The sequence below is a fragment of the Magnolia sinica genome, chromosome 1, assembly GCF_029962835.1.
Source record: "Magnolia sinica isolate HGM2019 chromosome 1, MsV1, whole genome shotgun sequence".
In the NCBI taxonomy this organism is placed as follows: domain Eukaryota; kingdom Viridiplantae; phylum Streptophyta; class Magnoliopsida; order Magnoliales; family Magnoliaceae; genus Magnolia; species Magnolia sinica.
In genome coordinates, this window is record NC_080573.1 from 129,269,932 (window position 1) to 129,385,886 (window position 115,955).

Consider the following 115,955-nt stretch of genomic DNA (forward strand, 5'->3'; position numbering starts at 1 on the left):
CATAAGACATTGCCAGTTTAGGTGTGGCTACACCTATGGTGAAAACTTGGGAAGTGGATTAGCTGCTGTATCATATACCACCGATTTGGCTGGTGTGTATGGGTGGCGCTCAAAGAGAAGCGTGTCAGCTCATCGAGCCTGATCTGATACAAACGGTTGGAAGGAGATCAAGGTTATGTGGGCACCACAATGATTTATTTATTATATCCATACTGTCCATCCATTTGGCGAGGTCATTTTAGTGCATAATCCCATAAATGAGTCATATCCAAAGCTCAAGTGGACCACACCACAAATAGCAGTGAAAATCCCACTATTAAAATATTTGTAGGGCTCATCATATTGTTTATTTTTAAGGTCACACAGACCTGGATGAAGAGGAAAAACAACTATCAGATTGATCCAAAACTTCTATTAGTCCCAAGAAAGTTTCAATGCCAGAAGTTTTAATCCCCTAATGCTTTATGTAGTGTGGTCTACTTGATCTTTGGATCTATCTTATTTTTTTGCTCAAACCTTATAACGAGCTTGCCAAATGGATGAACAATTTTGATATGACACATACCTCATGGTGGGCCCACAACTTGGTGACGTCAATACACTGCCGAGGTCGGTGGTCAGCTATTTCACTTCCAAAAACTTGCTCAAGGCAAATCATATACATAGTAGATTGAGATTTGGTCCGGACGTGACTTACTAAGGGAACCCGTACAACCAAAAGCTATTTGAGACACAGATGCCTCTGTGACATCCAATTTATTCATCATTTGTGCTGGACTATGTTTGGAAGTGAGCCAAAAATCATACCAAACTAAAACTCAAGTGAGCCCAAAAATCTTATCAATCTAAAACTCAAGTGAGCCACATGGCAAAAAACAGTGGTGATGAGGACATCCACCATCCCGACTCAAGTTTTGCATTTCATGCTGATATTTGTTTGTTTCCGAGCTGCCTTAGTGGAATCACTCTGTATGGTCAGATGGAATGTAAATGCCATGGTGGGCCCTAATAAGGTTTTAATGGTGTGCATCTCTTCTCCACACTTTCTTGTGATATGGGCTACTTGAATTTTTTATGTTGCTGATTTTTTAGGTCACATCTTAACATGAGCGGGCACAACTGATGGCCGATGAAGTAGATGTCAAATAGACAGTTTCGCTGGACACAGCTTTTTGTTTCGCCAACTCCCTAGAACAAGTGTTGCAAGACACTTGATTTGGAGCTAATATGGAAAAGGAGGTGAGTTTGGTGTAACCCCAGTGTGCAACGCAAAGCTCTGTGAGACCCTCCATGACATCCACGCGACAATGTGACATCCATCCTGTACATAAATGTAGCCAAATCATTTAAGATTTGAACAAAAAAATAAGGATGATCCAAAATTCAAGCAGCCCGCACCACAGGATACAGTGGGGATAGAAACATCAGACCATTGAAACCATTGTGATCTTTATATGCCATTCAACCTTATCATAAGACGATTCCCACCTAAATGTATGAAAGACAAACATTATCTCTATCAACAACTCCCACATGTCCTAATAAAGTTTCAAAGGTGGGCATTCAATCACTGTTTCTTGTGGTGTGGTCTTTAGTTTTCTTTCCGTCTCAATTTAGGTTCACATCCAAAAATGATTTGGCAAAATTGATGGACAAATGTGTGTCATATGGACATTATGGTGGGCCCCACATAATTTTAGGTCACATGCTACTTGCATCAAGATGGTAAGTTTACCTCATTACATGTCCTTTTACATGATAACCCGCACCCAAAAGCATCATGTACGTGTGTCAGAGGTGGTGTGGCACGACATAAAAATTCTCCATGTAAGGACAAATTTGTCATTTTCCCTATAGCTCCTATGTCCATCATATCAAATACGTCCATTTTTGTTGACGGCACGTCATCACTAAATGGGCATTTCAATAGTATCCTAGTGAATGGTGTGCTTTCAGTTTTAAGTAGTGAAGATAAAAAGGTGGGCCCATTTCTCATTATCTTCGAATCAGGTCATTGATAGGATTCTCCCATGTTAAAATGTCACCACAGCTGTGAATCATATGACTGTTTGGCCTTGACCGGACATGATTTTATGTGAACTCATTACCTTCACTTTCATGGAAGTGGTGGGTTATTGGGTGCCTCTCTGTGCATCATATAAGGGTTCGACCTTGACCGGACGTGATTTTATGTGAGTTCATTGCCTTCACTTAGAGAGTTAGGGAGAGAGAGAGAGACCATTCTGATAGCGACCCGGTAATTGATAGTGTTTTGGGACTCACCATGAGTTATGTGTCTTATCCTCGCTGTCTACTCAATTTTCCAGCTCATTTTAGTGCACTTGTCCAAGCAAATTTATATCTCATGGGCGGTGGTTTGCTTGAGATTTAGATTTGACTTAGTTTTGAGCTCATGCCTAAAATGAGATGGAAAAATAGATGACTGTGATGTAGAGTGGGTAGCAGACACTTTCATGTCTAAGATGGACTAGAGAAGGCTCGATTAGAGGCAGAAGTCATCAAGACTGTTAGAACCTTAAAACAAGCGTATATTGTAAACTGGAATGAGTTACTCGACATACCATATATAATTTTGGGGTAGGACGAGCTACTTTAGCCAACCAACTTCGCATACATGCCGAATTTGTAAGATTCCACTGTATCGACAGCTGAATTCCATGTTCAATTCCAATTTTACTATAAATAGTAAGTTTTAATTTGATTATAACTTTTCATCCGTTGGGCTTTAGTAGTTGTGTCCAACATGAAAAATGCTTAAAATAATTAGGAGAATAACATGATTAAGCCACATAGGAAACTTACTATAAAAAGTAAATTTACTATTTATAGTAAGTCGTGAATTTTAGGAGTTTTATTTGTACTTTGATTCTGATTTCTTTCCCATTGCTTGGTATCCCTATTTAAAGGGTTGTGAACTCATTTTCTTTTATTTTTTCCATTCATTCATTAATCAATTTATTTCTATTCTCTCGTTTTCTTTCATTGTCGATTCAAGAAGTCTTTGTGAGAAGTTTAGAGAAGTTCCGTCGATTCGGAATAGTTATCCTTTTGAGGAAGACAGTACTCGACCTCATGTCCTCTCCTGCGTCAGTTTAGTATCAAAGCGAGAACTCTCCTCAGGCCGATGGCAAATAACGAAGGTATGAACATAAATTTTGTGGACAGTGATCAAGGGATTCATTATCTTTCGAAAATAATGGAAGCTTTCCACTTAAAGAGTCAGTTGACCATGCAAAGGCTGCAGGCAACCCTCAACCATATTGCGGATGTGCTAATTCCGTCACGAGCCCCATTTGATACTCAACCGCCCGTGGTTGTTATATGACACAACCTTAATTTTCGTAGAGCACTAGCAGTGGTGAATCGTAAGGCTATACCAAATAATGCAAGTTCTAGCAACAAGGACCTCGACGATAGCTTTGCCTGATGACCAATCCATAGAGGAGATCATATAGATTATATTGAAAGATACTATCGAGATAAGGCCGAACTTTCTAGTTTTAATGAATTATTATGTATAGAAGATTTACTCGATGGATTGCCCCTCATGAGGGACATCCAACAGTATATAGGCATTGTCCCTAGGGCTAGCTTGCCCAACTGCTTTCACTATCAGGTGAGTCAGAAAGAATATTAAATCTTAAAGGCAGGAATGAAGGATCTGATCGATAGTCAAGTCAAGGAAAGCATGAGTATATGTATTGTAACAGTTCAAGAGCCTAATGTCAAGTACAAGAAAAAGACTAATAAACATCGGCATAAAAAAGTATCTCAAAATTATGAACCAAGTCTCTTGAATAACTCAAGGACGAGTTTTTTTCCAAGTGGAGGGGTCTAATGTAGAATGTGTCATAGATTCATTCCTAGCATGGTTGGACCAAAAGAAAGTGGACCGTAAATTGATCATAACTTTTGATCAAGGTATCGTTACGGCGCACCAAACCGAGTATCATGAACCGAAGCAGCACGAGAACTCGAGGACAAGTTCTTTTAAAGTAGAGGAGATTGATGTAGAGCGGGTCGCAGACACTTTTATGTCCAAGATGGATCAGAGAAGGCCCGATTAGAGGCAGAAGTCATCAAGACTGTCAGAACTTTAAAACAAGCATATATCGCAAACCAAAATGAGTTACTTGACGTACCATATGTGATTTTAGGGTAAGACGAGCTACTTTAGCCAACCAACCCGGCTATGCCGGGTTACCCAGCTGAATTTGAGAGATTCCATCATATCGACGGCCGAATTCCATGTTTAATTCCAATTTTACAATAAATAGTAAGTTTTAGTTTGATTATAACTTTTCATCCGTTGGGCTTCAGTAGTTGTGTCCAACATGAAAAGTGCTTAAAATAATTAGGAGAATAACATGGTTAAACCACATAAGAAACTTACTATAAAAAGTAAATTTACTATTTATAGTACGTCGTGATTTCTAAGAGTTTTAGTTATAGCATAATTCTGATTTCTTTTCCATTGCTTGGTATTCCTATTTAAAGGGTTGTGAACTCATTTTATTTTATTTTTGTATTCATTAATCAATTTCAAATTTATTAGAATTTATTTCTATTCTCTTGCTTTCTTTCCTTGTGGATTCGAGAAGTCTATGTGAGGAGTCCAAAGAAGTTCCGTGGATTCGAAATAGTTATCTTCTTAAGGAAGACAGTGCTCGACCTCATGTCCTCCTATGAATTTCTAGGAGTTGCGCCCAATGACCTTATCACATTCATCCCTGTATCAGAATGGCATGGATAAAACATATCCATCATGGTGGGGTCCACAGCACCTATCAGTATGGAGATTTGGATACTGAGGGGGTCACCACCAAAGCGCAGTCGGAAAGGGGGACCAGCTACTATCAGCGTAAATTGAGGGATCCATTGTTCAGGTGAGGACAACAACAATATGGATGTAAATAAGTAAAAATAACCAATATAATTTCATTGACAAAGAGCTATTAGGAATTTAGGAGGACCTTAATATCACCTGCTTATTATTACATGAGACAAATATTCAAATACAACCATAAAGGGATTCCAACCCACCGCTCAGTGGTAAACAGCCTGCATTTCAAGACTAAGATCATGGCTTAAGGGCCCATGTGGTGTGTGCATGGGTGTATGTAATAATAATAATAATAATAATACAACCTTAATTTCCGTGTTAATAATAAGAGCTTAGGCGAAGCGCGTGAGGTAATCTCCAGCAGTGACGTACTTGTAGTCCGGGTACAGGTCATGACTGTCCACACCTTGTGGGCCCTTCACTTTAAACTCCAAGTCTCCATGGTAGAAGATCTGGTACAGGTGAGCCACCCCAATTTGCAGTGGAGGCGGCATCTCTGCATCAATAGCAAGAAATATTACATAGATTACAGCCATTCATCTCCTCTTGAGAAATCATTAGAGTCCTCATTCATCATCCAGACAAGTGGCGCCCGTGGTTCGATTACACAGATCATTGATCTGATGGGCCCCACCGTGAAAATGGAATGCCCCAAAATTCTTTACGACCAGAAGATCTTATTGATCCTATTGATTATATGCGATCCTGACCTTTGCCGTTTGTCCATATTGTTTTATCATCCTCTTGAGAAGCTAAACATCTGTAGACAGGGTACGGGACTCGGATTGCCTACTGATGCCATGGTGCTCTGTGGGCCCAACATGATGTATGCTTTTATCTACTCCTTCAATCCATTTTCCTAGATTATTTTAAGCCGTGATCCCAAAAATGAGGTAGATTCAAATCTAAATTGGACCACATCATAGGAAATAGTGGTCCAATAAAAACTTCTCGGTGGCCACAAAAGTTATGGAGAAGATAATATTTGTGCTTTCCCTTCATTCAAGTCTGCGTGACTTAATCAACGGTTTGGATGGCAAATAAACATTACAGTAGGCGCAGTAGGAACTTTTTAATGGTGGGCCTTCAATCACCACTGTTTCTCATTGTGCGGTCCGCTTGAGATTTGGATTTACCTGGGAAAATAGATAGGCAGGCGTGGATAAAACGGACGCGCGGTTTGGCTACTAACGCTGCCACCAGTTAGGTGGCTAGTGGTCGGTGCTATGTGGACCCCACCATGAGTATGTGTTTTATTCACGCCGTCCATCCATTTTGAAAGATAGTTTTAGGGCTTGATACCAAAAATAAGATAGATCTAAATCTCAGGTGGACCACACCATGAGAAAACAATAGTGATTGAATGTCCACCATTAAAAACCTCCCACGGCCCATTGTAATAGTTATTTGACATCTAACCTGTTAATTAGGTCATACATTACTTGGATGAAGGGAAAAAATATATATAATCTGAATCCAAAACTTTTGTGTCCCCCAAGAAGTTTTTAATGGTGAGAGTTTAATCAACACCATGTAGTCCACTTGAGATTTCGATCAACCTCATTTTTGGGCCTTTACCATATAATGATCGGGAAGAATGGGTGGACGGCATGGATGAAACACACATCATAGTGGGGGCCGCAAAGAACCGACCACTAGCCATTGGGTACCGGCAAGTAGGGCTGAAAGTTAGGCGGGTTAGTGATTGACCCAACATTGGGTTGTGCTGGGCTCAGGTAAGATATATCAGGTTTTGTCTAGATCTTGAGCTATATAAACACAAACCCGATAAAGGTTAGGTAGGGCTTGGGTTAAGGTCTCGGGTTACCTGACTCAACCCGAACCCAAACTCAATCGATATATAAGTTATAAATGATAATTGAGCATGGATCGTCTGCGTTGAAGGCATAGGAAATTCCAATGCCATCAGGTCTCATTGGTCCACGCCATTTCTGATGACTCAAGCTAACAAAATATGCTACATTTCTCTCTCTTAAATAGATTGTGTACTACACAACATGATTTTTAAAGTAGTCCTATATTTTAGTTTTTTTTTATTATTATTAGAAAGTACGAAGTTTTTTACAATAAATAACTATATATATAATTAATAAAATCATAGGTATAAAAAAAAATAAAACATATATTGAAATATAGTAGACTAATATAATAACAAAAATATTAACGTAAATATTTCAAACGAAACCAACAAACCTGACCGAGCTCACTTGGGTTAGGCTTGGGATGAGAAATTTCAATACGAGGTTGAGTTAGGCTTGACGTGTAGAAACCTTGAGTTGGGCCAGGAATGATCACCAACCCGACCCAACCAGCCGACTTTCAGCCCCACTGGCAATCCGTTTCCGTATAAAACATAAAGTCATGATCGGGTTTGCGGAGCACCATCCAGTAGCAGCCTCGCTACTGACAGCGTAAGCAGGCAATCCGCGTCCCAAGTTACCACAACTTACGGTGCCGTACCATCCTTTTCAGCCAATTGTGCAGGACATCTGTACCATGAAAATGGTAGGCTGCATCATGAAGATCACGTGACACGAAAACCAGGACGGTCCTCTCGCAGGTGGGCCATATGTTGGAATCCGACGATCTGACTCAATATACTCAATATACAGGTGTGGCTCACCTGGTGAACCAATCAGACTGATTTTTTACAAGGCAGAACTTTATGGTGGGGCGTGTAGTTTTCACGGCCCTGATTTCCTGCACAAGTAGCATTTTTGGAGGGAAATGGTACGGTATGACAAGTTGCACCATTGCCTCTTGGTGATCAGATCTCTCTTAACCGTCAATTTATAGGACATTGATCGACTGGTTATAATCTTCCAATCTTGAGAATCTTTATGGGCGCATCTCCCACAATAGTCTATGATCAGGACTCATGTCCACCACCCTTCATTTCATTCACAACCCTTAATCCAATCACAAGGATCTAAGTCTGTTACGTACTGTCCATGTTTCTAAGCCATTCCTCCTGTGTAACGAAGGTTTTCTTCAGCTCTTTTCCAATAAGTTTCTCCCAGATCTTCACCACCTCCATCTGGGTGAGTATGTTAGCAGGTGGACGGAGATAGAGAGTCTTGTTCAGTGTCCGTGGATCATCAACGGCCATCATAGCATACATTGCCATGTCATCCTCATCCACCCAAATACCTGCCACGTCAGATACCAAACAACTATCAGCAGTCTGAGTTAGCAATAGAAAGATCGGGGTGGCCCAGTTAGAGTGGAACTTACAATCCTTGTCGGTCTTATCGCCGTTGCCATAGATGTAGACATGATCGGTGGGTGGCATGAAGTGGCCCAGCTGAGCCAGAGCAGCCAGGAAGTAGCCAGCCATACAGTTGGCCGAGACGTAAGTGTAGGGGATCTTGGCCTTTTCAATGGCCCGCCGAATCACACGTTTGTCCTTGAAGACATAGTCACCAGGGGGGATTGCGTGCTCCATCAGATCCACATCCATCCCAAACTCAGAGGGAAGGAACCGCTGCATGGGACCATCAGTAGTTTTATCAACCATTAAAAATCACCACAATGATTTGCTTGATCATTTTAGAAAACTTTGCACACTTGTAGTGGATCCAAACGGTTCATCTTCTGGGTCTTATCATGGATGAGCCATTCCCCAGAAAGCATATACCGATTGGATGATCCAATGGGCTACTGTGATCATTACACCATCCTACCTTTCAGGTATGATCCACATGTGCCCAATAGAATGATAGTATATAGTGACACACATGTTACACCTTCAATTATTGAAATGATTTTAGGTGTAATCCAAGCTCTCACCGTGAATTACAAAACCCCTCAAAGTGGGGATTGGAAACCCCCAGACAACCAGGGGATTTGAAACCCCTCGAATCCCCTCGAATCCCTTCGAATCCACGTACGGTGACCAGCAAATCAGCACTTGCATGGTCCAACTGACCAGGCCCATAACCTGACCAGTTTGAATCTGCGAGTCCCGAAGTGTCTTGTAACTTCGAAGGTGCCCTCATACAGTATCCATTTCAATAATCCGCTTTTGAGTAATCTTGCAGCATCGGTGGCATGGACACGGATTGAGAACTACCCCTGCCCGTCCCTAATTATGAACGGACAGGGCCTTTGAGGGGCCACCGTAATGTATGGGTTTTATCCACACCGTCCATCCATTGTTCCATATTTTTTAAGGATGTAAACCCAAAGATGAGGCAGATACACTGTTTGGACGGTAGAGATGGTTTAAACCCGGCCGTGATTTGAGTGTGGAGCTTATGCATAGGATTTGCATGGGCTAGGTGGACACTCCCGACATTCTTAAATCTCATAATGCTCCGCAAATCATGCAACTGTCAACGATCAAGATGATGATCTAAAGTGTACCCCACTTCCAAGTGTAACATACAGAGAGACACAGCAAACCTTGATAGTTCCCACTTCCTCCATGGCTTCAATGAGAGTGAGCTGATCGAGGATAGCATGCCTAAGGTGATTTCCAGCGACAGCTGACACCACCACGTCTACTTGCTTCAATGCCTCCACCAAGCTTTCTTTTTCTTCAAGGGAACCCTGCAAATTAATGAGTTCATCTGAATTAGCATTCTGGTGGGATTCAGGGACTATTAACAAATGCCCCATTGTAGGCCATCGAGTGATGATCCTTCCCATATTACCCCAACCACTTACAAGGATTCTACTGAATGGGATGTGATAGTACTTTAATATCATAAGACCATTTGCTTGATTATTTAAAGGGATGATTAATCAATAGATTAAGCAAGTAAAGAGGTGAAAAACAATGTTCTACGATCCCATCTGCTAAACTCGGGACCACCTTTAAATAACTGGTCCGCATCATTTGCATGGATCTCCCACCATCCATCTAAACACAGTAAGTACTGTTTGCCTCTATATTTGTATAGTTATCCACCCACTTCACAATATGTTGGATGGATGGTCTGGATCATCCTATTCCATGAAGCCACATGGGCCCACCATGGGCTTATCGACCAGCAAATTTATGATTAAAAAAAAAAAAAAAAAATTCAGAGTGGACCACATAACAAAAAAAAAAAAAAAAAAAAAAAAAGTAAAGAAAATGAAGAAACAAAACCAAATTTTAAGTATAACAATAGAAACAAAATGGGTAATTTGGTGTACTTGAAGAAGTCTCACGCCCTCCATTTTGAATCCGATGAGCATCTGGACTTTTTCGGCATCCGATGCTATCTCTGGCCGATAAAGGGCGAAGGTTGGATGGCCCAGGGCCATGCTAGCCTTGACAAGCCTTCTTCCTATGTAACCAGTGGCCCCAATGATCAAAACCCTATCTTTCTCTCCCCCCATTTCTTTAATTTCTCACTCGCTAATAAGAACAAATTCTCCAACAATGAATATTTTTGCTTACGTGAAGAGAATGTGATATGATCAGGCATTTATACACACACATATGAAAGGGAACATGAAATAAACAAATGTTCTATATTTTGTATTTTACACAAACATGTTGAAAACCAATGATATGATAAACGATAGAAATTGAGCTAAAACCGATGGTCATGATTCCTCCCTTTGGATGCTTATTAGATCAGTTCCATAAAATTACCCAATTGTCCCTCATACGGGAAATGACCACAATAACCCTACATGAGAATTTAGGAGAAGGATCTTCACATAAAACGTTGCATGTGAACCTTCACACACAGTGGTTTATTTCCCGTGCGAAAGGTAGGCCGTACCGTAAAAATCATCGGGGGGTGAAAAGGAGGATGGTCATTTCATCAGGTGGGATAGGCCGTAGGAATCAATGGATAGTGGATGGTCTTACTCAATGTACGCGTGAGGCCCACCTGATGAACGTATTGTTCCAATTTTCCCTCCTAGTGATCTTCTTTGTATGGCCCACCATCTTCACCGCTGGAATTTTCTTCTGGACTGAAACATCGTGAGGGAGCAAAAACATCTGATTTCAAAAATATCATGTACAACTTTGTATGAGACCATTCCCTTCACCGTGGAATCAGAAATTTTTATCAAACTTCACATTCGGCTAATCATGATTTTTCGCATGACCCGGTCATACAACCGGTATCCCTTCACACCATCACTATAATACAAAAAGGTATATATCTTTGCTCTTTTGTATAACTTATCTCTCTTGACCGATGGTATATGAAACTAAGTATAAGATTTTTTTATTTTTTATTTTTAAAAAAACCTCATAATTGTGAGTAATCTACATCATGGTCACTTTATACTTCTTCTAGAATTTTATAATTTATTGTCATACACGAAGATTGATTCACAAAATAATATAAGTCATATTACCAACCTTAGTCAATAATTCATTGCTCAACATACTTCGAACTTTCTCTAAGACAGTCTGATTCATCCATTCCATAACATGATTCTGCTCTAGTATATACCTTACTATATTACACCTCACAATCCCTTCATCTTTACAAAACTAGTTGAATTCCTATTAAGTGAATTCACCATTATTGTATGTCCTTAAGACTTTTGGTTTCTGTCATATTTACTTCTCAACCATTGACATACACTTTGAATGTGGCAACACTTTAGAAAATAAATGCATACTTTCCTAGATTAGTCATCTATAAATGAAACAAATAACGATGACCCCCAATAAAAACAACGGGCGACGGCCTTCATACATTCGAATGCATATAATCAAGTACCCCTTTATAAATATGTTCTACCGATTTAAAAGATAATTATAATTGTTTCCCACATATACAATGCTCGCATATATTAAAATCAACACTTTTAAATGCAAGAATTAAGAAATAATCAAAAAATACATTCATAATGCACTTGCTCATGTTGCCTAGACGCGTATGCCACAAATATGCTAATGTGGATTCCGCTACAGATGTTATGGCTCCACCCGATATGGTATTCCCGATCAACTTATAAAGGTTACCGCTCCACTGCGCTTTCATCACTATAAGTGCCCCCTTTGAAACTTTTAGAAAACGATCTGAACCGGTGAATTTGCACCTAAGTACCTTAAGTGCTCCAAGAGATATTAGATTCTTCCTTAGGTCAGGAACGTGTCTCACATCCATCAGGATACGCTCTGTCCCATCAAACATTTTAATGTGCATCAATCTGACACCAATAACCTTATAGGCAATATATACCATTGCCCATAAACACTTGTCCACCATTGCACTCGTTATAACTAATGAACCAATCTCGTTGAAAAATCATGTGGTATGACGTACTCCCTATATCCAAAATCAACTTGTTGTCGAGATATCCAGATTTGGATGTGGTCAGAACAATACCACCATCAACTTTCTCACTTGATTCCACTGTGTTGGCCTCTTTCATCATATTATCCAATTTTTCTCCATTCAAGCCTTAGGATTCCGACAATCCTTCATATGTACCATCATTCCACAATTCCATCACCTTATCTTGCCTTTACCTTTTCGATTTGGATTTAGATTGTGAGTTACCATTTTTCCGATCAAAATTCATTCCCCTAGCGACCAACACATCCATAGAGGAACCCTGATCGCAACTGTCCTTCTTTCCCAACTGCTTCGCATGAAGGGTTGAGATAACAATTTCGTTGTCTATGATCTCCCTACCATGGCACATAGTGTCCAGGAGATATTCTCGTAAGACGATGCAAGAGAGTTTAACAGGTTGACGATACGAGAAATTCTTGTATAATTGTTTCTTAAGATACGAAAATTGCCCAAGGATTTCTTCATGTACAAACTATCAAGTTTTATCCATATCCCTACAATGGTCTTTTGATCCAAGACATTATAGAGAACATTATCCACTAGCCACAATTAAATTGAGGTAGTATCCTTCTCATCAAGTTCATCTCTATTTTCATTACTCATCGATACAAGACACTTTACCTTACCAAGGAAAGCGTGTTGTAATCCTTGTTGAACTAGAAGGCTTATCATCTTCACCTTCCATAGCTCAAATTTATTTCTACCAGTAAAACCTTTTGTTTTGTACTTCATGTTTGATCCCTTTGAGAACATATTTTAGATTCAAAATCAAAACCTAGCATTAGCTCTGATACCACTTGTTGAAAAATCATGAAAGTAAACACCAAATTCAAATCAAACAAGAGAAAATCAAACGCATATAAAGAACATAGAGAACACATAAATTTATATGAACAAACTCTTGCTGGAAAAAAAAATTATGGCACAAAGCGACAACAAATCCACTATGAAATCAAAATTAAAAGAGATGAATAGACATACCAATCCAAGAAACCTAAAAATCCATTTACAAAACCCTTTCTCTGCTATATAATACCTTAGGAACATCTTAGCATATCATAATCCTGATTACACCTTGCTTATATAGTGTTACAACCAAATTAGGAAACAAAATTTACACTTTCACAAAATCGTACAATTCCGTCAATAAGACCTTCGATAGGATCAACAACCATCAAGGTCTGTTGATGGGATCAAAGCCACCTTCAATGGGATCGAAGAATGCCCCAAAAATTGTCTTGCGAGCATAGGGGGAACATAGGGATTTTCTCGATATGATCGAGTGGTCTGTCAATGACATTGACAAACCCCTATTCCATTCATATTGAAGACATCGAACAACATTTACCTTGGGAACCTCATATGTTGTATCTTTAATGGTAAGCTTAAGTAGTGGAATCTTAATCTAGCTTGTGTGGAGTTCGCCTTTAAGAACATGCAAAATCAGTCCACTGGCCAATCCTCATTCGAGATTGTATATGGTTGAGTTCCCAAGCATATAGTTGACATGTTCCAGTTACCTAAGTTACTAAGAATGAATGTTGCAATGAAAAATATGACAAACCGGATCGCGACTATGCATGACAATGTTTAGAAAATTTTACAATAGTCCAACGCCAAGTACATGGAAGAGGCTGATAAACATAAGCAACTTAGGAAAACCAATGATAATACCTATGTCGTTGATCTCCCCAAGGACACAAAGATCTCGTGAACGTTCAATGTAGCAGATCTATATAAGTATCATGAACCGAATCCGATAAATCACTCGATGTCAAGTTCTTTTAGAGTGGATGGGATTGATGTAGAGTGGGCCACTGACATATTCTTGGCACAACTAGACCAAAAGAAGATTGAACAAAAGTGGATATAGTTTGCCAGATCCAGGCCCAGTCCTACATAACACATGACGTAACTGGGCTCCAAGTACGTCCAGTTCGAAGAAATTCAATCTGTAAGGCAGAAATTGGCGTTTGAAGTGTGAACCGTAAATCGACTATGACTTTTGATCCGAGTATTGTTACGAGACGAACAACTTATCAATCTTTGCTCTTACCAACCATTTGAGGTTAACCCACTTGCGTCGCAGGTCTTGTCTGTCCATTTCGTGAGAAAACACTTCCTTCTTGTTCAAATTTATTATTTTTGAAAAAAAAAAACTTATTATTTTTAATAATTTTTAATTTTGATGAATCTCTTTCATTTTAAAGATTTAGTATATGCAATCTTCTTAGGAAAGCTTATAATCATGCTAGGAATCATCTGACACAATTAATTTATGACTTTTTATTTTTTATAAAATTGTATATGTTGTCTTCTTAGAAATTGATTATAATCATGTTAGGAATCATCCAGCATGATTAATTTAGGACTTTTTATTTTTTGTAAAATTTATTATTTCAAGTAAGTTTTATTTTACTCAAATTAGGACTCCTAATGAGGGTTTTGTTTTTTCTTTATTAGTGATGTAATGGGAAAGTATGAACATAATTGAATAATAATAAAAATTGAATTTTTCTTTTTATCTCTTGGATTCAAGGTTTTACTTACTTGAAGAAGACAATGATCTTTCTCATTATTGTTTCATGCTCTTTTCTATGTCAGTAATCCAATAGGCTATGAAAATATGGTTACATGTGTTTGATCAATGACCCCCTCTCTGTGAGTGAGCTTGCTTTTAGATTCATGGAAAGGAAAGATCATTTCTCATGAAAGTAATTTTCTATCGTTTGTAAAGAGTTTTTATTATTATTATTAAAATTGGTGGGAAACACTATTTCTCACTTTCTCTCACATGTACTACTGCCTGTCTCCCATTGCCTCACATGTATCACATATCCAAATGTCCCATTGTCCATTCTATTTTGTCACCAATGCGCCACTGTCAATCTTCACTTGGGCCTCACATGTACAAAGCACCGCAAATGTGTCACATGTGTCAACTTCTATTATTCATCTTTTGTTGTTTTGCATGTGTGCCTATTTACACTTCTCCTAGCACGCCCATGTTACCATGTATCGGTACTACGTATGAACGAAGAACGAAATCATACTCGCACCTTCAAGATACCTTTCACCTCATTTCCTTCGACAACACGTCAGCTGCAAAAATAGAATGGCTAAGAGTTGGATGCACGCTCATAGACGAGACACTGCAACAAAGGGCACGTAGCCCTCATACAAGTGGCATGTCTGGTCAAAGCATCATGCTCGACAAGCTTATAAAAACCAGTCGAGATAGGAAGTCTATCACAATCCCCTAGTGAGACCGTCTCATATAATCCTGCTAAAATGGAAAACATCCCAGATATGAATAGTGCTTTCATGATGACTATGAAGGTTAAAAGAAATTTAAATCTGGATAGGTTGTGATATGATCCTGTAACCTTTGAGGATCCCATGCCAGCAAAGAAACTGAATGTAGTTGCCGCCTCCCAATCTATATAAGGAGCATATAACGGAGAACTCGAGGCACCAATTGAGCACACGACTGAGAACTTGTGTTTGATTGAATAGCAAAAGTGTCATGATCCATTAGAATCATAAATTAGAATTAATGTTCAACCAGTTTGATTTTGGGACTGTGACTTGGCAACATGGGGTTTCCAATTTGGACATGGATTTCCTTCAACACATTATATAGGGCAGGCAACAAAAATCTGTGAAACCTACCATAGTATCCATGTAACATCCACTGTGGACGTAAGTTGCACTAGCTCATGCTAGGATATAGCCCAAAAATCATGCAACAATCAAGTGAGACATACATACAACTACGAAAATGGGATGGGGAAGCCTACCATTGAAACTTTTTTGGGGCCAACAAAGTTTTGAATCAAGTTGATATTTGTGCTCTCCTTTCATTGCGTGTGGTTAGGTCCCATCATATGAATTGGATAGGTGGCAAATAAACATCAAAAGTGGTCCCAAGGCTTCACTAGTTGGTATCCTCATCCCTATTGTTATGTGGTGTGACCTGTTTGAGATTAGAGTCCGTTTCTTTCACAAATTACCCTAGTAATGTGAAGGAAATGTATCATCATTAGGTTCTTACCACTGCAAAACCAAATAATAAAATCATTCCTCAACTGTAGATGTATTTAGAAGATACATAAATGAATTTATAATTATTTCATTTTTTCTTGTTATTATGCCAAAAATCTACCATACAAACAGTAATATTAGTTTTTTTTTTTTTTTTAATGATTTGATGTTTAATTAATGTAATTAAAAATGTCATCAATACATTTTTATCGTGAATAAACCAAACACAGAAACGACACTCAGATGTTGCTTTTGTTAGGAGATGAGTATAGTAATTTATAATTGTTGTCCATTCCCTATAATTGGTGAAACAAATCGGCCCTTAAATCTGAAAAATGGATGGAATGTATATCACAAAGAATTGGGGCGCAGCCCATAAGTTTTTGCTGCTTGAGCTCTCTACAACATGGGTCACATCCCAAAAACTTAATCTACTTAATTTGAGTTCATGCATGCGATGTATGATTTCTGGGTGCCTCCATATCAAGCATCATCCCCTGCAAGGGTATTAAGTAACTTTCCCGTGTATAATAAATTTGAATATTGCGTGTATTATAAAGTTGTTGTAGGAAGGAGTGACTGACGTCAGAGGAGTATCTTCTTCTATTTTTATGAGGGCTTTCTTCCTTAACCCGCCTTTGGTTTGGCATATGGAGAGTAAAACTGTTATTTTAGAACTATTTCTTCGAAAACAGTCATCTGTTTTCACCGCTAGCCCCAAACCGCTTGCCATGAGTTTGTTGTACACTTTCACCGGAGTATTTTTGTATTGACGAATTTATCCTTCAATTTTTTTTTTTTAACTAGCAACTTTTTCTTTTACGTAGTACTTTTACTAGTCCAGGAAATGAGGTGGTATGAGGTGGTGGGGCCGACTTTAATAATGCTTGTTGCAAATCTGAGCCATCCATCATATTCACCATCTTATTTTAGGGTGTGGCCCCAAATTCTGACGGATCTAGTGTACATGTGGGTCCCACGAAGGGAAAAAAGTGAGCCATGGCTTACTACTGTTGAAAATATCAATAGTCCCATTTTTACGCTTTTAGGCTATTCAAACCATTGAAATGGCATTCTCGACCTTTGACAATTCCATTCAGAGTGTCTTGATCTAAAAAATTTGTGGCACCGTGAAGGGCAGTCATATATTGCACAGATTTGATCGGGATTTAGAGGGGAGACTGAGGGAGCCGTACAACCAAAAGATTTGTGGGCCCACGGATACCTTTGTGACATTCAAATATCTGTCCATCATTTGTGCCAGATTATCTTCGGAAGTGAGACAAAAAATAAGACTGGTATAAAACTCAAGTTAGCTACACCACAGGAAACACTGGGAATGAAGGCGTCCACCATTCAAACCCTACTGGGCCGGACTTAAGTTTTGGATCGGGCTGATATTGTTTCTTCCTTTCTAATAATCGTATGTACGGGGAGCTAGAATATGAACATTATAGTGGGTCTTAGCAAGGTTTTGATGGTGTATGACTCATCTCCATTCTTCCCTGTGAAATGGGCCACTTAGTTTTTTATAACGGGTTTAAGTCACAACATGAGGGCGCAACTTATGGATGAAGTAGATGTTATGTAAATTCACAATAAAGTTTTAGGTCACATATGCAACTTGCATCGAGATGGAAAGGTTCTATCACTATGTCTTTTCTTGTGACGACCCATGGCTAATGGAAAACTCCAAATATAAAGTATTTTTGAGATGAAATGATAAAATAATTCTTTTCATTGTGCTTTTATATCGGTCGTATCATACATGCTTATTTTTCATTGGCGGCATGTTATTGATGAATGAATATATGGTAATGCACAATACAATTCTAAGTAGAATGATAGGTGAGACATTTTCCATGATCCCAATCCAGAACATTAATAATAAGATTCTCCCATGTCAAAATATCACTATGGCTATGAATGGCATTACTTTGCGACCGTCACTGGTCATGATTTTATGTGGGCCCACTGCCCTTACTTTTTTAAAAGTTGGGTTAAAATAGAGCCCAACTACTATCAGTAGCAATTAAGGAGGCCCACTGTTCAGGTGGGGACAACTAATCATATGGATAACATTAGGACTTAAGGGGACCCACTGTTAAGGAAAAATAACTGATAGAATTTCGTTCTGAAAGGGCCATTAGAAATTTAGGAGGCTCTTACGTTTCTTTACTCACTATTTCATGCGCCAAATCTTTAAATATATAATGGTAATTTCGAAACTAATAATAAGAGCTTAGGCAAAACGCTTGAGGTACTCTTCAGCAGTGACGTACTTGTAGTCCGGGTACAGGTCATGGCTGTCCACACCATGTGGACCTTTCACTTCGAATTCCAAGTCCCCATGGTAGAAGATCTGGTACAGGTGGGCCACCCCGATTTGCAGTGGAGGTGGCATCTCTGCATCCAAAACATAAAAGGTTATACAGATCACAACTATTCTTCTCCTCATGAGAAATTTAAATTAAAAAAAAAAAAAAAAAGGTCCTCATGCATCATCTAGACAAGTGGAGCCCATGGTTCTTTTACACCGATCATTGATCTGATGGGCCCCACTGTGGACAGAGAGAATGCCCCAAAGTTCTTTGCAACCGAAATGTCCTGTTGATTATATGCAGTCCTGATATTGGGATGTTTGTCCTGATTGTTATATCATCCCGTTGAGAAGCTGATAATCTACTGTCAAGGTACCAACATATCATTTGTGCAATAAATCTGCACCATGAAAACGATAGGCTAAGTCGTGAAGATCACATGCACAAAACCAGGACGACCCTACTCTCGCAGGTGGGCCACACGTAGGAAACCGACGATCTGACTCAACGTACGGGTGTGACCCACCTAGTGAGCCGATCAGTCTGATTTTTGAGAAGGGTGATGTTTATAGTGGGGCCTGTACTTTTCACAGCCCTGATCTGGGGGAAGATGGTACGGTACCACAAGGTGTACGGTTGCCTCTTGGTGATCAGCTCTCTGTTAACCATCAACTTATAGTCCACTGATCGAGTGGTTATGATCTTCCAATCTGGAGAACTGTTTTGGAAATCTCCCACACTAGTCGGTGATCAGGACGCATTACCACCCTTCATTTCATTCACAACCCCTAATCCAATCACAAGGATCCAAGTGTCTGTTACGTACTCTCCATGTTTCCAAGCCATTCCTCCTGTGTAACGAATGTCTTCTTCAGCTCTTTTCCAATCAGTTTCTCCCAGATCTTCACCACCTCCATCTGGGTCAGTATGTTAGCAGGTGGACGGAGATAGAGAGTCTTGTTCAGCGTCCGTGGATCATCAACGGCCATCATAGCATACATTGCCATGTCATCCTCATCCACCCAAATACCTGCCACCTCAATACCAAACAACTATCAGCAGTCTGAGTTAGCAATCGAAAAATAGATAGGGGTGGCCCAGATAGAGTGGAACTTACAATCCTTGTCGGTCTTATCGCCGTTGCCATAGATGTAGACATGATCGGTGGGTGGCATGAAGTGGCCCAGCTGCGCCAGAGCAGCCAGGAAGTAGCCAGCCATACAGTTGGCCGAGACGTAAGTGTAGGGGATCTTGGCCTTTTCAATGGCCCGCCGAATCACACGTTTGTCCTTGAAAACGTATTCACCAGGGGGGATTGCGTGCTCCATCAGATCCACATCCATCCCAAACTCAGAGGGAAGGAACCGCTGCATGGGACCATCAGTAGTTATATCAACCGTTAAAAATCACCACAATGATTTGCTTGGTCATTTTAGAAAATTTGGTACACTTGTAGTGGATCCAGACGGTTCATCCTCTGGGCCTTAACATGGATGTGCCATTCCCCATAAAACATACCGATCGGATGATCCAAGCTACCAATTCAAGGGCTTTCGGTGACTCGGTAAGAAAAATATACAATCAACAGTGACACTTAATAACGAGAAAAAACCGTTCAATTGGTTCATCAAAAAGTGGGTCACACCGTGGATTGGTCATAGATCTGAACCATATGTGTCCACGTGTCGTTGTGAGGTGTCATTTCATAGAATCAATCCTATTTATACGCCACATGTTAAGAGCATTATAACCATAGTTTGCAAACCTGGAATTGGCTTGTGACTCGGTCACTCACTGGGTCGAGTCAACCGGGTGGGTCATAAATTTACTTAAATGCCTTTTCTGTGACTTTGCTGACTCGTTAAAACCAGGCTGAGTTAGCTGATTTTTTAGTTGACCAGCAAACAAGCACCTGCATGGTTAAACAGACCAACTGATCAGGCCCATAACCTGACCAGGTTGACTCGGAGTGTCCCGAGTTGTCTTGTAACTTCGAAGGTGCCCTCATACAATACCCATTTAAATAATCCGCATTTGAGTAATCTTGCAGTATCTTTGGCATGGACGCGGATTGAGAACTACCCCTGCCCGTCCCTAACTAGGAACGGACAGGGCCTCTGAGGGGCCACCGTAATGTGTAAGTTTTATCCACACCGTCCATCCATTGTGCCATATTATTTTAGTTTGTAAAAAAAATATGAGGCAGATCCAAGGTTCACGTGGACCACACCACAGGAAGCAGCGGTGATAACTACACCCACGGTTGAAACCTTCCTAGGGCCAACCGTGATGATTAATTACCATCCAACCTGTTCATAAGGTCAAATAGACCTTTTTAAAGGGGAACCACAAATATCAGCTTGTTCCAGAACTTCTGTGACCCCTAAAAAATTTCAACGGTAAATGTTTAATCCCCACTGTGTGGTCCATTTAATCTTGCGAAATACCACATTTTTGGGCTTATACCCTAAACTGATATGAAAAATGGATGGACAGTGTGGATAATACCCATACATCACGATGGCCCCTCAGAGCCCCTGTCCGTTCCCAGCACGGGACGGGTGGGGATAGTACCCAATCCGCGCCCCTTTGGCATCTTTGTCATCTATCGCTCCATTCCTAGTTATCCAGCCTTGACAGTGCATCAGCGTCAGCCTACACCGTCCAGACAATGAACCACCTATTGCATGGGCCAGAGCCCAAAAATGACCCTAATCAAATGATGCCCGCCATCTGACCAACAAAATTCTGATAGTCATGGAAGCCTGATCCCTACCATTTTGACAATATGGCCCATTCAAGATTTGGCCAGTCAATTGGATGTTTGGATCGATGGTTTAAACATGCGATTTCAGTGTGGAACATATGCATAGGATTTGCGTTGGCTAGATGGACACTCTCCACATTCTTAAATATCATAATGCTTCACAAATAATGCAACTGTCAACCATCAAGATGATGATCTAAAGTATTCACCACCTCCAAGTGTAACATAGAGAAATGGCAAACCTTGATAGTTCCCACTTCTTCCATGGCTTCAATGAGAGTGAGCTGATCGAGGATAGCATGCCTGAGGTGATTTCCAGCTACAGCTGACACCACAACATCTACTTGCTTTAATGCCACCACCAAGCTATCTTTATCTTCAAGGGAACCCTGCAAATTAATGAGTTCATCTGAATTAGCATTCTTGTGGGATTGAGGGACTATTAACAAATGGCCCATTGTAGGCCATCTAGTGATGATCCTTCCCATATTACCCCAACCACTTACAAGGATTCTACTGAATGGGATGAGATAGTACTTTAATACCATAAGACCATTTTCTAGATTATTTAAAGGGGCAAGCAAAGAGGTGAAAACCAATGTTCGACTATCCCGTCTGCTAAACTCGGGACCACCTTTCAATTACTGGTCTCACATCATTTGCATGGATCTCCCACCATCCATCTAAACACACTACTGTTCGCCTCTATATTTGTATAGTTGTCCACAACATGTTGAATGGATGGTCTAGATCATCCTTCCATGCAGCAGCATGCATGGGTTTATCAACCAACAAATTTCAGACCAACAATCAGAGTGGGCTACATAACAAAGATTCAAAGAGAATGAAGAAACAAAACCAAATTTTAAGTAAAACAATAGAAACAAAATGGGGTAATTTGGTGTACTTGAAGAAGTGTCACGCCCTCCATTTTGAATCCGATGAGCATCTGGACTTTTTCGGCATCCGATGCGATCTCCGGTCGATAAAGGGCGAATGTCGGATGGCCCAGGGCCATGCTAGCCTTGACAAGCCTTCTTCCTATGTACCCAGTGGCCCCAATGATCAAAACCCTATCTTTCTCTCCTCCCATTTCTTTTCTCACTTGTCAAGCAAAACAAATCCTCCAATAATGAATATTTTTGGTTACTTGAAGAGAATGTGATATGATCAGGCATTTATACACGCACATATGCAAGGGACCATCAAACAAACAAATGTTCTATATTTTGTATTTTACACAAACATGTTGAAAACCAATGAATTGATAAACGATAGAAATTGAGCTAAAACCGATGGTCTTGATTCCTCCCTTTGGATGCTTATTAGATCAGTTCCATAAAACTACCCAATTGCCCTCATACGGGAAATGACTACAATAACCTTACATGAGAATTTAGTAGAAGGATCACATAAAACGTTGCATGACAGTGGTTTATTTCCTGTGCAAAAGGTGGGCCGTACCGTAAAAATCACCGGCGGTGAAAAGGAGGATGGTCCATTCATCCTGTAAACTTTCCGACATGAAATGAAAAATCTATTTCCAAATTTATTTTAAAACATATATATATATATATTTTAAAAGGGTGGGATGGCCCGTAGGAATCAATGGATAGTGGGTGGTCTTACTCAATGTACGCGTGAGGCCCGCCCGATGAACAGATTGTTCCAATTTTCCCTCCTAGTGATCTTCTTTGTATGGCCCACCATCTTCACCGCTCAAATTTTCTACCGAACTGAAACATCAGGTGTGTGAAAAAACTTCTAATTTTAAAAATATCCCCTACAATGTTGGTTGGGACCATTCTTTTCATTGCCAAACAAGGAATAATCTTTATCGAATCTCATGTTTCGGCTAATCATGATCTTCCATGTGACCCAATCATAAAATTTATATTTTTTCATAACATCACCATATTAGACAGAAGTACACTTCTTCGCTCTTTGGTCTAAGTTATCTCTAACGGTACATGAGAATAAGCATCATAACCAAATACGCGCAACTGTAAGTAATCTGCATTATGACCACTCCACACTTACAGAATCTTATAGTCTATCTCCATAGACAGGGACCGATTCACAAGATAACAAGTCATATTAATAGCCTCAGTCCATAATTATTTGCCCAATGTTGCATTGTTCAACATATTTTGGGCTCTCTCCAAAAGAGTTTAATTCATCTATTCTACTACATCATTCTGTTATAGTGTGTGCCTTACTGTATTATACCTCGTAATCTCCTTATCTTTGTAAAACTGGTTAAATTCCTTTGAAGTGAATTTACCACATTTGTATGTCCATAAGACTTTTGGTTTTTACCCTATTTGCTTCTCAATCATTGCCTTCTACACTTTGAATGTGCCGAACACTTCAGAAAATAAACACATATTTTTCTTGAGTAGTTATTTATGAATTAAACAAAAAAAATGATGGCCCCCTAGTAAAAACAACGGGCAATAACCCTCATACATCCGAATGCAAATAATTAAGTATCTATTTATAAATATGTTTTACCGACATAAAAGATAGTTGTGATTGTTTATCATATATACAATACTTGCATATATTAAAATCAACAGTTTAAATGTAGGAATTGAGCAATGATCATAAAGCCCTGAAACTTTTGGGACACAATCTAAACAGGCAAATTTACACCCAAGTGCCACAAGAGATTTCAGATTCTTCCTTAGGTCAGGAACATATCACCGTCAGGATACACTCCACCCCAACAAACATTATGATGCGCATCGATCCAACACTAACAACCTTATTGGCAATGTTATTGCCCATAAACATATGTCCACCATCGCACTCATTGTAACTAGTGAACCAATCTCGCAGAAAAATCATGAGGTATAAAGCCTTGTATATAAAATCCACTCGACACTGATATACCTAGATTTGGATGATAAAAACATCACTACCATTAACTTTCTCATTGGATTCTACTACGTTAGCCTCTTTTGACGCATTATCTGATTTCTCTCCCTTTTAGCTTTAAGACTCTGACAATCTTTTTCTTATGTCACAGTATCTCACAGTTCCAACACTTTAATTATCTTATATCTTTACCCTTTAATTTGGATCTCAATCGTGAGTTACCCTTTTCTCGATCAAAATTCATTTCCCTAGCAACTAACACATCCATAAAAGAACCCTCACCGATGTCCTTCTTTCTCAACTTCTTCGCATGAAGGGCTGAGATGACAGTTTTGAAGTCTATAGTGGCACATAGTATCTACGAGATTCTCCTAAGATGGTGGAAGAGAGTTTAAAGGGAATAGGGATTGATCTTCTTTTTCGATCTTCACCTCTACATTTGTCAATTTGTAAAGCAATTCACTAAATGTGTTATTGTGTTCATTGATATCAAACCCTTCCATCATTTTAAAATTGTAGAACTATTTCTTAAGATATAGACAATTGCTTAAAGATTTCTTCATATACAAACTATCAAATTTTTTCCATACCCATGCGGTGGTCTTTTGATTCGAGACATTATAGAGAACATTTTAGCTAGACAAAATTGGATCAAGGTAGTAGCCCTCTTCATCGCTCATAAACACAGGACGCTTGTAACGCCCCATACTTTTCCATACTCGGGTGCTACTGAGTAACCCAATTTAGTATAAGTACAAACCTAGCCCAAACGAACATTCAAGTGCATTCCAGTCAAAATCCGACCATTGAAAGCAGTCCACACCCATACATCAAGCTATCCATCCGTTATTCTTCAAGATGAACCATCACGTCGTTAGAAAAACCTATTCTTAGGATCAATTCTAATTTCATGGATAGACAAATCTAACCGACCATCGTAGATTTAAATTTATGGATCACAAAATCCACCGTTCATCAGGTTACAACACCCTGTTGGATTATCCATCCTTTGAAAACACAAACTGGATCATCTACTCCCATGTTTGACTACCAGATCACATATAAATACTTCTTAGGGTTCCTAGGACTATTAATAACTAAAGATGAGTCAATTAAACCATTGAATTAATTGAGTCATTAGGATGTCGAGAGTTGATAAGTGGACGTTTACTTAGTATGACTCACTTACAAATTTAAAAAAATCTAATATTTCTTATCAAAGCCATATAGGTGGTTGATTGAGTAAATAAATGGCATTGATCAAGATGTAAATGATGATAAACAACTTAGAAAATAATAATAATAATAATAACAATAATAAAAAATAATAATAATAATAATAATAACATTATTATTATTATTATTAAAAATATTGTAAAAAGGATATTTAATATTAAAGGTGTGTATTTGGCCATATGATCCATAATCCAGCCACTAAATTCTAGTTAAGTGGTCCCATGGACCTTTTTACCGTAGATAATAAGTTTGGATGTAATCTGACCATTAGATCGAGGCAAATCCACAAATATGATTAAAATCGAGTCGTGGGGCCCACCCAAGTGTTGGATCTACAAATCATTCAGACAGTAGTCCCGACTAGAACCCCCTTAAACAAGTGAACGGTGTAGATTTCATGTAAGCATCACGATGGGCCTCACCTCAAAGTGCTAGTGCACGAAAGGAGAATGCACCCGTTGTGCATTGAATCACAGCCTTGGTCAAACCGGGTTTTGAAAAGGCCGAGCTAAGAGTCCTAGAGGAGGGGTGAATAGGACTATGCCAAATTAAAAATTTTTAATGTGGAATTAGAAAGAAATAACTAAATATAGTACTCATCAATCCCACAAAGCAGAAATAAATAGCAACCTCAAATGCACAAGTATTGAGAGGTTGATACAGATGTTGTTCTAAGGACAACCTTACACCAAAAACCAATAGCTTATGGTAAGACAACTTGATTTTTAGAACGGTCTATGTATCAAAATCCCAAACCAATACAGAGGAAAATAAAAATAACAAAAAAATAATCTAAGCTATTACAGCATTCCCACAATTGTATAAAATAGATTACAACATTCTCCACGAAGGCTTAAAGAAAAATTACAACATTCACACAAAGCCACAATCAACAAACCACCACTACACCAGATATTATATTGGTTCGTTTGTGTGTACACCAACTGTTAAAAAATAACCACACAACTACTCCACTCCCAATATCCTCTCTCTTGAAATATTGGCTTTCACTATGAAATAGGTTTTTCAAGGTTTACCAAAAACCTTCACAATTGTGTCTTTCAAGTGGGCTTACACAATTCAAAAACCCCATACAATGAGATTTTCTAGATCACCTCAGACAAACCAAAAGGAGATTTTTCCTAGCACAACCTCAAAAACCCAAAAGAAATTTACAAAAATGTAAATATACTTATCTGGATATTCTCCTTTGATGAAGCCCGGTAGAACCAATTCAAAGTAGATGTTCAATGTCCAAACTCACTTATGAAAAGGTTCTAAATGATTTTTAGATTAAATCACTTTAGGCTAGCTTTATTTGATTTTGATTTCAAGAAATGGAAAAAACTTAAATCCCTTCTTCAAATAAGATTGGAATAGAGAACTCAAAATCAAATACAAAAAGCTAATTAAAAAAGAATATTAAACGAGCACAATATAGCTTAAGAATATCACAAACTTATCTCTCAGAGTGGTGTCTTGATTTTGCTTAAATGACTTACCAAACTTTGAAATTCGTGCTCTATTTATAGGTGAAAAAACTGTTCACTCAACTGGCCTAGAGGTCAACTTGACTGGTCAAAGGACCAACAAGAATTCTAAATTTCAGGCACAATAGGATAAGATAGATCCTCGACTGGTCGAGTGGCTAGCTCGACCGGTCGAGTGGCCTGCTCGACTAGTCGAGCCATACACTCGAGTCGAGTGGAACCCTAAAAGGTTGCTGAACTTTGAGTCGAGCCTACTCGACTGGTCCAGCACTATTCAGTCGACTGGTCGAGGGTCCAACAGAATTCCGAAAATCCACAACAAACCTTGGACTGGTCAAGAAAATTCTTAGACTGGTCGAGCCAGTAGTTGGACTAGTCAAACATAAGCTAGGACTAATTGAGAAAAAGTCTATAAAATTATATCATGACCCAAAATAAGAATGTAATTAATATGACCTAACCTATGGTCAATTTAGGGTCATTCATACCTTATAGGTAAAAATTGAACATTGAAACATCATTCGCTTCGGTTGATAGTTTATCTTGAAGTATTTGAAGCTTATCATTGTATATTCGAAGATGAGCTTGAAGCAGTGACCTTGTGACTTTGAGTTTTTACTTGAGAAGATTACTTGAGCTTGAATTCTTTAAATAAATTACATTGTCTTAATATAGTTGAAACTTGAAAAGTTGATCTAGTACTTGGCGTTGTACTTGAATCTCTTATTCTTGTACTTGAAGTTTTTGATGTAGAGTCTCTTGTTCTTGTACTTGAATGTAGGTAAGGATGATATACCGTTGAGCTACACAAGATACAGATTCCAAGAGGTTTTGGCACTACAAAATTTGACAATTCTATGAGCTAGATAAGATAACATTTATAGGTTTGACCGAGGAATGGTCGAAGAAGGAATTTTCTTCCTTCCTTTCTATTTTCTACCAATAGATGGATAGTCTTCCGTGTTTTGATCAGTGGCCTACCTACACTGCCTAGATGGAAGATCCGAACCGTCCATCTGATAAAGGGCCCGCGTCTAAACGAACCCCACTCAGATTCACACCTTGGAGCACGTGTGCATGCACACAATTTCTAGCACGATAGACGCAGGCGTGCGGCATCTCCCGAAAATGAAAAGTTTCCATTTCTCTCATTTGCTTCCGGGCTAGCAATCCGCATCCTTTTTGTGTCCGCCCATCCTAGTCATCCATATAGGTAGATCTCACCCTCTGTTTCACCCTATATGAGCCAAAACCACGGCTAATTTTGCATCACCGACTGTATTTAGGGCCATAGCAAAGCATATTGAATCCTGGTTGTTCATACTCATCCAACGGCCTAAGAGGGTTAGGTTTTTCTATAAGGAGGAGGAGAAAATGCCTCTTTTCCATCCCTTTCAAAGAAACCCGAGAAACTAGCCGCCATCTTCCCAAACTCGAACCCACCACTCTAACCTTTCCCAAGCTTCAAAAACAAGTGTATATAAGCTCACTGGAGCTTAGCCAAAGCTTCCACCAGAACCGGAATGAAGGAAGAAGCAATGCAAAAGAGAATGCCATTAATGGCGCCCTTCTTCTCTGTTACCTCAGCTGGGTTATCGGGTGAGTTTGCTCGGGTTTGGAAGGGCTGTTGTAACAACTGCTAGAGAGAGAAAGAATGTGGAGGAAGAAAAAGATTGGGGATGAAGCAAGTGGAAGGAGAGAGAGTTCGAAAGAGGAGTAGTCAACTGTTGTTGTGCTGCACTGGCCCAACCTGAACCGAGTCGCTGACTTGCTCGGACTTGGTCAGGTTGAGCCCCAAGCTTGTTAATGCTGATAAAAAGGAAGAAAAGAAAGAAAATAGGAAGGAACAAGGAAGAAGAAAAAAAAAGAGAAAGAGATAGAGAGAGAGAGAGAGAGGAGATAGTCGGGTGATTGCACCCTCTGAGTCAACTTGACTTGCTGCCAAGTCCGTCCCAAGTCAGGACGAGTCGGGCGTCCATTGTTAGACTTCCAGCAGAAGAATGAAGGAGAAGATGGGAAGAAAGAAAGGAGGAAGTAGAGGAATAGGAAAGAAGGAAAGAGAGGAAAGGAGAGAAGCAAAGGATGATGCATGCTGCCGAGTCAACTCAGCTAAAATCGAGTTTAGCTGGGTTGAGTCCAGTCGTAGGTTGTTGAAAAAAAAAAGAGAGGAAGAAACAAGAGAAAGAGAGAGACAAAGAGAGTGAGTGAGAGGAAGAAGAGAGAAAAGAAGAGAAAGAAGAGTGTGTAGGTAAGGTGTTGCTTAATTTGATTCAAGTCAAGGGGCGATGCTTGCCTCCAAGCCACGTTAAATTGCATAGAGTTGAGCTGCCAAACCGACCAATGTAAGTCAACTTTCTCCCCAAAGTAGATTGTTTTTAATTATTGTTATTGGTATTACCATAATTATCATGATTTTTAAACATGATTAGCCACTAGCAGATTACTTATACTAGTATTAGTTATTATATGTAAAACTACAACTTTAGTTATTAGAATTTTACTCATCATTCCTAAATATTATCATTGATAGCAGAAGTGTACTGGTTACTACCATTATAATGATTATTATTGCCATGATTAGCTAATATTAATTCTATCATTAATATTAATAATTTTGTTATAGTTATAAATTAACATGATAATTAATTTTACATAAATTAGCATTCAAATCCTAAAATTTAAGCCTAGAACCAAACTCTGGGATGAAACCATAAATCTAGGTAATCCAAACCTCAGGTTATAATCTTAACCATAAATAATGTGAAGAACTTTGATCTAACCGCATAATTTCATAATTTGTGGTAGGATTTGACTCGCTAAGGGCGCGCACGCGCTTCCTAGCAACGTTAGTTGGTGATTCGATTCATAAGGTGATAATTTCTTCCCCTTGAGTTTTTCATTTTTCCATTAGCTTAAGTGATAGTTTTTATTTCAATTTTGGTTGATAATTGATGTCCTTATCTTATAATCACATGTGCTAGTCATTGGGATTGAATGCTAGATTACTTGCTCAATATTTATCCTGTATAAACATTTATATGTTGTACTCATATATTTTCTCATACTTGTAGATTGTTCATGAGACTTGAATTGGTACATCGTAGGAGAACCCCACTTACAGATGTACACCTAAACTTGGGATGTAACTTGATTGATTGTGACTATGATGGACTTTCGACTCAGTAGTTACTTGATGATGGTTTAAATGGAATACTAATGTGGGCCTACCATCCATAGGTTGTTGTGTCTAAGTGGCTTTTGAGGATGGTCTTTTTATCGCATTGATTTTGTATTTGCCCTATGCGGCTTCGATTGGATAATTTTCCTATATGATTTCGATTTGTTATTTCCCCTATGTGGCTTTAATGATTTATTTCTACATAACCATGTGATTGTAAGCCCCATATATTGAATTTGATTGACCACTAGTCAATGAGTTTCCATTAAACATCCTAAGGTGGTAGTCCCATAAGCTGGGGATGATGGTCATAGGACACTATGTTCGAGCTGTCGGCCTACGCTAGGTGATGAAACCCCCATAGTGACCTTTGAGCTTCTTAAATTGGCTGGTTGTAAATAGAATAATAATGGTTGGGCTAATCATGCATTCATAGCATACAAGCAATGACAGGTGGCTAATTCTGGATGTTGTAGCACATGCCCTTAGTCGTGATATCGTTTTGCTAGCTCCAGACCATCGACTATCGGCTCACTTTCGGTGAGCTTGGCACTACGCATGTACGATGTACTTTCGCTGGTGACCGGGCACATGCATGGGTTTTGCCTAAAAGCCAACTGGATGAGCATCCCCAATTGATGTGCACTTACACATCCATGCATTTAATAAGACTACATCGTGTATTGTTTTAAATGCCTTTTTGTTTATAACTATGCTTACCTAATGCAGCGGTGTATAATCTTGAGGGGAATTCACACTGAGCTGGCCACTCATTCATTGAATATATAACCATACAGGCAGTGCAGGTGGCCTAAATGATATTCGTGTTCATATTGATGAGGAGTAGAGTACAATTGTCAAGGATGAATGATTGTATTGTTAAGAATTACTACGTGATTTTACAACTCAAGATTTGTTATAATTTACTTTGTTTCACATGCGATATTATTTCATTTTGTAATTGTAATTATTGAGACATTAGTTTGTATAAGTCATTATGGGCAGACGTTCGTATATGCTAAATGCAAATAAAATTTTTTTTTTATGTTTGACTTGTCCATCTTTCCCTAAACTGCTAGCTCTGAAAGAAAAAGAAAAAAATACCTAAATTAGACTATCTTTAAAGGTTAATACTCGAGTTTTTGGAGAACAAGTCATATACTCGGTTTCTGAAAACACGGGGCGTTACAACGCTTCATCTCTCTTCATCGCTCATTAGGTTCATCCCACTCTTCATCGCTCATAAACACAGGACGCTTCACCTTACCAAAGCATGTTGCAATCCTTGTTGAGATAGAAGGCCACTCATTTTCACCTTTCATAGTTCAAAGTTATTTCTACCAATGAACTTCTCCATTACATAATTCACGTTTGATCCATTTGACAACATGATTCAGATTCAAACTCGAAACCCAACGTTAACTCTGATACCACCTATTAGAGAATCACAGAAGCAAACCACAAATTTGAAACAAACAAGAGAAAATCAAATCTAGACAAAACAAACACAGAACAAATGAAATTACGTGAAAAAAACCCTCATGAAAAAACCACGACACAGAGACAATGAATTTATTATGAAATTGAATTTATAAGAGATGGTTAGACTTACCGATCTGAGAAACCTCAAAATCTCTTTACAAAACTCTAGATTTGCTCTAGAACACCTTAGGAACATCTTAGCATACCCTAATCCCGATTACACTTACTTATATAGTGTTATAACCGAATTAGGAAACAAAATACATACTTTTGCAAAATCATAAAATTCTGTCGATCTGACCTTCAATAAGATCGACAACCATCGAGGCATGTCGATGGGATCGAAGAATGCCACCAAAAATTGTCTAACGAGCATAGGGAAAAAATTGAGATTTTGTCGATATAATCAAGCGATCTATCAATGACATCAACAAACCCCTGTTCCAATCATATTGAAGACATCTGACAACCTTTACCTGTACTTGATGACTCTTGAGAGGACTTGTCCATGGATTTCATGCTAAGTCTTCTGTGGACTCATGGAGATATGGATTCAGTATTTGTGGTGGTTGACAGGTTCACCAAAATGGCCCATTTCATCCCATGCGAAAGTCTCTTGATGCGACCCATGTTGTCAATCTATTCTTCAAAGAGGTCGTGCAACTACATGGCATCCCCAAGACTATTACCTCATATCGTGATACCAAGTTCCTCATTCACTTCTTAACGACTTTGTGGCACCGATTTGGCACCACACTATATTTTGGCAGTGCTTACTATCCCAAGACAGATGGATAAACAAAAATGATGAATCGTACGCTCGAAAACATCATATGTTGTACCTTTAGTGATAAGCCTTAAGTAGTGGAATGTCACTTAGCGTAGATGGAGTTTTCCTTTAACAACATGCAGAATGGGTCCATTGGCAAATTCCCATTCAAGATTGTGTATGGTTAAGTTTCCAAGCATACACTTGACCTGTTCCCATTGCTTCTTAAGTTACTGAGAATGAGTGTTAATGCAGAAAATATGGCGAACCGAAACACGACTATGCATGATGATGTTCAGAAAAATTTACTGGAGTACAATGCTAAGTACAAGAAAGAGGTTGATAAATTAACATTGGCAACTCAGAAAAATCAATTATAATACCTATGTCATTAATCTTCCAAAGGATATGGAGATCTCGCGAACATTCAATATGGCATATTTGTATGAGTATCACGAACTAAATCTGATGAATCACTCAATGACAAGTTCTTTTAAAGTAGAAAGAACTTAATATTGATGTATAGCATGCTGTAAACATTCTTGGCACAGCTGGACCAAAAGATGGCCGAATGGAAGCGGACGTAGTCTGTCAAACCCGGGCCCAAGCCTACGTATTGCATGATGTAACTAGGCTCTAGGCACGCCCAATTCAAATAAATTCAGTCCGAAAGAGAGAAATTGGTGTTTAAAGTGTGAACCATAAATCGTCTATAACTTTTAATCTGAGTATTGTTACGGGATGCACGACCTATCAATCTTTACTGTAATGGACCATCCGAGGTTAACCCACCTGCGTTGCAGGTTAGGTCGGTCCGTTTCATGAGAAAACACTTCTTTCCAGATCAATTTTATTATTATTTAAAAAAAAAAAAAACTTATTATTTTTAATTTTGATGAATCTCCTTCATTTTAGAAATTTATTATATGATGTCTTCTTAGGAATTTCTTATAATCATGCTAGGAATCATCCATCATGATTAATTTAAGACTTTTTATTTTTTGTAAAATTTATTATTTCGGATAAGTTTTATTTTAGTTAAATTAGGGTTTTGTTTTTTCTTTATAAGTGATATAATTGGAAAGTATGAACATTATTGAATAATAAAAAAATGAATTTTCCTTTTTATCTTGTGGATTAAAGAATAACCTTGTGGATTCAAGGTTTTACCTACATGAGGAAAACGATGATCTTTCTTATTATTATTTCACATTCTTCCTTGCATCAGTAATCCAGTAGGCTATAAAAATATGGGTACACATGTTTGATCGATTACCCTCTTTGTGAGTGAGCTTGCTTTTGGATTCATGAAAGGAAAGGAAACACCATTTCTCATTAAAGTAATTTTCCATTGTTTGTGAAGACTTTTTTTATTAGGATTGGTGGGAACACTAATTCTCACTTTCTCTCACATATACCATTGCTTGTCTCCCATCGCTTCACATGTATCACATATCCAAATGTCCCATCTAACATTTTATTTTATCATACATTTGTCAATGCGCGACCATTCATCTTTTGTTGTTTTGTAGGTGTGCCTATTTACACTTGTCTTAGCACGTCCATGTGGACCAATGACCTATCGTCATGTGTCAACACTATGTACAAATGAAGAACGAAATCCTACTTGCACTTTGAGGATATCTTTCACCCAATATATTTCGGTGACACGTCACCTAAAAAATAGAATGGCTCGGAATCGTCCGCTCGCTCACAAATGAGACACTACAATGAAGGACATGTAGCCCTCACACAAGTGGCACGTCTGGTCAAAGCATCATGCTCGACAAGCTTATAAAGACCGGCTAAGATAGGAAGTCTGTCGTAATCCACTCAGTGAGGTCGTCTCATATAATCCTGTTAAAATGGGAAATATTTTAAGGATGATTGGTGCTTTCACGATGACTACAAAGGTTCAAGAAGCTAATTCCTCCTAAAACGAAAAGGAATCAACGGGTGCAACGAGGAATCTGAATCTGGCTAGGATATGATCTAATCTCGTAACTTTTGAGGACCCTTGCCAACAAGGAATCCCAATGTAGTTGACGCCTCCCGATCTATATAATGAGCACATGACAGAGAACTCAAGGGACCAACTGATCACACAACAGTGAACTTGTGTTTGATTAAATAGCAACAGTGTCATGATCCTTCAAAATCATATATAGATTGGAAATGTTCAACTAGTTTGATTTTGGGACTATGACTTGGCAACATTGGGTTTCCAATTTGGACATGGATTTCCTTCAACACTCGTTATATGGGGTAGGCAACAAAATCTTTGTGGAACCTACCATGGTATCTATTATGGGTAAATTCGAACCGAGCCGCATCGAGGCTAACTCTGGCACCAAAGAGCAAGGCCTCGGACTAATAAGCTTCAGACCTGAGGTGAGCGTCCGACCCGAGGGCTCTTGTTGAGCTACGACGCCGACCTGGGACTGGAAAGAAGTCTTCACACCTTCTATAAGCAGAACCTCAGAGTAGTGACAATACGTCTGAGCCGATCTGTCTTTTGCAAAAGCTTTCATGAAAGCTCAAAGAACAGTAGTCATCGCGCACCCTTTCATCCTACCTCTGACTCGAACCTCTCTACTCAGCGTGTCAACAATCCGCTTATCTGTGGGCTCGAGTGGTCGAGCAAGATCCTAGCCATGAAGTCGGCTCGGACGAGACCCTGATCAACAACAACATTAATAGACAACCCAGTAACGCACGACAAGAGTAATGCTCTGTGCATGATCTCCGGGTAACTGCCGATGACTGCATGCACGTAGTTCTCGCATAGTGGCAATTACCGTGCTGAGATTATTGGATACGTTCAAGATGACCCTTAGGTATAAGTACGGATCATTTTTATAGGAATAGGTATGCAATATCTGATACTCTCACCTGACTCTACACTACTGAGACCCCGTTTCCTAGCCTAACTTTGGCATCGGAGGGTCCTCTACTCTAGCCAGGGTCTCCTTTGTCTTCTATTTTTACAGGACCAAGGTTCACTCCGAGCACACAAAGCTTGGTGGAGGGTGATCCAGATTTTTGCATTAATAGTATCCATGTAACATCTACTACAGATATAAGTTGCACCAGCTCATGCTAAGATATAGCTCAAAAATCATGTAAAAATCAAGTGTGACATACATACAACTGCGGAAATGGGATGGGGAAGCCCACTGTCGAAACTTTCTTTAGGCCAACAAAGTTTTGAATCAAGTTGATATCTGTCCTTTCCTTTCGCTGTGGTGGGACCCATCATATGAATTGGTTCGGTGGCAGATAAATATCAACAATGGTCGGCCCTAAGGTTTCACGGGCTGGCATCCTCAACCCTATTATTCTGTGGCGTGGCATGTTTGAGTTTTAGAGTCTGTTTCTTTCACCAATTACCTTGATAATGTGAAGGAAATGTATTATTATTATGATCTTACCACTGCCAAACCAAATACTAAATTGTTCATCAACCATAGATGTATTTAGAAGATAGGTAAAGAAATTTATAATTATTGCATTTTTTTTTACTTGTTATTATACCAAAAATCTGCCATACCAACAGTAATATTAGTTTTTTATAAATAATTTGATATTTAATTAATATAAAAATGTCATGAATAAACCAAACACGGGAAACGACACTAAGATGCTCCTATTGTTACGGAATGTATATCACATAGAATAGGGCTGCAGCCCATAGTTTTTTGTTGCTTGAGCTTTCTACAACATGGTTCACATCCCAAAAACTTAGTCTACTTAATTTGAGTTCATGCATGCCATGTATGATTTCTGAGTGCCTCATCCTCCCCTACTAGAGTATCAAATAACTTCCCCCTGTATGATAAAATTTGGAATGTTACGTGTATTATAAGTTGCAGGAAGGAGTGATTGACGTTAGAGGTATATCTTCTATTTTTATTCGGGATTTCTCCTAAACCACCTTTGGTTTGGAATATGGACTGCAAAACTGTTACTTTTCAACTATTTCTTCAAAAACAGTCTTTTATTTACACTGTTAACCCTAAACCGCTCACCATGAGTTTCTTGTAAACTTTGATCGGAGTATTTTTTGCATTGACGAAATTACCCTTCTCTTTTAACCGGCAAATTTTCTTTTACGTACTTAAAAAAAGCCGGGAAATTTCAGGAAATGAGGTGGTGGGCCGACTTTCATAATACTTGTTGCAAATCTGAGCCATCCATCATCTCATTTACAGTGAGGGCGCAAAATTCTGGCAGATCTAGTGCGCATGTGGGTCCCATGATAGAAAAAGTGGGTCATTGCCTAGTATTGTTGAAAATATCAGTAGTCCATTTCTAATGCTTTGAGGTTATTCAAACAATTGAAATGGAATTCTCAACAGTTGAGAATGCCATTCCAAGCGGTTTGATCTAAAAATTCTGTGGCACCGTGAAGGCAAGGTGAATATTGCACAAATTTGATCGAGATTTAGACGGGAGGTACAACTAAAATATTTGTGGGACCCACGGACACTTTTGTGAAGTCCAATCTGTCCATCATTTGTGCCAGATTATCTTTGGAGGTGAGACAAAAAATAAGACTGATCTAAAACTCAAGTGGGCCACACCACAGGGAAACAGTGGGGATGAGGACGTCCACCATTCAAACCCTACTGGGTGGGACTCAAGTTTTGGATCAGACTGATATTATTTGTTCCTTTTTAATCATCCTTATGGAAATCATTCTATGTACGGTCAGCTAGAATATCAACATTATAGTGGGCCTAGTAAGGTTTTGATGGTGTATGTCTCATCTCCACTCTTCCCTGTGAAATGGGCCACTTGAGTTTTTTTTTTTTTTTTTTAAATGACTTTTGGTATCAAGTCACAACATGAGCTGGCGTAACTGACGGATGAGGCGGATGTCATGTAACCACACCGAGCTTTTTGTTTCACCGGCTCGCTACAACAAGTGTTCCAAGCCCGACGTCCAAATGGAACAGAGATGCGAAGGACGCGACTTCGGTGTAACCTCTGTTATACGGAGCGTGCTTTATGGGACCCACCATAACGTTGACATTACATCCATCCTATCCATCAATTTAGCTAGATCATTTCGGATCCGAGCCCCCCCACACAAAAAAAAGCAGATCTAAAATTCAAGTGGGCCACACCACAAAAACTGTGGGGACGAAAATGTCAACCATTGAAACCTTCATGGGACCTTCGTTATATTTATATACCATCCAACCCTATCATAAGATAATTCCCACCAAAATGCATGGAAAACACAATATTATCCTGATCCAAAACTTCCACAGGCCCTAATAAAGCTTCAAAGATGGGCATTCAATACCCACCTATTCTTATCGTATTCCGCTTCAGTTTTTTTTTATATATATTTTAGGATCACATTACAAAATGATTGGGCAAAATTGATGAACTGATGAATATCAGTGGACCCTACAAAGTTTTACGTCACATGCAACTTGCATCGAGATGGAAAGTTTCTGTCATTATATGGCTTTTCCTGTACGATGGCCCATGGCAAATGATATAGAGCCATGTACCTGTATCACACGGGACGAAACATAAAGCTTCTCCCAGATGAAATGATAAATTTGTATTTTTCATTGTAGCTTTTATGTCTTTTATGTCTGTCACATTGTATATGTTTATTTTCATTGGTAGCATGTCATCGATCGATGAATGACTATACCCTAATGTGCAGTACACTTTTAAGTACTATAAAAAGTGGGCCATTTTCCATGATCCCAATCCAGGACATTGATAAGATTCTCCCATATCAAAGTATAACTATAGCAGTGAATCACATGACCGTTCGCCTTTGACCAGTCATGATTTTATGTGGGCCCACTGCCTTCACTTTTTTTTAAGTTGGGTTAAAATAGGGTGCCTCTCAAAGTGAGAGAGAGAGTGGTGAGGGAAATTGGCGCCCACTGTTCAGGTGGGGACAAATAATCATATGGATATCATTAGGAATTAAGGGACCCACTGTTAAGGGAAAATAACCAATAGAATTTTATTTAGAAAGTGTTGTGTATTTTAAAATTATATATATATATATATATATAAACAGAGTGTGTAGTCAGAGTAAGAGTGTGTTTTCACTTCTGCAATCAAGGTTCAAATTTTCTTAAGGTCTGCTCTTGTCCACTTAGCAGTTTTTTTGCATTGGTTCAAATCTTTTTGCACCGTGTACATATGGCACCTATGCCATGTGATGCCTATGTGGCAACAGTTTAGGTGATTAATTGTATAATAGTAGATAACTATTACGGTTGAATGGGTATAGATTTCTTTAAGTGACACATTAGTATCTTTTCAAGAAGAACTCCATACCCTTTCAATTGTTATAAATATAGAAGTAATACTCTTCATGCAAGTATTCTCAATCTTACCTCTTGTTAAGTTTTTTCTTAACGTATTAAAGGTATATCGATGTCAAATTTAGAAATATATTCAACACTTAAATGTATAAATTTGAGTGTTAAAGTTAGGATTAAGAGTTTATTGTATCCTAAAGATAATTTGTAGATTTTCTCCCTTTGCACTTGCCGGAACTATCAGAAAAAAGAAAGCAAATTTATCTCGAGATATTAACTATTCAAGTCAACCCTTGAACGCGATATATCTGATCATCTCATTATCTTTTTCTTCTATTAATCTCCATTGAGTACAAGATTCTTTCATTTCTAACAAAAAGGGCCATTGAAAATTTAAGAGACTCTTAACATTTCTTTATTTACTATTTCATGCGCCAAATCTTTAAATATAACCAAGTAATAATAGGAGCTTAGGCGAAACGCTTGAGGTACTCTTCAGCAGTGACGTACTTGTAGTCCGGGTACAGGTCATGGCTGTCCACACCATGTGGGCCCTTCACTTTGAACTCCAAATCCTCATGGTAGAAGATCTGGTAGAGGTGGGCCACCCCGATTTGCAGTGGAGGTGGCATTTCTGTATCCAAAACAAGAAAGGTTACATAGATCACACCTATTCATCTCCTCATCAGAAATTAAAGGTTCCTCAAGCATCATCCACACAAGTGGGGCCCATCGTTCGTTTACACCGATCATTATTCTGATGGCCCCACCGCGGACAGTATTAGTTCAGCAAAGTTCTTTGCAACCGGGAGATCCTACCGATTATCTGCAGTCCTGATATTTGGCTGTTTGTCCAGATTGTTATAACATCCCCTCGAGAAGCCGATAATCCACAGTCAAGGTACCACAACTTGTGGTACCGCACCATCTCTTTTAGCCAACATATCATTTGTGCAAGAAATCTGCACCATGAAAACGATAGGCTGCGTCATGAAGATCACCTGAAAAAAACCAGGACGGTTCTACTCTCGCAGGTGGGCCACACGTAGGAATCAGACGATCTGACTAAACATACGGGTGTGGTCCACCTAGTAATCCAATCAGTCTGATTTTTGAGAAGGGTTATTTTTATGGTGGGGTCTGTAGTTTTCATGGCCCTGATCTGGGGAAATATGGTACGGTACCACAAATTGTACGGTTGCCTCTTGGTGATCAGCTCTCTGTTAACCATCAACTTATAGTCCACTGATCGAGTGGTTATGATCTTCCAATCTGGAGAACTGTTTTGGAAATCTCCCACACTAGTCGGTGATCAGGACGCATTACGACCCTTCATTTCATTCACAACCTCTAATCCAATCACAAGGATCCAAGAGTCGGTTACGTACTGTCCATGTTGCCAAGCCATTCCTCCCGTGTAACGAAGGTTTTCTTCAGCTCTTTTCCAATCAGTTTCTCCCAGATCTTCACCACCTCCATCTGGGTGAGTATGTTAGCAGGTGGACGGAGATAAAGAGTCTTGTTCAGTGTCCGTGGATCATCAACGGCCATCATAGCATACATTGCCATGTCATCCTCATCCACCCAAATACCTGCCACGTCAATAACAAACAACTATCAGCAGTCTAAGTTAGCAATAGAAAGATCGGGGTGGCCCACTTAGAGTGGAACTTACAATCCTTGTCGGTCTTATCGCCGTTGCCATAGATGTAGACATGATCGGTGGGTGGCATGAAGTGGCCCAGCTGAGCCAGAGCGGCCAGGAAGTAGCCAGCCATACAGTTGGCCGAGACGTAAGTGTAGGGGATCTTGGCCTTTTCAATGGCCCGCCGAATCACACGTTTGTCCTTGAAGACATAGTCACCAGGGGGGATTGCGTGCTCCATCAGATCCACATCCATCCCAAACTCAGAGGGAAGGAACCTCTGCATGGGACCATCAGCAGTTGTATCAACCGTGAAAAATCACCACAAAGATTAGTTTGGTCATTTTAGAAAATGTGGTACACATGTAGTGGATCCAGACGGTTCATCTTCTGGGCCATAACATGGATGTGACATGCCCCATGGGCTGCTGAGATCATTACACCATCCTGCCTTTCAGGTATGATCCATCCACAGTAGGGCCCAGTAGATGAAAGGTCTAGATCACTTGCCTGTATTCCTAGATGGAAGTGTTCAGGACATGGATCCTTTCCTATCTAGTTACCTATTGCACGGGCAAGAACCCAAAAACGACAATGATCAAATGATCCCAGCCATCTAGTCGTGGATGCCTGACCCCTACCATTTTGACAATATGACCCGTTCAAGATTTGGCCCATCAATCGGATGTTTGGATCCATGGGCATGCACACTGTTTGGATGGTAGAGATTGTTTAAACACGCGATTTGAGTGTAGAGCTTATGCAAATTATGCAACTAACAAAGATCAAAATGATCATCTAAGTGGCCATATGTCCAAAATCAATCTCTTAGGGCAGTGTACCCCCACTTCCAAGGGTAACATACAGAGAGACACATCTAACCTTGATAGTTCCCGCTTCTTCCATGGCTTCAATGAGAGTGAGCTGATCGAGGATAGCATGCCTTAGGTGATTTCCAGCTACAGCTGACACCACAACATCTACTTGCTTTAATGCCGCCACCAAGCTATCTTTATCTTCAAGGGAACCCTGCAACGAGTTCATCTGAATTAGCATTCTGGTGGGATTTAGGGACTATTAACAAATGGCCCATTGTAGGCCATATAGTGATGATCCGTCCCATATTACCCCAACCGAAAGGGATGAGATACTTTAATATCATAAGACCATTTTCTAGATTATTTAAAGGGATGCTTAATCAAGTGATTAAGGAGGTAAAGTGGTGAAAACCAATGTTCGACGATCCCATATGCTAAACTCGAGACCACCTTTGAATTACTGGTCTCGCATCATTTGCATGGATCCCCCACCATCGACCTAATTAACACATTATTGTTCGCCCCTACATTTGTATAGTTGTCCACCCACTGCACAACATGTTGGATGGATGGTCTGGATCATCCTATTCCATGAAGCCACATGGGCCCACCATGGGCTTATCGACCAGCAAATTTATGATAAAAAATCAGAGTGGACCACATAACAAAAAACAAAAAAGTAAAGAAAATGAAGAAACAAAACCGAATTTTTAAGTATGACAATCGAAACAAAATGGGGTAATTTGGTGTACTTGAAGAAGTGTCACGCCCTCCATTTTGAATCTGATGAGCATCTGTACTTTTTCAGCATCAGATGCGATCTCCGGTCGATAAAGGGCAAATGTCGGATGGCCCAGGGCCATGCTAGCCTTGACGAGCCTTCTTCCTATGTACCCAGTGGCCCCAATGATCAAAACCCTATCTTTCTCTCCTCCCATTTCTTTTCTCACTTGTCAAGCAGAACAAATCCTCCAATGAATATTTTTGGTTACTTGAAGTGAATGTGATATGATCAGGCATTTATACACGCACATATGAAAGGGACCATCAAACAAACAAATGTTCTATATTTTGTATTTTACACAAACATGTTGAAAACCATTGATATGATAAACAATAGAAATTGAGCTAAAACCAATGGTATTGATTCCTCCCTTCGGATGCTTGTTAGATCAGTTCCAAAAAATTACCCAATTGCCCTTCTTACAGGAAATGACCACAATGCCCCTACAAACGTTCCATGTGAACCTTCACCCACAGTCGTTCATTCCCTGTGCAAAAGGTGGGCCGTGCCATAAAAATAACCAGCGGTGAAAAGGAGGATGGTCCATTCATCAGGTGTGATTCGCCCTAGGAATCAATGGATAATGGATGGACTTAATGTAAGCGTGAGGCCCACTTAATGAACGGATTGTTCCAATTTTCCCTCACAGTGATCTTCTTTGCACTACGTGAAGAATGGAAAAAAAGGACCGATTTTGAGACGGTTCTGAACCGTCTCTAAAATTGCTTGGTTTAAAGCCACTTTAGAGATGGCTGTAAACCGTCTCTAAATTTTTAGACGGCCCCTGACTGTCCTTAATATTGTCTTAAAAATTTTAACGTCCAAAAATCATTTAAAACGGTCGTGGACCGTCATATATGCGGTCATTTGAGATGGTCATTGGCCGTCCGCATTAGAGACGGTCCTTGACCGTATGCAGTCATCTGAGACGGTCATTAGCCGTCTGCATTAGAGACGGTCATTGGCCGTCTTTTACTTGTAATCTGAGACTGTCAAAGACCGTCTCTATTTGAGACGGTCCTCAACCGTCTTATAGCCTTGTCAAAGACTATCTCTAATAGAGACAGTCTTAAACCGTCTCTATTAGAGACTGTCAAAGACCGTCTCTAATAGAGACTATCAAAGACCGCCTTTATTAGAGACGGTCCTAGACTGTCTCTATTAGAGATTGTCAAAGACCGTCTCTATTAGAGACGGTCCTAAACCATCTCTAATGCTCCGATCCAGCCCCTACCTCAAATAAACTATGAATTTCGAAAAAAAAAAAAAAAATAGTTGAGAAGCTTAGAAAAATAATTAACAATATTTAAGAAAATTTTAAATTTTGAAAAATAATTAATAATGTTTAAGAAAATTTTAAATTTTGAAAAAAAAAACTGTAATTTTATAAAAATTTAGATTTTGAAAAAAAATAAAATTAAAAACTTTGAATAATGTTGATAATTTTGAAAAAAAAAATCGATAAAAAATGATATTTTGAAAAAGAAAATTTAAAAAATTAAATAAAATTGTGAAAAAATTGACAAATTGAAAAATATATATATTTTTTTAAAAAGAAAACTAGATTTTGCATTTTGACAAGAAAAATTGAAAAGTTATATAACAAAAGTGAGATAAAAAAATGATATTTTGAAAAAGAAAATTTAAGAAATTAAACAAAATTATGAAAAAATTGACAAATTGTAAAAAATATATATAGATCTTTGTAGTTTACCTGAAAATATATCTCAGGTTTTTAATATATTCATCATTGTTTTGATTGGTATGGCCTACCTGAGATTATTGAGTTCTTGTGATTTGAAATCACATCCTAAAATATGATGGAAAAATATATGGACGGTGTCGATATACAAAAAATATATCAAGGTGGGCCCTATACGATTAGAGTAATACCCATGAAAGAGTTACCTAAATAGTGAAATGGTACTATAAGGTCACCTCATGGGAACTTCCCATGAGGTTAATCTGTGTGCGCCCCACCATGGTGTGTATAGAACATCAACACCATGCATTTGATGTGTCCTCTTTAAGTCCAAAAATCAGTCGTATACGAAACTCAGGTGGGCCATAACGTCTAAAACTGTGCGAAGACATCCCTAAAACATATAAAAGCATTTGGTGGGGCCCACATGAGTTTTGGATGTGTATGAAACTTGGTCTGACTCTAGGTGGGCCCAATAAATGATTATGAATGTTTTAATGGGAGGGTAACCCTTTCAACTATAGTATGTGGTGTGGCCCACCCAAGTCATGGATTGACTTTATTTTTAAGCTCGTGGCCCACCATGGCATGGTGCATCTGATTGACGGGGCAGATCCAAAGTTCAAGTGGACCCACCATAGAAAAGAGTGGGATAGTGACACCCACTATTGAAACCTTCTTAGGGCTCGTCGCGATGTTTATTTGAGATCCAATCTGTTTATAAGTTAATACAGACATGGATACAATTGAAACTTGGTCTGATTCCTCATCTAAGTGGGACATATAATGAGTGGGTTAGATGTTTGAATCACATTTAGGCAGACCCAATATATGATTATGAATGTTTTAAGGAAACCCTTCTCTACTATATTTAGGTGAGTTACTCATTACTCTTATCAGAGTAAACTCTATTGGGTCCATTGTTAATTATTTATTTTATACACTCCATTTATCCATGTTAACAAATAATTTGAGGTCTAAAGAACAAAAAGGAAGCATATCCAAAGCTCAAGTGGACCACACCATAGGAAATAGTGTGATTGAACCTCTACCATTTAAAATTTCTTGAAGGCCATAGAAGTTTTGGATCAAGCTAATATTTGTGTTTTTTATTCATTCATATATTTTTGATATTATGAACAACCTTTAACCGTTTTTGGACAATCTGATCAGTTCAGATTGAAGAGTAATAACTTCAAATGTTTAAATCAAAATTCACTCAAATTGTTGATTAATCTTGTTTGCCTAATATCTTTCTTATATGTAGCATGATCGGGGCGAGTAACTAGTCAAATTGAGAGTAATGATCAGTAAAATAGAGTGAGTGGACCAGACATGTAAAATGGGTTAAATATTCTAGTCAAAATTGTGACCCAACTTATTGACACCCTGAGATTTTAAGAACTAATGTTAGTAAGTTTTGTGGGGCCCATCATGATGTGTATCGAACATCAACACCGTGCATTTGATAGAAGTTTTGGATCAAGCTGATGTTTGTGTTTTCCCTTCATTCATATCTTTTTTATATTATGAACATGTTGAATGGCAAATAAACATTACTGTGGGCCTAAGGAAGGTATCAACGGTGGAAATCGTTATTCCACACTATTTTGTGTGGCATGGTCCACTTGAGTTTTGGATTTACCGAAAATTTGGGATCAACACACACCGTTCATCCATTTTTCGAGATCATTTTACAGAATTATCTAAAAATTGAATCATATTCAAAGATTAAATGGACCACACCACAAATAAGGGAAACAGATTGGCTACTCCCCCTACACCATCCATTGGCTAGTGGTTGGTGCTGTGTGGGCCTTTCCTTAATTTATGTATTTTTTTTATAAAACATTTGAATAGGTTGGATTTCAAATAAACATTACGATGGGCTTAGGATAGTTTCAACGGTGGGAATCACCCTCCCATTGTTTTCTATGGTGGGGTCCACTACAGATTTTTATCTGTCTCATTCTTTAGCTCGTGACTTAAAATGATATCTCAAAATGGACGGACGGTGTTGATATAACAAATACATAGAATATTATATATATATATATATATATATATATATATATATATATATATATATATATATATATATATATATATATATATATATATATAATATTCTATGCGTCGAGCTCTTGGGAACTCCCCATGAGGTTGAGTTGTGTGGGTCCCACCATGACGTGTGTCGTAAATCAACACCGTGCATTTGATGGGTCCCCTTTAAATTATGGGATATCCCAAAAATCAGCCGTATATAGAACTCTGGTGGGCCATACCATCTAAAATCATGTGAAGACATGCCTAAAATATATAAAAGCACTTGGTGGGGCCCCACCTGAAATTTGGATGCATCTGAAACTTGGTATGACCCCTCATCCAAGTGGCACACACATAATGGATGGGCTAGATTTGTGAACCACATCTATGTGAGCCAAAAAATAATTATGAATGTTTTAATGGAGGGTAACCCCTCTCAACTTTTGTGTTTGGTGGTTGTGGGCCCCACCATGATGTATGTGTTTCATCCATGCCGTCCATCTATTTTTATAGATCATTTTATAATATTACAAAAAAAATGAGTTATATCTCAATCTCGAGTGGACCACATTATAAGAAAAAGTGTTGAATGAATGTCGACCATTAAAAACTTTTTGGGAGCCATAATAGTATTGGATCAAGCTGATCTTTGTTTTTTGCCTTCCTCTGGGCCTTTATGACCAAATCAACAGATTAGATGTCAGATAAACAGTACAGTGGACCTTAGAAGGATTTAAATGATGGATATCCAATCACTATTGTTTTCCTGTAGTGTGGTCCACCTAAGATTTATATCCTCTTATTTTTAAGATAAGAGCCTAAAATGATCTTTAAAAATGGATGAACGGATGGGATGAAACACATACATCATGGTGGGGCCCACAGACCACCGAACACCAGCCACGGGGCTGGTTTCAGGGAAGCAGATTGCGTACTGAGTAACTCAGTACGATAAGCGTACTGAGTAAACTCCGTGGGCCCCTGTGTCATTCATGCATTATATCCACTCCATCCATCTCTTTTAAGACATAATTTTAAGGCTTTATCATAAAAATGGAGTATATCCAAACCTCAAATGGACCACACCACCAGAAACTGTGTGAATTGAACATCTACCATTGAAAAATTATTGGGGACAACAGAGGTTTTAGATCAAGCTGATGTTTGTGTTTTCCCTTCATCCATGTCCTTCTGATCTTATGAACAGGTTGGATGACAAATAAACATCACTGGGGGCCTTAGAAAAATTTCAACGGTTGAAATCAATAGTTCCACCTTTTCCAGTGGTATGGCCCGCTAGATCTTTGTATATGCATCAAATTTGGGTTGAACCCATAAAATGATCTAGAAAAATGAATGGACGGCGTGGATAAACCACATGCATTCGTGGTGGGCCCAACCGAGTTTACTCAGTACACAATCCGGTTTTAGAGCCAATCCGCGCGCGCCCACGACCCCAATCCCTAAAATTTCTCCCTCCCTCCCTCCCTCCCTCCCTGTCTCTCCCTCTCTGCAATCCATCCACTCTCTCTCTCTCTCTCTCTCTCTCTCTCTCTCTCTCTCTCTCGTCGGTAGCTAATCCTCATCCCCCTCTCCTCTCTCTCTCGCCCTCCTCTTCTCCCTTCCTCCCTCCCTCCCTCTCTTGCTCTCTCTCTCTCTCAACCTGTCAATGGCTAATCGGCGTCCCCTCTCTGAACCTGTCAGTAGCTTATCCGCGTCCCCCTCTCCTCTCTCTCTCTCTCTCTCTCTCTCTCTCTCTCTCTCTCTCTCTCTCTCTCGCCCTCCTCTTTCTACTCCAAACCCTAACCCATCATCCACCGACGATGTCCATAGTCTTCCCCATCGGCGGTAGCAGCGGATCAAGTCCCAATGCATGGCCGCCCAACCTCCATCAACAACAGCTACCGTCAAATCGAAGGTACTCTCTCTCGATCTCTCTTCCTTCATCTCTGTCTATCTCACTTCCCCTTTCGATTTGGGGATTTTAGGGCTTACATATTTGGGGATTTTAGGGCTTACAGATTTGGGGATTTTAGGGCTTACAGATTTTAGGGATTTTAGGGCTTATAGATTTGGGGATTTTAGGGCTTACAGATTTTAGGGATTTTAGGGCTTACAGATTTGGGGATTTGAGAACCAGAGTTGTTGGCCTGATGGAAAGCTTGGATCTAATCAGGGGAAAACTCAGTTGGTGATTATTATGAAACTTTAATTGGGTTTCATGTTTTCCTGGTAACATGCATAGTTTTGAATTGGGGATGGTGTTGCCTATGTGATTTGTGAGAGGCCGTCGATCTGTTTGAGTGTTTTGCTGCTGATTTTGCAATGGGTTTTCGTGATTTTCAATGATTTTGGTCTCTAAGGATTTTTCCTTTGATTCTCATGGTAAAGTTGTATTTTGATTTGAGAACTAGACCATGGATGGAGCATATTCGTAAATCACACTTACCAGATAATCCTAACTGTCAAATGCCATTGAATGGGCTGTTGAAAGAACACATTTAGCAGTCCAAATTCATCATGTGAAATCAGGTGGTTAAGATCATCAGATCAGTGTGATTTTTGAACTGCTTCCATGCATGCCATGTTATGTTGAATGAGCAACAGCTTACCATGTTCTAGCTCTTTGTTTTTGAATAATGTTTGTGTATAAACCTTTTCGAAGGGCTTCGTGTCCAGCAATGGAATGTCCTGGTACTGACTAGCTCCTTTATGCAAAATGCTGCAAAATATGGGAAATTTTCATTGTAATGATGATGATTATGATGATTTATTTGCTATTGCACCTGGTTATGACAATTGGTTTGGGTGTTTATATAGAAAGTAATGAGAGATTTATTTTTTTTATGAGCTTTGTTAATGACAAAGCTAGAAAATGTAGCTTTTTTTTTAGTAAAAACTTTGATACTCTGGCAGAGTGTGATGGTTGATATGCAGGCACTTAGAAATTCCATACAGTACATGGAAGATGAGCACTTATGTATAGATAATCTACTTGAACATCTTGGAGAAGTTGCAAATTTCCCATCACCAAGGGCTTTCTATGGGGTGAGTAACATAAATACTACTGATGCATCTTCCGATTTGTCATTGGTTGTTAATTTGCCATACCATTCATCCTCATCTGGTACAATAAAATCATGGTATGGCTAGACGCTTACTTTTATGGCTAATGAAGATAAATGGTGTAATTTATTTTATATTTTCAGTTTCTTTACTAATTCCATTCAATCATGATCATGGAACCTCTTATTTTCCATCATTTGAAATTTAAGAGATAATTGGGGAACAAACCATTTGGTGGATTTGCACTGGTTCATTGATTATGAAGATGATTATGATGATAGATTATGTTGGAGATTTTGTTTGAGTTTCAGTACATTTAAGGATGGGAAAGTTTCAAGTTCTTTTATTGGTAGTTCCACATGTTGCATATCAGCTGGGTTAGTTTAAAACAAAGAGACATGGTGATAACCCTCCTGCCTGTGAGTTGATAGTTTTGGAACTCAAAAGAGTTGTATGCATTTGGGTTCTAGTTAAAATTGCCAAGGCCACAGTACAATTATCAGTCACCTTTGTTTCATGAACCAAGTCTCCAACATGCCTTACATGCGTCAACTCGCTTAGATACATCTTGATTTTTCAATTGGTATTGCAATGGGTGAGCTAATGCAATACTGCGGGTTCCAAATACCTTAAGTAAAGATCTCTCTCTCTCTCTCTCTCTCTCTCTCTCTCTCTCTCTCTCTCTCTCTCTCTCTTTTCTTTTTTTTAAACCTCATTTGGGTTCCTGATAAAATTACAATGGTCAGCCTAAAATGGTCAATCCACCTTACTCTTATGAACCAATCTCATACATGGCAGAGTGAGATTCTACTGCTTTTCTTACCAATCTTTTTTTTTTTTTTCATGTCGGCTCTTTTATGTGTATCTTTGACCTGTCTCAATTTTCTTAGATGGATGATGAATGTATTTGTGAATGTAAATGAAAATAAAGAATTTATAATATATAACCTATTCTCAAATCCCAAAACATATAACCTAAACGTTAACCTTAACCTAAACCTAAACCTATAACCTAATGCTATAACCTATAACCTAAACCTAAACCTAAAACCCAAATGTAAACCCAATCTTGAACCCGAACCCGATTTCCTAAACTTAAAACTTGACGTATTCTCAAATCCGTAAACCTAAACCTACACCTAATCCTAATCTCAACTCCCTAACCTAAAACCTAAACTCAATTCCCTAAACCTTAACCTATAACCTAACCTAAACCTAAACCTATAACCTACACTTATAACCTAAACCTAAACATATAACTTAAACCTATAACTTTAACCTAAACATAAAACCTAAACCTAAACCTATAACCTATTCCTATAACCTAAACCTAAACTTATAACTTAAACTTATAACCTTAACCTAAACATAAAACCTAAACCTAAACCTATTCTTATAACCTAAACCTATCCTTATAACCTAAACCTATTCTCAAATCCCAAAACCTATAACCTAAACCTTAACCCGAACCCGAACCTGATTTCCTAAACCTAAACCTACACCTATTCTCAATTCCCTAAACCTTAACCTATAACCTAACCTAAACCTAAACCTATAACCTACACTTATAACCTAAACCTATAATCTTAACCTAAACTTAAAACCTAACCTATAACCTATAACCTAAACCTAAACCTTAACCTATAACCTAAACTTATAACCTTTACCTAAACTTGTAACCTTAACCTAAACCTATTCTCAAATCCCAACCAGAAACGATTTGAGACCACATTCAGTGATACTTTGCTAAATATGAAATTTATGACCTATAATAACTTGGTTAATTAAAAAGAACTACGTAGTGGCTTGATCCCAATTTGACTTTTTGGATACATAGGCAGCCGTTCGTAATGTACTAGAATATCGGTGCAGCCACAAATTTTTTTTCTCCTTTGAATTGTAATAGACTGTATCGGTTGCATTTTTTCGTGTCATACAGGTTGTGGCTATCAAAGATATAATATCACCTCCTTATAGGGAAACATTTAATGATGTGTATAGGTAAATTCATTTTTTCTTATTCCTTATATTGTTTTCCAGTTCTATTTGTGTTGGTTTCAGAGTACAGGTAGCAATAGAAAGTGTTGGTCGATTGTCGCTTATGGACAAAGGGATGAGTAACCAACAATACGAATATGAGAGGCCTTCCCCAGATATCCAAATGCTTTTAGATATAATTATGTTGTTTTTAAATGTATTAGATCGAAATTGATGGAGCAGACCCGGATGTGTGTCGGAGCTATCCGGATGTTAAACGGGGGTCCCTGGAAGGTAGGAACCGCTGTTATGACCATGTTGAAGCTGTCCATTTCCTATGGACAGCATTGGAGTGGCCTGACCATTTGGACAAGCCATGTTTATATATTAACTCGAAATTGATGGAGCAGACCCGGATGTGCGTCGGAACTATTCGGATGTTGAGCGGTGGTCCCTGGAAGGTGGGAACCGCTGTTATGACCATGATGAAGCTGTCTATTTCCTATGGACAGCATTGGAGGGGCCTGGCCATTTGGACATGCCGTGTTTATGTATTTGATCAAAATTAATGGAGCAGACCCGGATGTGCGTCGGAGCTATTCGGAAGAACGGGGTTCCCTAGAAAGAGGGAACCGCTATTATGACCATGATGAAGCTGTCCATTTTTTATGGACAGCATTGGAAGGGCCCAGATGGCTGTGTTTATATTTGTATTTGCAGGGACCATACCCTTAACCTAAACCAAAACCTATGACTTAACCTATAACCTAAACCTCAACCTTAACCTAAACCTAAACCTAAAACCTAAATGTATTCTCAAATCCCTAAACCTAAACCTACATTTAATCCTAATCTTAATTCCCTAACCTAAACCTATACCTAAACTTGAAAACCCAAACATAAACCCAATCCCGAACCCGAACCTAAACCTTAACCTTAACCTATTCTCAATTCCCTAAACCTATATCTTATAACCTAAACCTAAACCTAAACCTAAACCTTAACCTATACCTATAACCTTAACCTAAACCTAAACCTTAACCTTAACCTTAACCTAAAACCTAAACCTATAACCTAAACCTAAATCAAAACATATAACTAAAATCAACACCTATATCCTAAACCCGAACGCATTCTCAAATCCTATAACCCATAATCTAAACCTAAACCTAAACCTAAACCTATAACCTATAACCTAAACCAAAACCTATAACCTAAACCAAAGCCAAAACCTATAGCCTAAACCCGAACCCATTCTCAAATCCAAAAACCTATAACCTAAACCGTTAATTTATAACCTAAATCAAAAGCTATAACCTAAACCAAACCAAACCTAAACCTAAAACCAAAACCTAAACCTAAACCCTAAACCTATAATCTATAACCTAAATCAAAACATATAATTAAAACCAAATCCCAAATCCCAAAACCCAAACCCAAACCTAAACCTAAACCTAAAACCTAAACCTAAACCTATAACCTAAACTCAAATCCCTAAACCTAAACCTATACCTAATCCTATAACCTAAACTCAAATTCCTAAACCTTAACTTATAACCTAACCTAAACCTATACTTATAACCTAAAACTATTCTCAAATCCCAAAACCTATAACCTAAACCTAACCTTTCCCTAAACCTATAACCTAAACTCAATTCCCTAAACCTGAACCTAGACCTAAACCTATACCTATAGCCTAAACTCATATCCCTAAACCTTAACCTATAACCTAACCTAAACCTATACTTATAACCTAAAACTATTCCCAAATCCCAACACCTATAACCTAAACCTAAGCTTTCCCTAAACCTATAAGCTAAACTCAATTCCCTAAAGCTAAACCTACACCTAATCCTAATCTCAACTCCCTAACCTAAACCTAAACATAAACTTGAAAACTCAAACTTAAACCCAATCCCGAACCTGAACCCGATTTCCTAAACCTAAACCATAACCCATTCTCAAATCCAAAAACCTATAACCTAAACCAAAACCAAAACCAAAACTTATAACCTAAACCCGAACCCATTCTCAAATCCCAAAACCTATAACCAAGACATAAACCTTAACCTAAACCTATAACCTATAACATAAATCAAAACCTAAACCTAAACCTAAAACCTAGACTTATAACCTATAACCTAAATCAAAACCTATTACCTTTCCCTAAACCTTAACCTAAACCTAAACTTGAAAACCCAAACCTATAACCTTAACCTAAACCTATAACCTATAGCCTTAACCTCAACATGTCGCCTATAACCTAAACCTAAACCTAAAACCTAAATATATTCTCAAATCCCTAAACCTAAACCTACACCTAATCCTAATCTCAACTCCCTCGCCTAAACCTAAACCTAAACTTGAAAACCAAAACTTAAACCTGATCCCGAACCCGAACTCGATTTCTTAAACCTAAACCTTAACCTATTCTCAATTCCCTAAACCTATAGCTTATAACCTAAACTTAAACCTAAACCTAAACCTTAACCTAAACCTATAACCTATAGCAAAAACCTAAACCTAAACCTAAACTTGTAACCTATAACCTAGACCTAAACCTAAAACCTAAATGTATTCTCAAATCCTTAAACCTAAATCTAAACATAAACCTAAACCTTAACCTAAACCTATAGCCTATAGCCATAACCTAAACCTATAACCTATAACCTAAACATAAACCTAAAACCTAAATGTATTCTCAAATCCCTAAACCTAAACCTACACCTTATCCTAATCTCAACTCCCTAACCTAAACCTAAACCTAAACTTGAAAACTTAAACCTAAACCCGATCTCGAACCCGAACCCGATTTCCTAAACCTAAACCTTAACCTATTCTCAATTCCCTAAACCTATAGCTTATAACCTAAACTTAAACCTAAACCTAAACCTTAACTTAAACCTTAACCTAAACCTATAGCCTATAGCATAAACCTAAACCTAAACCTAAACTTGTAACATATAACCTAAACATAAACCTAAAACCTAAATGTATTCTCAAATCCTTAAACCTAAACCTAAACCTTAACCTAAACCTATAACCTATAGCCTTAACCTAAACATGTAACCTATAACCTAAACCTAAGCCTAAAACCTAAATGTATTCTCAAATCCCTAAACCTATGTGAGACCTGTCCTGAGTTCGCATGTGTGCATTTGTGTGTGTGAGTATGCATCTCATGTATTTTGGTCCCGCGGTCCTACCGGTCAAATTTCAACGACCCGCGACCTTCGGATAGTGATTGCGGTCACCCTCGAGTTTAGTCATGTAGACCCAACTCGGATTGACCCAAGACCTATGCCATTCCGACCGCATCGTCGCCGCGATTCCAGTGCCGCGTCTCATGCATAAATCCGGCATGTCCATCAAAAGTTATGGGCCGCGCATTATTTGGACCGTTGATTGCATTTTTGGTGGGACCCACCTGATTGCACATTTCCCCATGTGCACTATTCCCAATGTAAGTCACCTTTAGGCTAGCAATAATGGCTTCTTTTCTCAAGAAAACCATGATGAGATTAGCTTCTCTAGGTAATGATGAGTCACCCTATCCCATGAGCAATGATTATTTCTCTTTTCAAAAATTTATCTTTTTCTAAGAAAGCAATCATTTCAACCTTAGAAACTCTCTCATCTCCCTCTCTCTTTCTTCATTTCTCTCTTCTCCTCTTTGCAAATGTCCTCCATTGCTGAATTTTTCCAGCCCTCTATCCTCTTCATCTCCCCTAGATCTAACCATCAAAGATCCATCATCACCATTGAACCTCCTTCCTTGTAGCTTAAGGAGCATGGTGGTTGAAGAATCTTGAAGATCCAACAAGTGGGTGAGCATGTAGGATAGATTGCATGATTCTTATTGTCATAAATCTTTTGTTGCTTCATATGGAGAGTGTAGGACTCACCACATCAATGGTGAAGGTCCACCACTCCTTGGATAAGGTCTTTTTAGCCATCACTTGTATGTATGTGATCTTGATGGGGCCATTCTCCATGGACCCCATCTTGATGAGATTTCCTTTATTCCTCTCTTCTCCACTTTCTATGGTTTGGATGTAATGATTATGTGGCCCACCTGATGTGCCATGCAACCAGAATTTTTAAATTTTGGGACATCCAGGCCCAAGTTGTTGGACACCCAGGCCCAACTGTGCTGCCTAGTTTTGCTGCTTGATTTGGAAAGCCTTTGGGCCTGATTTTATGAATTTTCTTGGGGAGGTGCTGGGCCTAGGAGTTGTGTGACACATCAGGGTGGAACCCACCTTATGGAATCTATGATTTATTTCCCATTTATTAAATTTTGGGGCTGATCTAGACAGCAACATGTTGCTGTCCAGATTGCTGGAATTTTTTTATGCTGTAATGTATGTGTTGTAGGCCTTGTTTGTGGTCTCATTTTTCCTGATTTCTTAGACTTCTCTTTGAGGTATGGACCCCACCTAAAAGTATGCTAAACCTCAGCTTCAAATGTCCCTATTTGATCACCCAAAAGGGTGGGCCAAGGAGGGTGGACGGTCCAGATTTTTCTGGACTGTCCAGCTACACTGTTTGCTGGAAACTCATAAATATCAGCCAGATTTTGAAATGCTGGGCCACCTTTGTGGACCCCACCTTAATGTATACTTGTATAGGAAGGTTGGCCTTGTATTTTTCCAAACTTACATAGACCTGGACCCACTCAAATGGGGTGCTAAAGTCAGGGACAGCAGCATTGCTGCAGCAGGAAAATAAAAATCTGGACCTTGCTGTCCATAAATTGCATGAGTTAAATAAAATATTTCTACTATCCCAAAAATCCTAAATTTTTGTAGGGAGGTGTCCCACCTATGGTAGGACCTATCCACATAATTTCAGGGGCAAGGAATCCTATTTGGGCATCCAAAAGGGGGGGGCAACATACTAGACTGCCAGAAATTTCTGCTGTGCAGTCCAGCAGCATAGTCCCATAAAAATAATATTAAAAAAAAAATAATTTCTAAGAAGGAGGGCCATATTTCTGGATGCCAACTTGTTTTAGGCTTGATGAGGGACCTTGGGTCCAAATTTCAGGAATTTTGGAGGCCCAGAACCCACCCATTGGATGGCCCAAATTCAGGACAGTTATATTCCAGCAATATTTTACCCTGGATAGATTATATTATTTAAATTAATTTAAATACTTTTGAGTATCCTAAAATCATGAAAATTTACAGAGAGGTGGTCCACCCATGGTGGGACTCACCTACAAATTTTTGGGGCCAATGGAGCCCTGTGTACACCGTAACAAGTGCTGGAATGGCTCACCACGTCCAGGTGTCCCGATTCACCAGATTTTCTTAATGGTCTGATTTATTTAAATTAATTAAAATACTTTTGATCGTCCAAAAATCACAAAATTTTGAGGATTCGTGGTCCACCTATGGGAGGACCATCTTGTAAATTTTCATGGCCATCGGGCCCCTGTACTGATCGTGGTGTGGCTGCAAACTTGGGTCAGTTTTGGGCCAGATACTCAGGCCCATAGGACTACCCACCACGGGAAGCCCCTACCTTGAGCGGTTGCTGGGCCTGTATTCCAACGGCATGGCCCACTTCTAATGTGTGTTGTGTATTCCCCTCTCATCTGGTGGGACCCACTGTGATATGTGTGGGTCACCATGGGCCAGTAACCCATCTGAATTAAATAAATTTCTGGATTCTAGCAGGCCCAGGAAGTGGGTGGGCTGGAATTCCAACAAGGGGCCCAAATTCGCTCCATAGTGGATTGTTTTGGAGTTGTTGTGGCCCACCAGATTTAAGGGAGTATTACACACACTCCTTGCCTTATTTCCTTAGATATTTTTGGCCGTAATTAGTGGCTCTTAAGGCTCACCTTTGTGGTGATGTTGGGGGTTAGCCTTAATCAGATTTTTGAAAGTTTATAGACCCAATGGGCTGGAAACCTATTTCTTAAGCCCAAGATCGTGTAGGGCCTGACCTTATTGTTTCACGGGCCCAACGAGCCGTCTACAGGCTGACCGTGTGTATTTATTAGCCGTGATGCCCTCATGAAATGCTTAATTATGGGCTGACTTGCGGGGCCCACATAAATGTATAGTATGGAGGGCCTTGCTAAGTCTTTGGGCTGATGTGGCAAGGCCCACACTGTCAGTATAGGCCTTGCCTATGTGTATTCTTGGGTTTATGGGCTGCCCTCAAGCCCACCATAATGTATGAATTGGATGACTTTTGTTTTGGGCTATTTCTTTAGGGCCCATTATGTGATATAGTATATGCATGTTTGTGTTAGCAAGTAGGCCTTGTGGACTCAGTTCTTTTGGATAGGCCCATTGATCTTGAGCCTATACTCTCCTATCTATTGTGAGGGGCTTAGGGGCAATGATACACAAGAAGTCGGGCCCATGGCTGCCCATTAAACTGACCCTGTACTTAGGCCAAAAGTGAGGCCCAACTCACTTGTGTTAAATGTGAAACTTGCCCATGTAAATGAATTACTGGGCTGCCCATGAAGCCCACCACAATAGGTGGAATTATGACCTTTGTGGTTGGGCCCAAACCTTACTTGAGGGCCCACTATATGGCTTATGAGTTGGGCTTGGTGTATGGCCTACTAGTCCACACATTGCTTAGGCCTTAGATCTTTCATTACATGGGTAGTGGTGAGCTACCTCTTGGAAACCAGTTGAGGTTGGGTGTCCTCCTGGGTGATCCTAAGGTAAGCTCATAGGTTTCTCTATGGGTGGTTAAAGGCCCACCATAGACCTTAGGCTATTTATTTAAGGCTCAATGTGCATGTATGTGGAACCTACCTTAATGCATGTTTGGTCCAAGCCGTCCAAGCCTTAGATCGCCCGATTGTGGAAGCACTCTCTGCCTTGGGTTGCTGTTGGACTCACAATCCAGTAGCAGGCCCACTTGATCTTTTCATGATATATACACACTCTCCATCTGGTGCGGTTCCCCAGTGAGTATAGTTGGCCTTCATGAGATTATTTCCACATACTCAACTAATTTCTGGACCTTAGCAGGCCCAGGAAGTCAAACGGGCCAAAAGTTTATCAAAGGGCCTTCGATGTACAATTTTATAGTTACAACTTTATTTGGCTGTGGGGCTTACCATATTGAGAACTTGTGTACGTGTTACATGCTTATGCTTTCTTATAATCTTTGGCCTTAATCAGTGCATTCTTTTGGGTCACTTTTAGTGATCTTATGAGGACCTCATCTTAAGATCAGAATTTTGGGACATCCAGTGAGCCCAGATTGGGCAGGGACATCCCAGCTTGGCCCAACCATACATTGGGCCGACTTCCACCATTTTGATGGACTTGTGGGCTGAGGTAAGGATAGTATTGGGCCCTCGGTTGCCTACTTAAATTGCTAATTATTGGGCTGATGTAGTGGGGCCCATTTCATCCAAACTTAAACCTATTTTTGGGCCGTATATTGTGTACGCGGGCTGCCCACCAAGTCCAACTTAATGCATGGATTCTATGGCCATTGGGAATTGGGCCTTGGGCCTTAATTCCCTTCTTAGAGCCCATGTTGTAAAAAGTGGTATTATATCTTTTTATGGCCTATTATGAGGAATATATGTATGTGGTTACTTTTATTTCTATCTTAAATGTAGGCCTTGGGCCTTTTATCCATATAGTTCATGGTAGATATGCCTTTTTGGGGAATGGTGGTTAAATGTCCCCATTATGGACCCCTCTAGGTCTAATTGTATTTAAAAGTGATTGGATACTTATCTTAGACAGTTGTTAGGCTCATTTCTATATTACTTAGACCCGCAGTTGTATGCTTAGTCTCGTGGGCTACCCCAGGTAAATGGGCCCCCACTAGAGGTGGGATTCCTTATGGATATTGTCTAAGTACCTAGTCTTGGTTCCTTCTTGGATAGGAGGAATGTAATTTACTTTGTATATCGCCGCATAATGCGCCTAGACCCATCTTCATGACCCATGTGCATCATTGTATGCTTGGATGACACTGTGTGTGTGGTTATGATTGTGCCATTGGGCATTGCATGCTGTCTTCCCGAGGGACGTAATATTCTCTCTTGAGCATGTTGGATGCTTGGAATTGATGCATAGTTGATTGTGTGATTCATGCATCTGGCATTGCATAATATGAGCATTATCACCTTTGCTTCATCAGGGTTGTAGCCTCCATAGATACATCATGGATGGCCATGTTTGGACACCGGAAATGTTACTTGAGCATACTGGGTGCATAGGATGCCCATGGGTGAAATTCCCAAAACTTCCATGGTACCAAGGATCTGCTCCAACGCCGTGACCGAGTGGAATATATGAGCGCACGAGGGCCTTATACCATTAGGCCGCGACTCCCACTGTCGTGTAGTCGGTTGGATAGGGGTGTGGCCTTACTCGCCTGATGTAAGAGGGCATTGCTAGCCGATTTGACCGGCTCGTGAATGGGTCCGCTACGTCGGGCCTTGCTGGTGATTGGTTGTCCACGGGCGGTAGTGAGGTCTCTTACGCTCGTTTGGTATGCGGGGTCTGTAGAGCGGTATAGCAGTGTAATGGACCCCGGTGATTTCCTTATGATTGGAAATATACTTGACATACGGTTTGGTTATGAACACTGGCATTACTTGCATCGCATTAGTATTGGTTATGTAAGCCCCTTCATGCATTGCCTTGGTATGGCGTCCAGTACTCATTGCATCATATTCATGATAAGCCTTGGTAAGGCTAGTGATATTCTCATTGAGCATGTCTCCTTCCTGTATCTCCTATTATTCTTCTGTGCACTATTATCACACACTTACACCACCCTCTAAGCTTCTATAAGCTTATGCATGATTGATGCGTGCAGGAGATCCTAGGCAGGTGTCGCAGTGGCAGAGTTTGGATTAGAGCTGAGCTTGAGGACCCAGTATTGCATCCTTCCTTTCTTTCTTCTATTATCTTATGTATGTCCTTTTGGACCTCATGTAAACTTGTAAAAGTTCAAATTCTTAGTGGATTTTGTGATAAGTGCCTTTTTTATTCTCAGATTTACTTGTTGTGATCTTGGGTATGCTCGTATTGGAAATGGTTATATTGTTATGGAAATCCTCCTTGTAGGATCCCAGGATCGGAACCTACTTCAGGAGCCGAGAATGGGGTACTACGGAGGCTGTTGCGACCAGAACCGGCCATCTGGTTCCTTGTGAATCCGGTTACCGAGTCTGGGGCGTGACAACCTAAACCTATACCTAATCCTAATATCAACTCCCTAACCTAAACCTAAAACTAAACTTGAAAATCCAAACCTAAACTCAATCCCGAACCCGAACCCGATTTCCTAAACCTAAACTTGAACCTATTCTCAATTCCCTAAACCTATTGCTTACAACCTAAACCTATACCAAAACCTAAACCTATAACTTATAACCTAAAATAAACCTAAAACCTAAATGTATTCTCAAATCCCTAAACCTAAACCTACACCTAATCATAATCTAAACTTTCTAACCTAAACCTAAACCTAAACTTGATAACCCAAACCTAAACCCGATCCCGAATCCGAACCCGATTTCCTAAACCTAAACCTTAACCTATTCTCAATTCCCTAAACCTATAGCTTATAACCTAAACTTAAACCTAAACCTAAACCTTAACCTAAACCTTAACTTAAGCCTATAGCCTATAGCATAAACCTAAACCTAAACCTAAACCTGTAACCTATAACCTAAACCTAAACCTAAAACCTAAATGTATTCTCAAATCCTTAAACCTAAACCTAAACCTTAACCTAAACCTATAACCTATAGCCTTAACCTAAACATGTAACCTATAACCTAAACCTAAGCCTAAAACCTAAATGTATTCTCAAATCCCTAAACCTAAACCTATACCTAATCCTAATATCAACTCCCTAACCTAAACCTAAACTTAAACTTAAAAATCCAAACCTAAACCCGATCCCGAACCCGAACCCGATTTCCTAAACCTAAACCTTAACCTATTCTCAATTCCCTAAACCTATTGCTTATGACCTAAACCGAAACCTAAACCTATACCTATACCTAAACCTATAACGTAAACATAAACCTAAAACCTAAATGTATTCTCAAATCCCTAAACCTAAACCTACACCTAATCCTAATCTAAACTTTCTAACCTAAACGTAAACCTAAACTTAATAACCCAAATCTAAACCCGATCCCGAATCCGAACCCGATTTCCTAAACCTAAACCTTAACCTATTCTCAATTCCCTAAACCTATTGCTTATAACCTAAACTGAAACCTAAACCTATACCTTAACCTAAACCTAAACCTAAACCTAAAACCTAAATGTATTCTCAAATCCCTAAACCTAAACCTAAACCTACACCTAATCCTAATCTCAACTCCCTAACCTAAACTTGAAAACCAAAACCTAAACCCGATCCCGAACCCGATTTCCTAAACCTAAACCTTAACCTATTCTCAATTCCCTAAACCTATTGCTTATAACCTAAACCTATACCTTAACCTAAACCTATAACCTATAACCTAAACATAAACCTAAAACCTAAATGTATTCTCAAATCCCTAAACCTAAACCTACACCTAATCCTAATCTCAACTACCTAACCTAAACCTAAACCTAAACTTGAAAACTCAAACCTAAACCCGATCCCGAACCCGAACCCGATTTCCTCAACCTAAACCTTAACCTATTCTCACTTCCCTAAACCCATTGCTTATAACCTAAACCGAAACTTAAACCTATACCTTAACCTAAACCTATAACCTATAACCTAAACATAAACCTATAACATAAATGTATTCTCAAATCCCGAAACCTAAACCTACACCTAATCCTAATCTCAACTCCCTAACCTAAACCTAAACCTAAACTTGAAAACTCAAACCTAAACCCAAACCCAAACCCGAACCCAATTTCCTAAACCTAAACCTTAACCTATTCTCAATTCCCTAAACCTATAGCTTATAACCTAAACTTAAATCTAAACCTTAACCTAAACCTATAACCTATAGCATAAACCTAAACTTAAACCTAAACCCGTAACCTATAACATAAACCTAAACCCAAAACCTAAATATATTCTCAAATTCTTAAACCTAAATCTAAGCCTTAACCTAAACCTATAACCTATAGCCTTAACCTAAACCTGTAACCTATAATTTAAATATAAACCTAAAACCTAAATGTATTCTCAAATCCCTAAACCTAAACCTACACCTAATCCTAATCTCAACTCCCTAACCTAAACCTAAACCTAAACTTGAAAACCAAAACCTAAACCCGATCCCGAACCCGAACTCGATTTCCTAAACCTAAACCTTAACCTATTCTCAATTCCCTAAGCCTATAATTTATAACCTAAACTTAAACCTTAACCTAAACTTAAACCTTAACCTAAACCTTAACCTAAACCTATAGCCTATAGCATAAACCTAAACCTAAACTTAAAACCTAAATGTATTCTCAAATCCTTAAACCTAAACCTAAACCTTAACCTAAACCTATAACCTATAGCCTTAACCTAAACATGTAACCTATAACCTAAACCTAAGCCTAAAACCTACATGTATTCTCAAATTCCTAAACATAAACCTATACCTAATCCTAATATCAACTCCCTAACCTAAATCTAAACCTAAACTTGAAAATCCAAACCTAAACCCGATCCCGAACCCGAACCCGATTTCCTAAACCTAAACCTTAACCTATTCTCAATTCCCTAAACCTATTGCTTATAACCTAAACCGAAACCTAAACCTATACCTAAACCTAAACCTAAACCTATACCTAAACTTATAACCTATAACCTAAACATAAACCTAAAACCTAAATGTATTCTCAAATCCCTAAACCTAAACCTACACCTAATCCTAATCTAAACTTTCTAATCTAAACCTAAACCTAAACTTGATAACCCAAACCTAAACCCGATCCCGAACCCAAACTCGATTTCCTAAACCTAAACCTTAACCTATTCTCAATTCTCTAAATCTATTGCTTATAACCTAAACCGAAACCTAAACCTATACCTATACCTATACCTAAACCTATAACCTATAACCTAAACATAAACCTAAAACCTAAATGTATTCTCAAATCCTTAAACCCAAACCTATACCTAATCCTAATCTCAACTCCCTAACCTAAACCTAAACCTAAACTTGAAAACTCAAAGCTAAACCCGATCCCGAACCCAAACCCGATTTCCTAAACCTACACATTAATGTATTCTCAAATCCCTAAACCTAAACCTACACCTAATCCTAATCTCAACTCCCTAACCTAAACCTAAACCTGAACTTCAAAATTCAAACCTAAACCCGATCCCGAACCCGAACCTGATTTCCTAAACCTGAACCTTAACCTATTCTTAATTCCCTAAACTTATTGCTTATAACCTAAACCGAAACCTAAACTTAAACCTAAACTTATAACCTATAACCTATAACTTTAACATAAACCTAAAACCTAAATATATTCTCAAATCCCTAAACCTAAACCTAAACCTACACCTAATCCTAATCTCAACTCCCTAACCTAAACCTAAACCTAAACTTGAAAACTCAAACCTAAACCCGATCCCGAACCCGAATCCGATTTCCTAAACCTAAACCTTAACCTATTCTCAATTCCCTAAACCTATAACTTATAACCTAAATCGAAACCTAAACCTATACCTTAACCTAAACCTAAACCTATAACCTATAACCTATAACCTAAACCTAAACCTAAAACCTAAATGTATTCTCAAATCCCTACACCTAAACCTAAACCTACACCTAATTCTAATCTCAACTCGCTAACCTAAATCTAAACCTAAACTTGAAAACTAAAACCTAAACCCGATCCTGAACCCGAACCCGAACCCGATTTCCTAAACCTAAACCTTAACCTATTCTCAATTCCCTAAACCTATTGCTTATAACCTAAACCTATACCTTAACCTAAACCTATAACCTATAACCTAAACATAAACCTAAAACCTAAATGTATTCTCAAATCCCTAAACCTAAACCTATACCTAATCCTAATCTCAACTCCCTAACCTAAACCTAAACCTAAACTTGAAAATTCAAACTTAAACCCGATCCCGAACCCGAACCGAATTTCCTCAACCTAAACTTTAACCTATTCTCAATTCCCTAAACCCATTGCTTATAACCTAAACCTATACCTTAACTTAAACCTATAACCTATAACCTAAACATAAACCTATAACCTAAATGTATTCTCAAATCCCTAAACCTAAACCTACACCTAATCCTAATCTCAATTCCCTAACCTAAACCTAAACCTAAACTTGAAAACTCAAACCTAAACTCGATCCCGAACCCGAATCCGATTTCCTAAACTTAAACCTTAATGTATTCTCAAATCCCTAAACCTAAGCCTACACATAATCCTAATCTCAACTCCCTAACATAAACCTAAACCTAAACTTAAAAACCAAAACCTAAACCCGATCCTGAACCCGAACCCGATTTCCTAAACCTAAACCTTAACCTATTCTCAATTTCCTAAACCTATAGCTTATAACCTAAACCTAAACCTAAACTTAAACCTAAACCTAAACCTTAACCTAAACCTAAAACCTAAATGTATTCTCGAATCCCTAAACCTAAACCTACACCTAATCCTAATCTCAACTCCCTAACCTAAACCTAAACCTAAACTTGAAAACCCAAACCTAAACCCGATCTCGAACCCGAACCCGATTTCCTAAACCTAAACCTTATCCTATTCTCAATTCTCTAAACCTTTATCTTGTAACCTAAACTTAAGCCTAAAGCTATACCTAAACCTGTAACCTATAACTTAAACCTAAACCTAAAACCTATTGCTTATAAGCTAAACCTAAACCTAAACCTAAACCTAGACCTTAACCTAAACCTAAATGTATTCTCAAATCCCTAAACCTAAACCTACACCTAATCTTAATCTCAACTCCCTATTCCGAACCTATAACCCGATCTCGAACCCGAACCCGATTTCCTAAACCTAAACGTTAACCTATAACCTAACATAAACCTAAACCTATTACCTGCACTTATAACCTAAACCTCTAACCTAAACATAAGCCTAAAACCTAAACCTAAACCTAAAATCGAAATGTATTTTCAAATCCTTGAACCTAAACCTACACCTAATCCTAATCTCAACTCCCTAACCTAAACTTGATAACCCAAACCTAAACCCGATCCCAAACTCGGACCCGATTTCCTAAACCTAAACCTTAACCTTAAGCTATTCTCAATTCCTACAGGTATAACCTATATACTATAACCTATAACTAAAACCTAAACCTTAACCTAAACCTATAACCTAAGCCTAAACCTTAACCTAAACCAAAACCAAAACCTATAACCTAAACCTTAACCTATAACCTATACCTATAACCTAAACTTATAACCTATAACCTAAAACCTAATCCTAAACCTAAACCTAAAACCTAACACCTAAAATCTAAAACCTAAACCTAAACCTATTTTAATGATTGGTTTTATTTTTAAAAAGTGCTCACTTTTTTGGAAGAAGTTTATGCAATTCTTCATGATTTTGAATTATAATGTTTTGTTGGTTTAATATTTTTTTTTTCAGGTGAAAGACACAAAAAGAAAATTGTTGCTGATTTTTTTTCTTTTTTTTATTTATGATGTTAAACTTATATGTATTTATGTGTGGATGAATGTAATGTGGATAAGATTTCTTGTGTTTGGATGGATGTAGTTTATGTTTGGATTAATGTAGTTTATGTTGGATTTACGTAGTTTGGGTTTAGATGGATGTAGTTTATGTTTGGATGAATGTAGTTTATGTTGGATTTACGTAGTTTAGGTTTAGATGGATGTGAATGTGAATATGATGAAATATATTATATAACAGGTGTATATCAGGAAGAATATGATGATGTAGCAGGTGTATAATGACCCTCTTATAAGGGACAGTTCATAACAGTCCTTTTTAAGGATGGTTTATGACCGTCCTTTTAAAGGACGGTCTGTGGCCGTCCTTTGAAGGTCCATAAGAGACGGACCATGACAGTCCTTTTTAAGGACAGTCATGGACCGTCCTTAAAAAGGACGGTCTATGGCCGTCCTTTAAAGGCTTATTAGAGACGGTCTACGACAGTCTTTTTTAAGGACGGTCCATGACCATCCTTCTAAAGGACGGTTGATGGCCGTCCTTTAAAGGCTCATAAGAGACTGTCCGAGACCGTCCTTTTTTAGGACGGTTCACGACCGTCCTTTTTTAGGACAGTCCATGACCGTCTTTTTTTTGTCAATAAAAATGACAGTTTTCGACCGTCCTTTAAGTAATACGACACGTCAAAATTTGATGGCCCTTGCGACGGTCCATGACCGTCCTTTTTGATCGTTTGAGATGGTTTTGGACCATCCTTTTTTCGCAGTTTTGGCGTAGTGTTGTATGGCACATCATCTTCATGACTCAAATTTTCTACTAAAATGAAACATCAGGTGTGAGAAAAAACATCTAATTTTAAAAATTTCAGTAATCGTTGGTTCCGACTATTCTCTTTATTGAGAAACAATGAATCTTCATCAAACCTCACATCCTGGCTAATCACAATCTTCTGTGTGACCCGATCATAGAGCCTGTATTTCTTTACATCATAACTATGGCATACAAAACTACACTTCTTCGTGTTTTGACAAGAAACGAATGCGTTTGATTTGGAGGATTTATTCAATGATAACAAAGAATTCTATGAGAGAACAATGATCACATTTATTCTGAGTTCATTTATATCCTCGGATTCCCTTGATTCTGAAAACAGAGTACAATCAATGTAATGCAATGAATGAAATAGAAGATAGTCTGATGACAATTTTGGCAGTATTTCGACGCTTTTTTTATCACATCTCCAGGAGAGATGGGTTGTGCGGGTTTGAAACCCTTGATCTGACCGTTGACATCAATTCTGACAATCCTTCCATTCATTCTTCCTTGATCTGACCATTAAGATCAGTTCTGATATCCTTCCGTTCATTCTTCCTTGATTAGACCGTTGAGATCAGTTCTGATCATCCTTCCATTCGTACAGGCAGATTTTCTTTATTCTGGAGATCTCTTTCTATACTTCATATTTCCTACATTTTTCTCTGAAGATGGAGCACACAAGCCTTGAAATGTGGAACGATCCCTTGAAATGTGGAGCAGCGATCCTTTGAAATGTGGAGTGGCGATCATCCCTTGAAAGGTGGAGCGATCCCTTGAAATGTGGAGCGGCGTTCATCCCTTGAAATGTCCATTAAGATGACCAAAGGCTTGCTTTAGGAAAAAAGGGAGAGAGAAGTGGTGCATGGAGTATCCGTTAAGACAACAAAAGCCTCTTCTTAAGACAAATGGGAGAGAGAAGTGACGCATGGAGTATCCATTAAGACAACAAAAGCATTTCCTTAAGACAAAGGGGAGAGAGAAGTGGCGCATGGAGTATCCGTTAAGGGAACAAAAGCCTCTCCTTAAGAAAAAGGGGAGAGAGAAGTGGCGCATGGAAGAGGCCTTAGGACAAAGTTCCTTTGGAAGTGGCGCAACTCCACAACTTGTGGCGCAATGGAGTTTCCTCCAAAGTGTATTGCGTGGTTTGCGGAAGAGAAATGTTCCAGCAGGACAAACTCCACAATGTATGGCGCAATGGGATTTATTCCCAAAGTATGTTGCACGAGCGGTTCGCGCAAGAGAAACCCTCCAGGACAAACTCCACTTTAAGTGGCACAATGGGAGTTATTCCTAAAGTACATTGCGCGGATGGCACAATGAATCTCCACAAAAGGTGGTGCAAGGGAGTTTTCTCCATTCCCATTGTGCGGGTTGCGCAATGGATTTCTTATTGCAGGGGTCGCGCAATGGCTTCCTTGTTAGGTGGGTCGCGCAATGGCTTCCCTCTCTCCCTCTCTCACCTTCCTTCTTTCTGATTTTCTAGCCAACCAACCCCTCAAATGTGACATGGGGAGGGGTATTTATAGGCATCCCAGTCCCCTCCCTTCTTAAATTGTGGTGATCACCACCACTTCTTCCTTCACAAAATATCCAACCTCCTCTTTTAAACAATGGTGTCCACCAAGCTCTCCCTTAAATAGTGGTGTACAACCACTTCTTCCTCCATACAAAGTAATGTCCATCCACTCCTTTTTACCAAAATACCCTCAGTTACTCATTTTTACCAAAATACCCCAACTTACTAATTGTTACCAAAATACCCTAAATACCCCCGGATGCTGATTTTGACCCTAAATACCCAAAATATCCCCGGATGCTGATTTTTACCAAAATATCCAAAATACCCCCGGATGCTAATTTTTACCAAAATACGAAATGAGCGACCCTGGGAAAGATCTGCACCATGGAATTCTCTGACCACTGCAATGAAATATTTTTTGTGCCTCAACAGATGCCCTCTCGATCCTTTTTTATTGATTCATGAAATCAAATGGAGGATTGATCTTCTTTCAACCAAAGAACTGAATGAACTGCAACTAGAAGATGACTAGATGATCATGCTTGCATGGAAGACTGGATAATTATACTTGACCAGAAGATCGAATGATCACGCTCAAACGGAAAACTTGAATGATCGCGCTCGATCAAAAGACTGGAATGATTGCAGTACTCGAATGGAAGACTTGAATGATCGTGCTCAAATGGAAGATTTGAATGATCGTGCTCGAACGAAAGACTTGGATGATCGCTCTCGAACGAAAGATTTGAATTCCCTCTGCCAGCAGCATCGATCGGATGCTTCACTAGAGAAGATAAAATTCTCTTTCCATCGAAACTGTAATAGCTGTGATGACTTTGTCCCTAAGTATCTTGGTCAGAGAACTATCTTTCAATGTTGTTGCTGCTGCAATGGTTTATTTGATCAACTCTGACAACTCTTTCTTTGAACTCTGTGTCTAGGGAGTTGTTCTTTAATGTTGCTCCTGCCGCAATAAATTTTTTGATTGTTTTCTTTATTCATGATCTGCATAACCCAAGCTTTTGAATGATAGTCTTTCCTGCCAAATTAATCAGAATTAGTATCTTAATACATTGTAATTTTAGTTTCATGGAGCATTGATAATTTTTTGAAATATATTTAAAAACTTCTCCTCTTTTTAAGCTGATTGTGATATTTGCTATATGATAATGATTTAATCATTTCATCTTCGCGCTTGTCATTGTTCCTTGCATTGCATTTGTTGCATTCTTTACTCGTTATATCGCACTTTTAGAGATATCATTTTCAGCTCCAAAGGTTCAACCGTTGAGTCTTTTATTGAGTCTTCTCTAGTTTGTACTCTTTGGCATTTCTTTATAAACTTTTCCTTAGATCTTTGCTGATTCTGAAAAATAGACAAGACTTCTTTCACTTTTCATTTATTAACTTTTCGAAGGCCATAAAAGTTACTGATGATGATTCCATTTATTCTTTGTCTCCATCGGATCTGGTACTTGGAGTCTTGCGATATCATTACTAGAATAGCGAGAAGTTACGACATCGGCATATGAATTTCTCCACCGTGCATAAGAGATTATCAGAAAGACCAAGGCATAGATTACTTTGAAGAGATAGATCATGCCCCCTTTCCAGGTCAGTTTCGCATAAAGATTTCTTCAAAAGATAATATCTCTGAAGTGAAGCTTGCCGATACCCTTGAAGGATGGATAATCTTTGATGTTCCTTTAATAAATCGAAAGAATATATCTGAATCTTTAAATTGTCCGGGAGAGAATGATGATTCTTCGCTAGTTTATTTTCTGCCGCCTTTGCGAATCTTATGCGATAATATTTCTTTATATCAAGAAGGCGAGAGATAAAAAGACCTTACGGATCTTATCGGCAGGACAAATATATTGCAATTGAAAACTAATAGTTGATCTTGAAGATTTAAACTTTTAAGTAGATAATTGCCAATATCTTGAAGGCATTTACTGTTGCTGTAATTTGAATCTGATTCAAGAGAAACACATTTTTGCATGTTGTTTACTCAATATTTAAAATTTTCATCAGGCAATTGCATATTTGAGCATATCTAAAGTGAAATATATATATATATATATATATATATATATATATATATATATATATATACATGTAGCATTTTGAATGCTACACATGGTTTATGCTTTTTGAGCAATGGTGCTAATGTACTTTTGACTGACCATACTTCAACTGGAAAAACCTGGACTTGTCCTGACTTGACTAGACTTGACTTGACTAGACTAGTCTAGATTGACACTACTGAACTTAACTGGACTGACACTTACTAGACTGAAACTTACTAAACTGACACCTACACACGCAGTTTAGGCTCTTGAGTAGTGGAGCAGGCAGTTTCTTAGACTCATGCGGGAGTCGAGTCTCACATGAAGGTCTCTGTAACTCATATGAGTTCGCTGGACTTCTCACTGCCTAGTGAGTTCACAAACCGCGATCCATCAAAGGGGCCCAGTGAAGCTATTGGGGCCGTGAGCTCGATTGGATTTACGCACAGGGTTAGCTGCAGTAACTCTCTAGAGTTCACGGGGCTTGCAAGGCAACCTTTGGGGTACCAAATCTAGGGTCACCAATCCATTAATGAGTAGGTTTAGGCCCTTCCTCATGAGTTAATACTAAAATCAAGCTAGAGATCTGGGGGGTCTTATGCATGGTTGGCCTATCTATGGACATGGCCAAAGAGCTCACACTGCAGCCCACGTTTTCTTCGCCTGTAAGGTCAGACCCATTCACGGGAGGGTATTTTCCTCCGTTCCCCATGACGCAGTCGAAGAGATATATAGATGGCATTGGTCTCACGCGTGACTGGCCGTTGATGACTTTTTTACCTTCTAGGGCATTTAGTCGCTGGCTCCGTCCGCTGCCCGCATGGGTGTGCATATGATTGCCTTCACGGGCTTTTTATGGCCACTGGCTTCTCACTGCTACCCGAATGACGATGGTGATAGGCCTTATGCGTAATTGGCTGGCCGTATAGGGCTTGGCTAGGTTGCCTTTTAGGGCTTTAGTCACTGACGTGATAGTTGATCATATAGGCTTTGCTGAAGATAACAGATCAATAATTGATATATCGCCCCATTGCTGTTGATGATATTACAAAATTTGGTCCGAATGGAGCTTCAGCTTGGTAATAATATCAATTCTGATAAACTTCGATAATAGAATAATCTTCATGTCGGCGATACGGCGATAACAATATTGGTAACTACTGTTGATTTGGCAATAACCGTCAGCACTTGAAAGTCTGTCTTTTCTTCATGTATGGCATCAGAATTCTAAGACTTTGACATTCTAAGACTTTGCATTCTAAAACTTTGCATTCTGAAACTTTTCATTCCGAAACTTTAGCCTTCTTGATACTTTGAGGCTTTGACATCCTTGATATTCTTCTTATCTCACCCCCTTTTGTTTTTGAAGTATTATGCTAATAATCTTCGGAATCAAAACTGTAATTATCTTTAAGGATAACGTATTTTGTATGCTTTTTTCTGCCCCCTGAATAATTACGCCGTGAATCTTCTGAGTCAATAAGCTGTGAATCCTCTTGGTATTCACGGATGATATATTTTACTGAACTGACAGGTATGAAAATTTGCCCACATGATGGACATACTTGTCTTGCTTTCTTCTTGCTTGCCTGTTCTTCTATGGAGTGAATATTTTCAATCGGGACCATATGTTGTTACTTTCTCGCTTATTTCATGTCTTCTTTATGACAATTTCTACTATTATAAATCATCTTCGGTAGAATGCATTTTTCTTCTTTGCTTCATTTCCTTTGATTTTCTCTGCATCTAGCCATTGATTCCTCATAGGAAGTATATCGTTCTTCTTCGACTGTATGTTTCCCGTAGTCCTTGAATTGCCTAAACCCTTTCTTTACTTTCTTAATTGTAGAATCACCCATGTTTTCTTTATCAAAATTTCAACGCTTTACTTTTAACGATCCTTCGTTTTGCTTTTCTTTCTTCGACAATATCTGTTGTTGTTCTCTTAAGACTTTGAAATAGCCGATTCATATGAGAGTTGAGCAGCTTCACTTTAACTCCTTTCAAATCACATATTTAACTTGCTCTTCTACTCTGTCCAGTAGTGACGATGCCCCCAGGGTTCTCTATTGACTGATGAATTTGTTAATTGATTTGTCTTCTCATTGGCGAGCAGCGCCTAATTCAGTCGAACTAACTTCTCATCTGAAGGCTTTCCTTAGGGAGAAATGTTGTTCATGGTAGTTGTTGATATTGTCTGTCCTTGATCGCAACTGATTAGATCTTCTCTGATGCTTTCTGGTGGAAATCCGTTGGATGCGAAGCAGACAACCACGTTAGTCAGGAGAAAGGTCGTTGCGGTATACCTGTCATTCAGAACAGAGTGTTAGTTATTTTATTTAAATAAAATTGTACTTTATTTTTAGAGATGAAGGGGAAGATGTTCCCATTGAGAGTCGCCATTTTGGCGTCTATATAGACGCCAAAAAGTGATAAATATTCTCTGAATATTTTCTAAGTTATCATTGTAAAGTATCTACAGAAGAGTCGATGTTTTGTTTCGACAATAAACGAATGCATTTAATTTGGGGGATTTGTTCAATGATAACAAAGAATTCTATGAGAGAACAATGATCACATTTATTATGAGTTCATTTACATCCTTGGATTCCCTTGATTCTGAAAACAGAGTACAATCAATGCAACACAATAAATGAAATAGAAGATAGTCCGATGACAATTTCGGCAGTATTTCGATACTTTGTTATCACATCTCCAAGGGAGATGGGTTATGCGGGTTTGAAACCCTTGATCTGACCGTTGAAATCAATTTTGATCATCCTTTCGTTCATTCTTCCTTGATCGGACAGTTGAAATCAATTCTAATATCCTTCCGTTCATTCTTCCTTGATCGGACCGTTGAGATCAGTTCTAATCATCCTTCCATTCGTACAGGTGAATTTTCTTACTTCTGGAGATCTCTTTCTGTACTTCATATTTCTTGCATTTTTCTCTGAAGATGGAGCACACAACCCTTGAAATGTGAAGCGGCGATCATCCCTTGAAATGTGGAGCGATTCCTTAAAATGTGGAGAGGCGTTCATCCCTTGAAATGTCCATTAAGACGACTAAAGGCTTGCTTCAGGACAAAAGGGAGAGAGAAGTGGTGCATGGAGTATCCGTTAAGACAACAAAAGCCTCTCCTTAAGACAAAGGGGAGAGAGAAGTGGCGCATGGAGTATCCATTAAGACAACAAAAGCCTCTTCTCAAGACAAATGGGAGAAGAGAAGTGGCGCATGGAAGAGGCCTTAGGACAAAGTTCCTCTGGAAGTGGCGCAACTCCACAACATGTGGCGCAATGGAGTTTCCTCCAAAGTGTATTGCGTGGTTCGCGCAAGAGAAATGTTCCAGAACAAAGTCCACAATTTATGGTGCAATGGGATTTATTCCCAAAGTATGTTGTGCGGGTGGTTCGCGCAAGAGAAACCCTCTAGGACAAACTCCACTTTAAGTGGTGCAATGGGATTTATTCCCAAAGTACGTTGCGTGGATGGCATAACGAATCTCCACAAAAGGTGGCGCAAGGGAGTTTTCTCCATTCCCATTGTGTGGGTCATGCAATGGATTTCTTGTTGCGCGAGTCACACAATGGCTTCCCTCTCTCCCTCTCTCACCTTCCTTCTTTCTTATTTTCTAGCCAACCAACCCCTCAAATGTGACATGGGGAGGGGAATTTATAGGCATCCCAGTCCCCTCCCTTCTTAAATTGTGGTGATCACCACCACTTCTTCCTTCACACAATATCCAACCTCCTCTTTTAAACAATGGTGTCCACCAAGCTCTCCCTTAAATAGTGGTGTACAACCACTTCTTCCTCCATACAAAGTAATGTTCATCCACTCCTTTTTACCAAAATACCCTCAGTCACTCATTTTTACCAAAATACCCCAACTTACTGATTTTTAGCAAAATACCTCTGGATGCTGATTTTTACTAAAAATACTCCCAGATGCTTATTTTTACCAAAATATCCAAAATACCCCCAGATGCTGATTTTTACCAAAATACAGAGTGAGTGACCCTGGGAAAGATCTGCACCATGGAATTCTCTGACCACTACAATGGAATATTTTTTGTGCCTCAACACTTCGCCATTTAATCTAGCTTATCTCTCTCAATTGAAGGTATATGAGAATAAGCATCACAACCAAATATGCACAATTATTAGTAATTTACATCATGACCACTTCACACTTCTTCTGAAATCTTATAGTCTACCACCATAGACGGGGACCGATTTACAAGATAACAAGTCGTATTAATGACCTCAGTCCATAATTCTTGGCCCAATACAGTATTGCTCAATATATTTTAAGCTCTCTTCAAAAGAATCTGATTCATCCGTTCTGTTATACCATTCTTTTCTGGTATATGTCTTATTATATTGTGCCTCACAATCCCCCCATCTTTACAAAATAGGTTGAATTCCTTTGAAGTGAATTCACCAACATTGTATGTCATCTGCAAGACTTCTAGTTTCTGCCTTATTTGCTTCTCAATCATTGCCTTCCAAACTTTGAATGTGGCGAACACTTCAGAAAATAATCCCATAACTTCCTAAAGTAGGCATTTATGAATGAGACAAAAAATGATAGCCCCCAATAAAAACAACAAGCGACGTCCCCCATACATTTGAATGTACATAATCAAGTATCTCTTTCATAAACATATTTTCCTAACTTAAAAGATAACTGTGATTGTTTACCATATACATATATTAAAATCTACACTTTTAAATGTAGAAATCAAGCAACGATCAGAAAGTACCTTCATACCATGCTCGCTTATGTGGCCTAAAAGTGTATGCCACATACGTACCAATGTAGACTCTGCTGTAGACACTGCAATTCAATCTAATACGGTATTCTCGATCAACTTGTAAAAGTTACTGCTCCACTGCACTTCCATCACTATGAGTACCCCCTTTGAAACTTTTAGGATATGATCAAATAGGTAAATTTACACCCAAGTGCCTCATGATATATCAGATTCTTTATTAGGTCAAGAACGTGTCCCACATCCGTTAGGATATGCTCCACCCCATCAAGCATTTTGATGTGTACCGATTCGGTACTAACAACCTTATAGACAATGTCATTGCTCATAAACACTTGTCCACCATCATACTCGTTGTAACTAGCGAACAAATCTCACTGAAAAATCATGTGGTATGAGGCCCCTGTATCCAAAATTCACTTGTTGCTGAGATACTCGGATTTGGATGCAGTCAGAACATCACCACAAACTTCCTCACTAGATTCCACTATGTTAGCTTCTTTCGATGTATTATCTTATTTCTCTCCCTTCTAAGCTTTAGGATTCCGACAATCCTTCTTCATATATCCCATCATCACACTATTCCAATACTTTTTTTAAAAATTTCTTTTTCAAAAAGAAGCACTTATATATATATATATATATATATATATATATATATATATATATATATATATATATATATATATATATATCAAGAAACAGGATTTACAACGCCTTCGGAAGGGCATCACAAAAAGGCCAATGCCGCACCTATCATATACTGGTAGAAGGAAAAAACTAACCTTCCCTCAAGTAGCCCAAGCCTACCTTATCCAGAAATAGAAGGCCCCGAGTAATACTAGGGAGAGAAGCCTGAGTATCGTAAAATGAATTGGCTTGAGTTACGCTACGTCTCCTTGTCAGGTCATCTACTACTGCATTTGCTTCCATGGGGGTATGGGTGAAGGAAATGTCTAACACCTCCCGCATCACCTTGACCCTTGCATACCAGTAGCACATGGACCACGCAGGATTGAAGCTCTTCGAGAGAACCGTTACTATTGATTTTGAGTCACTCGCCATCTCCACCTTGGAGAAACCCAAAACAACACACTTTGTTAGGCCCTCCCAGATCGCTCGAAACTGGTTACACGGATGCTGATTGGGTTGCTAACATTGATGATCAAAAATCAACTAGTGGTGGTTGTTTCTATGTTGGGAACTGCTTAGTTTCTTAGCAAAGTAAAAAAATAAAGTTCCGTATCGCTTTCAACAGCTGAGGCTGAATACATTGCTGCTGGTAATGCATGCACTCAACTTGTATGGATGAAAAGAATGCTAAGCGATTACGGAATTGCGCAAGATACTATGGTTTTATATTGTGATAATTCAAGCGCAATTAATATCTCCAAAAATCCAATCCAGCATTCACGAACCAAGCATATTGACATTAGATATCACTATATTTGTGAATTAGTGAAAGACAAGACAATTTCCTTGGAATATATTCTGACCGATACTCACACTACCAAAAAATGATCAAAGGCTATGGACTATACTAGTTTTTAGCTACGGATATAGATCGTAGCTACTTTGGTACGGCTTAAAACTGTAGCTAAAAGATCCCCAAACCGTAGCTAAAAGGTAACACTTCTAAACGTTCAATTAGCCTGGGATAGCCCTATAAGTGGCTCTACGAGGCCTATTAAAATGTGTGTGCTCCATCTAATACGTCTATCGATTTTAAAATAGAATATTAGGGCAAGAGTCCAAAAAATGAAGTAGATCGAATGCTCAAGTGGACCACATGGTAGGAAACAGTGGAGATTAATTCCTACCATTGATTGATGGTGTGGTTTAATTGAACCTTCAATTTGCCTAGATGTTGGGGTCATTCCCTATTAAAAAAAATTATAAAATTAATGGATGGAGTGGATATATCAAATGCATCATGATGGACCCGACAAAGCCCTCGACAAAACCGTCTGTCTAGCACCGTCAAATGTGGTACGAACGCGGGGGGGCTACGAAGGATGTACAATGGCTACAGTTCGAGGGATTTTAGCTACGGTTTAAAACCGTAATAAGTAAAAATGCAGAATTCGCGCTGCCTTTTTCTATTCCCCCTCTCGCGAAACGTTTCATTTCCCTCTGCTCCTTGGAAAAAAAACCACATTCCCTCTCTCTCTCTCTCTCTCTCTCTCTCTCTCTCTCTCTCTCTCAATCTCGATCTCCCGTGCCCCTCTCTCTCTCTCTCATTTGCTTCTCATTTATAGTGATCTAATTAGATCTGATATTTTGTCTTCCATCTCTTTCTTTCCTTTTGTTTGATCTGATCATCTCTATATTTTTCTTTTTTCAGCTTTGGATTGTAGGTGAAAATGGGGCTCACGTTTACGAAGCTGTTCAGCCATCTGTTTGCAAAGAAGGAGATGAGGATTTTGATGGTCGGTCTTGATGCCGCCGGTAAAACAACCATCCTTTACAAGCTTAAGCTTGGAGAGATCGTCACCACCATCCCCACTATTGGTATTAGATCTCACCCCTGTCTCTCTCAATCTTGGATGCTGGAAGGTTTTTGTTCTCTTTTTTAACCCAGATTGTGTAATTCTGCATGTTTTTGGTGATTGATTGATGTCTAATCTGGTTTTCATGCTTTTGGACTCAATTGGATCCTTTCTCTATCTGTAGAATCGGAACTAGGTTGTTGAAGCATGTATGTTTCTGGATCTGTTCATCTGTTTGTACAGTTAGGTTTCTTAGCTTGATTCTATTGGAACTTGTATGCATGTCATAGATCCGTACATTGTATTGTTGAAATCTGAAGATGTGCTTGTGAAGAATGAGAGATCCATACCTGTTGGCTTTAGTCGGGGCTCTATGTTCATGGCTCCATAGGTGAGAGGTTGGGCTCAGACTTATGCTGGTTAGCCATTGTTTGCATGGTTTTAAGACTTACACCAACTCATTTGGTCTTGAGATGAGTTGCACTGGAGTTGGGGTGACTCAGCTGAGTCACCACCATGTTTCTCAAAATAGAAGGAAAAATAAAGAAATATATAGAATTAAAAAAAATGGCACCTAGGGTAGTTTTATGATAAAATCTAGTTAATGTGTGACCTTGAAATGCACTAAATATCAATTGGTTGTGTGAAATGTGGATAGGTATCTAATTGATTTCTTTGGTAATAGATCCACACCATTCAGGAAAACATGTTTCTTGATGGTAGTTGTAACCTACATATGTGAAATAGTTCATCTTGACCATGGTAGCTGGAAACACCCTAGGGCCATCTGAAATGCATTTCAGAAGAGGCAGATTTGCATTTCAAATGTTCTGTCATAATTGAAATGCATTCCCTTGCTAAAAAATTTTGTTATTGTCAATGTGGTGGCCTATGTGCCTGCAAATTAACTTCAATTTTATTGTTGTCAATGTGGTGGCCTGTGTGCCTACAAATTAACTTCAATTTTCTTGTCAAAGCTTGCAAATTAAGTTTTAGATTGACGTTCTTGCTACTATTGTGACAGTTTCCATTAAATTCGGATATCATTACAATTTCAGAATCTGAAAATGCAGTTACAAAATGCTTAGTTGACATTCAAGTAGTTGGCAATATCTTCAAAAGAATGATTCAATGCTCGAACCCAAGGATATTTAAAGTATCCTCAGGCCTTTTGAGTCTCTACAAGAGGGGCACATGGTTTGGTGATCTAGACATGGATGGGCCATGAGCCCAAAAACGTCACCCCATTCTGACCATTCTAACCATCTGGTCCTAGGCCAGCAAATTGCGTCACTTGTCGTCTCGACAGTTTTGTTCGCTATTGCTAATGTTGCAACTACAATGTCTTGAATTGCAGTCATGAGATTAGGCAGTTGGCATTTTAATCTTTGTTGGATATAGAAATCTTTAAGTGTTTTGAGTCTGTTTCACAAATCATTTCTTCTCAATCAATGTTTCTCCAAGGAAGCATTTATTCTAGTTCGAATTGTGGTGGTCCCACAACTTCAGTCCCTGTGCACAGTATACAACAAAATGAGTATATGAATCCAAATGAAATATCTCCACAGTTGCAGTTTCCTTCTAAAGAAAGGAAGTGGGCGCTTGGGCTTCAGGTCATTTCATTTGTACTCCATTCCAATGACAATCATTACTTTATGATCTTGTTAAGGGTCAAATACTGCATATTAGACCCCAATTATTTCCTGGATTTACAAGCATGATGCCGGTTAATGACCTGATTTAATCGTATTTGTGATGCAGAGTATGTTTACGAGCATGGGCTGGAAAAGATGTTAAAAGCATGGATTTAAAGCTCAGGCATTACCAAGGGCAAGGGACGGACTCCAGGGGACAAAGATCGAAGAAATTACATGCCAGGGGTCCGAGAAAATTGAGAAACTGAAGCTCAAGTGGCTTGAAAGTCAGTCGGATTGCAAGATCACAAGGTTTCCACCATCCGCTTGGTTCGAAACTTCATACATGGCCTGAGGACCAAAAACTAACCGAACACGTCAAATTTCAGCCATTGGATCCTCGTGAAAGTGGCTGAACTAACAGATCAGTATATAAAATCCTGATTTGGGGCCCACCCGCTGTCCAGATACGCTTTAACTTCGGCCCCCACGGCTCAAATGAAAGGGGGAACAAGATGGATGGTGTGGATTTCTCATAATCGTCATACAGTGTACATAGTACACTTTTTGCACTAAGACGTGCATGGCAACAGGGACGTCTCTTCTTAAAAAAAAAACAGAACTCTATTTCTGGTATGAAACATAGACTGATCTCAGTGGGCCATCATCATGGTCCAAATGCTCAATCCGAGCCGTCCATCATGCAGAGGGGCTCGATTTAGCCAAACCCATGTTGACTTTATGCACTCATGCACGCACACGTGTTGGTTTCAATGGTCACAAATGGACTGCCCTACAACTATTGCAGCTGATTTCTTTCGTCGGTCACGCCGAATCTGATCCAAAACCGTCCCTTCCCAACTGAAATTTCGAGAGGAATTCAATGAACGGCTTGGATCTCTCATTTGAAATAGATAGTGGACCCCACCATCGTCACAGCGTAATAGCTACGCTCCCTGTTTTGCGTCCGGAAAAACTGAAAATTCCGGACTGTTTTGCGAATTTGGCGAGGATCGGTCCGACGATCTGAGCCGTTCAAAACCTCTCCAAGGAAGTGCTGAACCGTGGCAAGAAGACTGAACGTCTTAAGATTGGTTTTTTTGGCCGAAAAGATGAGCTGACACGAGGCAGTTTCCAAGCTGGCTGACTGCGTGCTGCGGAAGGAGATGACGCACTCCGCGTCTGACTCCAACTCGGTCGGTTCCTTGCAACTGACCCATCCAGCGACGCCTCTCTAATATAAGGAAGAAAAGAGAGGGAGCTTAAGAGGGGAAAAACGTGAAGGAAGGGAGAGGGAGCTGCTGGACGTGGCAGGCAGAGGAAAAGCTGGGGAGGAAGACAGGGAGGGCAGCCGTGAGGATTGGACAGGCTTGAACGTAAGGACGGAAACATGAAGAAAAGAGGAAGGCGGGGACGTGGAACTTGGCTGCTGGAACGTAGCCGTGGAGCAGACAGGGAGGCTTGGAGACGCTGGAACATGAGAAAGAGAGAGAGGGGCAGCCTGCCTGGTTTTTTTTCTTCTTTTTTCTTTATATTTCTTTTATTTTTTTAAGGTTAGCCCATTCATGTGTGGCTAAACCCCTTAGCTAGGGCTAAGGGGTGAAGCTTGTAGTGGGATGGGAGACTTTATTTGTTGATTTAACTATTTAATCGTGAATTGAACTTGATTATGGTTTAATTATTAAGGAAATGTTTGTAGTTTTTTTTAATGGTCTATTGTGACTGAAATTACAATGGGTCTGTGATAGCTTTGAGCATGTTCCTTTCCTTTTATGTTTATGATGTCAGGAAGTCCTATTGTTCACCATCGTCTCATGGGCATGGTCGGATGACGGTACCCTTCCTAACTTTCATGCACTACTGATTGGTTGGTAATTAGTTTAATCCTGTTGTTTGCTTTTGTCTCCTAGGCATGGTTAGATGATGGAATCCATTCTAATTCATATACCTTTCATCTCTTGAAAGCCAGATCAAGTAAGTTCAGTTTAAATTCAATAATTCTTGATGCAGGCATAAGATCTCCCTGATCTGTACAAGTGGATCCTCTGAATCCCTAGTTTCCTTCCTCTGAATTCTCTAAGTTTTACATTAATCTCTCACCATTATTCATCAATTTATATTTGATTTAGATTGCATCTTAGGCTAGTTTTATTTCTACCTAGTTTCAGGAAACGTACAAGTTTCAGTCCCTGTGGATTCGACCTCGGTCTTACCGAGTTATTACTACATCACAACCCTATACTTGGGGAGTGAACAGATCTTAAACTCTGTATGTGGCTAACATGTGTAGGACACCTAGGCCATGTAACAGGAGGGATTGCAATCTTGATGAACTAGCCTAGTAATCTGGCCATAAAAAATCACCAGGTAGACCACACATGTAAGGAAACAATGGATGGTCCAAAAGAATTTGGCGAGTTCTTATAAACCAGCCATCATTTTCATACATTTCCTACCCCGTTGACCCGCCTGATTTTTAGCCAAGTCATCTCATAGGTAGCAAAACTCTGTATTTTTGAAAAAAAAAAAAAAAAAAAAAAAAACCTCATATAATTGATTTAGCATTTAAAACTCCCTATATTTTGAAATATAGGAAAGAAGGAAAAAAAAAAGATTTTTGGGGCGAAAATGAATTAAACATGTTAAAAAGAAAGTCTAATTTTTTAATTGAAGTTTTCTCTTTTAACCTTATTTATATATAATACACACGTGTGGATATATGGCCATTTTTTCTTTTTCTTTTTTTTTTTTTTAAACAAAGTTCAAAACTATATTAAACCAGAACTTCTCATTTTCCATTTTGCTATCTATCTGTCATCTATACAGCTCAGATGTCCTACACATGCTAGTTTGCCACATGCCCATATATAGAGGTGTGCCTGTGGCTATCCTGGAAATGCACCCAATACTACTCTATGCATGAATGGCTTCTCTACTGATGGGCCTTCTATTGTCGAAACTGATGGAGTTGGCAGCGGATCAGATAATGCTGTTAAGTTTGAAATGCGGGTAATCTGGTGCCACTTCATGGCTCAGTTTCATCATTTGGCTCGATGGTTGTGCTGAAAATGACCAAAGTGTACCTGAGCTTCTTTGGAATGACTTTGTTCGTAAACAACTTGGATTGTTCTTTTTCAGTGACTGTTGATTTAATGCCAATCTTGCAAAATATAGAAAATTATCACTTGCACGTGTTTGGATATGTGGAATCCCTGGGTTTTTTAAAGAAAATAATATCCAATGGTAATTTCCTGCTAATTGTAGAAAATTGGATACGGATCCTAGAAAATGGGGCTGTGTTTGGGTATCAAGTGGAATTCTCGAATTCATTAGACAACAGTTACCTCATTTCTTGTGCCCAAGAATTCTGATCATGGATAAGAGTGATTATTACTATGTCAAGGTCACGTATCCAAATAGCCCAATTGTCTTGTCAGTGGAAAACAATTTCTATTTCCCCATGGATTCTGTGTATCCAAACATGCCTGAACACATGTACAAGATTTGAACCATTCCTCTGGTAGGCCTTACCATGGATGGGCATAGACTGAAAATCACACCACAGACAACCCAACCCTTCCACTGGAGGATTTTCCTAACTGATGGTCAATCGTACTTTATTTATTTCTTTTAATCATCCATTTTCTTTCCTCAAAGTCCTCCAATTAAATGGCATAGAATTGCAGGAGTTGTGTTATTTTTTCATCATGGCCCATCCAAGGTAGGGGGCACAGCCAGATGTGTGGCTTCAATTTATCTTTCATTTGTACAAGAATAGAGTTGCAGATAGCTTAAGAAAATAAGTACTTCACACTCTTTAAGTCTTTCCCTTATTAAAGTAGCCAATAATTTCTTAGTGAAAAGTAAGCAATACGAGTCTTGTCATCTTTGTTGAATGACAATCTTTCAAGACTTCCTTTTTGTGGAGTAAATTTCATTTTCTGGCTGCATATGACACTTGATACACAGGCACTTAGAAATGGTATGCATGGCATTCATTAACTCAAATTAAATAGACTAAATTGTGGAGTTTTGCAAATATCAGGTTAATTGGACAAGGCTAACCTCTTATTGTTGACACTTGTTTGTTGAAAAAAGATCATTGGATATTTTTCATTATTAACTGTCTAATAAATATCTATAAATCTTTAGTTTGCAGTCCATCTAAACTGTTATACATAATTTGGATGGTATAATTTGAATTACTTGAATGAAAAATGTGTGGTGTCGAAGTATAATTTCTAAGTGCCTGCTTATCATCTGTCTCACTCTGCTAGAATATCAAAGTATTTCTTTTCCTTGAAATTCTGCCCTCTCCCTCCCTGCCATCTTGAAATTCTGCCCTCCCCCTCCCTGCCTCCCCCTCTCTCTCATTTGAAAAAGTTATATATGAGAAGATATACAATTATGGACCAATTCAGTTGTTCAAGTTAGTTAAAGCTGATTGTTTTGCTACATATGCTAAACCAAAATTCCATTTGGTAACCTTGTAGTCATGAGGCAGTTATTCAATACTTGTCTCCTCTCTTTTTTATTGTAGGAAATAGTACCACTAAGAAAAATCTGTCATCGACCTGAAACTGATTATCGGTTGCAACAACTGCATGCATCCAAGGATTTAAAATCTATGGGGCAACAAAACATGATGACAGATCCTTCTTTAGTAAGCTCTTCCAGTGATTTCAATTTGGTCGACCGAAAGATGATTAAGACGAACAAAAAGCAATTTCTACTGAAACAGAAATTTTTGTTTGCTTAATGATGTCAATTTGGTTTTCATATTTTGGTAATTATGTGATTTGTTTATTTTTTTCATTAATTTTTCATTTTGTTGTGATGATTTGTTCGCTTCTAATCATGTGATGGTTGGCAACATGAATAGAGCTGTGTTTTCTTTAGCTTGGTGAACTTGCATGTTCTTAATAAAATGGTGTTCTTATCTTTTTACTGAACTGACCCATTCGCTAAGGAGTTTCAGTCCCAGCCAAAAACCCGTCCTGTTCAGTGATGAGTTCTGATCCCAACCAATTCGACAGTCTGGTGCATTCCAGGTAAGTAAACACTGGCCATTGCTGAGGCTCATTAAGCTGGAAGCTCCTCATTGATCAAGTGAGTTTAATGTGATTTTTTTCCCTCTTATGATTGCTAGATGAATTTGATTATTTTTCACTTTAGCCATACAATTGATGTAAATGAATTAGCTAGTTAGAAGATCAAATCAACGAGATAATTGATCATCTGAATCAACTTGCCATGAAACTACCTTCCAAAAATGATAATGATAATATTAATAAAACTAAACTAAACTAAACAAGGTCTGAAACTTGATTCAGGCCTACTGCTACCATAAACTAAACAAGGTCATTAAGGAGCAAATGTCTAGGTGAAGTTGAAGTAGTGGCTACCTTTCTCTTGGACAGTAGTGGCTACATTTCTAGCCTTTGCCTTAATTTCTTAATTGTAATTAGGTTTTGGCTCTTGGCTAAAATATCTCCACTTGTCCTTAAAAAGGATCACATCATATGCTTGTTGTAAAGCATAATCATTTGCTTGTAGCCTCACCTTTTCCCTTAAGTCTTTCTCTATACTGCATTGCACACACCAGTAACAATAATTATAATAATAATTAATCTCTTCAATGTATAAAGCAAAGAGCTGTGACATTTTTGCCCATGCAATTTATTTTAGGAGAGATTCGACCAGATATTAAATGATATTTCTAATATAAATTAGTAGTATTTCTGAAAATTTAAAAACATACATCCTTATAAATGAATGAAGTAGATTTAAGCCATGTCAATGAACGCCTTGGATTTTATCCGCTTCTTATTTTTGTCTTTTTCACTTTCTCACCCCCTGACTTTCCCCAATCATTACAATAATAACAATGATAATAGCCAAAGGGCAAGAAAACATTTCTTTAGATTAACCGTAACCACTGGAATAAAGCTAGACCCAGACCATGGCATCGACTTAGATCTCATTGGCTGACAGACTGTAACATGTCTTTTGGGCATTCCATTTATGAAAAGTCCGACTCAGTTTTCCAGTTACCACACCCATGAAAAAGAAAAAGAAAAAAAAATCCTAAAACTCTCAAGGGAATCCAATCAGTAAAAGATCTGTGAATCTGTAGGAGTTTTGGTCATTGTCGCAATAGATTCTGACAAGGTTGAGGCCAACTCATTCCTTGGAAAAAAAAAAAATCAAACCACATTTGGGTACACAACAACACTGGTTATTGGTGGAATGTTGGTCTTATCTAAAAATGAGCACACACTTGCCACTTGGAGCTAGTTTGATGAACTTTCTCCATTATGGGGAGTGGGGTTTCTGCACTTTCCAAACAAGGCACTGATCTAATTTAAAGTGGGTGCATCTATTATGAATCAAGATGATGCAGTTGCCATTTGTGCCCCTCTCCTAATGGTGTGCCTTACTGTCTTGAGAATATTAGAGTTTTTCTGAAGCCGGAGAGAATGGAATCAAGATCTGTTACTTTTGTGCAACATCAATATGTATCGATGTAAAATTCTTGTCGGGAATCGTTGCTATGACAAAATTGTTATTGTCATTGTTGCATAAAGCAACAACAGATGCTTGAGTTATCACCGTTCCTTCAGGTAGAATGTATACAAACCTCTTAACTTAAAGTGCTTTTTATTAAGTAATGTTTAAATTTTGTTCCACTCAACCAAGTGATAAATTTGGTAGAACAAGGGCTTTTCAACTAGATGCAATCCCACTTATAGTTGGAGCATTTCTCTGGTCTGTGACATATCCTTTGACTGTAAGTTTGTAAAATTGGATTTAGTAGTAGCAAGGTATTTTGTGTAATGTGCTTAGCAAATTTTTGCAGTGCTACAGCCCATAGTGTACAAAAGATGATAATTGGTCATTTACTTTCTGGGATTGGGATAGGCACTCATCTGCCATTGTGCCACTTTACATATATGAGGTAGTGGACTTTGGAAGTTAAAATGGTTCATATATAATCTTTAGTGTTCAATTTTTTTCAAATTAAAAGGAAATCCTTTACTATATTTCTTCCTCTCATACGTCTGTTACCATCTCTAAAACACCAGATAGGCATGTGGTGTTTCAGACCAGATTTAGAGGGAGCTCATTTCACTACTGCTTATGGTTTTGGATACAGTTGCCAAATTTAAGAGAGCTGATGAACATGGAAAAGAAATATGAGAAAGATGACATTACTGTAATTCTCTCTTTCCAGCAGTATCATCTTTTTCATAATTCTTTGCCATTATGAGATGATAATGATTATGACATTACTGTGCAGGTCTGCTGGGAGCAATTTGTGAAGTTTCTTGATATATATTGTTGAATATTGTTCACCTGATTCTAGAGAAGTTGTTGACCAGTAATTGCCTTTCAAAATTTCTTTCTTTTTATTTTGGTGGGATATTTGTAAATATTCAAACTCTGACTTCAGATTTTTGAGACATGGTATTTTACTTGTATGATCAACTGATGACTGCTGTCCAATTTTATTTTATTTTTGTGGGATATTTGTAAATGTTCATACCATGACTCTCGATTTATGAGGCATGGTATTTCACCTGTATAATGAAATAAAGATGAGGTAATGAGTTGCATAAATGGGAAAGGACCATCGTGATAGGCTTGATTAAATGTAGGCTTGATTAAGTAACTTTAGAAACATGGAGTTTTGAAGCACCCTAACTTTTACTAATGAACACCTTGACCATATGAATGACTCTACCCAAGTCATTGGCTGAGTTTAGCTGAAATGGTTGATTTATTCTATTTTTGCAAATTTAGTTGGTATTGCTATACCTATATTACTTGGTATTTTGAATAGCTTAATGTTTATTTTGTCTTTGGCTGTTGCAGATTTTGCTTGTTCAAAAATGAGAAGATCAGTGTATGCTCCCGAGTATTGTTTTTCTTTTTTATGTCATCTTATCGTCGTTTTTCTCTATAATTTAGTTATTCAGTTTTGGGGCATAACTTTTTCATATGACTACATTGTTTATATAATGAAATTGATTTTTAGCCATGTGCAGTAAGCTTTCGGATCAAAGCGAAGCTGAGAATAGGGTGTTAGTTGATGGCGAATTGATAACCAGTAGAGGCACATCCATGGAGTTCTCGCTTGCGATTGTTGAGAAGCTATTTGGCTGCGAGAAGGCATTGGATCTTGCTGTCAATGAGAACTTTAAATAGACATATAACTATTATGTTGGCATTGTACTTTTGTAAATGGATTAAAATGAATGATTGTATTTTTGATTGAATGAATGAATAATTGTGTTTGATTGAATGAATGAATGATTTAGCCATGAAGTATTTATCTATATTAGCTTATATGAGTTGATCTATCAGGGCATGTACTACAGTGGTAAGATATGCCATTATTATATTTTATTTGATTATTTAATTTTTTAAAAAAAAATAGGCAGTAGCTACAGCTATTAACCATAGCCCTTTATCTCAAAACTGTAGCTGTTACTAATTTCAGCCTATTGCTACGGTTCTTGCTCTACTTTTAGCCATAGATATAATCCGTAGCTGTATATCCTCTAGAGCTACGAACAATATTGCTACGAATTTAAGTCATACTTATTGTTTCTATGTCTACGGTTTAAATTCGTAGCCATAGCTTTAAGACCTATGGCTACGGTACTAATGGCTACAGTCGTGCTACGAACTATAACCGTAGTCATATGCCTTTAGCTACGACTTTTATCCATAGCCTTTGCCCAATTTTCTGGTAGTGTTAACTTGCTGACATATTCACAAAATCGCTAGACAAAAGCAAGTTTGCTAAATTAAAATTTGATCTTGGTATGTGCAATTTGAATTGTTAATTCATGTATTTCTGTATCATAATGTATATATTTGTTATTTTAAATGTTTAAAATTTCAAATTTTATGAAAATTGCACATTTTGGGCTGTGCACGACCAGTCGAGTATATACTGGACCAGTCATGGCACGACCGGTCGAGCATGTACTCGACCAGCCATGTAGAGTGGGTTTGGTGCTTTATTTGGAGGGAAAAATCACTTTTTCCTCATTTTGGTTGTCTTCTCCAATGGCTCCTAAGTCTACCGGTCGAACCCATCTTAAGGTTAGTACATTTTTTTATTTTTCTTATAGATTCAAGTCCTTTGCACTCCATTTTCATCATTTGTGTGGTTTATTTCTTGATTTATAGTAGTTTTTGGGGTTTTCTTCTCAAAAATTTGATTTATTGGAAACTCACTCTACCTCTCTTGCAATTTCTTTATTTCTTGATATCTTTGGTGCAAATGGAAGGTAGAACCAAGAAGAAAGGATCTCGTGCTCCTTCTACAGTCAACTCCTATAACAGTGCGCCACCTTCGGTCGCCTGAAGATGATCCTTCTTATGTACGGGATATTAGGTTGCGTAATGTTATAGTAGAACGACCTATTAATGTTGATCATTTAGCTCCATTTGATATCTTTCCTCTCCTTTAGTCTGTAAGATAGGATAACATACTACATTCGGGTGGGCTGGCATACCACTTCATTGCGCAGGCTATCTATGCTTGCATTACTGATTTTTCTACTGAAAATCTGACATTCACTATCTCAACCAGAGAAGGTCCAATTGATGTAGATCGTCATCTTATCTCTGGATTAATGGATTTACCAGTCAATGATGAGGGTATTCCCATTAGCACTCTAGTGGCAAAACTATCTGAAACTGAGAAGCGAATGCTTAATGGAGATTTATGCAATATAGATGCGGAATAGAATACTACTGGAAATGCGATTGCCTCAAAGTATTTGTTACCCAGATACAAAATCCTTCATAGGATATTCATTTCGAATGTTTATCCTCGTTCTGGTAACAAAACCGAACTCACTACGTTCATGGTCTGTATTCTTCATTCCATTATTTCTGGTACCTCTGTATGTTTTCCTTCCTTGATTTGCCATTGCATCATTTAGTTCTGTTTCCATCCAGGACATAATGACAATCCCTTCACTTATCTTATGATTATGTTGGCCACCCATAGTTTAGTGGCTATGCCTGTAGGAGAATCTCCCATTCACCACCTACCATTCAAGAACTTCAATATTAACAAGATGAATTTGAAGTTGGTCCTAGGTCAAGTCAATGTGGGTGCTGGTGGAGCTGATGCCGCAAATAAATTAGAGGAAGGTGATTTGCCTCCAAATGACATCAATATAGATGATATTTTTTATGAAATCAAATCCAACTCAGCAGATGATCCTGATTATCAGCCATCTGACTTTGATGCGCGGGTACGCTCACTTGAAGAGAAGGTAGAAAACATGAATGTGTCACATGATATGCAATTCAAATATATGCACAAATATCTTAAGCGCCTTAACAAGGGACTTCAACAACTTGATCCTACCATACCTGCTCCTTCATCGGGTTCTGATTAGTATTTGATTATGTGGTTTGTAATAACTTTTATGATACTTAGATTTCTTCTGTTTTATGGGGTTGAACATGCTTGAACATGATTGCTTATGAATTTGGTTAACTTGATAATTTAGATCATATATTTTCTTCTTCCTTATTACTCTTCTTATTCTTCCTTATTTATCTACTTCCATTATCATTTATTGGCTCCTTCTTTTGTTATATCGTGATAAAAGGGGGGAGAATTTTATCATGCTTGTGATATGTGGCATGTAGATTGTGAATTGTGGATTGTGGATAGGTAGCCATCCATTATTTTATTTTATTTTATAAGGGGGAGTATTGTTGGGGGAGTAGATGTGAATTATTTTGACTTGTTTATAACTGGTGCATGATTCTTTAACCAAGTTGTAACTAGTTTATATTGATAACTGATGCATGATTCTTTATTGTGCATATTATGCTTATTTCTAACGAAGTGTGTTTTGTCATTTATTTGACAAAGGGGGAGATTATAAGTGCTATGTTTTCTAGCTCCTATGATTGTCAAATTTTGTAGTGTCAAAACCTCTTGGAATCTGTGGCTTGTGTAGTGCATTTACATATTCAAGACTGTGCATCTCATGTATAAGAACTAAGGTCTTTACTTCAAGAACTTCAAATGCAAGATCAAGATATATACATGCTCAAGTACAACACCATGTGATAGTTCACTCCTTTAAGCTTCAAAGTTCAAGGTTTCAAAGCTACATCTAAAGGCAAGACAATAGTCTTTACTATGGTACTCAAAGCTCAAGATGAAATGCAAGTCAAGTGCTTCAATTTCAAGCTTCAAAAGGTCTCAAGTTCAAGCTTCATCATATGTTAAGATCTCAAGCTTAGTGAACTTCAAAGAATAACTATCAACTGAAGTAAAAGAATATTAATATTCATACATCGCTTACAAGGTATGAATGACCCTAAATTGACCATAGGATAGGTCATTTTAAATACATAATTTAATTGGGTCACTTTATAAGTGCATATACTATTTTTCGACTAGTCTTAGACTAAGTTCGATTAGTCTTAGCACTGGCTCGACCAGTCCAAGAAATCCTCAACCAGTCCTAAGTTTGTTACTAATTTTTAGGATTTTTTATTATTGCCTCGACCAGTCTTGGAGACTGCTCGACCAGTCGAGTGAACAATGCTCAACCAGTCCTGCAGGCTCGACTCAAAGTCCAGCAACTAAATTGAGTTCCACACGACCAATCGTGGACAAGACTCGACCGGTCGTGGAGGTCACTCGACCGGTCGAGCAGGTCCTTCGACCAGTCGTGGAACGGCCTAATCTTATTGGGCCCAAATTATTAAAAGTTTGTTGGTCCTTCGACCAATCGAGCCGACCTCTGGACTAGTCTAAGGTGCGATTTCTGCACTTATAAATAGAGCACGATTTTTAGAGTTTGATATTCAATTCAAGCAAAATCAATATGCCGCTCTGAGAGATAAGTTAGTGATATTCTTAAGCTATTTAGTGCTCATTTTATATTCTCTTTAATTAGCTTTCTTTGTATTTAATTTTGAGTTTCTACACTCCAATCTTATATGAAAGAGGGATTGAAATTTTTCCATTTCTTGGAATCAAAATCAAATCAAGCTAGCCCAAGGTGATTTAATCTAAAATAAATTTAGAACTTAGAACTTTTTCATAAGTGAGTGTGAACATTGAACATCTACGTTAAACTTCTACTCTGAATTGGTTCTTCCGGGCTGCATCAAAAGAAGAATATCTAGATAAGTATTTTACAGTTTTGTAAATCAAATCATTCTTTTGGTTTCATTGAGATTGTGCCAGAAAAATCTCTTTCTTTTGGTTTGTCTGAGGTGATCCAGAAAAATCAAAGTGTGGGGTTTTTGACTTGTGTAAGCCCACTTAAAAGACACAATTGTGAAGGTCTTAGGTGAACCTTGAAAAACCTATTTCATAGTGAACGCTAATATCCACTGTGTGAGGATATTAAGAGTGGAGTAGTTGTGTGACTGTTTTTCTAAATAGTTGGTGTACACACAAGCGAACCACTATAATTTCTGGTCTTATGGTGATTGATTGATTATTTCATTTTGTGGATGTTGTAATTTCCCTTTATACATTTGTGGAGAATGTTGTAATTTCTTTTATGCAAGTGTGGGAATGTTGTAATAGCATAGTTATTTCATTTGCTATTTACTTCTTTATTCCTCTATATCAGTTTGAGATTTTGATACACAGATCGTTCTAGGAATCAGGTTGTCCTACCATAAGCCATTAGTTTTTGGTATAAAGTTATCCTTAGAACAACATTTATATCAACCTCTCAATACTTGTACACTTGAGGTTGTTTTATATTTCTACATTGTGTGATTGTTTAAGTGCTATCTTTATTTATATTTGTTTAAATTTCGCATTTAATTTTTAATTTGGCATAGTCCTATTCACCCCCCCTGTAGGACTCGTAGCTCGGCCTTTTCAGGAATCCCCAAGACTATTACCTCAGATTACGATACTAAGTTCCTCAGTCACTTTTAAAGGACTTTGTGGTAGCAATTTGGCACCACACACACATTTTGACAGTGCTTACTACCCCTTGATGGATGGACAAACATAAGTGGTGAACCATACATTCAGGAACCTCACACATTGTATCTTTAGTGTTAAACCTAAGCAGTGGAATCTTACTCTAGCTTAGGCAGAGTTTGCCTTTAACAACATGCAAAATCGGTTTGCCGGCAAGTTCCAATTCAAGATTGTGTATGGTCGAGTTCCCAAGCATACACTCGACAAATTCCCATTACCTAAATTACCGAGAATGAGTGTTGTTATAGAAAATATGGCAGACCAGATCACGACTATGCATGACGATGTTAAGAAAAAATTATAGGAGTCAAGCACCAAGTACAAGGAAGAGGCTGATAAAGTTTAGCAACTTAGGAAAATCCATGATAATGCCTATGTCGTTGGTCTTCCCGAGGATATGAAGATCTCATGAACGTTGAATGTGGTAGATTTGTGTGAGTATCATGAGCTAATTAAATCTGATGAACCACTCGATGACAAGTTCTTTTAAAGTGGATGAGACTGATGTAGAGCGGGCCGTAAACATATTGTTACTACAACTGGACCAAAAGAAGCCTGAATGGAAGTAGACATATTCTATCAGATCAGGGCCCAGTCCTCAGTAGTGCATGACATAATTGGGCTCTGGGCACATCCAGTTCGAAGATATTCAATTTGAATGGAAGAAATTGGTGTTTGAAGTTTGAACCCTAAATTGGCTATAACTTTTTATTTAAATATTGTTACGGGATGCGCGACCTATCAATCTTTACTGTAATGGACCATCCGAGGTTAACCCACTCGCTTCATAGGTCACATATGTCCATTTCGTGAGAAAACACTTCCTTCAAGTTCAATTTTTATTTTTATTTTTTTGAAAAACTTATTATTTTTAATAAATTTTAATTTTGATATATATCCTTCATTTTAGAGATTTAGACTATGACGTCTTTTTAGGAATTGCTTTTAATCATACTAGGAATCATCTGACATGATAAATTTAGGATTTTTTTTTTTTTTTTTATAAATTTGTATATGTTGTCTTCTTAGAAATTTTTTGTAATCATGCTAGGGATCATTTGTCATGATTAGGTTAGGATTTTTATTTTTTTTAAAAAAAAATATTATTTCAGGTAAGTTTTATTTTACTATAATTAGGACTCCTAATTATGTTTTGTTTTTCTTTATAAGTGATGTAATCGGGAAGTATGAACATTATTGAATAATAAAAAATTTTGAGGTTTCCTTTTTATCTTGTGGATTCAAGAATAACCTTGTGTATTCAAGGTTTTGCGTACTTAAAGAAGATAGTGATCTTTCTCATTATTATTTCACACTCTTCCCTGCATCAGTAATCCAGTATACTATAAAATTATGGGTACACATTGTTGAGGGTCAAATATTGCATACCAGACCCTAGTTATTGCCTAGATTTATGAACATGGTACTGTTTAACGGCCCGATTTAATCGTGTTTGTGATGCAAGGTACATTTGCGAGCTTGGACCGAAATAGAGTATTAAAAGCATAGATTTGATGCTCAGAATGCACCAAGGCAAGGGACAGACCCCAGGGGATCAAGATCGACGGATTTGCATACTAAAGATCCAAGGAAATTGAGAAACTGAAGCTCAAGTGGCCTGAAAGTCAGCCAGAATGCAAGATCATAAGGTTTCCACTATCCATTCGGCTCGAAAATTCATACATGGACTAAAGACCATAAATTAACCATACACATCAAAATTTATCCGTTGGATCCTTATGAAAGTGTCCCAACGGACAGATCAACCTAGAAATCATCAATCATGGGCTCACTCGATATCTGGATATGCTCCAAAATTAGTCTCAACCCCTTAAATGAGGTGATAAAACGGATGGATGGACGGATCTCTCTAGTACAGCATCATGGGACCCATACACGCGATACGTATACACAGCCGCCGGGCACCAAACCGTCAAGGCAGCGTTGACTGCCTTGACCCGATCAGTCTCCCACCAGGAGACAGCGGACGGACATCCGACTGTGGGTTTGTGACTGTGGGCCCCACACATCAACATGTTTGCAAATCTGAACTGTCAATTACATCCATAGGGCGGGCGTAACCCACGTCTAGATGTCCTTTTGGCCTCATACACGCTATCATAGGATTTCCACCATCAAACGCAGGATGAACGGTAGTTTGAATTAGTATAGTGGGTCATGCTAGAACTTACCAAAACCACTCCTTCCTGACTGGTTTTTCACCAAGAATCCAATGGACGGGGTGGATTCTTCCAAAAAATATCATTTTGGGCCACCAAACACGTCAGCGTACTCTGTTTACGCAGGTACATGCGTCTGTGAAAACTGGCCTCTGTGGGCCATTGCGTGCGCACATCTTTGACCGGATGAACGATCTAGATTGTTCAGAAGATCCAGCAGTAGGCCACAACCCCAACCATGAAGTCGGACTCCGTGGACAGGCCGTCCACCATCTCGAATCTTAGGCCGAAGGCGAGAAGCTCCTGCGCACACGGCTGTGCTAAGTAAAAATTCGCACCGACTCCCGCTGTGAACTGTGGAAAACAAGGTCGGTTTTGTAAACCGACCTGCTGGCTGCGGACATGTTATAAAAAGGGAGAGAGAGGGCGTAAGATGGGGGATCTGAGCTAAAGACGTGGGAAGCCAAGAAGAGCAAGGAGAGAGAGAGTTTCGGCCGGCTGGTTCTGTCTGTTCCCTGTTTTCTTTTAAAGATGTTTAGCCTAATCATGTCTATGAGTAGTTAAACCTCTTAGCTAGGGCTAAGACGTGAAGCCTGTAGCGTGATGGGAGACTTTTTGCTATGCCTTTTGTTTAGACTGAATTGATGTTGATTTTTGTTTAATTAAGCGAATGTTTTTTAGTTTTTAATGGTCTGTTGTGACTAAAATTACAATGGGTCTGCGATGACTTTGAGCATGTTCCTTTCCTTTTTATATTTATGACGGGAGGAAGCCCTGTTGTTCGCCATCGTCTCCTGGGCATGGTCGGATGATGGTACCCTTCCTAACCTTCATATATTGTTGATTGGTTGGTAATTAGTTTAATTTTATTGTTTACTTTGTCTCCTGGGCATGGTTTGGTGATGGAATCCATTCTAATTCATATACCTTTTATCCCTTAAAAATTAGATCAAAGGAAGTTCAGTTTTGATCTTCATGGTTACACCCTTCAATTGGATGAAGATGCACTCTAAGTCCAGTTGAGTTTTTGATGCAGGCATAAGATCTCCCTGATCTCTACAAGTGGATCCTCTGAATCCCTAGTTTCCTTTTCCTAAATTCTTTAAAATTTTAGATAATTATTCCATCATTATTAATCAAATTACATTCGATTTAGATTTTATCTTAGTCTAGTTCTAGTTCTACTTAGTTTCAGATAACAAACAAGTATCAGTCCCTTGGGATTCGACCTCGATCTTACCGAGTTTATTACTACATCACAACCCTATACTTGGGGAGTGAACACACATGTTTGATCAATGACCCTCTCTGTGAGTGAGCTTGCTTTTGGATCATGGTAAGGAAAGGAAACACCATTTCTCATTAAAGTAATTTTCCGTCATTTGTGAAGACTTTTTTTAATTATGATTGGTGGGAAACACTATTTATCACTTCTCTCACATATACCATCGCCTATCTCCCATCACCTGACATGTATCACATATCCAATATCCCATCGTACATTCTATTTTGTCATACATTTGCCAATGTGCCCCATCCATCTTCACTTGGGCCTCACATGTACAAAGCACTTCAAATATACCGCATGTGTCAACTTTCATTGTTCATCTTCTGTTTTTTTGCATGTGTGCATGTTTACACTTGTCCTAGCCCATCCATGCGGACCAATGACATGTCACCATGTGTTAGCATTGCGTACGAATGATGAACGAAATCATATTCGCACCTTGAGAATACATTTTACCTCATATACTTCGGCGACACATTACTTGCAAAAATAGAATGACTTAGAGTCGTACGCACACTCATAAACGAGATACTAAAATGATGAACATGTAGCCCTCTCACAAGTGGCACATCTGGTCAAAGCATCATGCTCGATAGGCTTATAAAGACCTATTGAGATAGGAAGTTTATCGTAATCCACTCACTGAGGACGTCTCAGATAATCCTGGATAAATTGAAAACATCCTAGGGTGGCGGCAACTACAAAGGTTTGAGAAGGCAATTCCTCCCAAAACGAAAAGGAATCAACGGATACAACGAGGAATCTGAATCTAGCTAGGATATGATTTGATCCTGTAATGTTCGAGGATCTCATGCCAGCAAGAAAACCCAATGTAGCTGCCGCCTCCCGATCTATATAAGAAGCACACGATGGAAAACTCGACACACCAACTGTGCACACAACAAAGAACTCATGTTTGATTGAATAGCAATAATGCCATGATTCATCAAAATCATAGATTAGAAATGTTCAACCGATTGATTTTGGGATTGTAACTTGGCAACATTGGGTTTCCAATTTAGACATGGATTTCCTTCAACACTCATTGTATGGGGCAAGCAACAAAAATCGTTGTGGAACCTACCATAGTATCCATGAAACATCCACTACAGACATAAGTTGCACCAGCTCATGTTGGTATATAACCCAAAAATCATGCAACAATCGAGTGGGACATACATGCAACAGGGGAAATGGGATGGGGAAGCCCACAATGCATGCATTGAAACTTTATTGAGGCCAACAAGTTTTGAATCAAGTTGATATTTGTGTTTTCCTTTCACTGTGGTGGGAGCCATCATATGAATTGGTTGGATGGCAGATAAATATCAACAGTGGCCCTAAGGTTTCATTGGTGGGCCAGCATCCTCGCCCCTATTGTTCTATGGTGTGGTATGTTTAAGTTTAGAGTATGTTTCTTTTTATCCTGATAATGTGAAGGAGACAAATCATCATTAGGATCTTACTGTCACAAAGAATTGGGGTGTAGCCCATAGTTTTTCGTTGATCCAGCTCTCTACATCATGGTTCACATCCCAATAACTTATGTCTACTTAATTTGAGTTCATGCATGCTATGTATGATTTTTGAGTGCCTCCACGTCAAGCATCATCCCCTACGAGAGTATCAAATAACTTCCCCACGTATGATAAATTTTGGAATATTGCATGTATTATAAAGTAGTTGTGGGAAGGCGTGATTGACCGCCAGAGGTGCATCTTCTATTTTTATTAGGAATTTTGCCCCTGAACCGCCTTTGGCTTGGAACATGGACCTTAAAACTGTTACTTTTAAACTATGACCTTGTTGTGCACTTTGACCGGAGTATTTTTTTTATTGACGAAATTACCCATCTCTTTTTTTAACCAGCAACTTGTTGACGTACTTTAAAATGTCTAGAAAACTTCAAGAAATGAGGTGGTGGTGCCGACTTTCATAATGCTTGTTGTAAATCTGAGCCATCCATCATATTCACCATCTCATTTTAGGGTGTGGGCTTAAAATTGTGGCGGATCTAGTGTACATGTGGGTCCCATGATAGAAAAAAGTGGATCAATGATTACTATTGTGGAAAATATCGATAGTTCATTTTTAATGCTTTCAAGCTATTCAAACCATTGAAATGGCATTATCAACCGTTGAGAATTTCATTCCGAGTAGTTTGATCTAAAATTTTTGTGGCAGTGTGAAGGCAAGGCTAATATTGCACGATTTGACCCAGATTTAGAGGGAAGACTGAGGGAGCCGTATAATCGAAAGACACATTCACTCTGTCCATCATTTGTGAGACTGCAAATACAAATGATCTAAAAATGGCCATTTACAGTGAAACTATAAATAAAAATGATTTAAAACTCAAGTGGGCCACACCACGAGAAACAGTGGGGATGAGGACGTCCACCATTCACACCCTACTGGGCCGGACTCAAGTTTTGGATCAGGCTGATATTTGTTCCTTTCTAATCATCCTTATTGAAATCATAGTATGTGAGGTCAGCTAGAATATGAACATTATAATGGGCCTTAGTCAGGTTTTGATGGTGTATGTCTCATCTCCACTTTTTCACGTGAAATGAGCCACTTGAGTTGTTTTCAAAAAAAAAAAAAAAAAAAAAATTTGACTTTTAGGTTCAAGTCACAACATGAGCTGGCGCAACTGACGGTTAAAGGGAATAAGGGGATGTCATGTAAACACACCGAGCTTCTTGTTTCACCTGCTTCCAACAACAAGTGTTCCAAGACACCCGACGTCCAAATGGAACAGTGATGCAAAGGACGCGACATTGGTGTAACCTCTGTTATACAGAGCGTGCAATCAAAGTTCTATAGGACCCACCATAACGTCCATGTTACGTCCATCCTATCCATCAATTTAGCTAGATCATATAAGATCTTAGCAAAAAAAAATTAAAAAGGCAGATCTAAAATTTCAAGTGCGCCACACCATAAAAACCATGGGGACGGAAATGTCAACCATTGAAACCTTCATGATATTTATATGCCATCCAACCCTATCATAAGATGATTCCCACCAAAATGCATATACGGAAAACACAATATTATCTTGATCCAAAACTTCTGCCAAGATAAAGCTTCAAAAGTGGGCATTCAATCCCCACCGTTTCTTACTGTATTCCACACACAAACACACACACACACACATATATATATATATATATATATATATATTAGGGTCACATCCTAAAATGGTTTGGCAAAATTGATGGACTAATGAATGTCAGTGGGCCCCACAAAATTTTAGGTCATATGCAGATGGAAAGCTTCTGTCACCATGTCTCTTCCTGTGATGACCCATGGCTAATGAAAAAGAGCCATGTAAAGCTTCTTCCGGGTGAAATGATAATTTATGATGTATTTGTCTTTTTCACCGTAATTTTTATGTCCGTCACATCATGTATGCTTATTTTTATTGGCGGCATACCATCGATGAATGCCTATATTCTCAATGCACAATGCAGTTTTAAGTAAAATAAAAGGTGGGCCATTTTTCCATACTATGGCTGACTGTTCGACCTTGACCGGACATGATTTTAAAGTAGGGTGCCTCTGTGAGAGAGAGAGAGAGAGAGAGAGAGAGAGAGGAAAACGGATCCCACTACTATCCTCAACAATTAAGGATCCACCCCATTGTTCAGGTGCTCGCACAATTAGGTGTGGGGGTTTGCCTGCTGGGTGGTGTTCATATCTACATGGGTGTATATGTTAGTGGGCTGAGGCATTACTCTCGTTAGCCCAATATGATAGGAGGGTCCCGTCTTTTATGGGGCCTCCCCGAATTAGCTAAGTTGTAATCATTCTCTTTGCAATATATTCCAGGGGGTATTCTTCTTATTTCCTTTAAATAAAAAAAATATTTAAAAAAAAAAGAAAAGAAAAAAGAACCCCCACTGTTTAGGTGGGGACAACTAATCCTATGGATATCATAAGGAATTAAGGGGACCCAATGTTAAGAGAAAATAACCAATAGAATTTCATTCAGAAAGGGCCATAAGAAAATTTAGGAGGCTTTTAGCATTTCTATATTTACTATTTCATGCACCAAATCTTTAAATATAACCATAATTTCCAAAGTAATAATAAGGACTTAGGCGAAACGCTTGAGGTACTCTTCAGCAGTGACGTACTTGTAGTCCGGGTACAGGTCATAGCTGTCCACATCATGTGGGCCCTTCACTTTGAACTCTAAATCCCCATGGTAGAAGATCTGGTACATGTGGGCCACCCCGATTTGCAGTGGAGGTGGCATCTCTGCATCCAAAACAAGAAAGGTTACATAGATCACACCTATTCATCTCCTCCTGACAAGTGACGCCCATGGTTCTGTTACAACGATCATTAATCTGATGGGCCCACAGTTGACAGAGAATGCCCCAAAGTTCTTTACAACGGAAATGTCCTATTGATTATATGCAGTGCTGATATTTGGCTGTTCATCCGCATTGTTATATCATCCCCTCCAGAAGCTGATAATCTACCGTCAAGGTACCACAACTTGTGGTACCGCACCATCTCTTTCAGCCAACATATCATTCGTGCAAGACATCTGCACCATGAAAATGATAGGCTGCGTCATGAATATCACCTGCACAAAACCAGGACGGTTCCACTCTCTCAGGTGGGCCACACGTAGGAATCCGACAATCTGACTCAACATACGGGTGTGGCTCACCTAGTAATCCGATCAGTCGGATTTTTGAGATTGGTGATTTTTATGGTGGGGCCAGTTGTTTTCATGGCCCTGATATGGGGAAAGATGGTACGATACCACAGGTTGTACGGTTACCTCTTGGTGATCAGCTCTCTGTTAACCATCAACTTATAGTCCACTGATCGAGTGGTTATGATATTCCAATCTGGAGAACTGTTTTGGAAATATCTCATACTAGTCGGTGATCAAGACACATGTCTGGACGCATCACCACCCTTCATTTCATTCACAACCCCTAATCCAAGCACAAGGATCCAAGAGTCGGTTACGTACTGTCCATTTTGCCAAGCCATTCCTCCTGTGTAACGAAGGTTTTCTTCAGCTCTTTTCCAATCAGTTTCTCCCATATCTTCACCACCTCCATCTGGGTGAGTATGTTAGCAGGTGGACGGAGATAGAGAGTCTTGTTCAGTGTCCGTGGATCATCAACGGCCATCATAGCATACATTGCCATGTCATCTTCATCCACCCAAATACCTGCCACGTCAATAACAAACAACTATCAGCAGTCTAAGTTAGCAATAGAAAGCTCGGGGTGGCCCACTTAGAGTGGAACTTACAATCCTTGTCGGTCTTATCGCCCTTGCCATAGATGTAGACATGATCAGTGGGTGGCATGAAGTGGCCCAACTGAGCCAGAGCGGCCAGGAAGTAGCCAGCCATACAGTTGGCCGAGACGTAAGTGTAGGGGATCTTGGCCTTTTCAACGGCCCGCCGAATCACACGTTTGTCCTTGAACACATGGTCACCAGGGGGGATTGCGTGCTCCATCCGATCCGCGTCCATCCCAAACTCAGAGGGAAGGAACCGCTGCATGGGACCATCAGTAGTTTTATCAACCATTAAAAATCACCACAATGATTTTCTTGATCATTTTAGTAAATTTTGTACACTTGTAGTGGACCCAAACGGTTCATCTTCTGGTCCTGATCATGATGGAGGCATACCCCATAAGGCGAACCGATTGGATGATCCAAGCTACCAATTCAAGGGCTTAAGGTGATTCGGTAAGAAAAATATACAATCAACGGTGACACTCAATAACGAGAAAAAAACTGTCCAATTGGTTCATCAAAAAGTGGATCACACCATGGATTGATCATAGATCTGAACCATATGTCCAGATGTTGTTGTGAGGTGGCATTTCATAGAATCAATCCTATTAATCTGCCACATGTTAAGGTCATTATAACCATAGTTTACAAACCTGGAATTGGCTTGTGACTTGGTCACACACTAGGTTAAGTCAACCCGATGAGTCCCGAGTCAACCAGGTGGGTCATAAATATACTTAAATGCCTTTTTTGTGACTCTGCTGGCTCGTTAAAACCAAGCTGAGTTAGCTGATTTTTTAGTTGACCAGCAAACCAGCACCTGTATGGTTAAACCGACCAACTGATCAGGCCCATAACCTGACCAGGTTGACTCGGAGAGTCCCGAGTTGTCTTGTAACTTCGAAGGTGCCCTCATACAATACCCATCTCAGTAATCCGCATTTGAGTAATCCTGCAGCATCTTTGCAATGGACGCGGATTGAGAACTTCCCCTGCCCGACCCTAGCTAGGAACAGACAGGGCCTCTGAGGGGCCACTGTAAAGTGTGGATTTTATCCACACCGTACATCCATTGTGGCATATTATTTTAGGGTGTAAAAACAAAAAGTTGAGGCAGATCCAAGGTTCAAGTGGACCACACCACAGGAAGCGGTGGTGATAACGACACCCACTGTTGAAACCTTCCTAAGGCCAACCGTGATGGTTAATAACCATCCAACCTGTTCATAACGTCAAATAGACCTGGTTAAAGGGGAAACACAAATATCAGCTTGTTCCAAAACTTCCTGTGACCCCTAAAAAAATTTCAACGGTAAATGTTTAATCCCCATTGTGTGCTCCACTTAATCTTGCGAAATACCACATTTTTGGGTTTATACCCTAAATTGATATGAAAAAATGGATGAACGGTGTGGATAAAACCCACACATCACATTGGCCCCTCAGAGCCCCTGTCCGTTCCTAGCACGGGACGGGTGGGGATAGTAACCAATCCGCGCCCCTTTCGCATCTATTTCATCTACCTTTCCATCCCTAGTCATCCACCTTTGACAGTGCATCAACGTCAGCCTACAAATTAACGTCCAGACAATGAACTACCTGTTGCATGGGCCAGAGTCCAAAAAAGACCCTGATCAAATGATCCCAGCCATCTGACCAACAAATTTCTGATAGTCATGGAAGCCTGATCCCTACCATTTTGACATTAATACGGCCCATTCAAGATTTGGGCAGTCAATCGGATGTTTGGATGGATGGGCATGTAAGCTATTTGGACGTTAGAGATGGTTTAAACACGCGATTTGAGTGTGGAACATATGCATAGGATTTGCGCAAGCTAGATGGACACTCTCAACATTCTTAAATATCATAATGCTCCACAAATAATGCAACTGTCAACCATCAAGATGATGATCTAAAGTTTTCATCACCACATCCGAGTGTAACATAGAGAAATGGCAAACCTTGATAGTTCCCACTTCTTCGATGGCTTCAATAAGAGTGAGCTGATCGAGGATAGCATGCCTAAGGTGATTTCCAGCGACAGCTGACACCACAACGTCTACTTGCTTCAATGCCGCCACCAAGCTTTCTTTATCTTCAAGGGAACCCTGCAAATTAATGAGTTCATGTGAATTAGCATTCTGGTGGGATTTAGGGACTATTAACAAATGGCCCATTGTATGCCATCTAGTCATCTAGTGATGATCCTTCCCATATTACCCCAACCACTTACAAGGATTCTAATGAATGGGATGAGATAGTACTTTAATATCACAATACCATTTGCTTGATTATTTAAAGGGATGATCAATCAAGAGATTAAGCAAGTAAAGAGGTAAAAACCAATGTTCGAAGATCCCATCTGCTAAACTTGGGACTACCTTTAAATTACTGGTCCGCATCATTTGCACGGATCTCCCACCAGCCATCTAAACACAGCAAGTACTGTTTGCCTCTATATTTGTATAGTTATCCACCCATTGCACAAAATGTTGGATGGATGGTCTGGATCATCCTATTCCATGCAGCCACATGGGCCCACCATGGGCTTATTGACCAGCAAAGTTATGATAAAAAATCAGAGTGGGCCACATAACAAAAAAAAAATTTTAATTAAATTGTAAAGAAAATGAAGAAACAAAACCAAATTTTAAGTATAACAATCGAAACAAAATGGGGTAATTTGGTGTACTTGAAGAAGTGTCACGCCCTCCATTTTGAATCCGATGAGCATCTGGACTTTTTCGGCATCGGATGCGATCTCCGGTCGATAAAGGGCGAATGTTGGATGGCCCAGGGCCATGCTAGCCTTGACAAGCCTTCTTCCCATGTAACCAGTGGCCCCAATGATCAAAACCCTATCTTTCTCTCCGTCCATCTCTTTTCTCACTGGCTAATCAGAACAAATCCTTCAATGATTTTTTTGGGTTGCTGGAAAAGAAGGGACATGCTCAGGAATTTATACACACACATATGAAAGGACCATCAAATAAACAAATGTTTTGTATTTTATATCCACAAACATGTTGTAAACCAATGAATTGATAAACGATGGAAATTGAGCTAAAACCGATGGTCTTGATTCCTTCCTTTGGATGCTTATTAGATCAGTTCCATAAAATTACCCAATTGCCCTCATATGGAAAATGACTACAATAACCCTACATGAGAATTAAGGATAAGGGTCACATAAAACGTTTCGTTTTTTCTATTCTTTTTTGGTTAGCTTGTTAGTACACCCACTGTCAGTTCACACTTCACTGTTAGCCCTTTTATTTTTTATTTATTTATTTTTGTTAGCTTGTTGGTAAACCCATTGTTAGTTCACACTTCACTGTTAGCCCTTTTTTTTTTCTTTTGTTAGCTTGTTAGTACACCCACTGTCAATTCACACTTCACTGTTAGCCCCCTTTTTTTTTGTTAGCTTGTTAGTACACCCACTGTCAGTTCACACTTCACTGTTAGTCCTTTTTTTTTGTTAGCTTGTTAGTACACCCAGTGTATGTTCACACTTCACTGTTAGCTCTTTTTTTTTATTGTTTTGGTTAGCTTCTTAGTACACCCACTTTCAGTTCACACATCCCTGTTAGCCCATGTTTTTTCTTTTGTTAGCTTGCTAGTACACCCACTGTCAGTTCACACTTCAGTAGTTAGCCCCCCCCGTTAGCTTGTTAGTACACCCACTGTCAATTCACACTTCATTGTTAGCCCTTTTTTTTCTTTTTCTTTTTATTTTTTTATTTTTTTTTTATTTTTTATTTATACCTTGTTAGCACACCCACTGCTAGTTCACACTTCACTATTAGTCCCTTAAAAAAAAATTATTTTTTTTTTTTTTCTTGGCTTGTTAGTACACCCACTGTCAGTTCACACTTCACTGTTAGCTCTTTTTTGTTAGCGTGCTAGTAAACCCACTGTCAGTTCACACTTCATTGTTAACCCCTTTTTTTTGTTATCTTGTTAGTACACCCATTGTCAGTTCACAGTTCACTGTTTGCCCTTTTTTTTTTGTTAGCTTGTTAGTACACCCACTGTTAGATCACACTTTACTATTAGCCCTTTTTTTGTTAGCTTGTTAGTACACCCACTGTCAATTCACACCTCACTGTTAGCCCTTTTATTTTTTATTTATTTATTTTTGTTAGCTTGTTAGTACACCCACTGTCAGTTCACACTTCACTGTTAGCCCCTTTTTTATTGTTAGCTTATTAGTATATACACTGTCAGTTCACACTTCACTATTAGCCCCTTTTTTTTTGTTAGCTTGTTAGTACACCCACTGTCAGTTCACACTTCACTGTTAGCCCTTTTTTTGTTAGCTTGTTAGTACACCCAGTGTCGGTTCACACTTCACTGTTAGCCCCTTTTTTCAAATTATTTGGTTAGCTTGTTAGTACACCCACTGTCAGTTCACACTTTACTATTACCTCCTTTTTTTTTGTTACCATGTTAGTACACCCACTGTCAGTTCACACTTCACTGTTAGACCTTTTTTTTTTTAAGCTTGTTAGTACACCCATTGTCAATTCACACTTCACTGTTAGCCCTTTTTCTTTTGTTAGCTTGTTAGTACACCCACAATCAGTTCACACTTCACCGTTTGCCCCTTTTAAAAAAAAAAAAAAAAAAAAAATTTATTTTTGTTGCCTTGTTAATACACCCACTGTCAGTTCATACTTCACTATTAGCCCTTTTTTTGTTAGCGTGTTAGTACACCCGTTGTTAGTTCACACTTCACTGTTAGCCCTTTTTTTTTGTCACCCACTATCTGTTCACACTTCACTGTTAGCCCTTTTTTGTGTTAGCTTGCTAGTACACCCACTGTCAATTCACACTTCACTGTTAGCCCTTTTTTGTGTTAGCTTGCTAGTACACCCACTATCAATTCACACTTCACTGTTAGCCCTTTTATTTTTTATTTATTTATTTTTGTTAGCTTGTTAGTACACCCACTGTCAGTTCACACTTCATTGTTAGCCCCTTTTTTTGTTAGCTTATTAGTACACGCACTGTCAGTTCACACTTCACTGTTAGCCCCTTCTTCTTTTTTTTTGTTAGCTTGTTAGTACACCCACTGTCAGCTCACACTTCACTGTTAGCTCCTTTTTTTTTTAGCTTGTTAGTAAACCCAGTGTCGGTTCACATTTCACTGTTAGCCCTTTTTTTATTTTTTTGGTTAGCTTGTTAGTACACCCACTTTCAGTTCACACTTCACTGTTAGCCCCCTTTTTTTTGTTACCTTGTTAGTACACCCACTGTCAATTCACACTTACTTGTTAGCCCTTTTTTTGTTAGCTTGTTTGTACACCCACTGTCAATTCACACTTCACTGTTAGACCATTTTTTTAAAAAAAAAATTTATTTTTATTTTTGTTAGCTTGTTAGTACACTCACTGTCAGTTCACACTTCATTGTTAGCCCTTTTTTATCGTTAGCTTGTTAGTACACCCAGTGTCAATTCACACTTCAGTGTTAGCCCTTTCTTAATTTTTTTGGTTAGCTTGTTAGTACACCCACTGTCAGTTCACACTTCATTGTTAGACCCCCTCCCCCCCCAGCTTATTAGTACACCCAGTGTCAGTTCAAACTTCACTGTTAGCCCTTTTTTTATTATTTTTGGTTAGCTTGTTAGTACTCCTAGTGTCAGTTCACACTTCACTGTTAGCCCTTTTATTTTTTATTTATTTATTTTTGTTAGCTTGTTAGTACACCCACTGTCAGTTCACACTTCATTGTTAGCCCCTTTTTTTTGTTAGCTTATTAGTACACGCACTGTCAGTTCACACTTCACTATTAGCCCCTTTTTTTTTGTTAGCTTGTTAGTACACCCAGTGTCAGTTCACACTTCATTGTTAGCCCCCTTTTTTAGCTTGTTCGTACACCCCATTGTCCATCATCGGTTATCACTCGAGCTTTTTTATTTTTTTGGTTAGCTTGTTAGTACACCCATTGTCAGTTCACAATTCACTGTTAGCCCCCTTTTTTTTTTTTACCTTGTTAGTACACCCACTGTCAGTTCACACTTCCCTATTAGCCCTTTTTTTGTTAGCTTGTTAGTACACCCACTATCAATTCACACTTCATTGTTAGACCATTTTTTTAAAAAAAAATTTATTTTTATTTTTGTTAGCTTGTTAGTACACCTACTGTCAGTTCACACTTCATTGTTAGCCCTTTTTTTTCGTTAGCTTGTTAGTACACCCAGTGTCAATTCACACTTCAGTGTTAGCCCTTTCTTAATTTTTTTGGTTAGCTTGTTAGTACACCCACCTTGATATTAATCATTTAGCGCCCCCCCCTTTTTGTTAGCTTGTTAGTACACCCGGTTGACAGTTCACAGTTAGCTATTTTCTTTTTATTTTTTTGGTTAGCTTGTTAGTACACCCAATGTCAGTTCACACTTCACTGTTAGCCCTTTTATTTATTTATTTATTTATTTTTGTTAGCTTGTTAGTACACCCACTGTCAGTTCACACTTCATTATTAGCCCTTTTTTTTGTTAGCTTATTAGTACACGCACTGTCAGTTCACACTTCACTGTTAGCCCCTTTTTTTTTTGTTAGCTTGTTAGTACACCCACTGTCAGTTCACACTTCACTTAGCATTGAATATTCTCTTTTTTTTAGCTTGTTAGTACACCCAGTGTCGATTCACATTTCACTGTTAGCCCTTTTTTTTTTTTTTGGTTAGCTTGTTAGTACACCCATTGTCAGTTCACACTTCATTGTTAGCCCCCTTTTTTTTGTTACCTTGTTAGTACACCCACTGTCAGTTCACACTTCCCTGTTAGCCCTTTTTTTGTTAGCTTGTTAGTACACCCACTGTCAATTCACACTTCACTGTTAGACCATTTTTTTAAAAAAAAAAAAATTATTTTTATTTTTGTTAGCTTGTTAGTACACGCACTGTCAGTTCACACTTCACTGTTAGCCCCTTTTTTTTTTGTTAGCTTGTTAGTACACCCACTGTCAGTTCACACTTCACTGTTAGCCACTTCCTTCTCTCTTTTTTTAGCTTGTTAGTACACCCAGTGTCGATTCACATTTCACTGTTAGCCCTTTTTTTTTTTTTTTGGTTAGCTTGTTAGTACACCCATTGTCAGTTCACACTTCATTGTTAGCCCCCTTTTTTTTGTTACCTTGTTAGTACACCCACTGTCAGTTCACACTTCCCTGTTAGCCCTTTTTTTGTTAGCTTGTTAGTACACCCACTGTCAATTCACACTTCACTGTTAGACCATTTTTTTTTTAAAAAAAATTTATTTTTATTTTTGTTAGCTTGTTAGTACACCCACTGTCAGTTCACACTTCATTGTTAGCCCTTTTTTTTTCATTAGCTTGTTAGTACACCCAGTGTCAATTCACACTTCAGTGTTAGCCCTTTCTTAATTTTTTTTGGTTAGCTTGTTAGTACACCCACTGTCCGTTCACACTTCATTGTTAGACCCCCTCCCCCCCCAGCTTGTTAGTACACCCAGTGTCAGTTCAAACTTCATTGTTAGCCCTTTTTTTTTTTGGTTAGCTTGTTAGTACACCCAGTGTTAGTTCACACTTCAATGTTTACCCCTTTTTTTTTCTTAGCTTGTTAGTACACCGACTGTCAGTTCACACTTCACTGTTAGCCCTTTTTTTTTGTTAGCTTGTTAGTACACCCACAGTCAATTCACACTTCATTGTTACCCTTTTTTTTTGTTAGCTTGTTAGTACACCCACTATCAGTTCACACTTCACTGTTAGCCCCTTCTTTAAAATATATATATATATATATATATATATATATATATATATATATATATATATATATATATATATATATATATATATATTTGTTAACATGGGAAGGAATGCCAAATAATTTAATCCAGGTACCAACCGGGTTAAAGGACGAGGACCAGGGAACCAAACCCACCAGCCCCATAGTCACCACCAGTTGTGCATCCGCTAGGAAGTCTGACAGTTCCACTTTCGATTTGAACACTATGAGGAACTGAGACCATGAAAGACGAGCAATCTCCACCAAAGACGGGTAAATTGAGACTTACGGAGAACGTCGTTCAAATGGAGGACAGAAATGGCTGAGGAGGCCACTGTACCCACCAACCCTAGCATAAGATGATGGAGTTTCGTAGCCACTGAATCAAGGTCGGCAATAGTCGCATCTACCTCTGAAATAGACTGGGTTGGAGGTCTTTGTTTGTTTTTCTGATGTTGCCAGGCAGGTATCTCCCAAGCCCTATGAGCGAGTCGAGGGTCCCCGAAAAATGGGGAAACGCCCCTCTTCTTCTGTGCTTGGGTCTGTTGAGTAGGCATAGCGAGGTCGATTGGAGAGGAACGCCTCCCGGATCTAGGTTTAACAATCTGAACTGAGGCGACCCTTCCGTCAATATGCTGGCCATCCAACACCCCTTTGGCCACCCAAGCATCATCTTCGTACATGAATCTGACAAATGCATATCCCCTAGGTTTGACGGACCTTGGGAAATATGGAAGAAATACCTCCGAAATTCTCCCGTAGCATTGGAAAATTTTGTAGAGATCCTCGAAAGAGCAGCTGAACAGCAGGTTTCCTACAAACAGGGTTTTTCGATCTTCGGTTGAAGCTTTACGACCTGTTCTCGAGGGGGACCTTCCCCTCAAGCGCCCTCTCATGGTGCCCGTTAGGCCCTGCTACCCCTGCTTCACCGCTCGACCTTGCATGCAGTCGTTGCGCTTTCATGATTACTCGTGCCCCCTTAAATACTTTAAGAGCACCATCAATACCTATGAACTTTTAGTCCATTGCCTTAAGTACACCAAAAGAAATCAGATTTTTCTTCAAAACAAGAACATGTTTGACATCAATCAAGGTACGCTCCACCCCATCAAACATCTTGATGCGCACCGTACCAACAGCCACAACATTACATGCAATGCCATTACCCATAAACACCTAACCACCATCGCACTCGCTATAGCTGGTGAACCAACTCCGATTAGTAGTCATGTGAAAGGATGCCCCTGTGTCTAGAATCCACTCGCCTTTACGATCATCGTATGGGCATCTGATCGTAAACACAGACAAGACATCACCATCACATCCACTCGATTCATCTGATGTGTCAGCATTGGCTTCACTGGATGAAGCCCTAAATTCTTCTCTCTTGGATTTAGGATTTGTACAATCCTTCTTCACATGTCCTTCTATCCCACAATTCCAGTACTTTAACTTACCTTTGCCTTTGCCCATAGACTTAGGTCTTGATGTTGAAGATCCTGTACCTTGCTTAGAATTCCTTCCCTTCGTAATCAGTACATCGAAAAATGTCCCCATGTCACCATTAAACTTTCTCATGGCCTTCCCTTGAAGGGCTAAGATGACGGTGTCTACACTTAGAGTTCTGTTTGCGCTACACATTGTGTCCTTGAATGACTCATACGATGAAGGAAGGGAATTCAACAATATACATGCATGTTCTTCATCTTTGACCGCTTCCTCCATATCCAACAATTTACACATCAATTTATTAAAGTTGCTGATGTGTGCTTCCAGATCTCCACCCTCTGTTATCTTGAAGGTATAACACTGTAACTTCAAGTGTAGGCGATTTTCAAAGGACTTCTTTGCATAGATGTTCTCTAACTTCGCCCATAAATTAGCCACAGTTTTCTCCCTCAAAACATTATAGAGAACCTCATCCATAAGACATAAACGAATAGAGGACAAAGCATTACTATCAAAGGTTTCTCATTCTTCATCTTTCATAAAAGATTTTCGCTCCTCAAGAGCCTTAATTTTGCCTTGCTTGGTTCATGGCTAATCATCTTAACCTTCCATAACTCAAAATTATTTTTGCCTGAGTACTTCTCAATATCAAACTTGGCATTACCCATTATTGTTAATCCTTTAGATTCAGATCTATGCCCCAACAATTTCTTTGATACCACTTATTGGGATTTGTGCTGCGGAATCACACAGATCTAGATCTAGGATAGCAATCCAAGAGTACCAAGTAAACATAAAAGAACACAAAGATTTAACGTGGAAAACCCTTGTGGAAAAAAAACCACGGCACAAAGCGACAGAAAATTTCACTGTGAAAGCACAAATTAGAAAGATAGAGGACTTACCCAGCTTGATCAATCCTCAAACCTCTCCTTTTCTCCACCCTTTGAAACCCTAGAACCCTTTTAGAAATACTTAGAACCCCTTAAAATACCCTAGAATACCTCTCAATCCCGCATACATCCCTTTATATAGGTTTTAAAAGAAATAGAATCAGAATAGGAAACAAAAATCGCGGAATCTGCGTTTTCGCAAATGAAATTGCGTAAACCGTTAATGTCATCGAAGGTCCTTCGATGACATCAAAGAACAACCAAAACTGTCCAGCGACCAGGGGCGAAAAATTTTTAAAATACTTGATGGCATCGACCGTCTTCGATGTCATCAAGCTGGCTTCGATGACATCGAAGCTAGTTCAATGTCATCGAACCACCATATCTGACAGATTTAAAGGCATCTGTTTACAACAATCCTAAGCACTGGAATCTTAATCTAGCTTAAGTAGAGTTTGTCTTTAATAACATGCAAAATCGGTCCATCGGCAAGTCTTCATTCTAGATTGTGTATAGTCAAGCTCCCAAACATATAGTTGACATGTTCCCATTGCCTAAGTTACCAAGAATGAATGTTGCTATGAAAAATATGGTGGACCAAATCGCGACTATGCATGACAATGTTTAGAAAATTTTACAAGAGTCCAACGCCAAGTATAAGGAAGAGGCTGATAAATATCAGCAACTTAAGAAAATCAATGATAATGCCTACGTCGTTGATCTTCCCGAGGACATGGAGATCTCGTGAACGTTTAATGTGGCAGATCTATATGAGTATCATGAACCGAATCCAATGAATCACTCGATGACAAGTTCTTTTAAAGTGGAGGAGATTGATGTAGAGCGGGCCACTGACATAATCTTGGCACAAGTCGACCAAAAGAAGCTTTAACAAAAGTAGACGTATTTCGTTAGATCCAAGCCCAGTCCTACGTAGCGCATGACGTAACTGGGCTCCAGGCACGTCCAATTCGAAGAAATGCAATCCGAAAGGGAGAAATTGGCATTTGAAGTGTAAACCATAAATCAATTATAACTTTTGATCTGAGTATTGTTACAAGACGAATAACCTATCAATATTTGCTCTTATATATGGACCATCCGGGGTTAACCCACTTGCGCTATAGGTCATGTCAGTACATTTCGTGGGAAAACGCTTCCTTCATGTTCAATTTTATTATTTTTGAAAAAAACTTATTATTTTTTTTACAATTTTTAAATTTGATGAATCTCCTTCATTTTAGAGATTTAGTATATGCAGTCTTCTTAAGAATGCTTATAATCATGCTAGGAATCATCCGACACGATTAATTTATGACTTTTTATTTTTTCTAAAATTGTACATGTTGTCTTCTTAGAAATTGATTGTAATCATGCTAAGAATCATCTGGCCCGAATAATTTAAGACCTTTTATTTTTTGTAAAATTTATTTTTTAGGTAAGTTTTATTTTACTCGAATTAGGACTCCTAATTAGGGTCTTGTTTTTTCTTTATTAGGGATGTAATCGGAAAGTATGAACATCATTGAATAATAATAATAATAATAATAATAAATTTGAATTTTCCTTTTTATCTTGTGGATTCAAGAATAACCTTGTGGATTTAAGGTTTTACTTCTTTGAGGAAGACAGCAATCATTCTCATTATTGTTTCACGTTCTTCCCTATATCACAAATCCAGTAGGCTATGAAAATATGGTTACACTTGTTTGATCAGTGACCCTCCCTGTGAGTGAGCTTCCTTTAGATTCATGGAAAGGAAATTAAGGAAAGGAAATACCATTTCTCATGAAAGTAATTTTCTATCATTTGTAAAGACTTTTTTTCTATTATTATTAAGATTGGTGGGAAACACTATTTCTCACTTTCTCTCATATATACCACTGCCTATCTCCCATCGCCTCGCATGTATCACATATCCAAATGTCCCATTGTCCATCCTATTTTGTCATACATTCGCCAATGCACCATAGTCCATCTTCACTTGGGCCTCACATATACAAAGCACCTCAAATTTGTCGCATGTGTCAACTTTCATTGTTCATCTTTTGTTGTTTTGCATGTGTACATGTTTACACTTCTCCTAGCACATCCACAAGGACCAACGACATGTGGCCACGTATCGGTACTACGTACGAATGATTAATGAAATCATACTCACGCCTTGAGGATACCTTTCACCTCATTTCCTTCAGCAACACGTCACCTGCAAAAATAGAATGGCTCGGAGTTGTACACGTGCTCACAGACAAGTCACTACAACAAAGGACACATAGCCCTCATACAAGTGGCATGTCTGGTCAAAGCATCATGCTCGACAAGCTTATAAAGACTTGCCAAGATAGAAAGTCTATCGCAATCCATCAGCGAGGCCATCTCATATAATCCTGCTAAAATGGGAAACATCTCAGAGATGATTAGTGCTTTCACAACAACTATGAAAGTTCAATATATCTGAATCTAGTTAGGATACGATCTGATCCCATAACCTTTAAGGATCCCATGCCAGTAAGAAAACCCAATGTAGTTGCCTCTTCCCAATCTATATAAGGAGCAGATGACGGAAAACTTGAGGCACCTACTAAGCACACGACAGAGAACTCGTGTTTGATTGAATAGCAACAGTACCATGATCCATCAAAATCATAGATTTGAAATATTCAACCAGTTCAATTTAGGACTGTGACTTGGCAACATTGGGTACATTTCCATTTTGGACATGGATTCCTTCAACACTAATTGTACGGGGCAGGCAACAAAAATCTTTGTGGAACCTACCATAGAATCCATGTAACATGCATCCACTACAGACATAAGTTGCACCAGGTCGTGCTAGGATATGGCCCATAAATCATGCAACAATCAAGTGAGATATACATACAACATGGGAAATGGGATGGGGAAGCCCACCATTAATTGAAACTTTCTTATGGTCAACAAAGTTTTGAATCAAGTTAATAGTGGCAGATAAATATCAACAGTTGCCCCAAGATTTCACTGGTAGGCATCCTCGCCCCCATTGCTCTGTGGTGTGGCATGTTTGAGTTTAGAGTATGTTTCTTTCACCAATTACCCTGATAATGTGAAGGAAATATATCATCATTATGATCTTATTATTGCCAAAACAAAGACTAAAATCGTTCATTAACTGCAGATATATTTATAAGATAGTTAAAGGAATTTAAAATTATTGCACTTTTTCCCTGTTCTTATACCAAAAATCCACCAATATCCAAACGACCGTATTAGTTTTTTCTTTTTTTTTTATAACAACACTCAAATGTTGCTATTGTTATGAGATATGTAAAGTAATTTGTAATTGTTGTCCATTCCTATTACCTTATTATAGTAATTGGTGAAACAAATCAGCCTTTAGATCTGACCCAATTGATGGAATGTATATCACAAAGAATTAGGGTGCGTCCATCATGTCCAGGGGAGGGCGTCGACCAAAACCCAGTTAGTGTCATGCACCCATGCAGTCATTCAAAAACGCAGAGCGAGGAACAAGCTGCCACATTGAGTATTGGTGTGATCCACCCAGAGCTCGAATCCACTTCAATCTAGGAAGAGTAGCCTAAATCGATACCATGAAACTAGTAGACAGACCTGATTCTTCAGTAACCATAGAAGATGGGCCGCACCAAGCATCAACGCAAGATGAGTTCCTTTCTTACACACGGCGTGACTTGCACGCAGCATGCTTATTTGCTGTGTAAAGAAGGATCCGCACCGACTTCAGCTCTCCACCGTCCCTCCTTGCTCTATAAAAGGAAGAGAGACAGAGAGAGAGAGAGAGAGAGAGAGAGAGAGAGAGAGAGAAAGAGAGAGAAATCATCGGATCCTTGGGGCAGCCGTGGAGGCACTGGGAGACGTGAGCAGCCGTGGAGCGTGCGCCGGTTAAACGAGTTTTTCTTCTCTTTTTTTTCCTTTTACTTAATTTATTTTATTAAGAGATTTTGGCCACTCATGTCTATGATCAGCTAAACCTCTTAGCTAGGGCTAAGAGGTGAAGCTTGTAGCATGATTGAGATGTTAGCTTTGCTTTGATTTATGTTTATTGAACTCTTTTGGATTCTAGTTTGATTATAAGGAATGTTTTTAGTTTTAATAGTTTGTTGTGACTTAAATTACAATAGATCTGCGATAGCTTGAGATATTTTCTTTTCATGTATTGAGATTGTGAACTTGAGAACTCTGTTGTTTACCATCGTCTCATGGGCATGGTTGGGTGATGGAATCCTTCCTAACTTTCACAATTCTCGTATGATTGGTTGTGGGTTTGGTAAATTACTGTTGTTTGCCATAATCTCCTGGGCATGATTAGGTGACGAAATCACTTCCAAATCTTCACCATTCTCATCTATTGATGATTAGATCCATGAGAAGTTCAGAGATCTAACAAATCTCTTATTACCAATTGAATAAGATAGGACTCTGATTCCAGTTGTGTCCTTGAATCATTGCAAGGTAGCTTTCCAAATTGCTACAAGTGGATCCTTGGCACCCTAGTTCCCTACCTTTGAACTCTACATATTTTAGTTTACTATTTTACCATTATTTTCTAATTTTTTTAGATTTAGATTTCATCTTATTCTAGTTCTAGTTCTGGTTATTTTCATATTACGTACAGGTTTCAGTCCCTGTGGATTCGACCTCGGTCTTACTAAGTTTATTACTACATCCCAACCCTATACTTGGGGTGTGATCACCTCATTCTTTGGTTCATGCCCTAAAATGATATCTCAAAACAGATGGACGGTGTGGATACAATAAATATATTATAGTGAGGCCTGTGGATACAATAAATATATTATAGTGAGGCCTCCAGAACTTGGAACTTGGCGACATCACTTCATCAGGAGTCTCGCTACTCAACCTGTCAGCAGCTAATCCGCGCTCATTGCTTTTAAACTATTTCTTCGGAAATAGTCACCTGTTTTCACCGCTAGCGCCCCCAAACCACTCGCCATGAGTTTCTTGTACTTTGACTAGAGTATTTTTGTTTTACGAAATTACCCTTCTGTATTTTTAACCAGCAACTTTTCTTTCATGTACTTTAAAAAGTCCTGGAGATTCCAAGAAATGAGGTGGTGGGGCCGACTTTCACAATGCTTGTTGCAAATTTGAGCCATCCATCATAGTCACCGTCTCATTTTAGGATGTGGACCCAAAATTCTGGCAGATTTAGTGTACATGTGGGTCCCTAGAGAGGAAAAAGTGGGTCATTGCTTACTACTGTTGAAAATATCAGTTGTCCATTTTTTATGCTTCTAGGCTATTCAAACCATTGAAATGGAATTCTCAACCGGCAAGGTGAATATTGCACAGATTTGATCGAGATTTAGAAGGGAGACAAGGGAGCTATACAACCAAAAGATTTGTGGGGCCCACGGACACCTTTGTGACATCCTATCTGTCCATCATTTGGACCAGATTATCTTTGGAATTGAGACAAAAATTAAGACTGATCTAAAACTCAAGTGGGCCACACCACAGGAAACAGTGGGGATGAGGACGTCCACCAGTCAAACCCT

The 115,955-nt window shown here is 38.8% G+C and overlaps 3 protein-coding genes and 1 long non-coding RNA gene across 4 annotated transcripts; 1 reads left to right on the plus strand and 3 right to left on the minus strand.

Moving 5' to 3' along the window:
- Window positions 1–5,196: 5,196 nt before the first annotated feature.
- LOC131249385 (bifunctional pinoresinol-lariciresinol reductase 2-like) lies at window positions 5,197–10,153 on the minus strand. Its single transcript, XM_058250138.1, has 5 exons — window positions 10,028–10,153; window positions 9,290–9,436; window positions 8,120–8,369; window positions 7,832–8,035; window positions 5,197–5,360 (listed from the first exon to the last, which is right to left on the minus strand). The coding sequence occupies exons 1-5, from the start codon at window positions 10,136–10,138 to the stop codon at window positions 5,197–5,199; spliced, it is 876 nt and encodes a 291-aa protein (XP_058106121.1). The 5' UTR covers window positions 10,139–10,153.
- Window positions 10,154–18,433: 8,280 nt separating this feature from the next.
- On the minus strand, window positions 18,434–22,372 carry LOC131249392 (bifunctional pinoresinol-lariciresinol reductase 2-like). Its single transcript, XM_058250150.1, has 5 exons — window positions 22,187–22,372; window positions 21,522–21,668; window positions 19,630–19,879; window positions 19,339–19,542; window positions 18,434–18,597 (listed from the first exon to the last, which is right to left on the minus strand). Exons 1-5 carry the CDS (start codon window positions 22,370–22,372, stop codon window positions 18,434–18,436), a joined length of 951 nt encoding a protein of 316 aa, XP_058106133.1.
- Window positions 22,373–39,086: 16,714 nt separating this feature from the next.
- On the minus strand, window positions 39,087–103,239 carry LOC131249402 (bifunctional pinoresinol-lariciresinol reductase 2-like). The gene is made up of 5 exons (XM_058250161.1): window positions 103,017–103,239; window positions 102,286–102,432; window positions 100,328–100,577; window positions 40,005–40,208; window positions 39,087–39,250 (listed from the first exon to the last, which is right to left on the minus strand). The coding sequence occupies exons 1-5, from the start codon at window positions 103,200–103,202 to the stop codon at window positions 39,087–39,089; spliced, it is 951 nt and encodes a 316-aa protein (XP_058106144.1). The 5' UTR covers window positions 103,203–103,239.
- Window positions 78,442–82,155, plus strand: LOC131258311 (uncharacterized). The gene is made up of 3 exons (XR_009178059.1): window positions 78,442–78,546; window positions 80,879–80,934; window positions 81,394–82,155. It is a non-coding gene; the product is annotated as an uncharacterized LOC131258311 (long non-coding RNA).
- Window positions 103,240–115,955: the final 12,716 nt, after the last annotated feature.

Bases quoted from the DNA above. Each gene is read 5' to 3' on its own strand.
- LOC131249402 (XM_058250161.1), bottom strand. From the start codon at position 103,202: ATGGACGGAGAGAAAGATAGGGTTTTGATCATTGGGGCCACTGGTTAC. The intron at 102,433-103,016 runs GTACACCAAATT...ATTAATTTGCAG, and splicing joins AGGGCGTGACACTTCTTCAA to GGTTCCCTTGAAGATAAAGA. The intron at 40,209-100,327 runs GTAAGTTCCACT...TTGACGTGGCAG, and splicing joins CGATAAGACCGACAAGGATT to GTATTTGGGTGGATGAGGAT.
- LOC131249392 (XM_058250150.1), bottom strand. From the start codon at position 22,372: ATGGGAGGAGAGAAAGATAGGGTTTTGATCATTGGGGCCACTGGGTAC. The intron at 19,880-21,521 runs GTTTGCCATTTC...GGTCCCATGCAG, and splicing joins AAGAAGTGGGAACTATCAAG to CGGTTCCTTCCCTCTGAGTT. The intron at 19,543-19,629 runs GTAAGTTCCACT...TTGAGGTGGCAG, and splicing joins CGATAAGACCGACAAGGATT to GTATTTGGGTGGATGAGGAT.
- LOC131249385 (XM_058250138.1), bottom strand. From the start codon at position 10,138: ATGGCCCTGGGCCATCCAACCTTCGCCCTTTATCGGCCAGAGATAGCA. The intron at 8,370-9,289 runs GTTTGCTGTGTC...GGTCCCATGCAG, and splicing joins AGGAAGTGGGAACTATCAAG to CGGTTCCTTCCCTCTGAGTT. The intron at 5,361-7,831 runs GTACGTAACAGA...CTATTGATGCAG, and splicing joins ATGGCTTAGAAACATGGACA to AGATGCCGCCTCCACTGCAA.